The sequence below is a fragment of the Danio rerio genome, chromosome 9 (assembly GCF_049306965.1).
Source record: "Danio rerio strain Tuebingen ecotype United States chromosome 9, GRCz12tu, whole genome shotgun sequence".
NCBI classification, from domain to species: Eukaryota; Metazoa; Chordata; class Actinopteri; order Cypriniformes; family Danionidae; genus Danio; species Danio rerio.
The window spans coordinates 24,918,142-25,045,640 of NC_133184.1; the positions used below are offsets into that span (position 1 = coordinate 24,918,142).

Consider the following 127,499-nt stretch of genomic DNA (forward strand, 5'->3'; position numbering starts at 1 on the left):
CACCAAACTTCTACCTGAAGTGGTGAGTTCGAGGACAGTGTGTAATGTTTACAATTCTCAGCAAATCGAATTCATACACGCACACACACACACAACTGTAATCAAATGCACATCAGCTAACTTAAAGCCTAATATTATAAAATTCTTCTGACTCTTAAAAAAGATAAACACTTTCCACGCTGCTGAATTTGATCTTGCAGGTCAGATGTAGATTTCTCCAGCTGTCATGTGCAACTAACAGCAGTGTGTGCAGTCTTTATCCTTTAATTAATCAAAGACTGGCACCTTTCCAAAGAGCTGTGGGATCATCATTTCAGAGGTGGTGATTAATAGTGGTGTGATTTAATCTGTCTCTATTTTCATCTCTTTTACACCGCTGATAAATCCCTGAGGGCTGATATATCTCTTCTGTGACATTACTGAACTATATTTCTATGATCTTCTACCAACAAAATGTTAATGAATAATCAAGTCTGTAAACTTTCGATTTTCTCTGCATCAAAAACTACTACAGTGCCCTTCACTAGTTTTGAAACCTTGCTAATAAGTAAAATAGGCTGTGAAAAAAATTGTCTTTTATATGATATTTAATGGGTGGCACGGTGGCTCAGTGGTTAGCACTGTCGCCCTTAGCAAGAAGGTTCCTGGTTTGAGCACCGGTTGGGTCAGTTGGCGTTTCTTTGTGGAGTTTGTATGTTCTTTTCATGTTTGCGTGAGTTTTTCGGGGTGCTCTGGATATGCGGTATAGGTGTCCAAATATATGCGGAATAGGTGAATTGAATAAGCTAAATTGTCTGTAGTGTATGTGTGTGAATGAGAGTGTTTGAGTGTTTCCCTGTAATGGGTTGTGGCTAGAAGGGCATCCACTGCGTAAAACATATGCTGGATAAGTTGGTGGTTCATTCCGCTGTGGCAACCCCTGATAAATAAAGGGACCAATCCTATGGAGAATAAATGAATGACCGAATGATGTTGTATATATAACAGATTCATCATGTAAACTGCAGTGGACAGTGATGTAAACTCAGTCTTGACCCTCATGCTGTGCTGCCATAACAGATCCCAGACACCTATTATTATTTCTGTCACCGGCGTCTATGCCTGACTCCAGATTTCCTCATGCTCATTAGCATTTCATAGTCTGAGAAGATGAAAAGCCCAGAAACTGCTGTGTCTCAGACAGAAAATAAACACTGAGTGAAAACACTCATTTACATTTAGATTTTCTTTGATTAAAGAGGTGACATGTACTTTTAGACTGCCAATAGTCAGTAATAGAAAAAAAGGGGGAAAAAAATATCATCATTAAAAATGATATAGTATTAATTTCTCTCTTTTATTCTTTCTCTCCATGTGTATCCTGACTTAACATAAAAAGTGGCCTCCTCTAATATTAGCACCCTTCTTAAATATGAGAAATGAAGACTGTGAAAAAACCTTTGTTTAACCCTTTGATGTTTTGCTTATATATTAAATTAAGCATCTCTTTTCTCATTGAGAACAAATGATTGAAATATGTTTTTTTTTCCATTCATTCATTCATTCATTCATTCATTCATTCATTCATTCATTCATTCATTCATTCATTCATTCATTTATTCATTTTCATTTTGGCTTAGTTCATTGATTAATCAGGGGTTGCCACAGCTGAATGAACCTCCAACTTATCCAGCATATGTTTTACACAGCGATGACCTTCCAGCTGCAATCCATTACTAGGAAACAACTATAAACACTCATTTTCACACATACACTACAAACAATTTAGCTTACCCAGTCCACCTCTAGCGCATGTCTTTGGACTGTGGGTGAAATCGGAGCACCCGGAGGACACTCACGCGAACACGGGGAGAACATGCAAACTCCACACAGAAATGTCAACTGACCTAGTTGAGGCTCAAACCAACGACCTTCTGTGAGGCGACAGCGCTACCCACTGCGCCAACCCCAGGCGTCTTTTTATTAAATAAAATAAAAAATGTTTGCCACAATTATTAGAAGCCCTATGATTGTTTTATGAGCAATATTACATATTACCTTATTTTAGTACACCTGGGTGACTAAGAACCAGATATTTTTCAACCATGACCTCCTGTTTTACAGGGCTATAAATATGAGGCCAAACTCAGTCAGTGATTCATCACAATGGGGGTAAAAGCAAACGAACAGAGCTCTCCAGTAAAAGCTAGTAAAAGAAAGACTGCAAAGGAAAATAACAAAAACACTGAAAATGCCCATCTCTATCATCAGGACAAAACAAATAGTAATAATAAAGAAAAAACTTGCAGTCAGCTAGAATTGTAATAAACCTTAGTGACTTAGTGACTTCCCTATTAGTGAAGTGTGTTGATGGTTGTGCTCTTGCTCTCTACCATGAGAAGTGGCCATATGTGGACTTCCAATGTTCATGATGTCAACTAGAGCTGTGTTAAAAAAGTCATATATGTGAATAAATTTGTGGTTATCCCACTGTATAACACTGTTGATAACTCTGAATTGAGACATTTTACATACTGAATGAATTGAATGAATAATCTCCAAAAATGACTACATCCAAAACTACAAAAAAAATCAACAACAAAAAAAAAACTACAAAAAAACAAAAACAAAACAGCATTAAAATCACCACAAATAATTTTAATGGATTTGAAAAGGTTTTCAAAAAGCTTTCTCTCTCAAAAAGCCTACTCTCATCTAAAAACAAACTCAGGCGCCTTTAGTTCCCCTTCGGTTGGGGAACTTCAGTGCTATACAGTGGATTTGATCTTGTGAAAATCCACGTATGGGAGGATTCGGATCAGAAGCCGCTTGTCTGAAGAGTATTGAACGGGCCAATGAATGAAATAAATTGGCAGTGTAAGCTTGTGCAGGTGTGCTGCATTGCCAATTATCCCAGCATATAAGCACACCTGGAGCGAGCAAACGGCATCCTTTTCGCTTCAGATCCTTTCTGAGTGAGTCGATGAGGGTTCCTCTTGCTAATTCAGCACTTCAGAGCGAACGAGTGTCTCCCGGTCCAGAGTGGGTTTTTGCGGCGATAGATGGTCGAGCTGGGTTTCTCCCTTGCCTGCGGTTCTTTGGGTCCAGTCCTCCAGAGTGGTGCGTATTGTTGCTAAGCTTTCCTTAAAGAGCAACACAGTCGTGCAGCATGTCCTTTTCAGGATGGCGCTCCGACTGTGCGTTTCTGGATGCGGGGGTTTCCTGGCTCCGGATGATGGACACGATCACTGCATTGCATGTTTGGGGGTCCAGGATGTTAATGCGATGCTCGCGGGCGGTACATGTCGTCATTGCGATGCCATGACCGTTGCACAGGTACGATCGCGGCTAACTTTTGTAAGAGAGCGAGCCACCCCAGTTGCCTCCTGTTCTAAAAAAGCAGCGGGCGTTCAGGCAGATCTGAGGGTTCCAGTGGGAGATAATCCGCCGCCCAAGGGCTCGCGGACTTCTCGCTCCTCACAGCGCTCCATCCAAGCTTCGGGCAGTGGGAGTGATCAATCTAAACAGATGGTAGCTCTCACGCTTGCTGACACCGGAGATCAGATGTCCTCCGCGCCATCGGAGGGTGGGCTGTCACTGTCCGACGAAGATCCTGACCCGCTCACCCCCTCCGGGCAGGTGAGCGCCGTCAAATCGGATTCTGAAGCGGAAATGTTAGCCGTGCACAGTAGGCTCACGCAGTCTTGGAGTGCACCTTTCTCTGCTCGTGCTGCGTGTCCCTCCGCCCTCGACGCCCTTGACGGTGGAGCTGCCAGGGGGTATGAGGCGATCCCGACAGTGGAGCGCGCTATCGCGGTCAATCTTTGTCCGTGTGGCGCCTCTACGTGGCGGGGTTTGCCCCGCCTCCCGTCCAAAGCCTGTAGGTTGTCTGCCTCCCTCTGAGCCAGAGCTTATAAGGCCGCGGGCCAGGCTGCTTCTGCTTTGCACGCGATGGCCACCTACCAGCGCTACCAAGCGCTGGCGCTGGTCGAGCTGCACAAGGGCGGGTCTAACCCAGGCTTACTACATGAGCTGCACACCACGACCGACTATGCTCTTCGGACTACTAAGTCCGCCGCGTGTGCGCTGGGGAGGACGATGTCCACGCTTGTGGTTCAGGAACGCCACCTCTGGCTAAACCTGGCTGATATGTGCGATATTGACAAAGTTTGCTTTCTTGACTGGCCTATATCCCAGGCTGGCCTGCTCGGCGACACCGTCTGTGAATTCACCCAGGAATTCAAGGCGGTGAAAGAGCAGTCGGATGCGATGGGCAATGTCATCTATCGGCGTGGCCGCAAGCCCGCTCCGCCCGCCGAGTCATCCATCTCCGCTGCTCCTCGCCGAGGAGCGCGGCGTACACCTCGAAAGAAGGCACTCCAGCCGAGATGGAGAGTGGGTTTTACAGCCCATAATTCATCGTACCCAAAAAGAGCGGTGGGTCACGACCAATCCTAGATCTGCGTGTTTTGAACCGCTGTCTGCACAAGCTGCCGTTCAGAATGCTCACGCAGAGGCGCATTCTCCAATGCGTTCGTCCTCGGGATTGGTTTGCAGCCATAGACCAGAAGGATCTATTTCCATGTCTCCATTCTTCCACGCCACCGCCAATTTCTGCGGTTTGCGTTCGAGGGTCGAGCGTGGCAGTACAAGGTCCCCCCCTTCGGGCTCTCTCTGTCTCCCCGGGTCTTCACCAAACTCTCGGAGGGTGCCTTAGCACCCCTTCGGCTCTCGGGCATCCGCATACTCAATTATCTCGACGACTGGCTGATTTTAGCCCACTCGCGGGAGCAATTAATTATGCACAGGGACAAGGTGCTTCGGCATCTCCGCCTACTGGGGCTTTAGGTCAACCGAGAAATGATCAAACTCGCCCCGTGCAGAGGATCTCTTTTCTCGGGATGGAGCTGGACTCGATCACCATGGTAGCGCACCTCTCCGAGGAACGCGCTCGCCTGTTGCTGAACTGTCTGAGAGAGCTCGACAGCAAACTAGTGGTCCCACTGAAGTTCTTTCAGAGGCTTCTGGGGCATATGGCATCCGCAGCCGCCGTCACACCGCTCGGATTGCTCCATATGAGACGCGCATGGCATGCGGGCACACACCGGGTCTCAGTTACTGCACTGTGTCGCCGTGGCCTCAGCCCTTGGAACAACCCCTCGTTCCTACAGGCCGGTGTGCCTCTAGGACAGGCGTTCAGCCATGTTGTTGTTTCAACAGATGCTTCCAACACGGGTTGGGGGCCGTGTGTCGCGGGCATGCAGCTGCGGGCCTGTGGAAGGGTGCCCAGTTGCATTGGCATATCAATCGCCTAGAGCTGTTGGGAGTGTTCCTCGCTCTCCACCGCTTTTTACCGGTGCTGGAGCGGCATCACGTGCTGGTCAGGACGGACAGTGCGGCGGCGGCAGCCTATATCAACCGCATGGGGGTATGCGCTCTCGCCGCATGTCTCAGCTCGCCCGCCGTCTGCTCCTCTGGAGTCACCCGCGGCTGAAATCGCTGCGCGCCATTCATGTTCCAGGCACGCTCAATCGTGCAGCCGATGCGCTCTCACGACAGCAGTTACGCCCTGGAGAATGGAGACTCCACCCTGAGTCTGTTCAGCTGATATGGGCGCGATTCGGGGAGGCCCAGATCGATCTGTTTGCTTCCCCCGAGAATGCTCATTGCCAGTTGTTTTTTTCCCTGACCGAGGGCTCTCTCGGCACGGATGCACTGGCCCACAGCTGGCCTCGGGGCATGCGCAAGTATGCGTTTTCCCCAGTGAGCCTGCTCGCGCAGTTTCTGTGCAAGGTCAGGGAGGACGAGGAACAGGTTCTGCTAGTTGCGCCCCTTTGGCCCAACCGGACCTGGATATCAGAGCTCTCACTCCTCGCGACGGCCCTCCCCTGGCGGATCCCTTTGAGAGAGGACCTACTCTCTCAGGGACAGGGCACCATCTGGCACCCTCGCCCCGATCTTTGGAACCTCCACGTGTGGTCCTTAGACGCAAGAAAGACTTAGGTAACCTACCGACTGCGATGGTTAATACCATCACTCAGGCTAGAGCCCCATCCACGAGGCGGGCCTTCGTCCTGAAGTGGAGTCTGTTCACTGAATGGTGCGTCTCTCACAGAGAAGACCCCCGAAACTGCCAGATCAGTGTTTTGCTCTCTTTCCTTCAAGAGAAGTTGGACAGCAGGCTGTCGCCCTCCACTCTCAAGGTTTACGTGGCCGCCATCTCCACTTATCATAACGCGGTAGCTGGCGGCACCGTGGGAAAGCATAACCTTATCATCCGGTTCCTTATGGGTGCTAGGCGAATTAATCCATCTCGCCCCCCTCTTATGCCCTCTTGGGATCTCGCCCTCGTTCTCACGAGTTTGCGAGCAGATCCCTTTGAGCCACTCGATTCAGTATCTCTAAGATTTCTGTCCCTGAAGACAGCTCTGCTGGTCGCGTTGGAGGGTCAGGGACCTGGAGGCATTTTCGGTCAGTGACTCGTGCCTGGAATTCAGGCCGGATTACTCTCACGTCATCCTGAGACCCCGCCCGGGTTACGTGCCCAAGGTTCCTACCACCCCCTTCAGAGATCAGGTAGTGAACCTGCAAGCGTTTCCCCCGGAGGAGGCAGACCCAGCCCTTTCTTCACTTTGTCCAGTTCACGCTCTGCGCATTTATGTGGACCGTACTCAGAATTTTAGATCATCTGAGCAGTTCTTTGTCTGTTATGGCGGTCGGCAGCAGGGAAGTGCCGTATCGAAACAAAGATTATACCACTGGATTGTGGATGCCATTTCACTCGCTTATTCCAGTCGAGGTCAGCCGTGTCCCCCGGGAGTGCTTGCACACTCCACTCGGAGCGTTGCATCCTCTTGGGCGCGTGCACGCGGCGCCTCTCTAACAGACATCTGTAGGGCTGCGGGCTGGGCGACACCCAACACATTTGCAAGGTTTTACAATCTGCGAGTGGTGCCGGTTTCCTCAAGGGTATTAGGTAACCCTTTGGTGATTGAGGAAACAACTCGGTAGGGTGTTGAGACACGCTTGCTGCGCTATTTTCCCTAACACGGAGATACGTGCGCCTTTTATCTGTCAGTAAAGTTCCCCGTCAGGTGAGCCCTGCAAATTCCTCCGTGGCCCCCAGCACTGACTCAGCGAAGGAGTCACTTGCTGGCCCACTACGTTGTAGGTCTGCCCACTGGTCAGCCTGCGTTTTGGGTATAGGTGCCTGCTATGCGTGATCCCCACTAGGCGATCCAATATGCTTATTCCGCCACGGTTAAGTCCCCCCCCTGGGTGGACCCGTGTCTTCCCTCTCCGCTAACCACTTTTTGCTATGCTTACTCCCCCTTTTTAGGGCTAGTCCATATGTAAATTCTGCCATCTATCCCCCCCTTGGGTAACGGATGGCCTCCGCAGCATCTTCCCTATCGGGATTGCACGCTTCCCATTGTACTGTCGTATTTCCTAGAATTATCTAGATGCTCACGACTTCCCAAAAATATATATCTAAATCCGTAAGACTTCTGTTGAAGTAGGATAAATTAGGGCCAGGGACACGTTGGAGGACCGCGCCTCCCATGATGTGGGTGCGTCACGCTTGCTTGACTATCCCGTTATCGGGGGCGTTGGTAAGGTGCAGTCATTATGGCGTTTTCCATAGTTCTCCCATACGTGGATTTTCCCAAGATCGTTCGAGGTTACAGAAGTAACCCTTCGTTCCCCGAGGAGGGAAACGGAAGTGCTGTACTCCGTTGCAATAATGACTGTCCCTTAGCTGTTTAAAAAGTCTCTTCAGCTTAAAAGGATGGCGTTTGCTCGCTCCAGGTGTGCTTATATGCTGGGATAATTGGCAATGCAGCACACCTGCGCAAGCTTACGCTGCCAATTTATTTAATTCATTGGCCCATTCAATACTCTTCAGACAAGCGGCTTCTGATCTGAATCTTCCCATACGTGGATTTTCCCAAGACAAAATCCACTATATAGCACTTCCGTTCCCCTCCTCGGGGAACGAAGGGTTACTTCTGTAACCTCGAACGTTCTTTTTGTTGAAAATTTGAGCAAAGGATTAAAATCCTGACAAATTATTAAATAAAACCTGGAGTGGAATAAACGACTTACACCAAGCACTGGTATTTTTTATACACTATAAATAACTATTGTTATTTAAAACTATATTAACATTTTATAAACAAATTAAATTGAGATGAATGAAAATAAAGCTGAAGTTAAATGAAATATTAACATTACAATAAAAGCAAAAACTGAAATAAAGTAAGTTTAAATTGAACTATCAATATCACTTGCACTAAATTAAAGCTAAACACATGCACAAAAATTCTACAACATAATTATTAAAGTTTATAGTCATATTCAATATAGTGAATCTAATTTAAAATATGAATAAATACTTAAAATTGTATATAAATAATAATTATAATAATTATAATGATAAGTGCCATTTGTTTTCTATGCTGACTTATTATTAAGCTGTACAGTAAGCATATAGACAGTTTTCTAAATTTTTTTACATGCTTTTTTAAACTCCTCTTTTCAATTGTGTGTGTGTGTGTGTGTTTTATATATTTATATAATTGATTACATGATATGAAGTCACTAGACAATGTGAAGTCTTCCCTGACAAGCTGATCTGTTGTAAGATTAACTGTCATCCCAGATGCAATCTGTTTAATTTATTTTGCAATTCAAGCCTTGTTTTGCCTCATAAGTGCTAATGAAGGATCAGTGCTGGAGCTTTAGTGATGGATTTGTGCTGGTTGAAAGCCATTTCCTCTGTCAGGCCTCTCCTGCTACACCGGGAATGGGTTTTCACCTTCTTTAATGTGCTGCTCTTTTCTTTTTTCATTTTGTTGCCCTGAGTCTCCTTTCTCACATTCATTAAACCTTGCCTGTCCATATTCTCATACTCCTCACAGAAAACATTGTGGTCCAGTTCATCCAGACTGCCAGTCTTAACTAGTCAGTTGATGAAAGTGTAAATTTAAACACAGTCATCGTATCTTAGCTGTTACTCAGAGATGAAGCTCTACGTTATTGGAAATGCTGGAGAAATGCCTTCTGGATCTACTGTGTGGGTGGAAAGCAGACGCTCTTGGTTTGGAGAGAAAGGAGGAAGGCAGGAGAGACAAAAATGTCTGTAGTTCATCTGTGATTCACCTGAAACTGATCCTGAAGACTGTTGAATGTCATTTTTTTCATTTCAACTGTTTACAACACTTACATTTAATCTATTATTCTTGATGCTTTAAAGGGTTCAGAGATCGTCAGTGTTCATTTGTATTTGTTTTTTCTTCTTGTCATGTCTTTTATTGTTAAATTATATTAATTCTGTTAGCAATTGCAATGACTATGTAAGTTAGAGCTGCAAAAGATCACAATTTTGATTAAAAAACCATGTTTTCTTTGACAATGATTTGACTGTGTCTGGAACGCCTTTGAGAAGTCAGATCACAGTCATCATTCAGATCTGCGTTGACCTAGATAGAGCAGTTGACATGTATGCTTATGAAACAGCTTCAGCCTTTAGTTCTTGTATTGTCACATAATGTAGCTACAAAAATTTGTCATTGAATCCTTTACTTAAGAGTTTTGCTCTTAAATGCTTATTCATTCAAGTAATGAAACAAGCAAAGTCTATGTGATTAAACTGTTAAATCTTTTAGTCAAATCAGTTTTTTTATTTAAATTCATTCACTCATTTTGTTTTGGCTTATTTCCTTTATTAATCTGGGGTTGCCACAGCGGAATGAACCGCCAACTTATCCAGCATATGTTTTAAGCAGCGAATGCCCTTTTAGCCGCTACCCAACACTGAGAGCTTTATTTAAATAATTAATCAGAAAATGTATACCATAATTTGAGCTCTGAATCTTACAAGGTGTTAGCTTTTTACTTTGAGCACTTATGCCACAGAATCAAGGGAATTTTGGGTTCTCAGTTCATGACTTATTTAAACCATCTTATTTCTAAAATAATGTATATCTTAATTTTGATATAAACATGTTCGTGTTTCACAGTCTTTGAAAGCTTTTCTATGTATTTAAAGCCCGCATAAATCCATTTTTGTGACTTTTCAGGGTACCTAGTTTAGTCTAATCTAATAAAGTCTTCAATCATGCCAGGCTTTTTTCGGTTCCTTAATAAATACTAAATTGGCTACTTTTCACTCGTGCCTAAAATGAGCCGCACTTCATCTCTGTCACCTTACAGATGCACACTCGAAAGATCTATTTATATTACTGAATGTCTCCACGTTGGTATTTTCAGTGCATCATTTCTTCTGTCTGTCTCTCCTGCAGGATGACTTTCTGTTCAGCGTTTCTATCGTCAGTGGCCTCATGTGTGTCATTCTTGCTGTTGCCAAGTTCATGCTGGGAAGGATTTTGACCAGCAGAGCCCTAATCACTGACGGTATTACACAAACACACGCACTCACACACAATCACACACACACACACACACACACACACACACACACACACACACACACACACACACACACACACACACAGGTAATGAGCGCATCATATTAGGGTTTTTTCTTCCGCTCAGGTTGTTAGCTCACATCATCATGATACTATGATACTACCTGACTTTTATATAAATAGTTTATATAGTTACTGTATAGCATTTATTCATATTGTATAGATAATTAATAGGTTTTAGGGATGCACCTAAATGAAAATTCTGAGCCAAAACTGAAACCAGAAATTGTGGTTGCTGTTTCCTGAAAACCAAAAAAATGCATTGAAATAATTATAACATAATTTTGTAAGATAGTTCACTCAATAGGGGTGGCACAGTGGGACAGTGGGGAGCGCTGTCGTCTCACAGCAAGAAGGTCGCTGGTTCGAGCCCTGGCTGAGTCCGTTCTGTGTGAATTTTGCATGTTCTCCCTATGTTCGCGTAGGTTTCTTCTGGGTGCTCCAGTTTCCCCCACAGTCCAAAGCCATGCACTAGAGCTGAATTGAGTGAGCTGAATTGCTCATAGTGTGTATGTCCTGGTCCTCCAGGTTGGGGGTTGAACGTTGGGCTATTGACCCACCCAGGGCTTGACATTAACTTTTTTGATCACCAGCCACTGTGGCTAGTAGATTTCAAACATTACTAGCCACTCGCCATTTTCACTAGCCACACTTTTCTTGTTGGGAAAATATATTTTTATGCATAAATTTGACTTTGACATGCTAAAATTACTTGATTTAGATGTTGTGTTATGTCCATACGCCTTCTAATTCATTTAACTTCTTGTGTGTATTGTGTATTGGCTTGCTCAGTGTGAATGAGCAAATGGGTTGTGTCACAATGCGATCAGTTTTTATTTCACATGACTTTTCAGGGCTCAAAATTAAGGATTTACCAAATTTATCTCTGACCACACCAAATAAGTATTTCTTAGCCATACATTTTTAATGTGTCAAAACAAGGAAAATATAGTGTTTGGTGCACTTTTTAATTCAACAAAACTTTTCTTTAAAAAACATTACATTTAAAAAAAAGAATTATTGTCATAAATCTAAAATATGCACAGTAATCTGTCCTGGCTAAAAGTCCCAGATCACCAGTGAACTACACATAAACGGGGAGTAATATCCCAATCAAGAGGCTGCATTTTGGCTGCCTTGCCATGCCATCACAATAACGCTATTGCAAGCAGCAGGAAAAAGTGTACTACATAGAATTGTCCTGTTGGCACGTTATCTGAATGGACTTATCCGATGAGCATGAGGGAGACATGCTTACATAAGAATTTGGGTACATGAGTGGAATATTCAGAGAGCAGACTATTGAGCTAATTTGATCTTTGTCTGCAGTGCTTGTTCAAGCTAACTAATGGTGCTCTCTGATCCTCTTGAGCTTTTGTTGGTACAGCAGCAAGCTGTGTTGTGGCAATGCAAGCCATTGAATTGAATACGTATCGTAGTGCAGTTTAGTGCTGTCCGCATCCGGAATACTGCTGGGCAGTACGGGTGCAGCATAGCCTTTTTTAAGCCAAAAATGTTGAAAATTTAATGCATTCCTATTATCATATTATTTAGTCTTTATTACATTTTATTTAAGTTTTTTTGTCATTTTTGTATTTCTACTTTTCAGTATTTATTTCATTTTGTTAATCAATAAGCTTCTTTTCTTTTATGATATAGTTTATGCACTAGTATTTTTTATTTCATATAACTCTTTTTTTCAAGGTTTTCACCTTTAAAGGATAGGACAGTAGAGATTATTGACAGGACAGCAAAAAAAAGGGGAAGGAAAGGGCGGGAATTGAACTCGGGTCACCATAAGCACCATGTGTCATCACACTAACCACTATGCCACTGGTGCCAATATTTTTTTTTTTTTTTTTTTTAAAGTTGTTACAAACTGCATTTTCTAAACAACAAATAAATAAGTCATAAAGATACAAGTCACAGTAATACAGGTCATAGTAACATTAAAAACATTATTATATAGTGCTCAGCATACATAAGTACACCCTTCACAAATTTACTTTTAAATTCATATTTTTTTAGGAAGCTGTACAATATTATATTTGGGCATATACATTAAGTTAGTCAATACTGAAATCAGATCTGGAGCTTATCTAACAAAGTAACTTACAATAACGCTCCAAAAACTAGTACACTCAAATTTATAAGCTATAGAAAAATATTAAATACAAATTTTAAAACGTGGAAAAATATAGTGAAGCAAAAAAAAAAAAAAAGAAAGAAAAATTTTGTGTGAATTTAGTTTTTTTGCATTATTTTGCTTGAATTTAATTGTATTATCTTTCAATTTTTAAATATGCAACTGAAATATTTTAATAAATATATCTGTTTAATAAATCTGTTTGGTTTAAATGCACCAAAATACATTGTTTATATTCACTGAGAAATGGATCAGAATATTGGGGTGTACCCATATGCTGAGCACTGTATTTCCTCTTTTTCTTTTTTCTGAAGGCTTTAACTCTATGGTTGGAGGCATCATGGGCTTTTCCATCCTCATCAGTGCCGAGGTGTTCAGACATTATCCCAACGTCTGGTACCTGGACGGAACCATCGGGATCCTGATTGGACTCGTCATTCAAGCTTATGGAGTCAAGTAAGTGAATTTATTTTGACTGTCTTTAAAAATTGAGAACATACAGTTTCTATTTTCCTCAAAATGCTGTTTCATTGGATGAGTTTGTCCATATTTTAAACCCAAATTGGCCAAGTTTGATATTTTTTGTTGCTTTCACCTGCAGGCTATTGGTTGACATGATACCACGAGTAAGACAAACTCGAAACTATGAGCGCTTTGAGTAACGCTGGCTCAGAGGAAAAGAAAGGCATTGTGTGGATCCATCTTTCCCTTTTCACTCCTGCTGCTCTCTCAACACACACGATACCCAAACAAATCCAGGAATAACGTGCTGGCAGCCAAATCAGCATCATATACATCCAGACCAGCTTCTCACGTCCTCCTTCTCTCAGCACAACTCTGAAGAGAGAATGGAGGAAAAAAACAAGCAGTTCAAGAAATTGGAGTCACTGGTTGTGGAGAGTCATCCCTTTTGTTTTTATATTATGGTGGAAAATCATTCATATATACATTCTATCGCATTCTCCCACCTGTTGTCTCCCCAAATTTGATGGCAAGGTATGTTTTTGGTGCAATATTGTGTATATAACTTCACAGAAAGACCAGCAGTGTTTTAAGAGTGGAGGCAATACATATTTTGGTGAGAAAAGCACACGGAAATATCCTGGTAGGCACAATTAAAATGTAGTTTAAAAGCACAGTTTGGGGTCAGAAACAGAGTTATGAAATATTGATTGATTTTGAAAAATAACTTTAATATTAAGAGGAACTATATCTGCCACAAATGTACAATTTAAAATAACACCTTATGAGATGAGATAATAGTCAATTTGACTAACCAGCACAAACTCCCTCAAAATGAGACATTTACAGGATTTAAAGCTGATTTTATCGAACCACAAACAAACAAAATGACAGATTTTCAACAAATCTGATATTGTATTGCTACTTCTTTGTACTTTGCAATCCAATGCAAAATATGTCCATTGATATATTTTGCAGCTCTGTATTTGTCTTATTTGAAATCATCAATCCGATGGTTTCTGTGCAAAGTTTAACAAGTGGTTCCTTGCTTTGTATTGCTATTATTTTTGTTTGCCTCTTGCAGTTAAATTCATTTCTGTGTGCCAAACAAGAGTGATATTAGAGAGGCCTGAAGAGTCGTCTGAAGTAGAATTGATTGATTTGGGCTCCAGAGGACAGAGTGATTGATTGGAGTGTTGTGGTGGGTTTTTGAGGGAGGTCATCTTATTCCACAGTTAAGAGCAAAATATTGGAAAATCAAAGCACATTTTAGTTTCTGCATTTTTAACAATTCTAATGTATTATATAATGGCTTTTTGCTTGTTTTTTTCCTATAGAGACAGAAGCATGATTTATAGGTCATTTGTGACTATAAATCACGAGTGTCTAAACTCGGTCCTGGAGGGCTGGTGTCCTGCATGTTTTAGTTCCAACCCCAATTAAACATACCTGAATCAGCTAATCAAGCTATTTCAAGGCAAGTGTGTTGAAGGAAGTTGGAGCTAAACTATGCAGGACACTGGCCGTCCAGGATGGAGTTTGGACACTCCTGCAATAAATCCACACTATTGTTTAAAGGTTTGGGGTCAGACTTTTTTTCTTAAAAAAGCATTATTATGATCAAAAGTGATGCTAAAGACATGTACCATTACAAAAAAAATGTATTGCAAATAGATACTGTTCATTTAAACTTTCTGTTCAATAAATAATAATGGAAAACATTAATCCAAAAAAATCTATGGATAATTGAGCTTGAAACTTGCATATTAAAATGATTTCTGGAGAATCGTGATTCTTGAATGCATCTGAAAATTCAGCTTGCCCATCATGAGAAAATTTTCCACTATCACTTTATATATATATATATATATATTTTTTTTTTTTAATCAAATTTTTTTTTAATTGTACTGACTCCAAACTTTTGTAACATTAGTGAATTTTAAATGTATTATTTTTTTAACAACTACCAGATAAAAAATTTACAAGTTATTAATTGACATATTTTGCATAACTCACTTCCCAAGCACAGAAGTATGCGATTTAAATGTAATACTCTAAAATAATCTTTCTTACAGCGTACACTTTGCCACTGCCCACTCCAAGTACATTAATTCTTATTCCTGTTACAGATAAACAAAGTTTGATGTTTTTAAGCAAATGAGCCCTGTGGCAGATATTTTACTGGTTCATCTTTTACATAATCAATTCTCAGCATCAGCTAATTTTTTTTATAATTTGTGTTTTTTTGTCCCGTATAATTGGGGCGTAAATAAACCTGAATGTAAACAGCTCAACTGCTGATGTTTCTCACAGACAATCACGAGTCCACCAAGAGCTGCAGCACAGACTCCCAAAGCCTTTTGTCTACTGCTCAATGTGATCTCATCTGAAGAGGGAAGCAGATTACTTCATATGTACATTCTTATTATCATCATATTAATTTTGTTGGTTCTATTTATTACTGATTTTTACTTAAGTGATGCATTTGGTGTGTTTGTAAGGCCCAATTTGTAGTTTTCACTCATGTGACTGGAAGGCAAAACATTCATAAACTACAGACGTGTCAATTTTTGAAAACTTCTAGAAGAAAAACAACTAAATGTAAACAGATTGCAACTTTTGGACATATAATTCACATACAGCGCATGCTCAATATATTAATCTCCAAAAAAAAAATTGTAGTGTAATAAGACCGCAATAATCAGTTTAGATCAATTTTAATTTGATAGTCAATAGAACATAAATGCAGCAGGTGAACCCTGAATATGAACACGCTCTCTTATATCATTAAGCAAAATAATTCTTTTTTTTTATAATCCCAGCAGACACCTTAATGTCAAAACGACATCAAACTGACATTGACATAAAAAAACACATCTTAAATACTAATTAATTTGATGTCAGAACCTTGACATCCATATGACATTCATACATTGATGCACTATTGACCACCAAAATAACGAAATAACAAACAAAAATATTATAATATAAAAACTGATTTTATTTGAAAACTTCAATCACAAATTTACACTGATCTTTGTATCCCTACTATGTATCTAAACCACATTGCTGTCAAAATGTCATCAAATTGACATCAACATTGGCATCAAAAAAAAAAAAATAAATAAAAAATGTATTACTGTTAGTGTTAGAAATCAACTTGATGTCACTTAGATCAGTGGTTCTCGAAGTGGGGGTCGGGACCCCCTGAGGGGTAGTGGGACAATAAAGAGGGGTCACCTGGGGATTTCCAAAAATCTATTTATGTTTATTAAACCATAAGAATTACAATATATTATCCATAACCTACTGAAGAGAAAGAAATTATCATTTATAGTTACTATATAGTTACTACGGTAGCTTATAGTTACTAGTTCTATTGGATTGCGACTTCTCAGGTAATTACATTTTATTGGAGACACAGCAATTGCATCAGATGCAGCAGATTGATTTTATAACACCAGGTTAAACTTTCTGGCCCATTCACAGCACTAACATACATAAAAAAATCAAACAAAGAATAGACTTGGGTCTATTGGTGTGTATGCACGCCATTGCTACCAAGGTTTCTGTATTTATAACCATCTCTGAGGATATTGGGGGTCGCGAGTTTGGGAACCCCTGATTTAGATAGTCAATTGACATCATATCAATTGGCATTTTTTAAACATGTTTTTAATGTTGTTTTGACATCAGGGCATTTGCTCATTTAATTGACCTCGGGCCAAGATTAAGGGTCTTTTTTCTTCTGTGGAACGTTAAACATTTTTTAGTTGAAACCGTGGTGCTTGGTGAATCAGAAATCGCAAATTAGCAGGTACTGGCACTTTAAAAACCACAATAATAATAATAATAATAATATAAATAAAAATAATCACACAGTAGGCTACTTGGTGGCGCAGTAGGAAGTGCTGTCGCCTCACAGCATGAAAGTCACTGGTCCTAGCCTCGGCTGGGTCAGTTAGCATTTAAGTGTGGAGTTTGCATATTCTCCCCGGATTCGCGTGGGTTCCCTCCGGGTGCTCCGTTTTCCCCCACAGTCCAAAGACAAGCGCTAAAGCTGAATTGAATAAATTAAATTGTCATTAGTGAGTGTGAATGCAAGAGTGTTTCCTAGTTTTGGGTTGTGGCTGGAAGGACATCCGCTGCGTAAAACATGTGCTGGTTAAGTTGGCAATTCATTCCGCTGTGGCTACCCCTGATTAATAAAGGGACTAAGCTGAAAAGAAAGTGAATGAATGATATATTTTGTTCTTTTATTATCACTGATGTGCAACATTAGTATCTACTGTATTACAAACCTGGATCAATTTAAATAGCAGTCAATACTACAAAGCAGTGTTTTGCCTTTCAGGCTGGTGTTCTTATACATAATATGTGACGTTACACAAAATAACATCATCAATGTGCATATATATATGTCAATGGAGGTCTTGTGTTATAACTTGAATTTTTTTCTCTCCCATTCATTATTTCTTGATCCTATGTAACCGTACTGATTAGCCTGTACATGTGTATAGACTGCCCATGGTGACTGATATTTCAATGTGCCGAATTAATGCTGTATTATGTTTACAATATTTGGTATTGAGTACTAATAATATTCAGATGTCAGGTCTCTCGCGACTGCCCGGGCAGGCAGCTCGTTTGTTCTCAGTCATTCGCTTTATTCGTTGATTCTCATCAGGCATACTGTGCTAGTTTTGTAAATCTAGGCATGTGTTAGGCTGTAGTAAACCACCAGCTGACACGTAGAGCTGTAGTTGCTTGTGCGTTACTGTAATGATCATCAGGGTCACGCAGTGGGTTAAATGGGTGCGTTTGCTTGGTTTAGGTCGTGATGATTGTAAAAACCATAGATCAGTCTATATTCCAAAGACAAACTGACAGCTTGACCCTGTTTTAGTTTGTACTACTGCTGTAGTTTAGTCTTAAGCAATACTCCCCGCACAGATATAAATACTGCTGTTCGCTTTGCATGAAGAAACACCACCAAATGCTGCACAAACACACACTGACACGAGCACACACACAAGCACATACATTTATAACGTCTCTGGTACGTAGTCAAGAGGTTCTGAATGTACATTTATTTCAATAATAATAGTACTGAACTATATTTCTGTAGAACATGTGAATTATATAACTTGACCTAAAGCTTGTACAAAATAAAACCTCTCCTGAAAGCCCTTTTTGATTTGAATTGCTCATACATTCTTTGCACAACTGGGTATTACAACACATATATTTGACATTAAGTCTAGCACAATAGATGTGTTTTCAGAAATATAAATGCATGTCTGGAAGCCTATGTGAATATGATTTTATTTGATGGATGTGTAGGCCACTGTATGATGAAGGAATTCTATGCTTATAATCACACTACAGTATGTGCATATATAGTATTTTACCAGTCAAAACTGATTGAGAAATAACTGAAATGGTAATAATATTTTAGAGCCAGCACATTAGAATGTTTTCATGTGACATGAGATTTTTTAGAACATTTAAAATATTAATTATGTTACGCTCTTGACCAGATGAGTGTGCAGAGAAAGAAAATGATTAAAAACAACAATTATAAATGATTATTATTGTTGTTATTATAAATATACACCAAGGAATATTCACTGAAGTAAAAATAGTTGTAATAACCAGTCCCAGTCTTTTATACAAAAAAGCAAGAAAAAGTATTTCTCTATCCTGAACTTTTGACTAAACTAATCTCTGCTGCACTATTTTTTTAGAACCACTAGATGGTGATGTTAACAGGTAGTTAAACACATATACCATACAATATCAGAGTAATGCAAATTTGGTCACTGCTTGTAAAAAGAAGGAACGTAATCAGAAAGCTATATAACTTATTCCAAAGAATCCTCCCTTTATTTTAAAAAGTATAAAAACTCATTCTTGATGCAGATGTGATTTTGTTCTACTTAATTCTTTAATAACCTATTATTTACAAAATAATAGTAATATACATAGTACAACATATTTATAAATAATATATTTATACTATTTTTCTCCAAATATTTGAGTTGACGTAAGTGATACTGCACTCAGAAATAAAGGTACACGAGCTGTCACTGGGGTGGTACCTTTTCAAAAGGTACACATTTGTACTTCAAGGGTCCATATTGGTACCCCAAAAGTATATATTAGTACCTAGTATGTACTAATATGTACCCATGAGGTAATAATATGGATCTTTGAGGTACAAATTTATAACGAAAAGGTAACACCCCAGAGACAGCTCGTGTACCTTTATTTCTGAGAGTGTGTCTATGTTCTGACTTAAAACTACCTTTCTGTTCATTGTTTAAAAGAATGCTTTTTAAAAAAGCTTAACCTAACATAACAAAGGTTATAGCTTACTTACATTTGCATATCAATACCAAGTATCTAACTGTCCTAAATATTTATTTGAGCCCCTAACATTATTGAGTTTGTAATTAAAAGCTTGTTTGGGGCGATATGACGTGTTTTTGTTTGTTTGTTTTTTATTAACAAGAACCAACATGTACAGTTTTCCTATACAACAAAATCACTTTACACTTCTACATTTCTTAGCAAGAATGTATTAAATGAGAAAAATAAAATAAAATAAAAACAGAGCAGAGGGTACATAATTATCAAATTACATATAAATATATACATTTTTCCAATTTTAGTTATTAACAAAAGTTATTAAATGCACTTTTACTACAGGAAATGTATATATGCAAACATTTTTAAGCTAAAAATGTTAAAGGAGGAGCATATATTAACTATTTTAATTGCTTTTCTATTTTTAGACTTAGAAATCACTTTTATATACAGTTGAATCTCCTTTTCTAGCACAATGAAGAGAAGTTTGCTTTTGGCAAACTTGGATTTATGTGTGTGAAATATACATAATAATAAAATAAAGTTTTTTATTATAGATTAACCCAAAATCACATGTTTATAAGATAAGGAAAATTATTTTCAATTATTATGAGCAGTAAAAGCTTCAACATTAATCCAAACAAGCTGAGTATGTTGGCAAGACGGAAATAAATGTGAAATATTTCATTAAATCTTTTACAAAAACAACATCTAACTCAATATCAATTTGACAATTTTTGTTTTAATATTTTTGTAAGATAAACTCTATGAAGTCATTTAAATGATATTTCTTTAGCCTTATTTGTAATAAAAATATTTGAGATATTGACAGTCCAGCTGACATTATTAAAAATATTGTTCCAGTAAAAACAACAGACGGTATAGACGTATTATTATTATTTTTTTTTAGGATTAAGGGATTTGAAAAGTTCAATACGAAGATAAAAAGCGAATGTGTGCAATTCTTCACACAACCTCTAGGCGGCGGAAGATGACAAACATATTTATTTCTAGAGAAATTAACACTGGTGTTTTGGTGCCTTTTGTCGTAAATTTAATTTCCGAGTTAAATAAGGCAGATGTGTTTCCATAAACCTCGACAGCAATCAAAGTTGGTCGAGTTTTATGAAGTGTTAACATCTAGCAGTCGTGTCAATCACTTGTAAGAATTTCTCAAGTCGCTTTTATTAAAAATTCAGTGTCATTTCAGCGTTATCTAATAATCAGCACTTGTGGAAACACCATCTGCCTCTTCATCTGCCAGCACTTGGACTTCCGCTGAAACTCTCAAGTGTGAGTGAACTGAACGAACAGATTTCAGTCTGGATGCAGGCGGACAGTCAAACTCAATGGTGACAGACAAACCACAACAGGCAGACCCCGCTGGTCGGCCGGCTGGAAAAGGGTTCAGAGGGAGTCGAGCTTTCAGAAGCTGCCCGAAAGCCGGGGGGAATGGCTGGAATCTCTGGTCCAGTACTCCCCCATCAGACCCGCCTCAAGTGTAAATCCCAGAGCCGCATGTCTGAAATGACACTTACAGCTGCTCAGTGTTGTTTTTGGATTCTGTCTCTATATATGCAAAGTGGACTTTGACTCATTGAGATTCCATCACTCTCCCATGTCAAAGAGTCTTAATTTAGAAACATTGTTGCTGTTTGTAGCCAAGAACAAACACATTTTTTCATTTAAAGTTTTAAATAATTATCTTTTTTTCTTTTGAATTTTAAAAAAGTAAATTAAATTGAAATGTACCTAAAGTACTATAGTATAAATAAACACAAACACACATGCTTGTATATAGTTTACAAGGTCTCTTAGTAGGCATAGTGTGTTTTATACTGTAAAAACTGCTTATTATATATAGCCTACATGGTCCCTAAACCCAACACTCATATTCTTTGAATATCAAAAACTATGTTTTTGAATTATGTGGATATACCTTGATTGAGTACAACAGATCCTTCCCATGTCATACATGTTTTCCTTGTTAACACATAAAATGATGTTGATATGGTTTCGTGTACAGTACATGCCTCTGGCTGTAAGTAATGATGGGGTGGTACTCAATTCTCAGGCTTGGCTGGTCAGGCTGCTTCAGAAACTCGGGACTCATGTTGAAGACTCTCCTCCCTCTAATGAACCTTACAGCAGGGGTAAAGCTTTGTTCACTGAACTGAACAGCATTCCTGAGGTGATGTGAGCTTTAACCACAACACACGGTCACAACTGCACACCTGCATCTCCGTTCACTGCAGGGGGCTTCACTTTCAGACACATCTTCTGTTATTTTAACTAGTGCTGCTTATAATAATGTTAAATAGTGATATTCTGAATGAGCAAACTTTTATACTTTGATGTATGTTTTTAATTTTTGTTAAAGTTTTAACAATTTTTTTCCATGTTTCTTAAATGTAAATGCACTTTAAAATGTTTTAATTTTAATGGACTTTTTTCACTCAAAAACTTTCAACAGAAAGTTTTTCTGCAGCATAAATCCAACCTGAAAACTATCCAGCTATTCTACATCCAGCCCACTTGGTGTCAGCATAATTTTCAAGACAACTGACTAGCAACACATATTGGCAAAAAAGTTACTTTCAGTCATATGAAAGTGTTTGCATCCAAACACCACCACTATACCAACCATCACTGGGGATGAGCTATTCATGCTAAAATGTACAAATGTGATCATGCAAATTCCTATGGAGTCGCCACTGAATCAGTAAGTTACAAATTTTGTCATGTTTGTTATATGCTGTTGTGCTTTAAATCAATATTTGACAATTAAATAATATTTAATAAGTTGATATAGATATAGACAAAAGATATGTTGCAGTTCATGAAAAGCTTCTTGTGTTTTGCATGTGATTGTAATCTGATATTCAGTAAGCATTCCTGATTTAGCATATGACTGTAAACAGGGCAAGTGCTTAAGAGTCTTTGCTGCCACACGCCCTGTTGTCAAATGTTGTGTGGTTGTTTGTCAGAAGTAGGTCAAATCGTCCATCTTCCACCAAATGATGCAGTTTCCTTGATGAGAATCGGGTATCGTGGGGTTACACTCCACATTCAACACAGCACAGTATTGATTCAGAGGCTCAAGGGATCAGTGCTAATGGAAACTGCTGTTGTAATGGACAAGGTTTTACAATAAAATATGCTGGGTTGTCGTAACCCAATATTGGGTGAAATATGGACAAACTCAATGTTAGATCATTGTTTTCAATTCAATTTAAATTATGTTTTTTTTTTTTTTTAACACAATGCTTTATGTTTATCCATAACTCTCTCAAAGGCTTCTTTAGAGTGATATAGTAGTCCAGATTAATACTCAACAAAAACAAGGCTACTTTTACTCTTTTGTTTTAATACACACACCTTTGTTCTGTTTACCCTCGAAAAAACTGATTTGCAACAGAAATGATGCTTAGCTAATATATAGTATCATGTGAAAAACAGTATGCAAGCCCAGTAGTATGTCTAAAATTAAAGCATTTAGTAGGTAAAAAGTACACTGCACATCCATTGGACGCTATACTATACTATACTATAGACCATTTCAATGTGGTGATGTCACTTGCCCATGAACATTTCCTGCTTGTTGTCAAACTATTTCATAACTGTAACAAAATGCAATTCAATCATAACATAAAGTTTAAACCACTATCATAACATTATTCATCAATATCTGGACCTTTTAGGAAGCTTTGAAGCTATATGAATAAACAAATGTAAAACAGGAAATACGTTACGACCATTGTTATTGTTTACATCTCTCAAAACTGTCTATACTATACCATACTATACTATACTATACTATACTATACTATACTATACTATACTATACTATGAGGCCCTGTGAGAGGTTTATAATGTCAAAATGGTGGATGTTGTGTTTCCAGTTTTGTAGTGTACTGCTCTAATTCAATATACTATATAGAACACACTTTTCTAACAGCCATAAAGTAAATTCTAATTCTAATTTACTATCTATTTGAGGATGCAATTTTAGACACAGCTAAAGTTTTTGCAAACCTTCCAGACCTCATTTCAGTTAAAACTCTTGGGTTGTGCTTGGATGTACCGAAACACATACATTTGAAAACAAAGGCACGGCTGCCCACCATAACAGGATTGGCTCTTTTAGATCAAAAAAAGAATGCACTGGGCTATTTAAATGTTCAGTTGTACATTCTATGCTAGTGTTGCACGGACCCATGATGTTTGACAATGACAATGATGTTTTACATGGATACTGAAATACAAGTGACTAGGGTATATGCACAGCTAGTGTTTCTTACCAATAAACCTCTGGTGAACAGTTAAGCTTTAACGCTTGATAGAAGGCGTGTCTGAATTTGGGGCTGACACAATCTTCATAGCAGTGTCAGCCAATGAAATTAGTCAGAAATAGGCCACTGTCTGAGCTGGTGTATTTGCATACAGCGATCTGATTGGCTGACACTTCCATCTTCACTTGAAAAGTTGAGCAAGTCCCAACTTCTGCAGCGAGCATTGCCTCTCAAGCGGTGCCGATGGATCCGCAATGCAGTTCGGCAAAGCCTGACGTCACCCATTCAAAGTGAATGGAAAGTGTTGAAGCTTGGGCGTTACACTTATATGGTTCCTTTTACAGCATCAATTTTGTAATGTAATTAAGGGTGTCTTCACACTTGCACTATTGGTCCGCAACCGGCTTCATTTGATGTCAGAGTACTGTACATTTAGCTTGTGTGAACGGTATCTTCTGAACTCGGGTGCGCACCCACAAACTGTACCTGAGTCGGCCTGAAAGAGTCTGGGGTACTGTGAATTGCCAACTGTACAACAAACCTTTGTTTTTATTGTGTTCATTCGTGTGTGTATATCTGTGTATCACCTGCCTTGGCAACAAGCGGAACTGACCCAGTGCAAACAATGATAAGGTATGCTTGTCTCCACCAAAAACGACTTCTACAGACATCGCATGATGTTCTAAACGTTTTTAATAGTTTGTGGGAGGCGCAAGTGGCACTCTGTAATTGGCTTTGATAACAAAAGCAAAAGATTCAGTAAAAGCAGAATGACCATGATGTGTGTATGTCTCCATTTTGCTGCTTTGCTTTCGTGGCTGTAACCTAGCAACAGCTGTACACACAACAGCAGCTTGATGATGCAAGCGTACCTGGGTTCAGAAGGAAAAAAGACTTCTGTAACCACGCAAAATGCAAACGGCTGAAGTTTAAGGAAGACGCAATTAAAAAAAGTACACATATTTGCAAACCCACCTAAAGTTACAAACAATGGTGCCAATGAGAGCGATCATGTGGTGAATGTTGATCTGCTAGCCGAGATCAATCAAGTGTTTTCGGAGAGAGTGCTGAAAGACTCGGTCATACGCAGTGATACGTTGCATACGTTGCGTGTTCAGCATAAATGGCCGCTAAATGTAAAATATCTGTTGTTCATTAGCAGGAAGACGATGAAGGCTCTTGGGTTGAGCCCAATGAGCCTTACATCCAAAAATAGAGCAGTAGAGCACTAGCAATAGTTGTTCCTTTGGTGACATGGCTTTGACTCACACACTGAAAATGGCAAACTGAGGATCTGGTAATGCGCACCTGTCAATCAATATTGGTGGGCCGGGGTACAGCACTTCTACGTCAAGTTGCGGTTGGTCTCAAAACCACTCCAATTGGTCCACCGTTTTTATGTTGTTAAATTATAATAAAAAAAAGGACTGGGTGTGTTTATATCACCCCAATTAGACGGTCTATACACTACACCTACATGTCTGTTCAAACAGCTGGAAAAGTTAATTTTTCACCATAGGTGCCCTTTAACACATTTCAGTATTAGACATACATTGCTTATAACCAAAACTGTTATAATTTGTGTTTTATTTAATTTAAACGTAAATCCACTTTATTCTGTAATTATATATTTACTTCGAATAATTACTCTATACAGTCTGATTTGTATTGCGTTCTGTTCTAAATACAGGTAACAATCAGGTAGGGTTTGCTTTCAATTTTTTTCTCTCTCAACAAAACTGAATAAAATATGGTTATTAACAAATGTCATTTTAATTTGTGTTGTACTAAGTATATCGATATAAGCAACAGTTCTGTACTAGAATTTGATCGTCATCTTAGGTTGTGTATTGTGAATGCAGATATTTTCAGAAATGCACCCAGTGTAGATGAGGATGGTTTCATGTTAAAGGAAGTCTGGCTCTTCCCGATTGAGAGCTCAGGATCTGTTGCTCATGGAATGTCTGGATCTGCCAATGGAGGACAAGAGGGGGGGTAGCTGTTGCCATGACAACAGCCATAAGCTTGCCATATGGAGGGGGAGGGTGAAAACAGGCATCTAATAAATGCCAATGAGTGCTGGATGGAGACGTCTGCAACATGCTGGCAGATGGACTCAGAGTCTACCACTGGGAACACTCACATATACAAACCTGTGAAATTATTTAACTGGGAACTTCTTCTCTGCAGAAATACTGCCAATTGTCCTGCCAATAGCTTTTAAGGACTTGTCAGAAAAGATGTTAAATGAACTTAAATAAAATAATGATAGAAATAATTAATAAATAAATAAATGTTATTTGTTAATATTTTAATTATATTTTAAATATATTTTAAGAATTGTCACAAAGTATCAGAATATTTCAAAGAAAAGTACAAAAATATTAAATTGAAATCAAGATACATTAAAAAATGAATACAATTTAATAACTAAATTTATTCAATTTGCTTCAGCTGAGTCCCTTATTTATCAGAGTTGTCACAGAGGAATGAACTGCCTACTATTCCAGCATTTGTTTAAGGCAGCGGATGCTCTTCCAGCCGCAACCCAGTACTGGAAAACCCCCATACTCTAGGCATGGGCTGGCATAAGATTCTGATGGTATGATAACCTTGGATAAAATATCATGTTATTTTGATTAGTTTTACATTATTGTGATTACTGCTCTAAATTATATTCTTCTTAAATGTAAACAACTCTTTTTTTTTTTTTTTTTTTTTTTTGTCTTTGAACACAATAGATCTTATTTTGAGAAAAGTTTATAATATTTTGGAGCAGTTAACATGTCAGGGAAAATAATTCAAATGAATCTTTGACTTTTGCTGTCTTTATTAGTTTAAAAAACACAGATTTCTTTACAATTTAAAACTGCATTTTTGGATATCTTTTTGCTAGAGATACTGGTTGTCCTAAAAAACTAAACATTTAAAAAAAAAAAAGTCTTACATATACCATAGGAACGGTGTAGTAGAAAAGTTTGTCAGTTTTAAAACCTTGACTTGTCCAAATTGCGGTAAACCTTGAAAACAGTTATCGTCCCATGCCTACCATACACTCTCACATTCACACACACTCTTTACTTTACATGCCAGTTTTTTTTTTACCCAATCCCTAGTCAGGACTCGAAGCAGCAACCTTCTTGCTGTGAGGTGACTGTGCTAATCATTGAGCCACTGTGTCACCCTAAAAACTATATTTGATTTACAAATAAAATAAATAGATAAAATAAAATAAAACACATTAGGGCTATATCTAAATATGAATTTGTCTGCATAGATAACTATTTAAATTTTGTTTTAGTTTGTCCAAATTTCTCCCAAATGTGGATTGGAACAACCCAGAAATTTTTGTGTAGTACTTTTCATTTTGTAATAATGCTTATTTTGAAAATATCTCAGACATAGTTCAATATTTCCATGTTTTAGATAAACATTCCATCATGGACCCTTTTCACAAGACTGTTTTGATGCATTTTACGGTCATTGGCATCTTAAATCCTTGAAGGTTTTTAATATTTAGATTTTTTAAAAACTGTATACATATGTATTTACATATATATTATATAATCTTTGTATCAAATTACAAAAAAAAAAAAACAACAACCACTTGTGCAGGGTGTTTCTAATGCAGAGTGAATGTGCAGGACAGTAAATTCGATGTTCTGGTTACTGTTATCAGTGTCTCACAATTATATTCCCTTTTCTGATATTCTTGATAACACCATCATCAAGTTTTCTTTTATAACTTCAGCAAATAGTATTGTAAAAAATGGTTGTTTACATGACCAAGTTGACCCAACTATGTTGACTACTGCTTTTGAGAAACCTAGAAATGTAAAAAAGGTCTATTGTCACATCTGTGGAAAAGAGACACAGTAGGTGATGTTAGCATGGGTGTCATGAAGATATACAGATTACAATATAGCATTACAGACCTGAGCACATACATACACACACACACACACCTCTGGGATGTTAATGTGTGAACTTTATCACCAAGTAAATGTTTCTAAAGTGTCCTTCATGATGAGAATTTTTTTTCTTTTAAAAGTGTGAGTGAAGTAGAATTAAAAAAGAACAAAAGACAATGCGAAAAACGTGGACAAAACAGTCATACACATCTGACTAGAGCATGTTTACATAGAAAAACCAATGTATAAGCGTTGCAGTGGAGTACAAAACAAACACATTCTATGCATAGCCATTGGTTTACAAAGCATTGTTTTCAAACTAAAGTAAATGGAGGGAGGATACAGAAGAGATTTAAGTAATTAAATCTATGGCAAACATCCAAACACTCCAGTCTGACCTCAGCAGACAGAATTCCTGACACATAATAATGAAGGAACAGAGAACAGGCGTGGTGGGGCTGGATTTGTGCCTAGATTATACGCAATAGCTTCGACACACTTCTGTGAGTTACAACATGCTATTGAAATATCTGCGTCAATGGAGAAAAACCAGTTCAGTTTGAAGGATTACCTGCTCAAATATGCTCATAATTACATAAGGCCACCCAATGTGTAGAATTCTAGTTATGGTTTCTGTTCACTCATCATTGTGCAAGCTAACCAGAATATATCTGGAACTGAAAAAAACAAAGAGGTCAAAAATAGTTTATCTGTCCTGCGGGTTTTGTAAAAGAGCGTGTGTGGAGATATCAGTTAGTGTAAACCCATGTCTTTTAATCTTTACCATCTTCTTTCAAACAGTGTTGGTCTTAGCATGCCATTTTGGGTTATCAGCTTTATCAGTTATGGTTTTCTCTTTTGTACTGGGTGGAAACTGTGGGGTCCTCAAACCTTTGCTTTACAGTGGTTTGCAGTGAAGCAGGAGCTGTGGGTTGATGAGATTATAGATTATCCAGATGCAATATGATTTTGCATAAACACATCGTCTACAAATCCCTGACCTTATCTTTTATGTAAATCTGACAACATATTTCATATAGAAAGCCATACTTTCTATACTATATACTACTCATGTGCTCAATTATGCTGAGATGTATATATATAATTTTAAAATTTAACTGCTTTTATTCTAGTCTAAATAATGCAAAAAATACTTTCTCTAGAAGAAAATATATCATCAGACATACTGTGAAAATTTCCTTGCTCTGTTAAACATAGTGGAAATATTTTAAAAAGTTTTTCTTTTCAACTACATACTACTCATGTGCTCAATAATTCTGAGCTATATATATATATATATGCAAATGAATATTTTTATCAATTTATCAGTAAATATAGGTTATATATTTATTAAAATAATATTTTAGTCACTGAACATCTTTAGCAATAGAAAGGTAATACATTTAAATTCATGCAAAATATTTGAAACTAAACATCATTAGAAACAAAGTTACAAACTACAAAATTTCAACATTTTTTAAATTTTTTGTTCTCCTTGAATTTATTTATTTATTTTCAGAACATATTTCAGTTTCAAGTATTACTAAAAACAGCTGCAGATACAAGTAGAAGCACAAAGCTAGCAGAGTTTTCATTCTAGTTAAATGTATTGTGGGAGTAAAAGTGGTTTAGCGCATCAAAATGTTAAATTACTTAAAGGAAAACTTTATCAACATATCAAATACCGTAAATAAGTAGTTTTCTGTATGAAATGCGCATTAACGCAAATAGTGTCATGAAGGTAATTACAGATGTTGCTGCGATTAAAGGACTGTTTCTTAATATTATTCACAGTCAACTGGAACTAAATGTTTTTTAAACTTATATCAACGCATCAGTATTTTAATGATACCACAAACTTCATGTTGCATATATAATCTTTCTTTTATAAATGGTTACATTTACCATCATATGACTTTTCCATTAAATTATGCTGGACATATTAGTGTAAAGAAACTTTTTGCAAAAGCTTAATTTAAATTGCTAATGTTATGTTTTTAGATATCATCTCTACTTTTGTTTGCTTGCAAGAGAGTTAGTCTAAGCCTAATTTTGCAACATTTCACTATCACAAAGTAAAAAGTAGCTGTAAACTAAAGATTCTTGACAGCTAGCTGAAAGATAAGCTGTTGTCTGATTTAAAAGAGTGATTTATTTTTTCCTGAGATTATGCAGACCTGATAACAAATGTCATAAATCCACTTGTTTACTGTTTTCTGCTTTAAATGAAACACCAGGTGTATTTGCTTTTCAGGTTTATTTGTCGAATGTTAACCACACGTGTGTTCGTGAAAGTCAAGCTCTTATTATTGCTACACCCTGTTATTGAGAAACACACAGAGTGCTTGTTCAGACTGGATAATGTTTGACTCAAAGCACAAACACTGCATGAGCAGGCAAAGACATGTCTGAGTGCTCTTACAATGTCTACACTGGGCCAAGATACTCGCGCAAAAATACACACTCAATATATGCGTCTTGTTATCCTCAGAAGGCATTTTAAGGCATGTTTAGCTCCTTCTTGTTGAGAAAATATAGCCTAGTGCAAACCAAAGTAGATAAAAGCTAATTAAGCAAGCAGCCCAGAAGACAGGCAGTCAAAGCTCGTCTGGATTTACGTTCTCCAGCTGGGGACCCCTCGCGACCACCTCTGACCCTCCGGTCCCACAAAGAGCAGGGCTGAAGTCTCTCTAAGGCCGTCCACTGTGGGAATTGCTTCCTGAGAGGGAGTGGTTGAAAAAAAAGAGACAAGAACAAAGAAGTCTTTGTTGTTATTCCCCAAACCACCCATCGTTTAATCTAATGTAGCAAGATAATGTTTCTCCAGTGTCTAATGTGTTTTTTTTTTCAGGGATAATGGTGTAGATTTTAGTTTAGGATGAGTGCAGTCTGACTCTGCAGTCTTGGTTGTTATTAGGCACTCCCTGTCAATATAATGATGTTACATAACTCTTACAGTCCTGCATTGTTGAAGTCGTTGTACTGTGATATAGTTCCTTTGAGACTTCATAAAGGACATAAAGATGAGTTTGTGATCCTGTGGTCATACCTGGCACCTTCCTCATGGCCTCCACCTCCACCACCTGCCAGCTTTCATCAGGGTGAAGCTGTTCTTCAATTACTGACTAATAATGTCTCAGTCATGAATCAACCTTTGTACTAGGAGTCTCTCTCTCTCTCGCTCTCTCTCTCTCCCCTTCTACTTTTCGCTTTTGCTGTTTTTGTAGTTGTTGAAAGAAAGGCCATTCTACCTGCTTGAATGACTCAGAATCATGAATAATGTTTGCCCGTGAGGGCCAGTAAAGGTAACTTAAATTTACTTCTCAGTATAAATCCCTGATATATACAGTGGCCAAGAGAGCTCAAATGTGCTTCAAATTTGGAAAACACTTGGAAATACAAAAGCCCTAATAAACTGTGAGAACATCACCATCTTCACAACATGCAAATACAGAAACATGCTGCAAGATAACTGATCTGAAAGGGAGATCTGAGGTTGTGTTCTTTTGATGTTCGGAGACCTGTTGCACATTGATGGTTTGGGTTTGTACCCAAGTAAGATCATGTTTGAGCAAACTCTGAAAGCTCAAGAAGGCAGGTTGATTTTGATTAGGTTTTATAAGCTTGGTAACTTGCGATACATGGGTAACTTACTCTGGAGTAGGTTTTATTCTGGTTAAGTGACCTATTTCTAATTGTATCTGGATGCAGCCTTTATGATGCAAGCTGAGATTGCATCTGTCAGTGATTCAATGTCAGACACAATGCACTCAATGGAGCTATTGATGACACTCTGAGGGGTAGGATTCATCCCACTCTGAGGTGGGATGAGGTGAGCCCATTGAAAAGCATTGCATGCAGCTCAGGGCATACTCACACTGGAGACAGTTACCTTGAACCGTGCCAAAGCACGATTTTCCCCCTCTCCCCCGATTGTCTGCACTCACACTGCTTTTTTCCTTCCGAACCTGAGCAAGCTTACGTCATGGATGATTTGGCTGTTAAGTTTAACAGGAAGAGAAGCGCTCTCGTTCGGCTCAGTGGACATTCCTTTTGTTATATCGTTTTAGTCATTTTGGATGCAGTGACAAACCAACTGTGATCCTCAACTTTTGACGCTCATAAATTATCATAAAAATCATCATGCTGCACAAATTAGGAGGTTTGCTGAAGGTGCAGCTAATGTGCAGCGAGGGGTTTGCATCTTTAATAAACTACGACAGTTGACAGTTGAAAAGTAAGAATGGTTAATAAATTCATATAAAACAGTCCCTTAAAAAGTGATGTCACGTCTTCAAAATCAGGCTTTTGCACTCACACTAAAAACAAACCGTGCCAAAGCACAACCAAACCGAACTGCATTGGCACACCACTTCCAACTGGACCAGTGACAGGCCAACTGACCCGTGCCTGGGCCCGATTTAGAGCACTCACACTTATCAAACAAACTAGGAAACATGCCTGGGGATGGTTCAGAGAGCATGGGGCTCCCTTAGATTGCATCTGCACCAGGTCTGCATCCAGAACCTTCTCCATATATCTGGTGCAACAAGTCCCTTTCATGTGTTTTGCTCTAAATTAAAGTATTTTACAATCACTGTAAAAATGCTGGGTTCCACACAATTCCTGTTGTCCCAACAGAAACTGATTAAGTTAACTTAATTGTTTTTACAAATTGAAGTGGATTAAATATAAAACAATAAAGTTGCCCCGCTAAAAAACCTGAAGATTTGTGTTGATTCAGCTCATTTTAAATAAGTAGTTTGAACAAGCAGCAAAATATCATTTTTTTGAGTGTTTAAAGCATTTTTAAGCTGAAATTGTTTTTGTTGCTAATTAATTTGTTCATATTGCGTCAATTATAATGATTTATATTATAGATTCAAATACTTTACAGTTTGTCACATAATAATACTAGTTATTAATCAATAATGTCCTTAAATGTCAAAGATCATTCTCTAAACTCGCTCTAGAAATGAACCAGTGACTCATGCTATTGATTTAGCAATGCTACCAGCCTTGCACTTCTCATATTTTCCACAGAATTTGCTAAATACATTTCAGAGTCATCAAAACGTGTGGATGACTGGTCAACATTTGACTAGTGGCATTTATTAAGCCAAATGAATCACAGTCCCACACATTATTCTGTCATAGCTACTAAAGATAGCAAATTATGCCAAGCACACAAGCATGTCAAGCGAAATGAATAGAAATGAAAAGTCTTTAGAAACTTTATCTTATTGAGCCAAACCATCTCTTGCATTTTATTAAGAAGATTAAGCAGTTTGTTAATTGATTTTATAATCTTTATTTTTTTAAACAAAACTAATTTAATAATGGAAATATTTCTGTGAGGTTTGATACTTCAAACAGTGTAACCTGTTAGCCTGCCATATAATGCACTTCATAATATAATGAGTCTGTATTACTCTGAAACACAATATTTTGATGCAGAATGATTATTTTGTTTATCTTTACAGAGAAACAACTGCAGCTTGGAGTGGAAAGAACATTGGCAGACCATAACCAAAGAAAAAAAAGAAAGAGAAGGAAACCACAAGAGAGTCAATAGATCCCTGTAAAGATGTAATCTGTGCTCATATAAGCAGTATGGCATGACAGATGTTGACCACAGAAGACCTTTCCTGGAAGGGTAGTCATTCCAAGCAAGGCAGAAAACTAAGTGGACCAAAGTGTTAAATTAAAACAGAAAGATACACTGTCATATCACACTAAATGATTTAACACTCCACTATGTAAGCCCACAAAGTATGATTTTAAAGTAAAAATGAAACAAAAATGTCCAAATAAGAGTGACATTGTAACTGTGAAAAAATTTATTGATCAAGTCATGAAACCGTATGTGTTTATTTTAATCAAAAATAATTGTCTTAACACGTTTTATTAACTGAAGTCAATCAAACTGGTTTAAGTCAGTTTGATTCAACTTAAAGATGTAAAAAAACACTTATTATTTTTCCAGGATTAACATTTTGTCTAAATGTATATATTGGAACATGGACAAAGTGTTATTTATCTGTGGCTTCAGAGGAAGTCCAAAGTTTCACATTCAAGGCATTCGTGTGAATAGTTTCCCCCACTGTGATTCTCTCAGGACAGCTGGAGTGTGACCAGATGGAGCTGTTGCCATGTCAGCCTCTTGATTCCCTCTCAGTCTTGTGAAAGTGGTCTGATCATAAACAAAGCTGTATGTCATTACGAAGCCCTTCTGCCTCTCTCTCACATTTCAGTTGACGGGAATCCTGTTGGTCAGTGTGAATGAATGCCACTCATGGATTAGTCCGCTCCATGGGCCACACAAAGTGAGTTTTTAAAAAGGCTAACTTTTACTGCTGATCAATGGTTTAGGGTCAGTTACAGTAGATATTGTTATAAAAGATTTCTGTTTCAAATAACTGATTTTCTTTTGATTTTTTTTTATTCATAAAACCTTCTGAATAAATACAAATGCACAAAAAATCCATACAAAAATCAACTGTTTTCAAGACACACACGTGCCATTTTACAATGCAAAACACTTATCTTAAACTGAAGTTTTATAGGTAACAATTTTTTGAATGATTAGTTTTAATAAGTAGCAGAAGCTATTACACAAACTATGAAATGCATAAAGGTCAAGGGTAGCCATAAATACAACATTAAATTACATATTAAATTATATCACATATTAAGTTTAATTATAGGAATATTTTAACATTTAGCCAAAAATATAGATTATTAAGACTAAAGAGTTCATTAGACATAAACAAAATATATTGAATCTCATGTTAAACCACAATAGAGACATGCCAGAGCCAACTGTAAATTCCAGAATAAGTAATCCGTGGTAAGGATACTCGTAGTTGCAGTTCGTAGGTGCAGTACTGAAATATACTGTATGTGTGTGTGTGTGTGTGTGTGTGTGTGTGTGTGTGTGTGTGTGTGTATATATATATATATATATATATATATATATATATATATATATATATATATATATATATATATATATATATATATATATATATATATATATATATATATATATACTGTAAAAACAAAAAGTTAAGGTAACTCAAACCATTTGAGGAAACTGACTGCAACAAACCATTTAGGTTCAAAAACTAATCCAAATGAGTACTGTGAACTTAATCCATTTGAGCAAACAAAGCAATTTAAGCACAGTAAAATCCAATAAATGAAGAGTAAATAAAAAAAACTATATATATATATATATAAATCAATAATCAGCTGTAAATATTTGAAGCAAGAACCGGGCCAAGCAGTGGCACAGTAGGTAGTGCTGTCGCCTCACAGCAAGAAGGTCGCTGGGTCGCTGGTTCGAGCCTCGGCTCAGTTGGCGTTTCTGTGTGGAGTTTCCAGTTTCTCTCTGCATTTGCGTGGGTTTCCTTTGGGTGCTCCAGTTTCCCCCACAGTCCAAAGACATGCGGTACAGTTGAATTGGGTAGTCTAAATTGTCCTTAGTATATGAGTGAGTGTGTGAATGGGTATGTGGATGTTTCCCAGAGATGGGTTGCGGTTAGAAGGGCATCTGCTGTGTAAAAACTTGCTGGATAAGTTGGCGGTTCATTCCGCTGTAGCGACGCCGGATTAATAAAGGGACTACGCCGACAAGAAAATGAATGAATGAATGACGCAAGAACCCACTTCTTGCTTAAAGAATACTCCTAAAACTACAAACCATGACACAAAATGCAGCAATATTTGTATTTATACATTTCTGGAAGTTTTGCTACTTTAACACTTGCAGTGAGAAGGGCTGAACACAGAGCACAGAATAGCACATGACTGGAAAGACCTCTCAGGATACCAGATTAGACCAGAACAAACATTACTACTTCACATTTCAAATTACTACTTGTTTTTATTTTTATCAAATAAGTGCTGCCTTGGTGAACATAAAATACTAATTTAAACGGCATAAGTGTATATAAACATAAAACATTTCATCTTAGTTTAGTAGCAAAATGCTGAGAAGCCTGTGCAGCTTTTAAAAGTGTCAGTGCTGAATTCACACCCTCACACTCACAGTGAGAAACATTAGCACTTTTTGTAGCTGCATTGAGCTGATCGTTTATTTTTGGGTGGTGTTTTAAGGAAAGAGGTGAGAGTTATTTGAAGGATATAGACTTCACATAGACTTTGTGTTCTAGGGTTCATAGCCTGAGTGACTTTTAATAATTTATGCCATGGATGAAGAAATCCCAAATCATTTTTATTACTTACAACATCTCTTCTTTTTAAAGTAGCCAAAGGCTTTCATATCAAAGTGTCTCGTCAAGCACTCTTGTGCTGCTTTTCTTTCAATTTGCACCACACTATGGGGTCATGGATGAGTTTAGAAAAGATTGAAATAATGAGACTGATCCGATGCAGTCATTAATCATCCATTCATAAAGGAGTTTGTGGAGACATGATAACGCTTTATGGCTTCATGCCAGTCTACAATTGACTGCTATAAGAGGTTATAATTTAAAATAACTACTTAAAAATAATACCATAGGTTTTGGTATATTGTTGTTGTTTTTAAAGTCTTTACTGCTATTTTCACTAACAAGAATAATTGATCCATGCATTATGCTGTTGTTGGGGAGTTTTAAAATCATTTGCATGTTGTTCAGAAAAGGGTGGGAGGACTGTGGAATTAGTGGAAAGTGCTGGTCCCTACAACAAGCAAAGAACACAGTGCTCAGCTATTCAGCCCACGCATCGTTACTATAGTAATATAAAAGTAACACAGAGTTTGCACTTTTGCAACAGAACGAGTTATGACTATACTAATTTCCTTTTTACTCTAGTCTCCCATATTTAAAAGTTGTCTTGGAGCATTTTTAATATATGTGACCATAACATATACTGTCTTATGTTGCACAAATATAATTTTGGTAACGGCCAAAAATGCATTGAATGAGCCAAAATATATCAGAACTTAGAATTAATTAGTTATGTGCATTTCTAACTTGATTTCAACAACTTGAAATGTGATTTTCAATTTATTAAACCATCTAATTACAGATATTGAAATATCCCTGTCAAATATTGTCCTATCCTAACAAACCAAAGAAAAAAATTGAGAAGTCTTGTCTAAACGATGACTAAATGACAGCTAAATTTGGTCTATCAGTGAAAATCTAACAGATAATAGTCAAAAATAGACTATCGTCTTTAAACAGACAGGAATTAATGACTGCACATGTTAACCCTTAAAGACCTAGAGGTATTTTGTGGGCACCTAATGGGCCTATATTATTATTATTTTTTTAAAGCAGTTTTATTTTTATTTTAGCAGTCAGACTCAAGTGTCATATATTATTTTAAACAGGAGAACCTGTAGTTTCAATCTGTATCATTTAAAGGTCCAGTCTAAAACTTTATTTGGTCCAAAAACATATGAACAGACAGAAAATATTCCAGAATTTTCCAGAAACGATTTTTTAAAAAAGTGGCATTTTCTAGTTATTACAAACAAAACCTTATGAAGTTTGTTTTTCTTTCTTTAGAAATACATGCTATGATGTTTTATACTTCCAAAATAAATTTTGTCTACATCCACCATTCCCTGAGCAAGTTATAGCAATTTATTTCAATGTTATTCCAAGGCGTTTTTCAATGGGGGGGAAAAAATGCATTTATTTACTGACAATGTATTTGCCCAAAACTTCTGGGATTGAACTAAACAGAAAAAAAATGTTACAAAATAACAGAACACTGAAGCAAATTTGACTTTTTTCCAAATAATATATTTTTAGTTACCATAAACAACACCACTTATAATAAACAAACATAAAATAAGAAAATAATAAATAATGCGTCAAAGTCCAAATAAACATGGTGCAAATCCTCAGTAAATAAAATAGATATAAATATTTACTATACTATAAATAGTTACATAACTAAACTAGATTCAATATGGACCATCCTTAGGTTTTATGTGCCAGCATGGATATGGTTGTCTGCGTATATGTATATGGTTCGCGTGCAATGCTGACAAACAGCCCAACCTTTATTTGCGTCCTTTGAAAGCAACAAGAGCAGCACTTCGTCTTTGCTGTGTCACTGTTTTATCATGTTTTTGTGCTGTTGTGCATGCAAAAGTACTTAGTATGAGAATTATTTCATGCAAAACTTTTTTTTAGCGTTTTATTTAGCCGCGCGTAAATGTGCAGCCTATCTCTCATTCCGTGTTGTTCAAATAGCTGATTGTTGGTTCACAAAGCGAAACCTATGCTTATTGGTTGAGATAGAGCGAGTTTGAACCAATCTGGGCATGGAGGAGGGACAATACATCCATATATCATGTCTGGTTTGTCCGGAGAGACAAGTGACGAGCGTTCCTTTGTCAAATCAGCGTTGTCAAAATTTGATGACGTAACCACACTGATTCCGGAGCCTCTGAAAGTCCGTGAATGTGGGGGGTCCGGCCAAGATGGCGGAGAGATAGGAGGTGTTGCTGAAGTCTCGTCAGGAAAACTTGAGGTTGGAGCATAAAACAACCAGTAACGCACAAATTAATACTTATGGATAAACATATATTTAGGACTGTTATTTAAGACGTTACTTCGAGTTGAGTTTATGGGCAGAAGAAAAAACAAGCAAGCACAAGTTGCTCACGTGTCATCTAAGTCAAGGATGGATCCTGATCAAAGTGAATGTACCCTGAAGCCTGCACTTTCGGAGGATGAACAAGACTTAGCGACAGGGGAAAAGTCAACGAACGAATGGTTTAACGTTCGGCCCAAAATGAGCGATGTCCTGGCAACTCCGTTGCCCGACACCCCAATAAAACCCAGCTCAAAAAAGTCAAAACGTGAAGGCATGGATAGTGACAACACATCCGCTGCAATTTTGGCCGCCATTCAAGATCTTGCTGGTAAATATGACAAGATGTTCGAAAAGATTGCGTCAATTGACCAAACAACTGCCGTTACTGCAAAACAGATTGAAAACTTGTCCTCGACCGTGCATCAGCTTGTAGCCGAAGTGTCCACTCACAAGGAAGCCCTTCAGGTTGTGAACACGGAGATTCTCGAGCTAAAACAGGTGAACGCAACTTTAAAAGAAGAAGTGGGAGTGTGCAAACGGTACAGTTGGAGGTGGACACTGAAACTACACGGGGTACAAGAGAAACCGGGAGAGGATGTTCGTAGTGTTGTGATCAATATCCTGAGCAAGGTGGTACCTGGTATCAGTGACAGAATGGATGATGCAGTGGATATCGCCCATCGTCTCGGCCCGCAGAGAAAAGATGGTTCGTGGAGATCCATAATTATTTTGTTTGCTCTTCGACGCTTCCGAGACATTGTGTGGCAGTCAGCCAGAGGATGTACTTTTCTGCGCGATAACAAGCTGCGATTTACAGAGGCATTGTGTCCAGAAGACAGAGTGGCAAGAGAGAAACTTTGGCCCTTGATCAAGAAGGCCAGAGAAGATGGAAAGAAGGCTTCCTTTCGCGGATCTTTTGCTTTAATTGACGGGAAGAGATATGACTATGCCGATGTTAAGTAGGCAAATAACACGGGTAATTCTGCGTTTTTTCCCGCGATCAGGTCGGAGTTAAACGATATTTAGCCAGATATTTATCTGGTTCATATTTAGCCAGAGTTTGATTTTTCAAAGGATTTAATTCCTAATTTATGTTAAATGCTTGCTGTGACTGGTATGCCAAGATTAAAAAAAAAAAAAAAAACGTTAATTTACCCATATTTAAATTCTGACATTTTTCTTGGCTCTGTCTAGAATATCCTTATAAAGAGTTATATAAAGATCTTTAATTTTGTTATATTTAAAAAGATGTTTTCTTTTGTCCTAAAGAATTGTCATAGAGGTTATTTTGTTTATTCTATGACTTAGTTGGTTGTTGTTCCTCCCTTCGAGGTAAGGTTTCTACAGTTTCTTCAGTCGTTGGTTTATACATTTATTCTTTGTTTATTCGTTATGGATTTTAAATTTAATTCATTTTCTGTTATGTCTTTGAATGTTAGAGGAATGCGAGATATGGTAAAGAGGAAAGCAATTTTTTTATTTTGTAAAAGCTGCAAATCTGATTTAATATTTCTCCAAGAAACACATTCTTGTGAGTCTGATGTAAAATTCTGGAAGAATCAGTGGGGAAATTTAATTTATTCTAGCCATGGCTCCAATCACTCAGCTGGAGTTTCAATCCTTTTGCATAAATTTAAGGGGCAGATTCTTGAGACTGCAATATCTAACGAAGGTAGATGGATAATCATGGCACTAAAGCAGGATAATTCTATATTTGTTGTTTGTAATTTATATGGATATAATTCTTTTTCTGCTAACAAAACATTATTTTCTCATATTACTCAAAAAATTATTGAAATGCAAATTAAATACCCAGATTCTTTCCTAATTTTAGGCGGTGATTTTAATGAATGTTTGGATAACACATTGGACAGATTTCCTCCTAGAAGCAATGAAGCTCTTCATGTGAATTCTAATAACATCTTATCAATATGTTCATCTCTCTCTCTTACAGATCCTTGGCGCTTTTTTCACCCTGACACGCAAGACTTTACTTGGTCAAATAGTAATTTGTCTTTAAAATCTAGAATTGATTTCTTTTTATTATCTTCATCAGCCTTACAATTTGTTAAAGATGTAAATCACTCATTTGCACCCCTCACTGATCACAATCAAATAATATTGAAATTAGGTTGTTATAAGGAGAATCCAAAGTTACGTGGTTATTGGAAATTTAATAACTGTCTATTAAAAGATGAGGTTTTCAATAACAATACAAAAGAGTTAATTAAGAATATATTGTTAGATAAAATGCTAATTGGGTACAAGAATAAATGGGAATTTTTTAAGTACAGAGTCAGACAGATAGCAATAAAAAGAAGTAAAGAACTGAAAAATTTAAAAAATAAGAAAATAACAGAACAGATTAATAGAATAAATACTTTACTAACAGGTAACTTGTCTGAAAAAGAGAAAATAGAATTAAGGGAATTGCATCTACAAATTAATCAAGCTTATCTAGATATTGCGAGAGGTGCATTTGTTAGGTCCAGGGCTAAATGGCTGGAGGAGGGAGAGGCGAACTCTAGCTATTTTTTTGCATTGGAAAAAAGGAACTGTAAGAGAAATTCTTTGACTTCTCTCAATATCAATGGTGTTAAATGCACTGATCCTAAATTAATATCTAACTTTGTTACAGATTTTTACCAAAACATTTACACTTCTGCTTTTGACAAACATTGTAGTGATTATTATGTAAATAAAATTAAAACTTGCGTTCCAGTTATTGATCCTGAGTTCAAAACCTTTTGTGATTCCAATTTGACCTTGGAGGAAATTCAAGTAGCTCTTTATTCCATGAAGAAAGGCAAATCCCCGGGCAATGATGGATTAACCGTCGAGTTTTATATGCACTTTTGGGAACTAATTAAAGACCCATTGCTTTCTATGTATGATGAATGCATTGATCTAAAGGACATGACAACGTCAATGAAACAAGGTGTTATCTGCCTTATTCCCAAACCAGACAAGGACACCAATTTAATAGATAATTGGCGTCCAATCACGCTTCTCACTGTTGATTACAAAATTTTAGCCTTAATTTTTGCTAACAGATTAAAAACGAAAATTAATCAGCTGGTTGCTGAGACACAGTCTGGATTTGTAAAAGGTAGACATATCAGTAATAATATAAGACTTGCTTTGGACCTTTTGGATTATGCTGACTTCATACATTCTAAAGCTATGATTCTTTTCCTTGACTTTTATAAAGCATTTGACACACTTGAACACGGATTTCTTTTGCAGACCTTAAAGTTATTTGGTTTTGGTGACTTTTTTGTCAATGCTATTGAAATGCTTTATAGTGATATTAGTAGCTCTGTTTTAATTAGCTTCAACACCTCTAAAAGATTTTCTATTAACCGCGGTGTGAGACAGGGTTGCCCTATCTCACCCTTTTTATTTATTTTAGTAACAGAATTGCTATCGCTAAATATTATATATGAACGTAACTTAGAAGGTATATCTATTTTTGATAGAGAAATTAAAATCTCCCAGTTAGCCGATGACACTGCCTTATTTTTAAAAGATAAATGTCAGTTGTCCAAGGCTATAAGTATAATTGAAGAATTTTCATGTGCTTCTGGATTGAAATTGAATATGTCCAAATGTGAAATTATGATGATTCATGAAACTAATGATTCCTCATTAAATGGTATTTTGGTAAAAGAGACTGTAAGGTATCTGGGTATTTATTTAACAAAAAATTTAGCCACTAGACAACAGCTTAACTTTTCTGGTAGACTTAAAAAAACTCATAGCATTTTTAATCTTTGGCTACAAAGAGACCTTTCCCTTTATGGGAGGGTTCTTTTGACTAAAGCAGAAGGTTTGTCTCGTTTGGTATACCCCTCACTTTCTCTCTCTGTTAATATCCCTACTGCTAAAGAAGTTAACAAAATATTTTTAAACTTTATTTGGAAAAATAAATCCCATAAACTTAAGAAAACAGTTCTAGCAAATAGTAGAAAAGAGGGCGGACTTGAAGTGATTGACTTTGAGGACATAGTAAACACTTTTAGAATAAATTGGATTAAAAGATGCTTAAAAGACCCCAACTCTTTATGGTTTTTTATTCCAAACTCTATTTTCACAAAAATTGGAGGTCTTCCTTTTATTTTAAAATGTAATTATCTACCAAATAAATTGCCAATTGCACTGTCAAAATTTCACCAGCAGGTCCTTCTTTCCTGGAAATTGTGTTATTCCCACAATTTCTCACCACATAAATGCTTTTTATGGAACAACTCTGATATTAGAATTAGAAATAAATCTATTTTTCTATCTACATGGTTTAACCGAAATATAATTGGAATTCTCTCAATTTTTGATAAGTCCGGCAACTTTTTGTCTTATGAACAATTTATGTCTAATAATAATTTTCCATTACCTTTTAAAGAATTTAATTCTGTGCAAAAAGCAATTCCGTTAGGCCTAATTCAGCTTATAAAATCTCATTTAATGTTTAATGAAAATGTTATTAAAGAACCAGAGCTGATTTTAAATGGAATTAGTCTATTTGACAACAAATGTAATAATAAATATATTCGACAAATTTTTCAAAATAAAAAATATAATGTTCCTAAAGGCAAATTTTACTGGGCATCCTTCATTGACACAACAGACTGGAAAAAAGCCTGGCTATTACCTCATAAGTACTGCATTTCCAATAAAACAAAAGAGGTTCATTTCAAAATTCTTCATAAAATATACCCAGTAAACGGTACTTTGGCAAAGTATTTGGAGATTGACAGTTTATGCACATTTTGTAAGAGTGAAGACGAAACGCTGATTCACATATTTTTTCAATGTGAAAGTACAAAAAACTTTTGGAAAAACTTATATCTCCATATAGGTAACCACATTGCTTCTTCCAGACCCTTTCATCTTCAGGATGTCGTTTGTTATTATGGAGGTGGGGCTGATGTATCAGAGAATTACATTATTGACTTTTTTATTTTGTATGGAAAATATTTTATCCATAAACAAAAATTCTCCTGTTCGCAGCCTTCTTTTTCACATTTTTTAATAGAAATTGATGTTTTTATTAAATCTCTTAGATTAGTTAATAATAAGAAAAGTGATAGATTTTTAGTTCTTTATGATAAATATTTTGGAAACAGCACGGTTACATAAGTCCTCCTTTCCTCTTGCTGTATTTGTGTTATGTATGTTTAATTTTATTTATTTATTTATTTTTTCTCCCTTTTGTTTCTTTTTTTATTTAATTTTTAAAGTTTATATTGTTTATCCTGATCTGTTATTGTCATTGTGTTCTTTTGTGTAAATTGTTGAATTTTGTATGTTTGTTATTGAGGTCAATAAAAAAAAAAAAAAAAAAAAAAAAAAAAAAAAAAAAAAAAAAAAAAAAAAAAAGAAAGTCCGTGAATGTTATGTGATACAGCGATGGAAAGCTGAGATTCTCTTCTTTATGCCAATCTTTGAATTGTATGGATCGGATCAGCGGATCAAAAGTTATTAAACATTTAAGAGCAATACTTATTTTTAGCCGCGGGCGGCTGTCTCGGTCTTTAAGGGTTAACTCTGTCTAATCAGACTATTTGATGAGTAGTCTATTTGTTGTTAGATGTCTAGATTTTATCTGACAGCTCAAATTCAGTTTTGTTTTGACGTCTATGCTTAGATGTCTATTATAGACAAAATTGCTTGGTTGGAACAAGTGCATTTTGTCGGCGAAATGAACTCCCATTAAACTGCAGCCATCGGTAATCAATAAATTTCAGTTTGTTTGTCACCAATTTTCACATACCGTTCTATGGTATTGTTGCTTCTTTTTATCACAGCTCGATTCACTGCTATTAGGCTACATGATTGTGAGGAGGAAATTTTGTGGTCTTGAAGAGGAAGCAATTATTGAACACATTATTGGTTGTTTTAAACAATATAAAGTAGTTACATATAATATGAGAACACGTGACATTTTGTGCTAAGACCTTTTTATTCTGTTTTAAAATAAGTCACTTCACTTCAGTCCTTTAAGCCACTAGTTTCACAATAAATGTAAATGAAAATGCTGATTGGTTCTTCAGTGTTTCTAATTCACCTCTCTCTTTTGTTGTTTAAAGCTTGTTGAGCTTAACAAGGACTTGTGTTTTTCCAGGATGCTGTGGTTTTGTCTTTCTCTCATGCGTTAGTGTGACTGCTGCACCCAGAGTTGGTTTGTTTACTCAACCATGTGTAGACTCATAGAACTTTAACCTCTGACCTGTGACACTTTTCACAAAAAGCCATGGCTGAGCAAATCGTGCTGCTTGGCCTTCAACCCCCAAGTAAGTGCCACTTTTTGTGGATTTCTGACCATCCCCCTTCCCAACCCAAATCCAGACTTTATAGTTCCTGGAAGCTGAAAATTAGTACCGTGTACAATATTAGACATGCGGCTCTGAGTGGCTGCAGTGAGCTTAGGGCAAGACAACCAGGAGAGCCTGTTAATGAGAACAAGTCATGCTTTTCATTGTATTATGTTACATAACATGTTTTACTGGTCTAGTCTAGATATCATGGCATTCACATCTATACCAAAGAAGAAATACAGCATGCATGTCAAGCTGGAATCAAGCTGGAATGTAGTGAATGAAAAAGATGTGGATGTCAACTATAATTTCAATGGCGTAGCTCAGGAAAGTGTGAATAGACACTTTTTCCACATTTGGTTCTCAGCAACGGAAGTCATCATAATAGTTAGAGTAAAACTTGGAGAGCAGTGAATGGGAGAGTGCCACAAATACACTTTCTCAAGTAGCAAAAGAAAAAAAATCAATGACAGAGTTTTCACGACATTCAAATAAACCCCACAAAACAAAGAGAGATTGATAACAGCAGTCAGAAGAGAAAACTGTCAAATTTACTGTCCCTTCCATCTGCATTAGAAACACCCTTGAATACATAATATATTTCTTGTAATTTGATGAAAATGTGACAGAATGTCTGATAATATTTTTTCTTCTGGGGAAAGTCTTATTTGTGTTATTTTGGCTAGAATAAAAGCAGTTTTTAATTTTTAAAAAATGAAGGTCAAAATTATTAGCCCCTTTAAGCTATAATTTGTTTTCGATATTTTACAAAACGAACCATTGTTATGCAATAAATTGCCTAATTACACTATCTTGCCTAGTTAACCTAATTAACCTAGTTAAGCCTTTAAATGTCACTTTAAGCTGTATAGAAAAGTGTTGAAAAATGTCTAGTCAAATATTATTTACTGTCATCATGGCAAAGAAAAAATAAATTAGTTATTAGAAATTAGTTAATAAAACTATTATGATTCGAAATGTGTTGACAAAATCTTCTCTCCATTAAACAGAAATTGGTGAAAAAAATAAACAGGGGGTATATACTGTATATATATATATGCATATATATATATGTATATATATATGCATATATATATATATATATATATATATATATATATATATATATATATATATATATATATATATATATATATATATATATATACATATATATAAACATAAATGTATAACTATTTAGAATGACATTACAATACTAATGTCCATTGAAGCATATAATTTCAGCCTTATGAAAAGGGTTCATAACTTGATATGGTGCACTTTCTCATAACTCATACCATAACAGTCACATGTCTGGACTGTAGAGTAGTCTTGTTTGAACACATTCATGAGCATTTACAGTATGAAAGCATTCTGAATTCAATCTACTGTAGTCTAGTCTTTTTCTTCTACCTTCTGAAAGTGGACAAGCTTAAAACATTTAAGATTTCTTTTACTCTTGCATTTAGTTTTGTTCACAAAAGTTATCTAAATACCCGGGGCCAGTTGCATAAACATAGACACTGTCTTATGACCTTGTTTGACCAAACTAATCAAAAGGCAATAGAATTCAATTTAGGGTAAAACAGGGATTCAATTCAGGATTGGATTATTGAGTGATCAACATTTTTGTAACTCAGTTTAAAAGTCAATGCTAGTCTTAAAGAAAAATTAACTTGTGACAAACATTTTAAGACTACTCTAAGCAGTTTATGCCAGCAGTCACATGTGTAAACAGAGCTTTAATCAATTTGAGCCTCTAGTGTCTGGAGTATTCTTTGGTTGAGAGAAATTCCCCTTTTGCAGGGAAAGCCAGGTCAAGTCAGTTTCCGTTTTCAAAGGCAGTTCAATACTGAGAGACTGGTAGAAACTTGCTGTTGTCTCTGTGGCAAAGTTTCCCAATTCAATCTCCTTGTCTTTCATGAAGCACACTTTTTTCAGAGAGAATGAATGGATTAGAAACATTCTACTGTACCTGAGATTTTGATGACTTGTGACTATGTAATACATTAGCACTTGATGAACTAGCAATACAAATATACTATTTTTTTTAAAGAATTTTATAATTTTATTTTACAAGGAGGAATTAAATAATCCAAATCTTATAGTAAATGCATTTACGATCTAGCAAAATGTCTTTATTACAAATGTCATTGTTTTAAACATCTGCATCAAGTTCTATGTTTAGCATTACCACCTAGTTATTAACAACATTAATAAACATATTTTTTTCTTGAGCATCAAATCAGCATGATTTCTAAAAATAAAGTAATGAAGAGGAAACCTAAGCTCTGTTTGGGTGGGAGTGTCGGGGGAAGAAAAAGGGGAAGGATTTGAATAAAAATGAGAGTTTCCATTTGGTCACGCGCTGATTTTCACAAAGGAAAAACAAACACACACTCAGAGGAGAAAGACAGTGACTGTGTTTAATGAGGGTGGAGTGTTTAATACCGCATGTCGTAAAAGAGAAAAAAAACCCTCTGCATTTCTCGGTAACTCAGATGCACTCAGTAGGTCAGAAAGCCGTGTGTGTGTGGACAATCCTGTCAAAAAATGCGGCGAAAATTAAACACGACGGTCGGCAATAGTTTGCTTGCAGTGTTTACGTTTACACTCTGAGAGCATCATTTACAGCAGATCTTTCAGTCCATAATATTGTTGTGATATTAACGTAAACTAAGTAACTTAGAAATCATTTTGACTAAGGTCTGTCTTTAAACACTGAAAGAGTACTGCTGACGATACGAACTATAACTTTGCCATCTGAATGAACAAAGAAAGGGCACTGATTGCATACACTTACCAAATCTGTGGAGACAGGACAGTCAACACATACTGGAGCTGCCTCTTTTTTTAAAAAGGAGACGAGCAGCAAATCCAGATTTTTCCAATTTCCAGTTGCGAAAAGCTCTCGAGTAAAAAATGTTCCGTGCAAACGTATTTCTGCCGCATGTCGTGTGCACTGTGATCCACACGTGAGTCCAGTTGTGCTCTCATAGCTGGAAAATGAAAACAAAACCTTCGATGCAGCTCATTATAAAAGCAACACTGACGACCCATATCTCCAAACCATCCTTATTTTTTTCCAACTTCTTTTGGCAACATAACGTGTCGTCTCTCTGCCATCTGAACACTGTTTCAGGTGCAGTCTTCAAAGCTAGCATACATATTAAAGAAGTTGCACACATACACAATAGAGCCCGTTGATTGGTTCGAACCAAGTCTTACTCATGAATTAATGCAGCACACTCAGAGACGTCATATGGTACTCCCAGGTGCAGACGTCCAGTCTACATGCTGAAATACACGCTAACATCTCATGGCCATGACGCAGCTTCAAAAATTTGTTTCAAACCGTAAGTACGAATGTGCGCGAAATAATGCAAAAACAACAAATTTTCATTTTTTAGTGAAATATGTGTCCTAATAGTGTTTTTAGCAGTGTGGGACTCATATACAACTGTCAACAGCTCAAAAAATGTGTTTTGGTGTTTCGTGACCCTTTAAATATAATCAAGCAGAAAACTTTTCAGTTTTACATGTATTTGACTAATTTACGGGCGACGCAGTGGCGCTGTTGGTAGTGCTGTCGCCTCACAACAAGAAGGTTGCTGGGTCGCTGGTTCAAACCTCGGCTCAGTTGGCATTTCTGTGTGGAGTTTGCATGTTCTCCCTGCGTTCGCGTGGGTTTTCTCTGGGTGCTCTGGTTTCCCCCACAGTCCAAAGACATGCAGTACAGGTGAATTGGGTAGGCTAAATTGTCCGTAGTGTATGTGTGTGTGTGTGTGTGTGTGTGGATGTTTCTCAGAGATGGGTTGCGGCTGGAAGGCATCCGCTGCATAAAAACATGCTGGAAAAGTTGGCGGTTCATTCCGCTGTGGCGACCCTGGATTAATAAAGAGACTAAGCTGACAATAAAATGAATGAATGAATGACAATATTACTGTTTTATGCTATTTGTTGATCAAATAAATACTGCCCTGGTTAGCATAAGACAATAGGTAACACTTTAAAATTGTGCTACATTAGTTATTGTTGGTTAAAAAACAAACAACTAGTAATACATTCAGTATTAATTCATCTTTTGAAACTTTAGTTAATGTTATTTAGGTTAAATAACGTTAGGATTGGATTTTAATAATACATTATAAATGTTGAACTATAATTAATAGATGCTTTACAGGATTATTCATAACTAGTTAATGTTAGTAAATACATTAACATTAATGACTGGATCATTATTCTAAAATGTTAACATACGATCTTGCCAACCCCAAACAGACAGTTTACCTTGTTCTTGCTCTGTAAAAGAAATACACTATATAATCTTTCAACAAATGTTGTTAAGTAATGACACTTCATAATTATTGGACATTTCAACATTAAATTTATACAATATTGCAACATACTATGGAAGGAAGTGTAGAGTTTCTGGGGCTTTCCAATGAGTATATAAAGATTATGAATGAAAGAAAGGTGAAACACTAGACGTTCTCTTTACACAATGAAAATAAGTTTTAATGACCATATTCTTGTATAGCACTGAGAAACAGTATTTGAGAAATACAGATATTTTAGTCTCAATGTAGATCTGCAGTGCTCTGTGTTGCAGAACAGGGACACATGAGGAACAACGAGAAGAAATTCAGATACGAGTGGGGAAGGGGACAGAGAGAGAGAAAGAGAGCGAGAAGAATAGAAAGCAGGGCAAAAGAAAAGTCGCTCTATTTCCATCTGAAAGGAGTTCTCCTGCTTGGGCCACTGAGAATTGAAGACGGAAATCATTTTCACTTCAGTGGCCGTCTCACGTTCTCAAGGAAAGTGGAGGTGGCATTGAAAAGACTGTATGAAGTAAAGTTGCAGCACAAAACAAGACACCACCTCTTCGTATAAATAATAAAAAATGTGTCTCTTGCATATCTGCTGCATAAATCCACCAGTATAATGTTAATCTAATATATTATTCTAATATATATATATATATATATATATATATATATATATATATATATATATATATATATATATATATATATATATATATATATATATATTTCCCCCACAGTCCAAAGGCATGCGGTACAGGTGAATTGGGTAGGCTAAATTGTCCATAGTGTATGAGTGTGAACAAGTGAGTATGGATATTTCCCAGATATATATATATATATATATATATATATATATATATATATATATATATATATATATATATATATATATATATATATATATATATATATATATATATATATATATATGAGACGTTTTGAGGATTTACTGGCAGAAATAAGATGCTGATCATCCTTTTCTGGTTCATTTTATTGGTTTGATTTGTGCAAGAAGGCTACAACAAAGCAATGTATTTTAATGTTTACAGTATTGACGGACTGAGTTTTGATTGTAAGTGACTCACTTAAACCTAATTTTCTGCTAAATAAAAGTGGAGACATGACAAAAATAATTCATCAGTAGCATGATAAACACTATGGTAAAAGAAAATCTGATATAGCTTGAAGCCTAAATATTCCTTTAACAATTGCCAGTGATTTCAAAGGTGTTAAATGACACTTTTAGAAGTAACATATTACATTCTTAACCCTTTTGAACCTAAATAACAACAGTAAAAAAAAGCAAAAATAACCCACAAAGTACCAGAGTTACTATTTTAAGTTATTCAAGATTGCAATATTACTTTTAAAAGTAACTTTCCCTTTCCCTGTAAATAAGCATAAATCCAGTTTCCCGCAAGTTGTAGTTCAACCTCAGTAAACACAAACAATTAAACGATTGTGTAATGACCCAAAAACATTTAACAGTAGAAGAGGTGGGTGTGGGATGTGACCCAGATTTCTCCCCATATCTGTTGGGTGTAACTTTCTGTTTCACACTTATCAAACATCCATTTGTGGTTTCTGTTTCAATGCTACAAAGTCAAGGCATAAGAGAGAGAAGCCTTTCAAAAGCATTTTATGCCTCAAGCATGTAATGCTAATATTTCATATCCAGCTTTCTGAATAAAGAATAAAATCTTGTATCCTGGATCTGTTCTTAGTGGCTATTTTTCTTGAGGGTCGTGTGGTTGTTCAGCTCATGGAGTTCTGGTGGTCTGCTGTTTGTTTATGCTCAGTCTGACAGGTGCTCTTTGTCATTAGATTAAAGACCTAATTAATTTGTCTCTACATGACTGCTGGTGTAATGAGATTATAGATTGTTTTCACAGTTTGTTTCCCATAGATTAATTATGCAGATTTTTTTTTGGGGGGGGGGGGAGAATGGAGTTTTTCATGAGCCACCCTCTGATGCCTACGGTGAGCAACATGTTAATTACGTGAAAGCCCATAATAGACTATTGTAATATCATTTCATTGTATGATGCTAAATTAAACTACACTACTTTTACACGTAATAGCTGAATATTCAGCATTATTACACCAGAGTTCATCATTTCCTCAGTGTCTCAATTTTAATATGCCAATTTGGCACTTACGAAACATTTTATAATAGTATCAATGACAAAAACAGCAATTTATTGGAATATTGAGTGAATATTTTTGGCATTAAAAATTAGTAGAAAATAATATTAGAAATGTAACTATGAATGAATTCTTGTTCAATAGAATTATTCATTCATTCTTTGATTTTCTTTTTGGCTTAGTCCCTTTGTTAATCTGGGGTCGCCACAGCGGAATGAACTGCCAACTTATCCAGCATTTGTTCTACACAGTGAATGCCCTTCCATCTGCAACCCATCTCTGCCAAACATCTATACACACTAATTCACACATATAAACTACGGCCAATTTCAGCTTACCCAATTCACCTATACCAAGGTCTTTGGACTTGTGAGGGAAACCGGAGAACCCGGAGGAAACCCACACGAACACTGGGAGAACATGCAAACACCACACAGAAATGCCAACCGACCCAGCCGAGGTTTGAACCAGCAACCTTCTTGCTCTAATGTGACAGCACTTCCTACTGCGCCACCGTGTCACCATAGAATTATTATTTTCTTTAAAACAAAAATATTGAGCCCAACCATTAACTGTATCACTAGTTTTTTTGATCAGGTCAGAGTAAAGCAATCTTGTATTTTGCAAAAATATCCATAATTTTATGTTTATTATTTGTAACACTGTCAGTTGACAGCAATCAAAACAGTGATTTTTTTTCTTTAGATATTCCAATGAGCTTCTCTATCTTGTCATACTTGTAAAATCTACATACAATTTCAAGCATGCTGCTAATGGCCCATTTCCACTAAGTGGTGTGGTACGGTGCTATGCGGTTCGGTATGATTTTATGGCCATTTCAAAGGATACCAAAAAGCAAACCGAGCTGTACCACTTATTTGGGTACCCTTTGAACGGCGGAGCAAGACATGAAGCTGAACGCTATCTATACAAAGATGCATCACTAGCATGTACATGAGAGAATGAAAACAAAGAAACCATTATTTTAATAGCACAGCAGAGACATTTCATCGTAAAAATAAATACATATAATAATGAGCCTTGGTCGACCCGAGCTCAAACAAACCTTGTCATTGTCTTGATGAACAGCCACAAAGCCAGGGAGAACAAAATCTGCCATGTACTGTTGATATTTTACGAGCCTGTCTAAAAGTGCGAGTGGTTTCACTTTGTCCAGTGAGCTTGCTGCGCGTCTATATTTGAAATAACTAACTTCTTGAGCTGATGATAATAATGTGCGCAAGTGCTTCTGACATCTGATCCTTGGCCCAGAAACAGACAAACACGAGAGTGAAGCACAAAATAACAAAGGAGAAGCTGGAAAACCAAGGAGCAAAGGATTCTTTCAGCAACCTAAAGCATAAACAAACTTCTGTGTTTAACTTTCTAACGAGGGGTCATATGTGCTGGTGAGGACTAAAGATGCAGATCAGAGGTTTGCACTGACTGGGCTATATTTCTTGTTTTTGAACCCAAATAAGAGTGTATGCGGTGTGTAATTTTTTTGTAATTGTTAACATATTGGAGACTGCAAGGTTCTGTATGTATTCATATATGTTGCATTTATTTATTTATTTTATATAATTACAGACAGTACAGTAGGCTATTTCACATCTACAGATCATTAATTCATGCATTCATTTTCTTGTCGGCTTAGTCCCTTTATTAATTTGGGGTCGCCACAGCGGAATGAAATGCCAACTTATCCAGCAAGTTTTTCACGTAAGCAGCGGATACCCTTCCAGCCGCAACCCATCTCTGGGAAACATCCACACATTCACACACTACGGACAATTTAGCCTATCCAGTTCACCTGCACCGCATGTCTTTGGACTGTGGGGGAAACCGGAGTACCCGGAGGAAACCCACACGAACGCAGGGAGAACATGCAAACTCCACACAGAAACGCCAACTAAGCCGAGGATCGAACGTGCTACCCACTGCGCCACTGCGTCGTTCCCAGATCTTTGATCTACAGTTAAAATCAAATCATGCTCATAGAAAGGTTAGTAATGAACATTTTACACAAGTATTTATGTGTATAAATCATTTGTTTCACGCCCGGATTTGTAATTGTGAGGACCGGGAGAATTCCCGGTGAGCCGGTCCATTTTTTCACTGCGAGGGCCGGTGTCCCTAGCTGCTTGCACTTTCAGCAGTCATATTTTATTTATTTATTTATTTATTTGACCATAGCCTCACTCTTTTTATTCATTATTTTGCAGCAGCTTTGCTCTTTTTATTTATTTTCTCGCAGCCTCGTGAGCAAAATGCAGCCTGCAGGTTAATGATGATGTGACTATCATTCGACCCCAAACAGCGGCACCTTAGTGAATATAAAAACTCGAATAATTAATATTAAAGAATATTACACCTGCTCAATGAAAATCAGATGATTCACTACATAATTAAATCTTACATAACTTTATCTAAAAAGGGGAGAAAAGATTAAGCCGTCAATAGAAAGTCATACTGTGGTTAAGAGTCTTGCAGATAACAGTGCAATACTTATTTTTCATTCCAAACAAATCAGCATAAAAGTGCCAAGTGGTCCAATGATCAGCATGTTGCGCTACGATGCTGCCGACCCGAATTCAAACCTCATCTGAGTATTTTTTTTTCATATTTAGTTTTAAAACATATAATACTGTTTAGATTACTTATGTATGTGTACATTTTTTATTTTTCGTGTGACCACCGTTACAAAGGACTGGATATCTATAAAGAATTTTGCACGGAATTCAGAAATTGCAGAAAAGGACATTGTGATGTTTTAAAGAATAGTGTTGGAGATTTAGCTACCCTTTAATCTTCTCATATTTATGAAAAACGTTTGAAGTTACAAGGCAGCTGTTTCCTTGAAAAAGACGTGATAGTGTCATTAAAAACGGAATTGGAAATTACGTTATTTTAATATAGTCAGTTGTGAACTGAGGTGGGCCAGTCTAAGGCTTGAAACTCCAGGGCTGAAATAGAGTCCCACTCCAGCCCTGATCTGTTTCATGAGAAGTGCTTCTCATATGATATTTGAACGACCCGTACAGCTTTACTTTGACATTTCCTGGAGCGAGAATGACGTTGACTGAAACTTTCTGCCATACACCATGCCCACCAAAAGAGTACCATTGGTACCCTTTTGGCAGTGGAATTGCAAGCCTGATAAAGGGGACTTGTACGGGCCATAAGAGAATGACCTGACCCTCAAATTTAAAAAAAAAAAAAGTGCTTTGACTTTGCAATGACAAAGTTGACACTTTTTCAAACTATGCAATATAATGTTCTGCAGCTGTACTGACACTGTACTGAAATAAACCTCAAATGGATTACGATTCAGATGCAAGTTTCTTTATGCACTGAGAACGTAAACAACAAATGCCAATAATGCTTCCTGATACCTCATTTGTGGAGAAACTGAACTGGCCTGATGGACACAGTGGGGGGTTGTCTCTCTCTCTCTCTCTCTCTCTCTCTCTACTTATTTCTCCTGTAAGAGATGGTGGACACAGGCATTGATTTGCAGCCATTTACTGAAGGTTTCTTCTTTCTCTAGTGCAATTCCCTCAAGGATCCTGGAGATTTCCACCCCTGCCCCCGACACAGACATGCACCCATTATGAGTCTCTGTCCCCATCCCCCTCTCCAGGGAAATGTAAACAGCTTTCCCCTCCTCCGTACATTTCTCACATCTCACACTTTTCTTTCGTTCAGGCACCTCCAGTCTCTCACACAATTTACACATATGGGGGCCAAAGGTTTGCATGTGATTGACAGGAGAGCTACATTTGCTTCACGCAGAGCTAAGACGGGCTGCTGCCTAAGCTTTATGCATTGTAGTTGCATACTGTATTTGTGTCAAACTTCACAACAGCAAGAGCCGACAGAAGCCCAAAATGCAGTTGGGAAAACACAACATTAGCATTTTACGCACATAAGGGTATATATGTGTCAAATGTTCTTTATCTTGGTGTCACGGTGGCACAGTGGTAGCATGATTGCCTCACAGCAAGAAGGTCACTGGTTTAAGCCCCAGCTGGGTCAGTTGGTATTGTTGTGTGGACTTTGCATGTTCTCAGTGTTCGCATAGGTTTCATCTGGGTGCTCAGGTCTCCTCCACAGTATAAAGACATGCGCTATTGGTGAATTGGGTTGGCTAAATTGTCCATAGTGTATGTGTGAATGCAAAAGTATATGGGTGTTTCCCAGTGTTGGATTGTGGCTGGAAGGGCATTCACTGAGTAAAACATATGCTGGATAAGTTGGCAGTTCATTCGGCTGTGGCGACCCCTGAGTAATAAAGAGGCTAAGCCAAAAAGAAAGTGAATAAATGAATATTCTGACATTGATATTAGTTTTGTTTCAATATAATATCCAGAACAATGCATCAAGATTTTATTTACAATCCAGTCAACAGAACTGCAGTGAGAGAGTATGTGGCAATGTAGAACTATAAAAAATGCTTGGTTGCATTATTTACTTTTCCTTCTGACTCAGCAGTTGTTTATTTTTATTGTCACAGTGTCTATCTTTGTTACAGGAAGGCCCTCATAGTTTTAATCATGTGAGACCAAGTCAGAATCTGTTCAAAATAAATGTGGGCCAAAACCGTTTCTGACAAAAGGTTGTGAGAAATTTCTGGATGCATATTTGCTGACCTCAAAACTGCTGACCTGTTTTCATCTTTCTGAAGGTGTTTTTAATCCTACCTTACGTGAATGTTTACATTTAGGATTAGTTATATATCACAAGTGCTGAGTTCTATTTGAGTTACATACAACTAAGGTAATGGTGAAGACCTGTCTTTTCCTTAGACAAAGTGGAGATTGCCTTCATGATCTCATTATGGCATCATCTTCTACTGTCCATTTAGAGGTGCAAAGGGAATTGCCGTCTGTCTCCACAAAAGCCCCAAGTGAAACCTGATCTTCATCAAAGTTTCATGTATAGTGTGGCTCTTATCATCTCACCTATCAACGAGACAAATGACTCTTAACAACAACCCCACTAATTACAAAGAAACTGCCTTGACAACTGTTTTCACAAGTTGTTTCTTAATGTTTATTTAGTGTGATGCTTAGGGAAGCTTGATGAGTGAAGACTGCAATAATTGCGTTTCTAAAAGATTATTTAAAGTTATTGTTAATCTGAGAGTGTTTCGGGTAAGACCACACAATCTTACTATAATTGTGCTGCGCTTGAACAACCAGGCTTCTTAAATAAAGGTTTTTGTATAAACTGACCATCTCTTTTCTCTTGGGATGAAACCAAAGAGTTACATGGGGTATAGAAAGACACCATTGTAAGCGTGGCTAGAAACGGGTTATTCAACAGTCAACTTTATCAAATGAAATGAGAGTAATAGACTCAAAATTAACTGAAATTTATTTCCACTCATATGAAAAGTTTTGAACTCAGTGTTGAAGGTAAAGAGTTAATAAAATACCTCATTACAAACTCAAATGGAGTAAGTTCACAGTACTCGCATAGATTAGTGTTTTAACTCAAATGGTTTGAGTTGCCTTAACTTATTGGGTTTTACAGTACCCAGTTGGTTTGAGTTCTCTTCATTTATTGGGTTTTACTGTGCTCAAATTGCTTCATTTACTCAAATGGATTAAGTTCACAGTACTCATTAGGATTAGTTTTTTTAACTTAAATAGTTTGTTGCAATTGGTTTCCTAAAACGGTCTAAGTTATCTTAGCTTTTTGGGTTTTACAGTGTACACAATGTTTTTGCTGAAAAGTCTTACAAAGTCATCCACCTAAAACGTAATAAATAACAATTGCAGTTGAAATGATAGGAATTGCATACAGAACTGTGATTTTAAATTAAAAATACATTCAAGGAGTTAGATTATGAGCTATCCTTTAAATGGGAGACTTCAACCTAAAATCAAAATGTTCATATCGTTCGCTCACCCTCATATGGTTACAAACCTTTATGAGTAACATTTTTCTTTTGAACACTAAAGAAGATATTTTGAAGAGTGGTTAGGTTTCCAGTTTTCTTTAAATATCTTATTTTGCATACATCAGAATAAAAAAAGACAGGAAAAGGAAAGATTCGTTTAAGCATTGAGTAGCGAAACACCCTAGCTTCCTTTATTGAAAAGTGATTTCTGAAGGCTTTTTTTCAGTGTTTACAGAAAGCTTTGCTTCAGAATCACCTCCCATTTAAAACAGTCTGAATTAATCATTCATACTTGTGTAATGTACTATAAAAAACATGAATTCACCTCAAATACCCTTTTACCTTACCCTGATAAAGAACAGGAGAAGATGTTTGTTTTGACACACATTTTAATTGAAAAATACTTCAGGATTCATTTGACTCTGTATTACACTGACAGTCTAATATCTGGTCTACAGCGTCATACACTACTATCTTGGTAAGAAAAAAAGTGCTTAGAGATGGACCGTGTCACAGGCACGGTCCATCATTTGTGTTCTTCAGAGTTCCTGTAAATCTAGGCCTCAAACTCACTCCAGTCTTATAATTTTGTGAATTACAAGGTCCTTAAACCCCATCTGGGCTTTGCTGCTACAGTTCTCCATAATGTCCTTAGAAGAGTCAAAATAAGATATCAAGCATTCCATGAAAGGTTATGTTGTTTTTCACAGTGCTTCAGTAGAGAACTCCTTCAAACTGATGGCCAGGTTATGCAAAGTAATGGCAGCTTATTCGGGACCAGCCCTTTAATATCAAACAAATAATTTCCATATTTTGTTTTTGGTTCACCTGCGCCATCATGATCACATGCAACATAAATCCAGCTGAAGAACAAACAACCATTAAATGAATGTCAACAGTGAAATGCTGAAATGGCAAACCCAGTGACTTAAGCCATCAGCAGTGGGGGAAAAAGGCAGATTCAGGCTTGGATAGTTATCGTTTCTTCTTCTGTTTGAGGCTTTTCCGTCGTTTGACTATCATTTCATACAGTTTGTCCATTCCTTCATGTAGCCCCTCACCTATGATGGCACAGGCTGGTTGTATGTGATATGTAGTGGCAGGCGTGAGTTCCTGAAGCGCTAACTGCTTCTCTATGTCCGCAACAGACAGAGATTTTGGCAGGTCCTGTTTATTAGCAATGACTAAAAGTGGCGTTCCTTGGTTTTCAGCAAATTTGGTCACTTTGTGCAGCTCCGTCTTGGCCTCCTCCAGTCGGTCCACGTCCACAGAGTCCACCACATAAATAATGCCATCCGTGCACCTACTGTAAGATTTCCACAAGGGCCGGAGTTTCTCCTGACCACCAACATCCCAAAAATGACAGCTTATTCCCTTGGCAGTACCGTTACTCAGCTTAATTTTTTCTGTGTTGAATCCTATTGTGGGCACAGTGTTGACAAACTCGTTAAATTTCAGTCTGTAAAGGACCGTGGTTTTCCCTGCGGAGTCCAAGCCAAGCATCACTATATGGAGGGACTGAAACGCAGATATATTGGAGAAACTGTTGCCCATTTTGATGTCCTCGTTTGCAGGGGTTATACCAAAGGAGTCCCCTCAGCACCGATTAGACCAAATTCAGACTGGATGTGATGGAGCGCTCATTGCGGTGCGTTACGCGTGAGATCAGCTCGTGAACGGTAAACACTCCTCTATGCTCGGAGAGTCTCCGCAGTCACGGCTCACATCAACATTTCCACCGCAAACTGCGCTAAATTCCTCTTGACGACTCGGTGTTCAGTCTCCACTGGCTGTCGTCCTCATTAGCGATGAATGAATGTGAGCAGAAATTTACCCTGGATGTGAGCGTGTCTGCTCGCGCGGTGATGGACACAAGCGAATGTATGGTAATGAATGGAGAAGCCAGCAGTGGCCCTGCAGCAGCTGCGCTCCTCACACTGGAGAAACTCCGCCCGCATTTCATGAGAGAACTGAAAAACAAACCTCTCATATGGCAAGCTATGTATTCCTTCAAACTATCTACAAGTATGCCATACTATACTTTTAATAGAATTGTCAAATTTTTGTTGTAGTTTGGTTCTCTCTTTGGTTTAGCTGTTTGGTCTAGATATTTATTTATTTATTTATTTTTGGTTTTAGTTACCATGAAGGCAACTCAGCTCAGCCTCTCCATAGCACTATGCCAACAAACAGTAAAAAGTCATTCATGTTACTTATTGGTACAAACCAAACTAAAACTTAGATGGCTCGCCAGCTAATCTGGCTTCATGGTACAGGCCCTGGTTTGCTCATTTTAAGATCACACACAGTTTAAATTAGTTTATTAATATTATTTTTATTATAATTTTTGTTTTTAATGTTACAGCACTTTTGTGTAGCACTGAGACCATTCTAGCCTCATAGTCCACCAGTATTTATTTGTTTATATAATGTTTTTGAAATAAGTAATAGCTTATCATTGCCTTTTTATAACTAAATATTGTCATAAAAGCTTGTGCAGCACTTCATCTGTTGTAAAACTATTATGGCATAAAGCAATATTGATTTTATGTTTAAAACGTTTTTCTGTTTGGACAAGAAGAAGAAAAAAAAAATCATAAAGGCAAGTTTTCAATTTTGAGAAATTTAAACCCCCACTTTCCTTTTCCATCCCTAGCAACGAAATGCTGCTTCGTCACTGACAAACCATACCCGTTTGAATTGAATGCTAAACTGGCTTTCCACACAACCTCCTTCAGCAGTCTGCGCACAGGTTTAGTGTTCTTTAGTTTTCATAGAAGATGAGAGTTTCGTTCAAAAAACCCAGGTGCGTCAACAAAGTATCGAATTCACCTCCTATAAGGAACACGTATAGACATTTCAAGTTTTCTCTTTAAAAATAGCTAATCAGAATTGCCTTCAGACGACTAAGCTATATTTTTATTAGTATGGTGCAGTTTTTGTTTTTCAAACGAACATTGCAAATTATTAAAAATAAACAAAATAACAAACATCTCACAGCATAATAAAACCCATCTCCGAGTAACAGTGTAGCGCAATTTTTATTGTTGGGGTATAGCGCCACCTGCCGTGTAAAGGTCGTTTTTTAAACTCTCTTAAAAAGGACAAACAAACCAACAAACAAACACATCAGCTCATTAAATGTATGTCTGCAGTATCTCAAAGATTTGTTATGGGCTTGTTTATTGTATTTGTCTTCCTTGTAAATATGGAACACTAAAAGTAGCTCATGCTACTTTCAGAAGTCTAAAACCACAGTTCTCCTAAAGTTAAGAAAAGATTTTAAGTAGCTATCAGCTATTACCTCAGGTAGGCCAAATATATTAGCCAAATAAAACATTAATGCAAATAAACCCATGCCATAAACAACACAAATGCCATATGCACACCAAATATGAATTTACATTTATTTATTTATTTATTTATTCTTAATTCATTTGTTTGTTTGTTTGTTTATTCATTCATTCGTTTATTTATTTATTTATTTGTTTGTTTGTTTGTATGTTTGTTTATTTAGGTTTATTGGCTAAAGAAAATCCATCAACTGCACATTAACTGGTTGTCCAGTAGATGGTAGAGGTGAGATGGGAATATTAGTGGAGAAAATACTAAGAATTGTTATTTTGTACAAAGTTTTGTAACAATTTTGTTACAAATTACTCAAAAAGTACCATTTAAACTTGGACTGCTGTAGCCTAATTAAAATCAAATAAAATATTAATATAAAAAATAATAACTAATTGGATAGTAATAATGTTCATTCATTCATTCATTTATTCATACATTTTCTTTTCGGCTAGTCCCTTTATTAATCCGGGGTTGCCTCAGCGGAATGAACCGCCAACTTATACAGCACGTTTTTACGCAGCGGATGCCCTTCCAGCCGCAACCCATCTCTGTGAAAACATCCACACACACTCATACACTACTGACAATTTATCCTATACCTAATTCTCTTGAACCGCATGTGTTTGGACTGTGGGGGAAACCGGAGCACCTGGAGGAAACCCACACAAACAGGGAGAACGTGCCAACTCCACACAGGAACCCCAACTGACCCAGCCGAGGCTCGAACCAGCAACCTTCTAGCTGTAAGGCGACAGCACTACCTACTGCACCACTGCGTCACTCCAGTAATAACGTTATCCCGGAAATTTATGTTTATTTTCTACTAAAAATAAGTTAAAATGATCAAATCTTGATTGATTGAGTGACTGTAATAAGAAAAAAGCACAACATTGTTATTTATATGACCTCATACAGGGAACTATCCATCATTATACTGATGTTTTAGACTTGTTTTATAGCACCAAAACACTCTTCTCTTTTAGAACTAGCATGAAGAGAAATAAAAATTAATCGTACTGAGGCAGGCAATTTATCTTCATCTCAACAGAACTGAGGAAAAACTCCAGAGTTTACTGACCTGAGAAAAAACACTATTTATTTATGACATATCACAGCAAACGCAGACACGCTCAAACTCATATACTTGCTTTACTGCAAAATGCAACTGTATAAAATCTTCCCAGTAGACTGTACATCTTCATTATAGGCACACACTTATATCTTTCAGATCTTTGTCAGCCATGTTTTCCCCCAGACAGCGAGACAAGGCACTGATGAAAGCTTTATGATGTGAAGTATGCAGTCTACAGTTAGCACCGATGTAAGCACATTTTTTGTTAGACCCACACTGATGAATGTTTACACTGGTCATATTTTTTGGGGGAGAGCCTGTCAAGCAGTAAGATACATTAGGCTGGGTGATAAGAGTGGAATCCGAACATAGCAAGAGGATTTTAAAATTCTGAGCTGGCACAGCAAGAAAATAAACTCATGGCTCAAAAGTTCTTTAACGTTGTTTACCACATTAGCAATAAACAATTTGTACTCGTAAAATGTGTGTTTGGCTTGCTTTATAGAAGCTATTTGGAAATAAAATAAACCTTATTTTTAGAATATCAGATTCAGGATACTGTACAGTTTAATACAGTGTCCTGTATTAAATGTAGGCTATAGACATCAACTGTATGTTGTGTCCTTGTACAAAGCATGGGTATGCAAACTATAGGCAGAGAAACGCTTAATAGCAAAAGTACAGCTATTGGCAACATTTCAAGTCATTTTTTTTAGCATTTTAGAGCAACGGATTCCCTCTGGGGTAGATGTTTAGATGGTAGTTTAGTTTTTACATGATACTGAAATATTTAGGCCTAATGTGTTGTTTTATTTATGCATTTGATCTTTGAATGAAAGGGTCTCCAATTTTTACATTGAGTTTGCTTTAGATTTTCCTTTCTCAAAAATGAACCATTGGAACAACAAATGATGTCCAAGCGCTTTTAAATAAAGCATTACTTTATATTATTAATGCTTTATTCATCATAAAGCTTCACAAGTAATAAAATAGTGACTCTGTATAGACTTTGTCGAAATAACGTCACAATAAGACAATTTTGTGTTTAGTTTTGATTGGGTCTATTAATAAACTCTTCTTGAACTTTATATGGAAAAATTGGCCACATAAATAAAAAGGCTCATTGCAGAAGTGAGGGGGGACTTAATGCCATAGACTTTTTTTTAGCTGTTTATGCATTTAGAATAAAGTGGTTATGTTTATTAAACCCAAATTCTATATCTATTTTTCACTCCTAATTATATGCTGAATAAAATTGGTTGTTCCCCTTTATTTTAAAATGCATTTTTTTTGTATAGTAAACTTCCGGTTAAGTGAGCCAGTTTTCATCAGCAGGGGCTTCTTGCTGTGGTCTGTGTGGATCTTAATGCCCCAGTATATTGATGGGGACTCTATACTGCTCAGTGAGCACTGTCTTTTGGACGAGATGTTAAACTGAGGTCCTGACTCTCTGTGGTTGTTAAAAATCCCAGGATGTCCTTTTGAAAAACAGTAGGGGTTTAACCTCAACATCCTGGCCAAATTTGCCCACTTGCCTCTGTCCAACATGACCTCCCCATGTCACAATTGGCTTCATCACTCTTCATCTCCTCTCCACCAATCAGCTGGTGTGTGGTGTGCGGTCTGGTGCTATATAGGCTGTCGTTGCGTCATCCAGGTGGATGCTGCACACTGTTGGTGGATGAGGAGATAAAAATGTAATAATAAACATGTTCATCTCATTTTTCAGCAAAGAAACTGTATTGTTCAGCAAGGCAGATTCCGTTGGGTTGCATTAATTAGTGAAAGAAAGTGGAGAAAAGCATTGTTGCATCATAAATACTTTCTTCCTAATAAGATAAAAGAATTTCACTTTAAAATATTGCATAAAACATATATGGCTAATTCATTTGTGTGTGTGTGTGTGTGTGTGTGTGTGTGTGTGTGTGTGTGTGTGTGTGCGTGCGTGTGTGTGTGTGTGTAAATTTGTTTAAGTCTTGTTTAAGCCTAAAGAATTTCTACTTTTTTATTTTTGTTTCGAATTTTTTTTATACATAAACAAAAATACATGGCTTCAATCCCTACTTTTCTGACTGACTTACTGCTCTAATCTTTTCATATGTGCAACAACAAAAAAGTTTGTGTCAGATTTTTGGTAATATAAAGAACTGTTATCTATTGACTATTGATTAGATTTAGATTGCTTTCCTTTAGTTTATTAATTTTCCTACATTTCTATTCTATACTGTAATTTACGTACCCCATTCTACTGTTTTTTTTTCTCTCTCAGTCAAAATGCAGTTATTTTCCTCCTTTTACATTGATCTCATGATTGTGTTTGAATAGTTTCATTCATGGATAAAAATTAATAAATAAAGAAAAGATTTGTATTTTTTTGCTGTAAATGTTAGACATTTATTTTATAATTGGTTAAATGTGAATGTATTAATACAAGGCTTTTTTTGGACTGTAATTGTTTGGCTAAGTTAAGAAATAAAATGTGTTGATCTGGGCAAACGATTATTGTTATAATAATAGTTATATAATACAATGGCGGTACATATTCAACTACAAATTTATGACGATGACATTAAAAAATATCACAAAAATAAAACGAAACATATTTGCTCAAACAGCACAGCTCATATATGAATAATTTAAAAATTCTATGAACAAATACAAATCTGCTAACTTACGTTGTATGTTTGGGCTCTGTGTACGCTTTGTAAATCGACCCGCTCGTTGTCGCCTGAACTCGGGGAGCAGCAGCGCACGTCAGTTAGCACTATATGAATAAGCACGCTGCAGTTTCGACTTCCGCAGAGCTGCACGTCAAAGCTAAAACATTGGCCTGTCATAAACAAAAACTACATTTTAGTAGCGTTAACAGTATAACGTCTTAAACCAGTAAATGTAATTCGCTTATTAAGAGATACGCTGAAAAACAGAACTCAACAATAGCCGAAGGTAATGTGATGTTTCCCATCACCTTTAGTGAGTGCATCTTGTTTCTGTCAGTTGATTTTCGGTCAAACTGTACATAAGCTGATTTGAGGGAGAGTGAGTTTATATTTGGATGTTTAAATACATACAGTAGATTGCATTACAGTAATATTAACTATGAATATTTTTGTAATAATCATTGTCAGCTTTTTTACAACTTAGGTCAATACCGTGATAAATAATGTGATGAAAGCTTAATTTAGAAATAAATGTTTGTTTACCCAGCCGGCACACGACCGACCTTCAACGTTGAAATATGGTTGAAATAAGGTCAGTTGTGTTTTGAACGTTGAAATAATGTTGATAGAACGTTTAATGTTGAATGGTTGAAAAACAGCCTGCATATGACAAGGCTTCAACGTTGAAATGTGGTTGAAAATATGTCAGTTGTTGCTTTAATGTTGAAACAATGTTGAATGATAAATGGTTGAAAAAAGTTACAGAAATCCTTGTACAAATCAACGTTGACATTTTTTTATCATGATCTGTATGTTGAATTAACGTCATGGCTTCACCCAACATTCAACATGTTTGGTTACCATGGTATTGGAGGACTCCGCGCACGCGGCCACGCAGCGCTTCACTTCACTTAATTACGAACACCTGACCTGCAGTGCAGCAGAATTCCGAGGTAAGCGTGTTTTTAGATGCTTTAACGTTTTATTTACCCCCCGATTTTGTCAGTGTATCTTATACGTGACTTTTGAGGTGTAGTGTTTCGAATTTTGAAGCATTTAAAACTTTCCAGTTTGTTTTTAGTCTTGTTTGCGCTCCGGTGACGCGCAGCTAACCTCGAGGTAATGTCACATGTTTAACGTTAGTCTAAATGAGCGTTTTTATGGCAAATTCAAAGCGATAAACTCCAAACGCAGTTTAAAGTTACTGAGCAACGTTATAAAACAATATCCATTTTAAACGCTGTATTATTAGTGTTATTATTACAAAGTTAACTGCTGTCGTTTCACTGTTGTTGTTGTTTTTGCTTTTAGACATGTAACTTACTCCAGAGACGCACTAACTTGCACAGCATTGAATGGAAAAGGCTTTGTCCATGTAAGTTTACTTTACCTTTAACTATCTGTTAAATCTTCTTGGTGCTTTGGTTGGTGATATTCTCTTTCTAATCTGTTTGTTTATTGATTGTTAGGCTATGTTGTGATATTATATTGTTATATTGATATTATTATTGTGAAATCATGTTGTGATGTTATATATGTGACAGTATTGGGGAACAAATATGTATTTAGTGAGAAATTAATGCTTAAATTACACTTTGTATAGTAGCAGATAAAAGGTGTAATGGGTTTTAACTTTCTGAGTTTTCTGGAAGGTCCAGTTGAGGGCATCAAGAACACGCAGATGGCCTAAACCTGTGTCAGCCTGGACAGACTGCAGTTCTGCTACTCCACGCCAAGGCTTTTGTATGGATGTCTTGACTGCTACTGTGTTCTCTAAAGGTATTACTGGAGCAAAACAACAGCACCCGTTACAGTGAAATTTGTATTCAAAAAAAATAGTGATACATGTGTAGCAGGTCCAGTACATGTGATGTCATTGAGAAGTTGTTTTATTAAATGTCATTAAAACAAATAAATAAACATGCTATTTAAATAAATCTAAATATTAAAAACTTGAGGATTAAGATGACAAATGAAATGCATCATCTGTCTTGCGAAAAGGGTCTACTTAAGAATTCTGGTGTTTTCCAACTGAAAGGGATAGTTCACCCAAGAATGAAAATTTACTCACATTTTACTCCCCAAATGGTTTAAAACCATTATGAGTTTATTTTGTTGAACACAAAAGAGGCTATTCTGAAAAAAACTAAAAACCTGTAAACATTGACCTCCATAGTAGAAAAAAATACTATAGAAGTCAATGGTTAAATAGATTTGCAGCTTTCTTCAAAATATCTTTTGTGTTCAACGTGGTCAGTAAATGACGACAGAATACAAATTTTTAACTATCCCTTTTATTCTCTGTCCTACATGCAGACTTTTACAGAAGTGCTACTCCTTCTAGAGTTTTTCTCAACCATGTCTAAAAAGCTTTAAACAGCTTTTACAGTACATGTAATGGTTTACAACAACTTGTAATTATTAGATGTGTTGAATGTTTCATGATTCTTTACTGCAGCCTTTGTTAAAAAAAAAGAAAAAAAAAAGCAATTTTTTCGAGAATCTGAAATTTGAATTCTGGAAATGCTGGCACCGGTGGTGGCGAAGGGCTTCCTGACGACATCACACCTAATTCTTCACTTCTCTTAGTTAGGAATATTCAGATGTATGAGTCAAAATTATTGAGTGTGACAATATTATAGGACAAATTTGGATTCAATAAAAATAAATATTTGAATTTCACTTTGTATAATAGCTGATACCAACTTAGTTGTAACCTCGTATTTCATTTATTGCAGGTTTTCTGGAAGTTCCATTTGAGAGCATCAAGGACATACTGATGGCCTAAACCAGTGTCAGCCTAGACAGACAGACAGACATCTATTGCAGTTCTGCTACACAAGACCAAACTCTCTGCTTTTGTATGGATGTCTGACTAGTATGGTGTTCTCTAAAGGTGTAACTGGAGCAAAACAACAGCACCCGTTACAGTGAAATTTGTGTTCATAAAAGATAGTGATATATCAGGTATAGTAACAGGTCCAGTACATTTGTCATAAAGGTTAAATCACAGTAAGTACTGTAAAAATAACTTGTTTGCCTTTGCCACAACAGGTCATGGTGTGTGCAAACTACTCGTAGTAAACACACACGCTGATCTGATGGGGGAGAGATATACGCAAACACATTTGTATTTACTGTTTTGTTTTGCCTCACTAAAGTGTTGTTGGAGCTTGGTATGTTCACAGTTGAAATCACTGAAGTCACATGGAACGTTTTGACAATGTGTTTTGTGCCTTATCTTGACAATGACCATCTTGGGACCATTGCTGTCTGTAGAGGATGAGGAGCATTTAATCTAAAATATTTTAGTTTGTGTTCTGAAGATTAACAAGTCTCTGGGATGACACAAGTAATTAATAACAGAACCTATATGAACACTTAATGTGACATGTAATAGTGAAATAGTGGTCCTACATTCACAAATGTGAGCCATTATTATAAGACCCATGTGAACATGCAATTTTTATGATACTAATAATAATAATGGAATAACAAATTGCTTTTACTGTTGTGTTTGTGAGAGAGAATCAAACCATATATTCTACACATTTTCTTGATGATTTACTGAAATATTTGTCTACATGTTCCACTGTCACAGGTGCTCAGTTTTGCTGCAGTAATGCTAAACACAATAGATTTACTTTATACAAAAAAAATAAATAAATAAATATTTAGCATGCAGACCTGCAAAGTGAAGCAGTAATGTCAGGTTTAGATTATAGCATGAGTTTTCACTATTGTGAAAGTGAAGCCATTCATTCACAATGAATTGGAATAGCAAACCTCATTATTGATTTTGTAGGAAACTCACCTGGTGTTTGAGAAATAAATATGTATTTAACTGCTAGACTGATATAGATGTTTAAGTGTTTTACACTTGATTTTTTGTCCCCAGTGCCATCTTTTACCTCAAGTGTTTCTCTCAACCTATAAAACCTCAAACAGATGTAATGTATTTCACTTGTGATTCTTAGTTGTGAGTGATGTTTTTTATTTTATTTTTTTACTGCAGCCACTTTAAAAATGGGTATTTTGTAAACTTTGTAAACAGAATTGTATTTTGGAGACTGTGATGGTTGAAGCGTAGTTTAGTTACTTAGTTTAATTTAGTTAGTATCTGTCTTTCTGAAGACGGTAACACTTTACAATAAGGTTGTATTAGTAAGTGTTAATGTATTTACTAACATGAACAAAGAGCAATGAAGCATCTTTCATATAAAGAAAGTACAGTTCATGTCAGCTCAGTGCATTAATGTTAACAAGCATACATTTTGATTTTAATAGCATCGGGACATATTTCAATTAATTAAATGATTAATAAATGCTGTACAAGTATTTGTTCTTTGTTCATGTTAGTAAACATTAACTTTAATTCATGAAACCTAATTAAAAAGTGACTATTTAATTGTATGCCTTTTTTCTGTATTTGAGTGTACAGCATGTATAGTAACCTGCATGGTTTTAATGAACTATGTATGCTGTAAATGTTGCTGTATATTTAGAATAAATGAAATGAGGTGTGTATTAAATAAATTGATACACAGACTAAGTTGTGTATTTGTGTCGTGTATTTTTTGTTAGTAAAAATTTGTTTGCTATATTTATGGACTTTGCGTTGTATGTAATTTCTATTTAACTTACGTTGAAATGTATGACGGTGAAACAACGTCACGGTATCAACGTTGATCCAATTTGCAAAATCGAAAGGTAATTCAACCTTCATTCAACGTCTACAAAACGACCACAATTCACCCATGAAGAAGGTAAGAGTGTAACAACGTTGTGATTTCAACGGTGAATCACCGGTGGTGGTCCGACGGTGAAACAACGTCACTATATAAACGTTGATCCAATTTGCAAAATCGAAAGGTAATTCAACGTTGATCCAACCATAGACCTGACGTTGATTCAACGTTGAATCACCGTTGAAATGCCGGCTGGGTAAATAAAAACATCTATAAACTATGGATGTTGTCTTGGATATCAGAAATATAAAGTATGTGCATTATAGCTGAATTATTGATTGAATTAATGAATATTTAACAGTTGCATATGACTCATCCTCATCAAATGCAAAAATATAAAACTAATAATTACATTTTATAAGGGATTTAATACAGGATTATTTTATTTTTACTTTACTTTCCATTGCAAGTAACATTTATGCTCATTTATAAAAACATACTTTAAATTTATTTAAATACATTTGACATTTAGAGCAAAGTGAAACAGGCAGTTTAGCATACAGTGTATTTGACATCTCAAAAACAACACAGAAAAACACAAAGTATTATGTTATCATGTATTGTGTAATATTTGTAAAAGTGATCTTTGATAAATCTTATGAGAATTTGTGAGAAAAAAAATAGCGTAAAAGTGTGCCTTTACAAAATTTACAAATTCACAAGTATCAACAAGCAATTAAAAAAACGTGAACAGTTATTATAGTATTATACAAGACATTTATAAAAATTCAAGTGTTTAGTGTACAATATTAGACCAAGGCCAAAAAAACAAAACAAAGCTAATGTACAAAGTAAAAGTCCTAGGTGCATGTGGGTCTTGTAAGTCAGATGGTGGAGGAAGTCCTTATATGGCACAGTCATCCTGAGGGGAGGGGCTGAAGGCGGAGCTCCGCAGGAGATCCAGACAGTAGACAAGAATGAGGGAGCCAGTGATGTGTCTCCAGCGTTTGGTGATGGGGTTCTTCATTTTGTCCAGTCCAGTGTGAAGCTCCTGAATCACGTCCCTGTAGCTGTCCCCGATCTGTGCTGCCCATGTCACCAGGAAGTCATATGCGGGTTTCCACATGGCCTTTATGGAAATAAATAAGTTGGATTGTCACAGATAGACCTGCATACATATGACATTTAGGTGAGCGAAAATTATTTCCCAGAAAAAAACCTAGCACCTAGTCTGCATTACAGCAAATATGTGCAAATATCCTGAGCTTGTAAAACAAAGTGCAAGAGGAAGCTCATAATCTCATCAGTTGTTTGACAGAATGCTCGGGTTCCTCTTGTAAGCTGAACGCAAACACATAATCATGACCAGTGGGTTTCCAGTAGTTGCTGCTCAAAACCTCTTCTTGGAAGTTATTTATTTTCTTATATAATCTCCAATCCAAGCGTATAATATAATCTATGTTGTGTATATTTTTAAGTTTGTTTACATAGTCTGTTGTATGTCTACATTTGGTTTACTTAGTTGTTTTTACGTTATTTAGTCATGTCACAACAATTTAGGACATTGTATGAACTATGCACAGCAGTTTTCCAACCTGATCTTAAGTATTTCAGATTTTGAATGCATTTGTTGAATTCGATTAATGTGAAAATATGTTTTTAGGAAAAAAAAAAAAAAAAAAAAAAACATTATTTAGAATTTAGTCAAATGTCCATACTATTACAAACTTTGCAGATTTAATGTTAATTTCATGAGTAAGGTAATGTACGAATTCCATATTCCAAATGAATATTTCAAGACTTATAAAGATAATTGTGTTATGTAAAGTTAATTATGAAGAATTTATGAATTACGTGAAGTTTGTTCAATATATTTTTTTGTAGTTGAGTGCAGGGTTGCCAGGTCTGGATAACAAAACCTGCATAATTGTTAGTCATTAGCCCAATTGTGTTTTGGGCTGGGCGGGTTATCCCTGCGTGTAAAAATTGTATTTTGGGACTGTCCAAAACCTTTATTTCACTGACATTCCTTTGCTAAAACTGTAATTCAGGTGGGTCCCCATTTAGTTAAAAAAACATTTTGTGGTCTGTCACAGCTGAAACCCTGTGGACCAATAAAAATAAATAATAGTATGATAACCTTGGATAAAAATATCACTCTTCCATGGTGTTGTGATAACTGCTCTAAAATAAGTATTTTTAAATGTCTAGGTAAAAAAAACAACAACCATCCCCCTACAATATAATATTTTGGAACAGTAAACATGTCATGTCATAATTAAAATAAATAAATGATTTCTGCCACCTTCACTAGTTTCAAAACCACAGATTCCCTTAAAACACATGAAAAAAAAACAATAATGATAATAATTTTTATTTATATAGCACCTTTCCAGAGCCCAAGGACACTTTAAAAGGAATGCAACAAAAAGATAAACAAACATACATGAAGTCAAATGTAACAAACTGGAATTACACAAACAAGACCTAGAAGACAAATGAGCAGATTGGAGGTCGATCAGATAAAGTAGTCAGTTTGGCAGTTTAGAAGCGAAGCATTCAGAAAATAAAAGGGTCTTAAGTAAGGATTTTAATTCAGAGATATTATAAGCAGAGCGGAGTGAGCGTGGTAGAGAGTTCCAGAGTTTGGGTGCAATAACACTAAATGATCTGCCCCCCATTGAAGAGAGGCGGTACCGAGGGACAGCGAGAAGGCCAGAGTCAGCGAAACGTAATGAACGAGTTGGGGTGTAGGGGACAAGCATGTTGCAGAGATAGGAGGGAGCTAGGTTATTTAGGGATCTAAATGCAAGGAGGAGAATTTTGAATTTAATGCGATAAGCAACTGAGAGCCAATGGAGTTTGTACAAGATTGGGGTTATGTGAGCAGAACGTTTGGTATAAGTGAGTATTCTAGCTGCAGAGTTTTGAATATACTGTAATCTGGAGATGAGGCTGGCAGGCAGACCAATGAAAAGAGCATTACAGTAGTCAATGCGTGAAGAGACAAATGCATGGATGAAAGTCTCAGGATCCTTGCTACTGATGAAGGGACGCAGTTGGGAAACGCAACGTAAATGAAAGTATGCAGATTTAATAACAGATTTAATGTGAGACTGAAAAGAGGACGTGAAGTCGAAGATTACACCTAATTTTTTACAGAAGTAGATGTTTTAATTTGCGAGTCAGCAATCTCACAGGAGAAACTGGTGGAAATATTGTTGGTAAGTGCTAGGGTGCCAATAAAGATCATCTCAGTTGTTGCACATACCCAAGTAATCTTGCATATACCTAAGGAATGGTAAAACTAAAATTTAAGCGGTTTTAAATCTTTTCTATACCGTGTTAAACCTGAAACTGGCTATCGTCCCATGCCTAATCAACTTCACAGCAAAACCTTTAAAAGGAAAGTTTTAAGGAATAGAAACCCAAACTGACATTTGTCATAATTTATTTAACTTCATGTTACTCCAAATTGAAATGTCATTCCTGGATAATAAAAAGAAACATTCATTTTTTTTGCAATAAATAATTCTGCAGTAACTTTTTTTTTTGTTTTTTTACTGTAGAAATGAGTAAATGATGACAGAGTGTTTAAGTTTGGTTGAACAGTTTCCTTGAATGTTTTCTGAGTTTGTTTTACCTCACTGTCCAGCTGTCCTCTGCTGTCTCTGTGTGGAGCTTCATATGCTTCCATCTGCTGCCGGGAAACTTTAGCCAGCTTTTCTGCCAGCTCCCTCCAGCGACCTGCCACCTCCACGGCAGTGGTCAACAGCACAAAGTCCATGACCAGCCTAGCCACCAGACCCTGACAGTCCATCTTCAGAAGAGCCTAAACCACACATACAGTTTAAGATCAACAAGGTACAACACGATGTTCATAACTACAAGTATAATTAAAGATGTTAGAGTTTTTTATGATTTAGTGAGGCACCCTTGACATACATTGTATAGATATAAAAAAGATACTTGTCAAATAATTATACACTGTAAAAAAAATATGATCCACATGACATGACAACATATGTTTTTAGTTCAATGTAACTTATAAAATTAAGTTAGAACATAATTATCTTAGTTTAAGAAGTTAAGCAAGCTGTTTTAGGTTAGGTTAACGTAATATAAGTTTAATGGACTTTTCAGGTTAATTTGATTCAGCTTAAAATATTAAGGCGAGCAGGATTTTCTTTACAGTGTAGTAATGCAGGCATGTGTTTTTGGGTAAATTATGCCATTAAATGCAGTTTTATATATTATGCATATTTTCCAAGCTCTGCATTATAATTGTGTTTTCAGACATTCTCTAGCAGCATGTAAAATGTTTAATATTTGATTTAGCTTGTTTTCTGTTTAATATCAGCCATTTAGTTATCAGCTAGAATATCTAAACTATATACTATTTTATGTATGGAAAATAGTTTTTGCTCTATCAGTATTGACCAGAATTTTTGTCAGTATTTTTTTATGCTGATTAAACAGTATATATCAGACAATGAGAATAAATATCTGTTTGAATATTTGGCACAGCAAGTTCCTTTAAATAAAATATGTATCTGTTTATTTGTTACTGTTGTTTATTTCAGCCTTAATCATCTGATGCCTTGTCTTCTGCTATTTAAAAAAAGCAAACTATAAAACTAAGCACCACTACAAAAGATCTGAACCCGTCATGAGTTAAAGTCATCATGCAGGGCACTTTGATAAATTTGCCGATATGCAGGAAGCGACGTGCAATGCTCCTGTGAGCACAACATAATGAGACTGACTCCGGGCCCCTTGGACAAGGGAAATGTTAGGGAGGAATATCCGGCCTTCTGCTGGCAAATGTTCTGTCTTATTAACGTGACCTTCTTTTCTCCCTGAGACTTAGTGACATTTAAAAAAACTGAATAAGGACTTACGTTCACTGTACCTTGTGAATATATGACATTGGAAATGTCCGAAACTGTTATCTGATTTTGAAGGCATGACATTTTGCTCTTTGTTAGAGCTTTGTTGTATAACAAAGAATCTGCAGATGGCACAGTGATGCAGTTCATTTTGAATTGGTCAATATGCAGGTGTTCTTCATAGGCTTGAACATGCTGGCATGTACTAACATACATCAGCAGCAAGTGTTTAAAAGTTACACACCCTAATCTCTGATTCCAGTTCTGTGCCTTGGAATGTTTGGAATGACAGGAAGTCTGCTTTAAAGGGGGAGGAACACTATGCTGATGCCCCAGAAGACCTGCTAAAGGACTGACTCCAAACAGAGCAATAAGATAACGGCGGTCCTGCATGGCTTTCCTCTTATCAGACATGCTCTACAAACAAACAGGAAGGTATGTCTTTGACTTGTGCATTCAGTTAGTTCTTAGAAAATATCAGTACAATTTATTCTCATCTTGACATGTAAAGGCCCCTAGGAATCTATCTGCCTGTTTTTCTATCTATTATAATAATAGTGCCATATGAAATTGGTAAAATTTATTCTGCATTTTTAATTTTATAATCACATGAAGGCATAAAATATATTTTTTTATAATTTTAATTAAACAATTGCTTTTATTTTTACAAAGCAAGTGCTGCACATTGTGAGGATTTGTCATGTGTAAACCTTTGATTTAGTATGTCTACATCATATGACAATAGCTTTATCAAATTAAAGGTTGAAATGCAGGTGAAGTGACTCACTTAGTACACAAATACACTTTATTGAAAATGTACACATTATAGACATCACCTTTTTTTACTGTGAAAAACTCTATACACTAATATAACTAAAGCTTAATATATAATGTTAGGCTTTAATGTTAAGCTGTATAATATATAATGCTCCCTATACACAACCCCTTAACTTTTCTGATTTTGATTGCAATGCAAGTAATGTCAAATGAAAAGCACAATTCATTCACACCTGCATGCAGAACATGCATTTCACATTTAATTAGTCTTTTTGCAGTACTATACTCGCAGACATCCACATCACCATTTGTTTGTGTATAGAGGCAGACGTTTGTTCCCAAATTTGCCAAATTTCTTGTTATTCCAAGTAAAAGCAGTGACTGTCTGGGTGCAAGTCAAAGGAGAGGTATACTGTGTGTATCACACTGTTTACACATGACTGTGTGCATTAGTCAAGAAAAGATAAGGCCTTTCATGTGCACCTGTTTTCTGAGGTCTCACTCCTGACCCACAGTCAGAAACAGCACCCTGTCTCATCAGACGTTTCACTGTGGTATCTTTAACCATTTCGTCACCCTGGAATTATAAGGTTCTATCTGATTTATGAATGATTTTGAGATATTGAGCTTTTGCGTTTCATAACAAAAAGTATGTTTGTAACATTTGTGTTTATAAATAAAAAGTCTTAAAATTTAAACAACTTATAAAAAACATACCATAATGTAAGTTGACAATTAATAAGAATATGTCAGTTCCTCTATTTTGACAAAAATTCAGATAGAACCTTATACAGTAGTTCTAAGGTGATGATTTGTCATTGCCTCAGATATTAAAGGAGTAAAATGCAGTAAGCTCTGACTAGAAGCTAAGAAAACTTTTAAGTTTATTTTTAAAATTGTTTTTAAATTATCAGAATTTTTTAAATGACAATAATTTTAGTAAAAGTTCAAATGTTTTTTATTTTTTATTTTTTTGTTGCTTTTTTAAAAAAGGTTAAATTACAGCCACTGTTGTTGTCACAATGACTTGCATTAACACAGATCTACAAAAACAACTAAAAATGCTTTATTGTCCATGCCAGGCCAGTGGGTGGATTTGTCACTTTATAAACAAACACTTTGCATTGTGCGCTTGCGGTCCTGTAGTCTGCCATTGTTGTTTGGCATGTAAATATAACCGAATATGTACTACACAGAGAGTCGGCAATTACAGTACATAAAATCAAAAAAATTAAACCACTTCTGCTCCAAACACCTGATTTCAAAAGTTATTAGCCCTTGTTGTGGTTTTAACTGAAGATAGCGAAGTGTAATGCTCCTGAAAGTTCAACATTTTCACAATTAATTTAAAAAAAATTGTTGGGATTTCACAAAAAATTGTGAAATAGAAGCAGAAATGTGTAGGTTCTTACACAAAGCAAATGTTTCATTTTTTCAGCGCTCTGAGCCTCTTGTCTCTTTGATTTATTTGTTTTATTGTGTGAGCAGATTCTTTGTTTCTAATGACTCATTTGTTTTGGATGAGTGGACCCAATGAACTTAATTTCGGAGCAGAACAACTTTATTGCTATGCTAATGTTCTGTCAAATTGAAACAGTTTTAAAAAGGGGTTTGTTCATTTGACCTATAAAATATCTGTGTAAATAACACAGCAACATCACGATGTCATGCACATTAGAATTGTGTAGCACATGGAGACGTTTGAACTCAGTCAGGCATTGAGTTTCAATTAGCTATATATTATACACAGTTACATTTATAAACTGGTTGACACTTTCATCCAAAGCGACTTGCAAGGAATGCATGATACAAATGTTTAATCAGCTTATTTCCCCTGAGAATCTAATTGACTAGCATTGCTAGTGTCACAATCTAGCAGTTGACCTTCTATATTAGGCTATAATTTATTACACACAAAGCCTGTTGGAGCAAATAATGTTTTAACATGCTATAAAAATCCTCGTTTTTTTAAACATCTGACATTTTGATTCATGCATCAGTATCTTTCATCCTGTCTCTTTTGATTTCCTTTTACATCAGCATTTGGTTGCCTTTTTCCGTTTTTAACCCATTGTCAGAAATTACTGACCGTTTATACAGAAGCGCTCTAACAATAGACAAAGGGAAATGGGAGGATACTAAAGAATCAAAGACTGAAAGTTCAGAGGCATTCACATGTTCTTCCTCAGCAAGTTTTTCCTGACCATTAATAAAGCCAAGACTAGAGTACTTGCAAGGAAAAAGTATTACAGCTGGAACTTTAACTAATTAAAATAGAAACGGCAAAGTTCTTTAGCTGTTCAGTCATAATGCCAATATGGACGCCAACCCAAAAGACTAATTCACTACGTGTTCCCTTGGGAATTTCTAATGGCTTTGAAAAGTCGCATTTGCCAGACTGAGTGTAATTTATTTTCTAGAACAAAACAGGAAAGTCTCTTCATGTAATGTTAACCACAGACCTCATTTTATTCATAAAACATAAACCACTGTTCTAAAAACCTCTTAGAAGTCCCAGAGGGAATCCATTGCTCTGAAATACTAAATCCTGAATTTGTACTGTTGATGTGTGAGGTTTGTGTAGTTTAGGGCGTCCGTCATTTTACATGTGATGCTCCTGCATAGATGCTAACAATAGAAAAGGAAACATCTGCACAGCTAAGATTCTCCTTCGACAAGTCTTGTCTTCCGGCATTTTCACTCTTGAGTTTTATCACATTTGAGATGGTCACAGATGACCCTAATTTTAGTTCATGAAGAACATAACTCTGTGCATCTGGCATTAATTTAGTGTGCTTCACTGCAGTGATGTGATCTATCTAAACAGATTTTCTCATCTATATTATCAATTTCATTATTTTAATCTCACTACAAATATTGACGCAGAATTACTTTCAGCTCATAGCTATTTCAGCTAAGTGTCTGTACTAACAAAGCTTGTGCATGTCTCTGCATGCTTTATATGATCTGTTGCTGCATGTTGATATCAGATACTGAAGATATTCTGTCTTGTGCCTTGTACTTTGATTGCTCTCTTTTTTGTGTGTATCAAGTCACAGGGTGCTTTTGTTAAAGCTACACATAACTGAAAAAGTTGCTAAAAGTGTGGGGGAGGGGTGATGTCGTCAGGAACAGTTTGTGAGTCGGTACTTGAACTCAGGACTCCTGAAATGCAATGGCATAACTGTCCACTAGGGTATGGGCACTGATTATAGACTGTAAGACATATGGACATGGAATTCATGACGTCCCTCATAGGTTTCTGAAGAGTGCAAAGGAAGCAACAAGTAGGCGTGGCCAACCGTCAGCGCACCGACAGCGGCTGACCAAAAAGGGGCAAAGAGGCAGAGCTACAGAAGTCTGCTAGCATTTTACTTAGATGGGTTTTTCTTTGGGAGAACGCTTCATTACCTGCTTGGTTGTATACTACATCAATAAAGTGTTTAGTCTTTTAAAAAACACTGTTGTATTACATTGAACCATTAAGCATTTTTATGACGTTTTTTTACAGGAGGAAAACACTAATTACTTCCAAATACTTCAAATATAGTCTCTATTAGTAATTGCAAGGCTATTTATAAAATCCAGACATAATGACAACGTTTCAGTTGACTGTTCTATTGCCTACTACAGCTAATCAATCTGTCAGATTCTGGAGTGCTTTAAAGGTCTAAAGAAAATCATAAAAAATAGATTTTCTTCAATAAAACAAATACATTTTTAGAGATGGCATATACATATATAATTTCACCCACCTGGGAAATGGAGGCCACATGAATGGTTTGTGAGCACAATTACATGCACACAGTATGGTATATTATCTGATAATTGTAGAAAATAATTACAAAAGGCAGTTGACTGAGCAAAGCCACATTTAAAAAAAATGCAATGTATGTGCAGAGTTCAGTGGCTAATCTGCCGTAATCAGCTGAGGTGACATGACAGTGACCTCTTAATTATGCAGACTTAATATAACTTAATAAAAATGAAATGGATGAGTTCTAAAAAAATGTACCCCCCTCATAGTTGTCATGAAGGGTAAAATTAGCTATATGCACCAAAACCATCTGTTGTACCAGGCTGTAAATATGTTTTTATCAGCTGTAAAATTGGCCAATTTAGCATTGCAGTCAGTGAACATCTGGACTTCCTGAAGCCAGCCCCTAAAGGCGAGTCAATGAATTGCAGTTACAGTTACTTCTGTTTGCCGCTTGACACTGATATGTTTATGTTTATCATTGGAATGACCTGTTTCTTTTATATGTCAAAATAAGCTTTGTGTTTATCATTAAAGCAAGTATGAAATGTCACGTGCAAGCAAAACACACATAACATTTTTGAGAATGGCTTTTTTGGACTGCTGTAGCTGGCGAACGTCTTTATTTCATTTGTAACTTTTCCCTTTATATGTATAGACAGATTCAGAAGTAAATCAAAATGAATTAAAAAAGTTAAATTAAAAAGCTTAATGGTTAGACAGTCTGTGGTCCATTCAGCTGTGGCGCAAAGCAGCTACAGGGAATAAGCCGTAGGAAAGTTGGTCAGGTGAGTGGGTTAGAGAGTAAGGCTTGTGATCTAAAGGTTGCAGGTTTGAGTCTCGGGACCAGCAGGGAGTGTTGGTGCAGCAGTGAGTGTACAGCACTCTCTTCTTTCCTCATACAGCTAAGTGAGACCCTCTAAGCAAGGCATTTAATCCCCAATTTGGGAGTGTGTTCACTGCTGTTTGTGTGCACTAGGTTTGGGCCTTCATGACTTTCCTTCCTTTAAAATTATGAAGAGCTATAGTTTAGATATGCATGGTTTTTAAGTGATTGTTATTTAGATTCTTCACTATGATTGAAGTGTCTTTGTTTAGGCAATTACACACTGCACAGCACACTGATTGATGCGTAACTGAGCAGATATTAAAAAGTGTATTTGTAAAATAAGTAGCCAAAATGAAACTGGACTTTTGCAAAAATAACATCCTGCTTCAGGTTCCTGTTGACATAAAGATTTCCACTTAAGACTTTATTGACTCAGGAAGTTTTGGGACAAGTGACAACCAGACAAACCTGCATCTTAGCACATTATCCATTGATGTAATCTAGACCAAATGAAAGATAATATTAAAAAAACAAGCATGAGTAATAGTGTATTTAGAGCAGCTAAGGGTCATTGTTTGGCACCCTTAGATGCTCAAAATTCTCTGCAAACGAAGAGTTCTGATGCTTTATGAAATATTAACACAGCAAATGTTTATCAAACACTTATACTTCAAATATGCCAAGTCTCAGCCTTCTAGCCCAATAAGAAATACTGATTAATTGGAAGAAACGTCTGAGCACCACATCTCTGTGTAAGCTAAAGCCTCTAAAGTTTACTAAACCTAATAGAAGACTTTATAATGTGAGTAAAATAAATTATTAAAATAAATAAAAATCAACATGAATACAAGCATGCTTTCAGTTCTCAAGCTGCAATTTTGTATACTTCATTATTTTTTATTATTGTTGCAAGTTTTTTTTTTTTTTATGAGGACAAAGATACAATTGGAGATAGTGCTTTCTTTTATGAGTCAGTAGTGTTCAAGCAGAGAAATGGAATCATTCATTCATTTTCCTTTAGCTTAGTCCCTTATTAATCATAGTGGAATGAACCACCAACTATTCCGGCATATGTTTTACCCAGCGGATACCCTTCTAGTCGCAACCCAGTACTGGAAAGACAAACTTAATAATTAAATGTAAATTAACACTGCATAGTTTTTACTTTACAAATTAAACTATGTTAAGTTCTACATAACACCAAATGTTAAAGGTGCTGAACAGCACATTTGTCAAAGGGTGCTATCTGGATTGCTTTTGTGCTTTTCTGAGGTCAAAAGTCCTCTATGGAGGCCCTGCAATGTTTCCTTATATGTGGCTATTGGGGGTAAAAGGTTGAGAAACACGTTGTCTTCAGGAAATCCACTATATTTTATTGTTTTAAAATATTTTCTTAACTAAACTAAAAGAGATAGAACCTTTAAGAACTGTACAGGGACTTACTTAGCCTTACCCAATTTTCTGGCCTTTTCCATAATGTGGATGTTCAATGCCAAAATGGCGTATTGTGCTGCCATATCTTGTGTTGTTTGCTTAATTAGGTGGTGTTTTTAAAAAAGTATTCAATATATATTTTTGGGGGAAAATTTTGGCCTTTTAGAAATCAAACAACTTTGCGAAAAGAGCTTTGAGTAATATTTTGAAATATTTATTTTGAATTGCTCTGCTATTAAGTAGTGAAATGATAAATTATTAATTGTTATACACACGTTTGTTTAGTGTACTTAAGTGTATAAAAAAATCACCAGCAAGGTCAAGAATAGTTAGCAGTACCACTGCGCTATCTGGTGTCCTTAACACAAATACATAAAACAAAATTGATGCATAAGTTTGACACAACCTGTCTTTAAAATATTTAAATATTTATCAGCTTTATTAACTTTGAATTTTTTTATTATTCAAAGCAGGCAGGATGAATTACTAGAAACTTTCAACTCTTACCTTCATGAGCTCCTTCTGGAAAGACTTCCTCTCCTTGCCCTCAGCTGCATTGCAGTCTTCCTTAAGCTTCTCAAGAACACAAGCTACCTTTTCTGGCTCACTGTCTGGCTCTGTCCGGCAGAAATGTGTCAATGGCAGATTGACGAAGCCCAAAGCATCAGCAAATGCTCTCCAACTTGCTACATTTTCCATCAGTATCGTCCGAACCGATGCATAGATGTACGTCAGACACATGCAGGGCTTCAGGATCTGCTCTAAAAGCACTGTAGTCGTAAGATCTGACCCTTTATAATTAACAGGTTTCACTTTTCCCATGATAAGAATGTTTTTTGCATGCACCAACCCAATTCTTCCATGGTAGTATCCGATATACCATTCCTTTGTCCATAGATGTCCTTTCAGTTTGATTTTTTCCTCGCTTACAATAGTCATTACGTCACCTTTGAGATACTCTAGTAAATATAGGCTTTTGGACTGTCTTACAACTGTTTTCAGCAATTTAGCAAATTTCAAGTTTTTGACTAATCTGTCCTGAAATAGGGGATACTTTGTGGTTGCTGCAAGAGGAGAGAGGACTATTTTGTTCACTTCCTTTTTCTTTAGAAAGCGCCTTTGAACAGAACTCCTTGTGCTTGTTTTTGGTAGTGGGGTTGGGGTCTGAACGCAAAATTGGGCCAGAATACAGTCTTTATCATCCTTGACTTGTATTCGCAGTGTAAAGTCTGAAATGTCTGTAGAATCGCGGGCTGCGATCATGTAGACAAGGCGGGCCACTTTGCCAAGTTTGATTTGAAACCCCCTCACGGTTTTGGCCTGTTCATTGGCTCTTATTTCAAAATTGGACATGTTCGAATACATGCCAACCTGAAGATCTTGAGGTTTTGCCATTACAAACTGGTGCTTTCCCCAGAGCTGGAGGACGACAGGTGTAGTTGACTGTGAATGTTTTTTGACGTCACTTACAAGCAATGTCTTCGGGGCACAGTCATGACCAAAAATGGCCACCACTGTCTTGAAAGATGGGTGGATGTGTTTTGGGCCATACACCCCAAGAGTGACCTTTTTTACAACATGTTCCCAGACTGTGTTGTAAGGAGCCACTGTTTGTGCCTGGGCCACCACAGAGACATACATGCAAGGCTCTAAATTGTCCAGGGTCACTTGCACAGTGTCCCCATACATGTATGCATGTGGTATTGGGACGTACGGACCTTCTTTGCAGTCGCTTCTTATGCATACTACCTCTGCAGTTCTGCGGCTCTCGATCTTTACCACAACTGACACCTTCATCTCTAAAGTGACTGGGGTCTTGGTTTCCATGTTACTGAGTTTTATTTCTACCACTGGACTCACAGTAGTGCATCTATCATTGTTGAGCTCTAACGGTGGGTCCAGAAGGGCCTTCAGAGATATCTGTTGAGTCTCTCCTGGTGCAACATGACCCTCAGGGATATGTATGCTGATACTGGTATTTGGTAGCTGCACAGCTCCACCAGAGCTGTCCAGTTTGCAGACTATGTTGGTCTCTATTGGTTGGGTTTGCCCCCATCCTGGGTTTTGTCCAATTGAGTCCAGGTCATGGCAGGATCTCGTAAATTTACGATGATTTAGCCATGCTGTTTTGAAGTCCTCTCTACTTTGAAAATGCTCAGGTTTAGGCGACTTCATGCTGCCAAAATAACTCAAGGAACCTTGATTTCCTTCAGACAGGGACTGCAGGACTGACAGCTCTGACATGCTGTAGCAGCGCTTGTTCTTAAAAAATGGATTGTCTCGGCGAAGATTCACACCTGAGCTCAGGCTAAAACTGTTTGTGTCAAGCAGGCCATTTTCAAAGCCATTTATATTAACAGTGCTACTGGTGTTTGAGATGGGAGGTGAGAAATGATCAAAGCAAAAGGTATTTGCTGAATTTTGGTTGCTGTTTTGGTCAGTGGTGTCTTGCAGTGTGCTGTTTAGGAATGGGTTATTTGACATGCGTTTATTAACAAAAGGATTTTCATGTCTAGATTCTGTGGTTTTGGAGGACATCGTCCAGTCCCCTGAGATGTCCATTTCTTTCACTCCTTCAGAAATGTCACATATGCTGTCAATCATGCCGCTGTCACTGAACGAGGAGTCCCGATAATTGATCGGCTGGACATAAGCAGCTGGGATGTACCCCATCTCCTTGCTGTTGTGTGCATACCACCACTCTCCACCTGATGTGTCTATGACATAAAGACAGTCTCCTTTTGAGAACTTAAGTGTGGTAAAGCTGGACGGGCAGTAATCCTTAATGGCAATCACTTCCCTGGCAGCTCCAAATGAGGCAGTAGCATCCAGTCGTAAAGAACTAGGTGAAGGGACTGTTGATTGATAAATAAACAAATGAATAAAACGATTTCAAAAGTTAACCATGTTTATTGTGTAAAAATGATAAGGGAGACCTTTGACATCTGTGAGGGTGGCCTCTGAAACTCCTTCATTGAGATCGATTAGTGCGCCTTCAGATCTGCAGCGAGGGAGCACAGTGTTGTTGTTCGCTGATCTAATGCGATGAGCAGCCATGGTGTGTATTGCTACCAAACTCCTCCTTTTATCTATGTTTTACCTATGTTTTTCTTTCCATTGTTTAGCTTCTTATCGGCAGATTAGTGGCCTTAAAACAAAGCAAAAGATAATGGTATTATCAGTTAATTCTTCTGAATATTTATGTATGTATGTGTGTATGTATGTATGTGTGTGTGTGTGTATGTTGTTTGGAAAGTTACTTTTAGTATGTAAGTAAGTAATGTGCATTTATAAAGGACGAAAGGACCCTCTTCATGCCCCTACCAGTGTAAAGCGTCCACTAGGATGATGCGATGGCAGCCACAGGACAACAGCGTTAGTGCGCTTACCATACACCAACTATAGGGGGAGTAGAGAGACAAGCTGTGTCTCATTTCAGACGCACTTCAAATGTGAGTCCTTCGACTCAAAAACAGCTGCTGTTAATAAGCACTGATAAAATTTGTAATGATTTTTTTCAAAGTGATTTTAAAACTTATTTTAAGCGATCTGAAGGCAAAACACAATATACAGAAGCTGGAAATATATTTCCTTTGATCCATGCATGTACACTTAAAAATGTAAAATGTCTATAAAATCCCTCTTTAGTAAGACATGTCATACTCTTTTTGTTTTTTAACATGTTTAGATATCTAAGTAAAGTAAACTTAATTTTATAAATTTAAACCAAAGTTTTCTTTTAAAAAACGTCCGGCCATTATCAGCGCACAGTAAATCTTGGGATGTTCGAGGCCTGGAAGGATCCACCTGTAGAGTCCTTACCTGGGAAACGAAGGACACATATGGGGGCTGCATTTGAAGGAGCCTTAGAGTTTTTTTTTAAATGAGACAGCCTTCATCGCGCCACGATGATGCAGCACACTTCAAGCACCCTCTGGAGGATGCAGCCTCTGAAATGAGACACAGCTATAGTGAACCAGTTCGGTGGAGGGGAATGTTTGGGAGGCCATGATTGTGAGGACCGAGGGTTGGAATTTGGCCAGGAAACCAGATTACACCCCTGGGGCCTCATGTATCAACGCTGCGTACGCACAAAAACTTTGCGTACGCCAGATTTCACGCTCAGAATCGCTCACGTTTGGATTTACTAACAATGAACTGAACGTGGGAATGTGCGCAACTTCACGGCAGGTTTCTGGCAGGCGTACGCACATTTTTTGTGCGTGTCTGTTTTATTTCCATTGGCGACTCCTAGAGGCAGTTGTGTTAAATTCTTCTCTACAAAGTGTCTGATCCTTGCAATGGCAGCTGTATGAGACGGGTTCATATAGTAGGTATGTAAGATTTCCATACCACACAGTTGACCAGCTAAACATTAAATCAATTTGCAGCGGTCGCCTGTTTTCCCAATGTAATCTGAGCTATCTACTGCACGCACATTGCTATAAAGACACTATCTGAAGATAAATTTGCATGCGTGAATCAGAAACATTTCCATTCAATAAATGTGCAAATAAAATATGATGCACAAACTTATTAATGATTCCTACTTGTCTTTCTCGTGATAAATAGTGGGCAAAATCTGATATGTAGCGGGAAAAAAAGAAGAAAGAATTCATCAGACGCTGGATTCGAACCGAGTTTGTGCTCGAACGTGTCAGTATATGATCATATGCTTCTTATGAGGTGCGCCACTGAGACTGCTAAGGGTACTGCAACATTTTACAGATATAAACCACACTATTTCTTTTGTAAATGCACTCAGTGCGATGTTCAGACCCAACTGTGTTAACCGTATCAGCTAAACTCTCCCACTCTATTTTTTTCTTTTGTTGTTAATTCCGGAGAACAAACTTGCAAATAACACCGCTTTTCTCCGTTCTACCTCCGAAAGCAGCACCTCCAATTCACATTCTGTTCAAAGTTTCTCTTTTTGTTTGATTTTGCCGTTGCTTTTTCGTTGGGTTTTGCCATTAGCATAGTCATTAGCATATTCATACGGGGGAGGAGGCAGGGAGGGGTTTTGCGCTCGTGCATGTTGCGCTCAGTTTCACGTTCATTCGGATGTACAAAAGAATATGCGTGAGATTCGGCGTACGCAGTGTTTCATACATCTGAAATTTTTTCTGCGTACGCACATTTACAGCTTTGTGCGTACGCAATGTTTTAGTAAGATTTCCACGCAAGTCTTCGTACATGAGGCCCCTGGTCTTTACGAGAAGTGCCAAGGGACTTTTAATGACCATAGAGAATCAGAACCTGAGTTTAACATCTCATCTGAAAGACAATGCTCACTGACAGTATATCGTCCCCCTCACTATACTGGGGCATCAGGACTCATATACAAGCAAGTTGAGCACCCCCTGCTGGCCTCACTAACACCAATAGCACCCTTGTTTTACCATGTGGTCTCCTATCCAGGTACAAACCAGGTGTAGCCCTGCTTTAGTGAATAAGTGGTCTTGGACTGATAAGGCTGTGGCCATAGAAAATTTTGTAATAATTCCAAAGAATTCATCTTTTAGTGAAAGTTGCTTCAAAGATCCATTGTTTTATCTAAAGAACATTCTCCACTGTTTTACCAAATAAAGATTTATTTAGCTTAAATTTTCCAAATCATTGATCTGAGCATTCATTCAACCACAGGTGAGTGATTTAAATAATAGTCGACACTGATAGCTATACATTTTGCATTCAGTGTTAATCAGTTATTTTATGACAGTAAGATGTCATTGCAGAGCTGATAAAACTCTTTTCATATTGGTCTATATCAGACATATTAGGAACATTTAATTTTTATCTATTTTAGTTTCATAAAAATAAATGGACTCACATTTTGCCAGTACTTGTCTTGAAGTAAGGGTGATATAGGCAGAAATATTTGTTCCTGTCCAGGCATGTCTACCATATTCATGACATCCTTTTGAACACAAACAGAATAAAAGGCCCTGGTCTCAATGAAGGTTCACACAGTCAGTTGCTCACACTATGTAGCCTGACATCAAATGCACATGTCTCTCCTCTTTTTGTGTGTCAATAACTATATGTTTGTATTTATTTTATTTTTGTGAAATGACTTATGATTGCTTTAAATATTGTGCAAAGTGGTTGAATTATTCATAAATAAATAGAAGTTGTATCTCAGTGGCTTTAAGTGTGTGATATCCAAGCTTAAGGATCAAACATCACTTGCTTTTAGTAATCAGAAGTAGGATCATGTTTGAGTGGAACTCAGCATCCTCTTAAGTCTGATCATGAACTATAAAGGCTCTCCAGCAATACACATCAGTGGTTTCCATGGCTACCACCTTGGGGAAGAGAGCACATACAGACAAGTGCCTTTAGAGAAAATGCCCAGCTGTAGCTTACTAGCATGTCTTAGGCACATCAGCCTGCTACATTATCAAACTACAAACTGTAGTGCAATCCAGTAGATAACTAAGGCTGGACTTAAACCAGTATAAAACCTCACCATTTTTGAAAGAAAAGCCATTTAGGTTGCGCTACGGAGAGCAATACTGTTTCATATACACTGAATGAAGACTGTTAACACTAACATTTATTAGAGAGCAATGATTTTCCAGTGAGAACTGAGCAAAATGTTTCTGAAAATGGCAACTGTTGTTACAACCTGCTTTTTAAGAAAATAATTTAACTTTGTTCATTTGTGTATACACCTGCTCTGTGAGAAACTGTTACACCTTTTGTTTCGTAAAACAGAGGAAATGCCAGCGAAATAAGGATGTGCTGCATTTCCTAAAACTTTTATTGCAACTGTTTCAGTGAACCAGCACCAATTGGGTATGTTCATACTTGCCTGTGATGTAAAAAAAAATCACAGTGCAAGTTAAATTAATTATTACTGTCAAGCATGCACATCTATATAATCTTCTTTTAAACTTTAGTTTTCAAATGCTAAAATATGTTTATAAAATATGTTTATAAAATTCTGCTGTTTTTGTTTCTGTCACTTTTAAGCTATATTTTTTCTAAGGTCTACAGAACAAACCATTGTTATACAATAACTTGCCTAATTACCCTAACCTGCCTATAGTTAACCTGATTAACCTAGTTAAGCCTTTAAATGTCACTCTTAGCTGTTTAGAAGTGTCTCAAAAATAAATAGTGAAATATTATGTACTGTCATCATAGCAAAGGTAAAATAAATCAGTTATTAGAAATGAGTTATTAAAACTATTATGTTTAGAAATGTGTTGAAAAAATCTTTACGTTAAACAGGGATTGAGGGAAAAAATAAACAGGGGCTAAGAGACTAATTCAGGGGGGAGGGAGAATTTTCGTCAAATATGGTACCATCCGGGCAGAGCTCAAAACTGTATCTGCATGCTTAATTGTAAAGTTTTTCCTCACAATTTAAAAAAAAATGTGTCTAGATTACTTTTGAAAAATTATGATATTCAGACTGTTAAATTAAACATTCATGCTGCTCAGCTTGAATATATTATTTAATAGTAGCTTCTAAGTAGTTTGACATGAGAGGTTTCCTGAGGCTTTAAGTTCTGATATAATAGAAAATGAGCACCCCTTACAGTTAAAATAATCTAAATATAGAGCAAATTGTCTGACAATTCTTAAGTTATTGTCCGAGTTTTCACCACAAATTGCAAGGTTAAGCCTCAAGCGGTGAGATTATGTAAGATAAAAGACAGTCTCCGAAGGCTGGGTGAAACTCAAGACAAGTTGAAACTGATTGTGAAACAGAAACGCAGGAGGGCATTCGGAAATCTACACACTCTCACAAGCTTCACTTCCATGCGAGTTTTAAGTGTCAAACAGCGCGAAAAAATCAATTATATTTAATCAAAAGTCTCATCAGCTGCAGTAATGAGTGCTCAGGAGGGAAAAGTGGCTGACAATCAAACGAACGGCAGTGCAATACTAATCGATGAAAACCCCGAAACAGAAATAAAGGTCAAATACATAAGTTGACTTACTTTTTGTCAGATGCGGTCAGTGTCTGGAGAGCGGACCGTTATATGTATGGCTGCTGCAAGCGCGCGACACCCTGTAGCTACAGTACGAGAAACTGCGTGATGTCAGAAAACAGGAGGAGTCCCGAATTAAACAAGACAAACCCTTTGATAACAGCATTTCTCTGACTTAAACATTTATACACCAAATATATATATATATATATATATATATATATATATATATATATATATATATATATATATATATATATATATATATATATATATATATTTCGTGTAGTGTAAAATGTTTCTAAATGTTTATTTGCTGTTTTGTAGTTATGTTATTGACTACTCTCTTTTTAGGATGACACTTTGATATCATTGCATGAAACCAAACTTAGTAGCATAGCCTAACTTAGTAGAAAATCTGATTTTTATTTTCGGAATGCCTCATGTGCCCTATTTCTGCCATCTCACCCAATTCTGACCGCATTTTAGTGCACTGACAGCCACCGATGCGACATCTGATCATATATATCTGGCGGCACCTCGTGGCCATCTAGCAGATATCAAAGTACTCTGTGTGTGGAAACAAGTGAAAAAATGCGGTACAAGTGAAAAAATGTTTCAGCATGATAAGTAGACTTTTAATTGGCTGCTATTGCTTTAATTGCATTTAAGTGCATTTAAGTCGCTTTGGATAAAAGCGTCTGCTAAATGACTAAATGACTAAATTTAAATTTAGTGGAATTATTTGTTTTAGGGATGTAAATCATACAGTATTGCTGGCTATAGTGAAAAACACATCCAGCATTTCAACATGATAAAGTTAGTCTTTGCAAGCTTTCAAGGTTAAAATTCCTTTATTCATTCATTTATTCATTAATTTTCCTTTGGCTTAGTCCCTTTATTCATCAGGGGTCGCACAGTGGAATGAGCCGCCAACTTATCCACCATATGTTTAACACAGTGGATGCCCTTCCTTCTGCAACCAAGTACTGGGAAACATCCATACACACTCATTCACACACATACACTGCAGCCTATTCATAGTTTATTCAGTTCACCTATAGCTTGTGTCTTTGGACAGTGGGGGAAACTGGAGCATCTGAAGGAATCCCTCGTGAACATAGAGAGAACATTCAAACTCAACACAGAAATTCCAGCTAGCTTAGCTGGGACTCAAACCAGCGACCTTCTTGCTGTGAGATGACAGTGCTAACCACTCAGTCATCGTGCCACTGAGTCATCGTGCCGCTTAAAAATCCTTTATATAAATTATTTTTTAAATCATTTTTTTGCTAACTGAACTAACTTTGAACAAGTTGTGCCAACTCAAACATGGTCATATCGGGTGATCTGGATGCAGACCCTATTACTACCCCTCACAGTAATGTCACTAGCTGCATTGAATGCATTGGGTCTTACATTCCAAGTCTGAGACAGTCTCAGCTCGCAAATCCAAGTCTGAATTCAGATACTACTGGAGAATTTATCTTTCTTAAGGTTACTTGCTGGCCTTTCCCATTCTCTCAGGTATAAACACAGGGTGCATGTATACACAGCAGATGTTTTCCAAGACTTTTGAACTTACTTGCTGGTGCAAAACCAATATAATATGTGATATAAGACGGATACAATCAACTCTATTGTCTTAATGGGAGTAAATAAAACAGTTAAAAAAATTACACAGAATATAACTATACAGAAGTGTCTTGGAAAAATATCTAGTAAAATATTATTTACTGTCATCATGGCAAAGATAAAAATAAATCAGTTATTAGAAATAAGTTATTAAAACTATTGTGTTTATAAATGCGTTGAAAAAATCTCTCTGTTAGGTAGAAATTGGGGGAAAAATAAACGGGGCTAATTAATTCAGGGGGGCTAATAATTCTGACTTCAACTGTATATATACTAGTTCTGCAAATTTATATATATATATATATATATATATATATATATATATATATATATATATATATATATATATATATATATTATATATTATATATTTTTGAAGTCAGAATTATTAGCGCCCCTTTGATTATTTTTTTTTCTTTTTTAAATATTTCCCAAATGATGTTTAACAGAGCAAGGAAATTTTCACAGTATGTCTCATAATATTTTTTTCTTCTAGAGAAAGTCTTATTTGCTGTATTTCGACTAGAATAAAAGCAGTTTTTTTTTAAACACCATTTTAAAGACAAAATGAATAGCCCCTTTATTTTTTCTATAGTGTACAGAACAAATCATTGTTATACCATAACTTACCTAATTACTCTAACCTTGCTAGTTAGCCTAATTAACCTAGTTAAGCCTTTAAATGTCACTGAGCTGTATAGAAGTTTCTTATCTAGTAAAATATTATTTACTCTCATCATGGCAAAGATAAAATAAATCATTGATCAGAAATGAGTTATTAAAACTATTATGTTTATAAATGTGCTGAAAAATATGCTCTCTGTTAAACAGAAATTAGGAAAAAAATAAAACTAATAATTAACCTAATAGGACACAATAATTAAGGGGGGCTAATAATTTTGACTTCAACTGTATGTATATATACACCGACGTGCTCACTGCGACTCAAGTTTGACTCCCGGCTCAAGGTCCTTTGCCGATCCTTCCCCTTTCTCTGCTCTCAATGCTTTCCTGTCTGAAATCTCTACTGTCCTATCAAAATAAAGGTGAACAAACCCTAAAAAATTTTAAAAATAAAAAAATTAAAAAAAGAAAGAAAAGAAAAGAATTATGAAGAGTCCTTAAGTTTAAAATGTAATCTTTCTAGTGCTATTTTTCTATAGTGCAACATTTCGGGTGAAGACTTACTAACCTCCTGACTAATATTACAATATCTAACTTATGTGTGTGTGTGTGTTATATATATATATATATATATATATATATATATATATATATATATATATATATATATATATATATATATATATATATATATATATGTATATATATATATATATATGTATATATATATATATATATATATATATATATATATATATATATATATATATATATATAATGTTAATAAACTCTCAATTTTACTAAAAATCATTAACTGTTAAATGAAACAATACTGCAATGTATTTTTTGAGTAATTTCATTCCCCATGTCTGATATAAAAATGGAGAATGTGCCTCTCAGGCATATTTGAGCAGATGCTGAAAAATCAAATATACAGTATAGATTGTTAAAGCATGTTGCATCTATTACAGATTAAGTTTCTTTTGTTCCCTTCTTTGTTGCTTGTATCTTGTAATTTTAATGCAAAATAATTTTTTTTGTAGCTGCTAATGTTATTTTTTTTAATCCAGTTTATTATAAAGGATTTTCGTTTTTTTTGAGTTTATTGTTGCACATACAGAGCACAACCACAAGATGTCATCCAAAGCCAGCTGATTTTTTTTGTCTTTGCTGTTGAACCTGTTTTCTTGTTGTTTTTACAAGACTAAAATAAAAAGGCTATATAATAGTAAATAATATGTTATTGTTTTTACGAAATTAAATTTGTGGACACTGGAACGTATTGGGTTAGCATGCATTTGATATATAATATAAAAACTTGCACAATATCATTCAGATAAAGTTTGTCACTGTTCAGCTCTGTTTTCTCATAATTAATATCTTGTAAGCAAATTATTGTGGCAACTGTTAATCATCCATAGGAAACTGGAAAATAATGTATCTCTAATAAAATTTAATGGCATTATTTCATAATGTTTATATTCGTCAAAAAGGAGACATTTCATAAAAACTAAATAAAATATACATCTACATGTATATTTAGTCAATATACAGTACAGACCAAAAGTTTGGACACATCTTCTCATTCAAAGAGTTTTCTTTATTTTCATGACTATGAAAATTGTAGATTCACACTGAAGGCATCAAAACTATGAATTAACACATGTGGAATTACATGCATAACAAAAAGTGTGAAACAACTGAAAATATGTAATATTCTAGGTTCTTCAAACCTTTTGCTTTGATTACTGCTTTGCACACTCATGACAAGCTTAAAGAGGTAGTCACCGGAAAATGGTCTTCCAATAGTCTTGAATGAGTTCCCTGAAATGCTTAGCACTTGTTGGCCCTTTTGCCTTTACTCTGTGATCCAGCTCACCCCAAACAATCTTGATTGGGTTCAGGTCCGGGGATTGTGGAGGCCAGGTCCTCTGGCACAGCACCCCATCACTCTCCTTCTAGCCCTTACACAGCCTGTAGGTGTGTTTGGAGTCATTTTCCTGCTGAAAAATAAATGATGGTCCAACTAAATGCAAACCGGATGGAATAGCATGCGTCTGCAAGATGCTGTGGTAACCATGCTGGGTCAGTATGCCTTTAATTTGGAATAAATCCCCAACAGTGTCACGAGCAAAACACCCCCACACCATCACACCTCCTCCATGCTTCACGGTTGAAACCAGGCATGTAGAGGCCATTCGTTCACCTTTTCTGTGTCGCACAAGGACACGGTGGTTGGAACCAATGATCTCAAATTTGGACTTATCAGACCAAAGCACAGATTTATACTGGTCTAATGTCCATTCCTTGTGATCTTTAGCCCAAACAAGTCTCTTCAGCTTGTACTTAGCAGTGGTTTCTTAGCAGATATTCTACCATGAAGGCCTGATTCACACAGTCTCATCTTAACAGGTGTACTAGAAATGTGTCTGCTGCTAAAACTCTGTGTGGCATTGACCTGGTCTCTAACCTGGGGTCTGTTCTTTGTAGGTGGATTACTCAGTTAGCTGGATTTGGATATTTAGAATTTGACATGATCCAGGATCGTTTAGTTCTTCAAAACTCATCTAAGAGTTGTTGTCATAGCAACAGTTCTGGTAGCAGGCTCAGTCATATAAACAGGTTTCGATCGGGTCATTTCAAGCAAAGATAATACTGAAAGTATGTACCAAATGCTGATATGTAGTAAATATATTTTTAACTCTATCTATCTATCTATCTATCTATCTATCTATCTATCTATCTATCTATCTATCTATCTATCTATCTATCTATCTATCTATCTATCTATCTATCTATCTATCTATCTATCTATCTATCTATCTATCTATCTATCTATCTATCTATCTATCTATCTATCTTGTTATATATAAGTTAAAAAAATAAATATTAATAAGACATATGCAATTGTTTGCAATTTATTGATATAAACTTTTTAGTTACAAACACGTACAGGCACAATATTCAACTTTTATTTTTTAAAAAGGATAATAGTTTATGCAGTCAGGCACATGTTTTGACCGTTACTATACCAGTGATTTGATGCTTCATAAAAGTTGCAGACACCATTACCGATATAAAAATGCTTTTTTGATGCAAAATTTATTTATACAGTTATTCCTTACGCCAATTAAAAAAAACTTGAGTAGTCTTAGGCCACTATAATAAAGAAAATCTTTTCTAAATGTAGAACTAAACGCATTGACATGCATTGAAATACATGATGAATGCTCTTGACACATGTAAGTGTAAAGCCTGCAGCTTATAACAAATGTGGAAAGTAATTTGCGCATCATATTTAACAAACCGTTTTCTGCTAACTTTATGTAATTTTGCTCACATGGATAATTGAATATTCATTAGATGTCATTACGCTGCTGTGCCATCAGCCAATCGTTGCATTGCTGATCATGATTTCGGGGATCGATAGATCTGTCCTTCACAACACAAACAACAATCTCAGATCAGTTCATCCAGACATGTTAGTCTGATTCGCGAACTTGAAGAACCACATTAGCCAGAGATCAGTCATCAAGATTAAAGGGGTGGTCCAGAACTAATTTCAAGGCTTGGTTGTGTTAATAAGATGCAAAGCAATGTGTGCTCATGTTTCACTTGAAGGAAATTGTGTTATTTTTTTATAAATCTCACTTTGATTATACACAGCTACTCAGCTAACATGAAAACGACTGTCATATTTCCTAGTTCCTCTGAAAGGCCCGCCCTCAAGTTACTCTGATTGGTCATCGTCATAATGTGCTGCGATTCGCGGATCGGCTCCATGTCATGCCCTGACAAGCACGCGCATTTTCTGTAAACAGTCAGTCAGTCAACAAGTGTCTGTAACGAGTGAAAATTGTGTGTGAGCCTTGAAAGATTTAAGAGTTTGTGGGTGTTTACAGCAGTTCGACTGATAAATATGGATTTGTAGCTAAATCGTTAGCGGTGGCGAACATTATTTACCATTGTTTACATCTTTGTTACAACATACTGATAAGGCTAGACACTGGACATGTCATGATCAGTTTTAACAAATAAAAACACTTATAGGTCGTGGCTCAGAGTTCACAACGTCTCCTTGCTCCATCTTTGAGGAGATTTTAGCCGAATCCAGCACTGAACTGGAAGAGATTCTGGAAGCTGCGTTTTGTCAAATCATGCTTGCTGTGTATTTTATAGTTCTCTGGAACATAATTAATATTGAACTGTAAGCACTTCCGTGTTTGGGTCGTGTCATTTGGAAGCCCAAATACAGAAACAGAGAAGCTCTGTGGAAATAGCAGGATGGCATTTCCTCTCTCTGCTTTAACGTTACAGCGCCTCTTGCCATAGCCCTTTGCTGGGCAGTGTGGATGCACAGTAAACAAACCTTTGTGATCTCACAGGGGGCGGAAGTATTTTTTGTAGACCCCAAAATTCGTTCATTATACACTTTGCTAAGCTAACTCTGTAAAGATCAAAAGCTGCGTCCCAAATGGCACACTATACACTATGCACTCATGTACTATGTACTTATGCACTTACACACTCAACAGGATAGTATATGTATGTAGTGTCGTCCCAAATGGCACACTAATGAGTTTTTACTAAGCGGAAATTCAAACCGTTTTACTGATGACGTTTGACGCTTGCCAAATCAGTGAAATAAACGACTGAATTATCAGATAATACCTGCCGTGAGTATTGATGCATTCACCATCGGGAGGCGCTAAAATCACTCTCGTAGGAGAATTTTGCTTTCACCATCAAAAATAAATAAAGTTATTCAACATGTGCGTCTGATAGCTCCGCCCCTTCCGCTACGTAAGCAAACCTGCGGTCGTTGAGTGCGTGAAGTGTCCATCATTACACACTACATTTTCACTGAATGAGTGCATCATCCGGGTAATTAAAGTGCACTTATTATTTTTAGAGTTTTCAGTATGAACACACTACTTATTCTATTTATACTACAAAATGGCGTAGAATAGTGCATAAGTATGCGATTTGGGACGCAGCTAAAGTCTCCCTTTGCATTGAACTTTGAGCTTTTTACATTCAGAAATGTTGTTTATGTTCACACAGCTGCATTACACATCAACTAGAGTTTAAAATAAGATATTGTAGTGGACCACCCCTTTAAAACATCCAGGATCTGCCAAATCATCTTTGATCATTTAGGCAAGTTACAAAGAACAGACCCCAGAGCTGCTGTTAACCTGCGATTTTTGAGGCTGGTGACTCGGATAAACCTATCCTCCGCAGCAGAGGTGACTCTTGGTCTTCCTTTCCTGGGAGCGGTCTGCTTATGAGCCAGTTTCTTTGTAGCACTTGATGGCTTTTGTGACTGCACTTTTAAAACACTTTTAAAACTTTCCCAATTTTTCAGACTGACTGACTTCATTTCATGATGATGGCCACTCGTCTTTCTTTACTTTTTTCTTACCATGATACAAATTATAACAGTCTATTCAGTAGGCTTATCAGCTGTGTATCCACCTGACTTCTGCACAACACAACTGATGGTCCCAATCTCATTTATAAGGCAAGAAATCCCACTTATTAAACCTGACAGGGCACACCTGTGAAGTGAAAACTATTTCAGGTGACTACCTTCTGAAGCTCATCAAGAGAATGCCAGCAAATGTGGCTACTTAGAAGAACCTAATTTGACATATTTTCAGTTGTTTCACAATTTTTTGTTATGCATGTAATTCCACATGTGTTAAATCATAGTTTTGATGCCTTCAGTGTGAATCTACAATTTTTTAGTCATGAAAAAAAAGAAAACTCTTTGAATGAGAAGGTTTGTCCAAACTTTTGGTCTGTACTGTATATTTCTTTGTTTTTAGTATTATGAAGAATTTTGAATTCTTTAGAATTTTAAATGGGGTTCTCCTGCTCTTTTTATTCTTGTTTAAATCTTTACATTCCTAAGAGTTCATTCCTTGAAATAACAACAGTAAACTAGTTTAGCTAAATTAAAACTGTACATTTCAAATTCAATAAATGATCATGCAGTGTGGATTTATCACTTGTGAAACCTAAGAAGTAAGACACCTGAAGGTGTCCTGAGCACTAACATCTTTTAAAAGACACACTCTTTCTTTTCACCCTTTAAAAGATCAGTTAATGAGCTCATTTATAATTAAAACACATTGATTTTGTGCAGCTGGTCTGATCATTTGTGAAGCCTTTATTTCACATGCTTACCTTGTCAAACACTTGGTGATTCTCAGCAAGACCGACTAGAAGAAAACAGATCAATGCTCTTTGAATATAAATTATGAAATTTCAAATCATTGCTATCTTAGTGTTTCAGAAAGAGGTTTGAATTCAAAAGAAAAAAGCTTCACAGATGTGATACAGCACTGGGTCTAGTGTGATAACGACCTATATTTAATTCTCTCTTTAAAGTGGAAATATATTGATCTCAATGAGCGATCGCTAAAGCTATCAAAAGTCAAATGCAGGTTTGGTTTTTATACTTCCTGAAGTGTCTCTTTAGAAGTGCTCTGTCAGAGAAAACCTTTTGATGAACAACAGCCATTGAGTGATTATTTGGAGCTCTGTACCAACATCTTAAAAAGCATATCAATGGTGACAGAAAAAAAAAAAAAATACACACACACGTGCACACACAGTTTAGACATTCATATTAATAAATCATAACTTCAGAAAAATGTGCTCCTTTTTGATAAAATCTGTTAAAAGGAGAATTTTGTCAAAGTCATGCAACAAAGACATTAAATATGCAGTGCTGAAATGTGCTGAAATGTGTTTAATCGCATGCACTAAAACTGTGTGAAGCAGCCTTGGAAATTAATGGGGGGTCGATGAACAAATAACAGATGCAAAAAGGAGGCAAAAAACATTGCTCTACACAAATCTTCCACGACTGCAGTGACTAAAGTTAAATGTAAAAAAAAAAAGTAAAACAAGTCAATTTACAACATTATATTCAAATATGAGCTAATTTCATCAGGTTTCTTCTTCTGCATTTTTGTTTAATTATTTTTATTGCAGTGAGCTTTATAACCAAACATTTTGTTTAGTCATGAATGAGCTGATTGGTAGCCAATCAGAGGCATTTCGATTAGTCACTGGCATTCAGATTAGTTATGCTGGAGTTTTGTTGAATGCATGTTTTCTGAATTCTCTGCTCCTATATTTTCTCATCATAAACAACAAAGTGTGACAACAATGTAAATATGACAATGCTTTTCAGCTTCAGAAATTATACTGTGAGTTTTCACATTATTTGCTCTATAGTCAAATGTCAAATGACGCTTTTCTTGTGTAGCCAAATTATTACGATCTCTCCAATTACAAAAACATTTGTATGTGCATTATATTAATCAACATTCATAATCATTATTGGATGCTCCAATTAAGGTTTTTGGAGCCAATACCAAGTACTGATTTCTCGTCATGGTGATCGGCCGTTACCAATTACCGATTCTGATGCTTTGAGGGTTATATAACTTTAACATTGCATAAAGCACATTTGCACTCTAAGTACAATACTGAAATACAGCTTTCTACCCTCCTAAAAGAATAGATGAAAGATGTTGCATATGATCCCTTAAACACGCCTCTTATAACAATTTAGTGTGGACACCAGTCCTTTGAATTGCGAGGTCCCGGAACAGATCAGGGTAACGGATCTGGCATGTTACCCGAGGATGGAGAGGTGTCGCGGACGAAAGTGAAAAGGGGTGGGGCCTGGGGAGTCGCGGATAAAAAGTGAACAGCGGACAGGGGAGGAGGGCGGTTGAGGAGGGGAATCAGTAAAATGAGGTGCCGGATCAGATTTCAGAGGCGCCGCATCCTGCGTGTTCTGAAACAATTTAATCCCTGGTGGACACATCATGGTCATAAGCAGCTTTACAGAAAATATTAGATTAAACAGATAAGAAGTTTGGTAAGAAAAATGACTAACAATGCAATTGTGAAACATTGCATATGATGGAAGAATAATTCAACATGCCTCAATCAAGAAAAGTTTGGAGCACTTTTTTGATGCATAAAAAGTTAATATGCATCTTCCTCTGCTTGTAAACTTTCTCTTATGATCAATTCATGTGATCGGTCAGATAAGTGAGTACCGATTGAGTCATAAAATGTGATTATCGGCCGTCAATAATGTGATTATCTCCAGCCCATCAATCAAAGCATCCCTAATTATTACAGTACAGATTTCAGCTTTTAGTCTGCTTTATAATAAGTTTAGAATAAAATTATGTTATTTCTGCAGGAGTTCAGTAGGATGTAAAGATGATAACTCTCATGATTCCTGAAAAAAACATTTTTGTTTGTTGTGATTATGCACCCTCTAGTGGTGAAAAGTACCTACTTTGCCTTTAATAGAGAAGACATTGCTTTTTTAAGGTAAAATGAATCCCATTGGGCAAATATTGCCTCATAATGCAAAGGCTTTTGAGCTGGTATAAGTCAAATTGAAGGTTTCCATGGACCAGCCTGAACATTTATCAGCTCTAGCATAGACATTAGTGAAATTGTTAATGACAAAGTGTGGTAGATTAAATTAAGACTGTCAGTGGCTGGGTTTTTAGTAGTGCTGTATATCAGAGCATCCGATGTGTTTGTAATTGAACTAGAGCAGCGAGTGCCAGTTTGTTCTGCCCAGGGTTTAATAATCAAAGAGCTTATTAACATGATGCATTATTGTATATCAGGTGTCAGTAATAACCACAGGATTTGAATGCATGTGCTTCTACTTTGCTCTCCTATGGGCTTAGAAAGGAAGTAATTTTCTTCAGCAGCTGCTAAAAATGCATCTAATCCCACTTGCTCTCGCGTTGTTCATCTCTGGGGTTCTGTTGTCCTCAGATGTTTGCTTCAACCATAAATGGCACCATCTGATTCAGCCCTGTAGGACCAGTTAATTGGATAAATCAAGACTCTCGCTCAGCTGGAACAAATGGCTATAGAGGAACAGCTCAGTCAAGAATACATAGGGATTGGTTAATACATACTTGGCTTCCTACCTATGCTGATGAAAATATAGAGATAAGCAAAGAAAATGCTTCAAACGTGCACTTCCTTTCATATTCACTTGGTGTCAGCAGTGGTTTGGCCAGGTAACATAAATGCACAGTAAAAAGCACTACTCCATACACTGCAAATAAATCTAAATGTCTCAAGTGTAATTTGTGATAATTACTACAATTTCATTAGAATTGAAAATGTGAAAGTACAGTGTGAGCAAAGCTAAAGAAATTAAGCTGCAGTTCCAACTTTTAATTAGGATTATTAGAAAGATGAAATAAATTCATAAAGTTAGCTCATCCATAAATCATAGCATACTGTTTGTGTTTATTTGTTTTTATAAAACCCAAAATAATATTTAAGTATACCTGTACAGGAAATGTACATCCAGCCAGTTGGTATTAAGGAATAAAGCCTGTAGGAGTAATTGGATATATGTAGGATGCAGAATAAAGCCCAATAGACTTACTAGAAGCTGTTGTTTAAAATTAAAAGGCTTTATTCTGTGAAAACAACCGGCTGGATGGCTATTATCCTGCCATTTTTTTGACTGCTTGTCACAAGACATTTGACACAAAACGTTGACCTGAGCAGTAATAATTTACTAAGTAATCAAATGTTAAAAATGCAGAAGGAAAGGGCTGAATGCAGCCTACACTAACTTAATTCAGCTGCAAGGTGAATGCAGACTGACAGATATATATTGATTAACCATACATATTTATATATCTTAATTTATTAACCTTCAATATTATTCTAAGTACCCAGATGAGCCTGTGTTCTTGGTTTCTTATGAGTTACGTAAAGGATAATGTACATCCAGGCAGTTATCACAGAATAACAGCCAGACAGGTTTATCTGCAACCCAACATGAAGCAGAGGGCTGTTATATAAGACTGAAGGTCTTTATTTTATGAAAACAACTGACTGAATGTACTTTATCCAACTTATTTAAAATTAGATACAAATACAAATTGCTCTGCACCATAAATGTTTTTTATTCTTTAATTAAAGACAAAGCTGACAGAAATGAAAATGGCTGAACAGAGAATACATTAACCTGCATATTATTAGACACAAAACATGGTTCTAAACCCATGATAGTTTTTATACTATGTTATTAAAGGCAGAGTGGACAGAAACTAGAATAGCTGAGTGGAGCATATACTAACCTATACATTTGTAATGCCACCAAAGAGTCAAAAACAGTTGTGTGACAAACAAGCATATACCCAAGTTTATGAATAATTTTGGGCTTGACTGTATATGGATGTGAACATTTCACTGATGGTCAAGAGTATTCAAGATCATGAGTATGTATCTGGGAATAACATACTTTGAAATGTTGTGACTGACCGATCAGAATCTAAACATCCATACAATACTTGTGAAAAATTGACCTTATTCTTCAATGTGGAAGTGTGCTTGTTTATGCAATTTGTTTTAGAACTTACGATTCAGTTGCCTATGGGAGAAATGACTAGGAATAATAAATGTCAGAAAACGGTCAAACTACTCGCTCTACAAACAAGTGTTTGCATGACTATACAGACAAAGTATGATAATAAGAAAACATCAAGCAGCAAAATGAGCTGTTTGTAACATAAAAATTAATGGAAGTGAATGAGACTGGAAGTCTCGAGCCGAAAAGATTCAAATTGATGCGTCCACTCGTCCGCGGAGAATAAGGTTAATACAGGATGTCATAAAAGACAACTCATAATCAACTATTCCAGAGAGCCATATAATAATATGTGATAATAATTGGTAGTGTACATTACTCAACTATTTCCCACAGAAGTGAATGACTGAATGCAAGCTATTGATTTGAGGTAAAACGTTTTATGAGCTCACTAAACAATGCTTGAAAAACGTTGCTGTAGCACACTATTCCACTACATAAATAATAATGGGATCTAGAAGTAGAGGAAACTATATGAATATCGTATTTAAAATGTTCTTTTTTTTGTATGGTATAGTTTATGCTTCAGAATGTTAGTGTTGACCAATCAGAGTCAAGTGTTCAGAGAGCCAAGTAATAAGCTGTTAAATAAACAGTCTTTCTCAATAGCTTCATTGATTTGTCTTCAGCTTTAAATAACAAAACACATTAGTTGCATGTCTGTGATTAACTAAGATCTGACTCAGATACATTGACTCAGGAATTAGACTACATTGGTTGCACTTTTTGAGCCATTAAATCTCTATTGTGTTGGTTCAGGTGCAGTTCCACTCAGTATGGCATGTCTCATAAGAGCCATTCTTGCGGTAATCAGACTACATCGGGTGGTCTGTTTTTGAGTCATTGCTAGTAAGGAACCATTTCCAAAGATGCTTTTGCTTTGTTTATATTTAGTTCAGTAGTAGTGCTGCTGACTACACATGCTAACATGATGAAACTCTATTTTGGGGGATATGCATATGAGAAATACTTTGCAAGTAAGCAAGCTAAAATTTGAAGGTTACAGTTTTAATTGCACCTTTATTGAAGAATTAGTTGAAAAAATAAAAAAGATTGTTGTGATTCTGAATGAATGTAAAAACAAGCATTTAATGAACAAACCACACTGAGAATATCATTCCTTCAATCATTTTCTTTTCAGCTTAGTCCCTTTATTAATCCGGGATCACCACAGCGAAATGAACTGCCAACTTATGTGGCACGTCTTTACGCAGCGGATGCCCTTACAGCCGCAACCCATCTCTGGGAAATACACTACGGACAATTTAGCCTACCCAATTCACCTGGACTGCATGTCTTTGGACTGTGGGGGAATACGGAGCACCCGGAGGAAACCCTCGCGAATGCAGGGAGAACATGCAAACTCCACACAGAAACGCCAACTTACCCAGCCGAGGCTCGAGTCAGCGACCTTCTTGCTGTGAGGTGACAGCACTACTTCGCCGCCATTGATAACGTAATGTTTTTATTTATATGTTTGCTTTAATTATTAACTAATAATCTTCAAATACACATCATATGAACAGCTTCTATCAGTACTGATCAGTTTAGGGAAAATATACATTTTACAATCAAAGTAATGGAATATAATGTGTTATGTCATTTTTATTTATTTATTTAATTATTATTATTTTTTATCCCATCTTGGCCTTAAGCTTGTAATATATTACTTTGAAAAGTATCATTTCCCAAAACTGGTACCTACAGCGTTCAGCATCCACACAGAAACGCCAACTGACCCAGCCAAGGCTCGACCTTTTTGCTTTGAGGCGACAGCACTACCTACTGTGCCACTGCGTCGCCCTTTATTGAACAGATATATTTATTAAAATAATATTTTAGTCACCAAGCATATTTAGAAATTGAAATATGCGCCACATTTTGCACATGTTCTGTCTGACACACCAATTATAGCTATTTGAATCAAATGGCCCTATCATACACCTGGCACAATAGGGTGCAAGACGTGTTTCCCAGTTTGCCCCAAAGTGTTGCTATATTTTCTGACCAGCACAACTTTAATTTTCATGTTTTCCACCTTGTTTTTTACATAGCAAATCCATTTGTGCCACTTAGAAAAGAGGTGTGTTAAAGTACATTGTTGGCATGTTGCTATTTGAGGAACTACAATAGACTGCGCAATTGACCAGCTGAAAGCAGGTCTAAAGTCCAACACAGAGCGCGTTAGTTGTGCGCTTCGCTTACACATGGCCTAAAACATGCAGGATGTACAGCAATACGCAAATATCTTTACAAATGATAAAGAATTAAAGGAATAAAATATTACAAAAAATATTACTTTCTACATAAATATAAAAACCACTTCCTCCATGCCTTCTTCCTCTTGGGGGGCTTTTTTCAGTTTATTCACAACAACTGGCTTTAGTAAAATGTTATTATTATAAGTAAATTATTTATTATATGCATATTTGTATTTGTTTTATTAAAAACAAGCTTAGATTTTTTCACCAGTCAGGTTTTGGACCATATGGAGCACAGGACATAGGGGCATAGGGTATGTTTGGAGAACTCAGCTTTTTGACCACACTTTGTTATTATTGTTTATCTTTTAATTTGCTGGAAAATAGAACTGAGTTTAGAAATTACATTTTAAATTAAATATGAGGGCTGAGGGATGCCTTCAGTGGAGTGTGTACAACACAGTTTCCTTATCTAGGAAAGACAGAAAGAGAAAGTGAAAGTGAAGGCAGACTGGAGAAGGCTTGTTCTTTATCCTCGTGCTGCAGATGCTCTGTTAAACTGTTTTCTAGCTAGTGAAGTGTTCAGTTTTTTACTTACAAAGTCCACTATGTAAATAGCAAATGCGCAATGGCTCGAGGCAACTGGCTCTTAAAGGGAATGGCAGATGAGACTCTGATTGATTTATTCTCAAAAAACACCTATAACTCTAACCCTGTTAGACCATGTGCCGTGGCGCAGAGCATATTTTCCATCCTTAAAATAGCAAAAGGGGATTCGGACATGCCCTTAATGCTTTTGCCTCCTGCACTTTGGACTTTGACCCTAGACCATTAAAATAGAGCCTAAAAACTTGATTGGAGGCAAACCTGCATTGTTTAGCCTAAAAAGCCTAACAGCCAATGCTAACACTGCATTGGTATGCAAGAAGGAGACCAGGGGACATTATGTGATTAGCTAAGAGGCGGTTTACACAACCAAGTTAGTTTTACACTTTTTCAAGTTAAACAGTCCTTCTCATCTACCTATAGAATAATCACAGCTTAATATAACAAGCTTATAACTTAAATTGGTTGTGCTTGATGCAGACATGCAAATATGTGTGGGCTCAAGGAATGTGTTTGAGAACCACCAAGCTAAAGGATACATTTATAAAAAGCAAATGTCTTAATTCAGTGCAACATAAAAATTACAAATATAGTGAAAGGAAAAATTACTTTACAAATTGCAATGTAAACAAAAAAAAATAAAAATACAATGTACAAAATCACTCAACAATACTTCTTACTTAGTTAAGCAAATAAGACTTCATTCCATAAATGCAATTTGCTTTAAATATAATTTTTTTTCAGTTTTCAGAAGCTTGCACTGTATCAAATATACAGAAGCATACCTATCTTGCCGCTGTTTTGTTTGTTTGTTTGCTTGTATCTGTTGTTCGTCTCTTTTACATACTGATGCCTGTTGAGTGATGTTCCAGACATCAGCTGCTGCATCTATCACCTGCTTCTAATGAAACGTCCAAACCTTTAATGGCGTTCAGTACAGCGTTTATTGTTTGCCTCACAGCTGCATAAAGCTCTGTAATTTCCCCCCATATCCCAGTAATTTCGCCTCAGGTCTGAACTCAACTGTAACTCAAGCCTGGCTTATTTTTAGACGTTGACCTCCGCTGTGTGAGGAGTCTGTAGCAAACAGAATGATTCCTGTCCCTGGGGGATCTGGGTAAATGTTGCTTCCTCTGAGCTGGAGATCTCAGCTTGATATTTAGCTCAGTCTCATCTGCAGCCTTCAGTAGATGAGTAATAAAGTGCTCTGCCAGACCTGTTTTACACCATAACTCAGGTGCTGCAAGAACAAGAGGGCTGGAATTGTCATGAATTTTGCACAAGATGCTGTAAAATGGCTTTCTTTAGCACAAAAATGCACGCAGGGCGCATTAGTGAGATTTTGCGCATGTAATAAAGATATCCCTGTGGCTTCATAAATGAGTTTTATGGCTAAACAGTTGAATGTAATGCGACAGTCATGATTTCTGTTTCAGCTCGGTAATAAATCCTCCCACGTAAGCACTGCAATTCACCTCTCATATCATTTGATGAAAATTAAACTCTCTTTTTTTACACTGCATTCACAGTGTTGCTATGTTTGGACATTGAGAGTTTTTGTTGGTTGGGCTTTGAACTCCAGGAGAGTGGATGTGAAAGAAATCAATGCTGCATTAACGTTAAAGTACAGCCGATCAAATTTAAGTGCTTACTGCTATAAACTGTGAACCATGGAAGACTTGCAGTCAGAGGCTGTGTCCTCAGATGCTGTACGATTGTGTATACAGTAACACTGAGGTGAGCCAAGATCAGTGCTAAAGGTGTGAAACTCTTCTGTCAGAAAAGAACAGGCTCAGTGAGATAAGTGGTGAAATATTACTTTTTTTTATACAAGCTCAGAGGCTTAGTGATATTTATCAATTTGTTATATTCAACTCTGTCTTAGGAATTTTCAAGATATTTCGAAACTGTGAGCATAATTTCTTTAAGGTGGTCATTTTGAACATAATTGTTCACTCAACATGCAATGGAATATATGCTAGTGTTTTTTTTTTTTCTGAAAAGTGTTTTTCAGCCAATGATGAACTTCCAGTGAAAGCTTTATGTGACTATTTAAAATTTCATAAGTGTCCTTTTACCGCATGGATGTTGTAATGTAAGTCAAATATAATCAGTTAAATAGACTCAAGCACATAGACTTAAGCAATAGACTTAACATGCTTAGACTTAAGCATGTTAAAGCATAAAAAGAGACAAGATACAGTTTAAACGCAGACGCGGTCATTAGCAGCGGTCTTGTGCAGAAATTTCATTAAAAATACTGGGGTAAAATTAATTTTCATATTTTAAAGATATGGCATGGGAAAATAGAATATGATGCAGTGCTTCTGCTTGGAAGCACTGGACCCCACGTATAATAGCCAGGCAGGGCTGTTTTTAAAAAAAAAAGTTCTGATCTTAAATGCAGCGATTTTGTATTGTTTTGTATGGGACAACAATTACCCGGAAGCAAACGATCCGAGCCCGGTTATATCACAGTGTTTTATGGATGTCATATGCATACGGCTATATGAAGGGAGAATTATGAGTAGGGCGGGAGGTCATTCCACACATCCCAAGTCTCCCGGAAGTTTTGGTAGTCTCCTGCAAATGCACAGAGACTCCCGGATGCCCACAAACGAGTGATAATCTCCCGGTAATCACACGTCTCCCTCCCGGTCCTCAAATACGTCGCAAACCTTTTTTACCCCTGCCCACAGCATCCCTCCTCGCTCTTCAGATATGTTGCGCGCATCTTGTCAAACACCAGCAAACCACCACCTCCCCTGATAGCTGAGCGGGACTCTGCAAAATAAACCGTGAAACTCTGACTGTAACTGCCCATGATTTAATGTACTCGCTTTGCTTGCCCTAATTGGAGTCACCACAGGAGGGCGCTCTAGACTAATAGGATTTAAGTGAGACAAAGCAGAGTAAGAGCAATTCACGTTTGTTCACGAGCTAACAGGTACAGCTCGGAAGAATGCCTTGAGCTTTTAGTGTCCCTTCGGCAAGCAGAGCGAGGTATGTTTTGTTTGATTTATTTGGAAAATGTTAGATGTTTTGTAAATGTTTGTTGTTTATTTTTCTATGTTGTTTGTTTGTTTTCTCTAGTTTTACGGTGCTTTGGTGCTTTTGGTGCTTTGGTGCTTTTGGTGCCTTTGGTCTTTTGATGCTTCTGTGTATACAACAAAGAACTGAGACGATGATTTATGTGATGAACTTTATTGCATCCAAGTAAACCTTTTTAAATGCACCCGTCAAGCACTCTCTGCCTATTCTTTGAAAGCTGAAGGGCTGCTACAGTAAAACTCGCTGCTACACATGGCGTTTGCATCACGTTGGTGATTCATCACATGAGTGTCATGTTACAAGCCTTCATCTCGTCTGTGGCACTGCATGGCATCTACAACAGACTGAATCTACACTAGGACGGCGACTTTACACGGTTAACTGGGAAAACTCTTCATGAAAGACTGAAAGGTGACTGCAAACAAACGTTGTGGACTCAGAGGTACAAGAAAAGGAAAAATATTTATCTATTTATTACTTTTGGGATAATTGCAATTTTTAAAGAAAAAAAAGGATTTATATTTGTATGCTTTGTTGAATTTGTATGCAGTAATTGAAGTTTGAGAATGAGGAGTGACTAATGATTTAAGTGCTCATGCTTCAAGGTGTTTGTGTAATGTTGGGCTTATATTCATGATGCATGTATTAGACAAATGTTTGCAATTTTAAAGTGCTTAAAGTCTTAAGAGTTTATACTGTTGTTGCACATGTGATTTTGACTTATTACCTTTGCTATAATATTTTAGGTGTTTAAATTTGTCTGATGTAAGCAGGTTGCTGATTTAAGTTGTAGACAGACAAAATGGACGACACAGCGGAGCAAATGGCGGCACAAGCAAGTCAAAGGTCAGTTCTTGATAAAGATCTGAATAGTACAACAGAAATGCAACAGGTTAGATCAAGATCAAGCTCTCGAAAAAGAAATCCCACAGAAAAGGGTTTAGAAATGCAAAAACAAGAGACAAAAAAGCACGAGAAAGCCTTTAATAAAGCTTATACTTCCTGGAAGCAGACAGCTAAAGAAATTAGATGTAAATTAAAAGCCTTATGCACATGTGAAGAGCTTGAGCAAATTTTGAAAGACATTCAAACTAGTCAGGATGTTGTCACTCAACATTATGCCCCATTTCTGCGTAATCAAACTGCTACTCCAGAGATTGTAAGAAGAGTAGATGTTTGTTCCATATTGAGTACAGAAATTTGTGATTTGGTGAGCAAACGAATAGAAACTGTTGATGTCATTCAAAAAAGGGAAGTAGTTAAAGAGAGAGTTAGGCAGATATTGAACAAAGAGGAGTATGAGTCTATATTTGGTTGTACCAATACAGAGACCATTATCTCAGTATCGTCACAGACTGTAGAAAGTTTGTCAGCTGTCTCAGAAACTTCCTCTGAAGCTTCAAGTAAACGAGCTGATGCAGAGGCAGAACTTGCGGCTAAAGTAGAGCAGAAAAGGGCCATTCAAGAAATTTCCAATCAGCAAGCTCGACTAGTTAAACTGGAGAATGACTGGAAGCTGGAAGAAGCAAGAATGTTAGCGGATATTAAACAGAAAGAAATTGAAATTCGCTCCAAGTTAGAAGAAGAAAAAGCAAAATTGCAATTGTTACAAGCGGAAAAAGATGTCAACGTAGCTGCAGCTCGAGTGAAAGCTTATAACAATGCAGAAAGTTGTCTTGAAGAGAGCAGTTTGGAAGACGACGAGACCGGAAATGTCATTTATCCTGAACGAAGAAAAGCTTCTAACAAACCTCAACGTAATCCTGTGATAAATCCATTACCTTCACAAACATTTCAAGAAGAAAGTAAAACTAAAGAGACTGAGAATTTAGCTCAAGCATTAGTGAACTCCTTAAGTATAAGTCGTTTACCTGTTCCAGAACCAACCACTTTTAATGGTGATCCTCTGAAGTTTATTGAATGGAAAATGTCCTTCACAGCACTCATTGATTGTAAATCCATCCCAGCAAGTGAGAAAATGTTCTATTTAAAAACCTATCTTGCAGGAGAAGCTCGTAAGGCCGTAGAAGGGTTCTTTTATAAGAACTCGGATGATACATATCAGGGTGCTTGGAGAGTCTTGGAGGAGAGGTATGGAAACCCATTCATTATTCAGCGTGCTTTTCGAGAGAGACTCATGAAATGGCCCAAGGTGGGAGTAAACGATCCATTTTCCTTGAGAGAGTTCAGCGATTTCTTGCAAGGTTGTGTTGAAGCTATTCCACAAGTCAAAGGTTTGTCCATCTTGAATGATTGCGAGGAAAATTACAAGTTGCTTAAGAAGTTACCAGAATGGATTGTCCGTAAATGGAACAGAATTGTTGTTGAAGAGTTGGATATGACAGGAGACTATCCAAGTTTTAAGCAATTTGCTGAATTCTTGAAGAAGGAATCAAAGATAGCTTGCAACCCTTTCACTTCTCCACTGCTAGCCAGTTCAAAGGTTCCAGATGAAAAGTATCTGAAAAGAGCAAAAGCTTTCAATATTAAGGCTCAAGTAAAAGATTCAAGACCAGAATTCAAGGTAACATCACCATGTTCTGTGTGTAAGAGTGAAATGCATAGTATCATCAAATGTCCTATCTTTGCAGAGAAGCCCATGGATGATAAAAGATCTTTCATTCGTGAAAATCACATGTGTTTCGGATGCTTGAGAAGAGGGCATATTTTTAGGGACTGTAGGAGACGGCATATTTGTGGAACATGTGGACTGCGTCATCCAACTTGTCTGCACGAAGATAAACGCAAACATTCAGAGGTATCCCAAGCAGATATTACATCAGAAGCATATACAAGTCAAGAGGGCCAAAGGGCAATGTCTTATGCAGTAACACAACATGTCTCTGCTACTTCTAGTATTGTTCCAGTGTTTATCTCCACAGTAGAAGAGCCACAAAATGAGATCCTTACCTATGCCTTACTCGATACACAAAGTGACACAAGCTTTATTTTGAAGGATTTTATTGATGAGCTGCTAGTGAGCAGTCAAGCGGTGAAGCTGAAACTCAGTACTATGACAACTACAGACACGATTACTTCAAGTAACAAGGTTAGTGGTCTGCGAATCCGAGGACTTCAAGGTGGGAAATGTATCCAAATACCTCAAGTGTATACGTGTGATTTCATTCCTGTGGATAAAGCTCACATTCCAACGAAGAAAACTGCATTATGCTGGTCTCATCTTAAGCACATAGCCAATGAAATGCCACCACTTCAGAGTTGTGATATAGGACTATTGATTGGATATGACTGCCCTTCAGCGTTGGCTCCCCTAGAGGTCATAATCGGTAAGGAAAATGAGCCTTTTGCACAGAAAACCGCGCTGGGCTGGAGCATTATCGGTCTTTGTAATCCCCACTTAGACAGACAAGGAAGTCAAAGTTTTGTTCATCGAGTGTCTGTGAAAGAAATGAGAGTTCCAACAGCTAATGATGTCTTGAAAGTTTTGGAGTGTGACTTTAATGAGAAAAGTTATGAAGACAAATATGTGTCACAGGAAGATGTCCGCTTTATTCGTTATCTCAGTGATAACATCAAGCATAAAGAAGATGGACATTTTCAGTTACCTCTTCCTTTCAAGAGCAGTAATCCACCTTCACTCCCTAACAACAAGAGGCTGGCTTTATTACGTCTGCAGCATTTAGGTAAGAAGTTAAGGTCAAATCAACAGTACCATGAGAATTACAAGATTTTTATGGAAGAAATGCTCAACAAGGGAGATGCAGAGATTGCTCCAGTAATACCTGATAAAGAAACAGCTTGGTATATACCACATCATGGAGTTTACCACCCTCACAAGCCAGACAAGTTAAGAGTAGTATTTGATTGCTCATCAAAATTCTGTGGCATATCTCTTAACGATACTCTTCTTACTGGTCCAGATTTGATTAATTCTCTGGTGGGAGTACTTTGTAGATTCAGGAAGGAAGCCGTTGCTGTGACATGTGACATCGAAAAGATGTTTCATCAATTTCATGTCCCCCCTGAAGAGAGAGATTATTTAAGATTCCTATGGTGGAAGAATGGGGATTTGAAAGAAGAGCCCATTGAATATAGAATGACTGTGCATCTTTTTGGTGCAGCTTCATCTCCTGGGTGTGCGAACTTTGGCCTGAAGTATCTCGCAGAGAAGTACAAATCTGAGTATTCTGAAGCCTCTTCATTTGTGAATAATAACTTTTATGTGGATGATAGCTTAATTTCAGTTCCATCTATACAGGAAGCTAAAGATTTGATTGCAGAAGCTAAAACCCTGTGCAAGCTTGGAGGGTTACGTCTCCATAAGTTTAACTCAAATGAGAAAGATGTCTTGCGCTGTGTGGATTCGTCAGAGTGGGCGGTTTCTTCTAAGCCACTAAATTTGACTCCTGAATCATCTGGGTATGTTCTTGGCATACAGTGGTCTACAAAGGATGACACATTCAGTTTCAACACTCAACTTAAAGATCAGCCTGCAACACGTCGAGGTATCTTGTCAATTGTATCTTCCTTATACGATCCCATTGGATTTGTTGCTCCTTTCCTTTTGAAGGGAAAGTGCATTTTGCAGGAGCTCTGTCAGAGAAATATGGAATGGGACGATTCTCTCCCTGATGACTTAATTCCACGGTGGGAGGAGTGGAAAAATAGTCTCCAGGACTTGAAAGATTTTACTGTTCCAAGATGTTACTATCCTTCGTCCTTTAGTAAGATTGTGTTGACAGAGTTGCATCATTTTTCAGATGCAAGCAACCTTGGTTATGGTGCATGTTCCTACTTAAGAGTCAAGAGTGACAAAAATGAAGTGCATTGTTGCCTAGTAATGGCCAAGGCTCGAGTGGCACCTATAAAAATCAAGAGTATTCCAAGACTGGAATTGGCTGCTGCGGTGGTTTCTGCTAGACTGAGTGTTTTGCTAAAAGCTGAACTGCAAATGATGATCGATCAAGAGTTCTTTTGGTCTGATTCACAAGTTGTTCTTGCATATCTCAACAATGAAGCAAGAAGGTTTCACGTGTTTGTCGCTAATCGTGTTCAATTGATCAAGGAAATTACAAATACAAGCCAGTGGTATCATGTCAACACCTCTCAAAATCCTGCTGACCATGCCTCTAGAGGTTTACTCATTTCAGATTTGAGATCTACTAACTGGATGACTGGACCTACATTTTTATGGGACCAAGAAGTGTGTCCAGCTCCAAACACTTCAACTAAATTACTAGTAGGAGATCCTGAAGTCAAACTTGTACAGGTACGGCTGACTAAACGTAGTAATACTGCTAACTTCCTTGATCGATTTGGCCACTTCTCTTCCCTGAGAACTCTAATCAATGTTGTTGCTCGAATAAAAAGGCTAGCATTAAGGAAGAAATGTCTTAAGGATATTGTCACCGTTGAAGAACGCAAGTGTGCATTACAGGCTGTGATTAAGCTTATTCAAGAACGAGCCTTCTCCCAAGAAATCCAAACAATCCAAGGAGGTAAGGCTCTTCAGAAGTCCAGTTCACTTTTCCACCTGGATCCCATCTTGGAAAATGGTCTTCGTGTTGGAGGAAGGTTGAAAGGGTCATCTCTTAGCGAAGAGGTTAAACATCCATTAATTTTGCCCAAAGAGAGCCACATTACCAACCTTATTCTAAAACACTATCACAGCAAAATTTGCCATCAAGGAAGGTCCCAAACGCTTATGGAACTCAGGACACATGGATTTTGGATTATTGGTGGCAGTAAGTCGGTTGCTAAGTTAATCTACAATTGCGTTCAATGTCGGAAACTCAGGCGACCAGTGGAGGAACAACAAATGGCTTCCCCGTTCTGCTACACGGGTATGGATTGTTTTGGTCCATTTATTATAAAAAAGGGATGAAAGGAGTACAAAAGGTACGGCCTTCTTTTCACTTGCCTTTCATCACGAGCAGTCCACATTGAAATGCTTGAAGACCTATCAACAGACATGTTCATTAATGCTTTGAGATGTTTCATAAGTCTGCGAGGAGCTGTTCATCAACTTTATTGCGACTGTGGTACAAACTTTGTAGGAGCTAGAAATGAATTCAAACAGGCTCTTAAGGAATGTGATGTCAAAACACTGGAGAGATATCTTGCGGAAAATCAGTGTGAGTTTATCTTTAATGCTGCCTCAGCTAGTCACTCAGGAGGTGTCTGGGAACGCCAAATTAGGACTGTGCGTAATGTGCTGAATTCTACTCTTTCTTTGTGCCCTGGTAGACTGGATGACTCTTCTCTAAGAACATTGTTTTATGAAGCGATGGCTATTGTTAATAGTCGACCATTAACTGTGGATGGAATAAACGACCCAAAATCACTAGAACCTTTAACTCCTAATCATCTTGTTTTAATGAAATCCGAGACTGCTCTTCCTCCCCCAGGGAAGTTTCTAAAGGAAGACGTGTATGCTACAAAAGGGTGGCGCAGGGTTCAGTACTTGATTGAACAGTTTTGGAGTCGTTGGAAAAGGGAATATCTCCTGAATATATCCACAAGACAGAAGTGGCACGTACCTCGACGTAATCTTAAAGTAAATGACATTGTAATCATTAAAGATGACATGCTTCCTAGAAACAAATGGCAGTTAGGTAGGGTTGTTGAGGTTTTTCCGGGTAACGATGGCCTTGTTAGACGCGTTAAAGTTCAAACAGGAGAACAAAAACAGAAAACGGGGTTGGGGCACCATTCTTCACATTCAGTTATTGAGCGACCAATCCAAAAATTGGTTGTTATAGTTGAGAGTGATTAGTTGCAACTTTCTTGCATCAGACAAATAATGTTAATTTTGTATGTGGATTTATTTTGTGAGTTAAATTTGAAGTTAAAATCATGTATGATATTTGTTTTGTTTGTTTTGATTCATACCATGATTTGGTGGGAGTGTAACTGCCCATGATTTAATGTACTCGCTTTGCTTGCCCTAATTGGAGTCACCACAGGAGGGCGCTCTAGACTAATAGGATTTAAGTGAGACAAAGCAGAGTAAGAGCAATTCACGTTTGTTCACGAGCTAACAGGTACAGCTCGGAAGAATGCCTTGAGCTTTTAGTGTCCCTTCGGCAAGCAGAGCGAGGTATGTTTTGTTTGATTTATTTGGAAAATGTTAGATGTTTTGTAAATGTTTGTTGTTTATTTTTCTATGTTGTTTGTTTGTTTTCTCTAGTTTTACGGTGCTTTGGTGCTTTTGGTGCTTTGGTGCTTTTGGTGCCTTTGGTCTTTTGATGCTTCTGTGTATACAACAAAGAACTGAGACGATGATTTATGTGATGAACTTTATTGCATCCAAGTAAACCTTTTTAAATGCACCCGTCAAAAACTCTCTGCCTATTCTTTGAAAGCTGAAGGGCTGCTACACTGACAAATGTGAGGAGAGTTTACTCACACGTGACTTGTTTTAGCTCTTTTGGTCCGTTTAGAAACTTTACAGTGTGAAAGCGAACCACACCAAGAGCAAAGAGCAACAATGTATTAATTTTAATTTCTGTTTCTAAACAACTGAATCGATTCACAGGCGTGAAAGCACCCTAAAAGTCTTCAACATATCTAACAGAAGAGAGAAAGTCAAAGAGCTTTGGGACAAAAAAAAAAAAACTGAGTAAATTATGACATAACTTCCATTTTTGGGTGAATTATCCTTTTATTACAAATATCTAGTCAAGCCCACAATCTGCTGTAAACAGCACATTTAACAAATGTTAAGGTCACTACTTATTGCTATTAGAAGCCATCCTAACAGGAGTAAAAGTGCAGTTTTTAAAGGGCACCTATGATGAAAATCAGCTTTAAGAAGCTGTTTGGACAGAACTCTGTGTATGTAGATGTAATTTCCTGACTTTAAAATAGGACCCAAATCCCACTGATTTTGAGGCCCAACATGACTTAGGACTGTGGGTATCCCAGCTCACTGAATTGATTGACAGGCGCCATATTTCTATAATAGCATATATACACACAATCACTTTTTTTGCAAATAAACTGGGATTAAAATATTTGTTCCAACTCTCTGTAATTTTTATAAGTTTAAGCTGTCTTGAGCATGTTTGTAATAAAGAGTAAAATCACTATGTAATTCTTAACTACTATAATCACCACTGCTGCATGGTGTCAACGCGTATATACAGTTTGTGTGTACTGTAAAAGGCATTTGTGTGCGACTCGTTTCAGAAAGGCTTAAATAAACTCCACCACAAATACATGAAATAAACTTATTTGGTATTCTTGACTTGGTATTTCAGCTTTATCCGTGTCTATCTCTATCACTGACTGATGTTTATCTGATTTAATGCAGGAGAAGCAGACACATACGTGTGGGCAGGGAAAAGCAATTCATTTGGATTTAAAGCCACAGGCAACACTGTACTCAGACACCAAAATGGGCCGATGCTGGAGGCTATAGTAAATAGCTTATCTGATGGGTTTTTTGATTTGAAACTTTACAAACACATTCTGGAGACACCAATAGCTTATCTTATGTCTTTTAAAAGTAGTAAAATAGGTGGTCTTCAGTGATCAGAGTAGAATGTCCATGCTGCCTTGAACTGATAGAAAGAAGAATACACTTATAGTAATAAATTCTGGAAGGTGATAATCTTTGTAAATTCAAGTTAATGCAACAGCAAACACACATGGCCTTACGCCGCCTTTCCACTGCACACGACATTTGGGCACGACTATCGGAATACGCCCCCTTGTGGCAGTCGCACAGAATTTTCAGTTCTGATGTGTACCATGGGAGAGAAGCTGTTTCCGCAGTGTCTGAAGTAAAGGAGTACAAAAGCAAGAACCTTTATTCGCTGTCTGTTTACCATGGTTGAATGAATGAGTGAAAACTATAAACTCATAGACTGTTAACATGGGGGGGATGTGGAGACAACATAAAACATATTTTTATTGCTTACATTTATGAACAGAAATGTTTTTTGTTAATATAGACTTTTTAAAAAATAAATTTTATAGGCTTTAAAAAAAAACAAAAAAAAAAACTAGTATTTGTCATTTTTTGCACACGGACCTTCTTGTACAACACTGGAATACATCACATCTGGTCGGCCGGTCGCATTCGGTCTAGTCACCAGAGTTTAAATATTTCAATGGATCCGCAGCTCAAATCGGATCCGAATTTTCCGCATACGGAGATGATCGGAATTGCCCGCAGCTCCCGGACTACTCTCCATTGGAAATGAATGACTTCCGGCCTGTCGCTTGTCGTTTGTCGTGTGCAGTGGAAAGGAGGCCTTACTGTAAACTGTGACTACACTTGTTATAGATTTCAAAGCATGAATGAGTAAAATATTAATAGTTGTTTTAACTACACTCTCAGAAATAAAGGTAGGCGAGCTGTCACTGGGGTGGTACATTTTCTGTGACTATAGATTTCAAAGCATGAACTGTGATTAAATAAGCAAGTGCTTCTGAAAATCAGAATTATTCAAATATATTACTGGTGTTGTTGTTTGGTGCAACTGAATTTTATATGAAAATGTTTCAGGTTATCTCTTTTATCATTTGAACCAAATATGGTTTTTATATTTAAAAATAAACCCATTCACATTTTCTCCAAACCACATGCTCTGTAAGCTCTCAAGGATGCTGAAAATCTGAAAGAAAATAACAGACCTGCCAGTAGAAAACATTTTCTTACAGTCTCCAAGCATTCATCCTGTGGCCCTTTGTAGCATTCGTTCAAAGATGAAAATGGATGTTAATAAGAATGGATGTTAATGGGCCTCTGTACTGAAGGATGCCCTCTCAGTAATGCAGCCCTGATCATGATTTAGGACATATTTGCACAGCCAGATGGGAAATGTTCTATTGCAAGACAATCTGTACTGTTAAGTATTATATTGACAAAACGAAACCTATTTGTAGCGCAGGGCTTTGTTTGCTTCATGAAGGCATGTTTTATTTCTTAATGGTCTTTTCATTTCACGTGGTGGTAATTCTCTCAAATCCAGCAAGACAGCAAATTAGTAACAGGCTGAATTCTATGTACAATGCTCTCACCCCTGAGACCGTGCCATTTTCAGTCACACATTTCCTAACAATTAGTTAAAGCATTCTGACTCTCCAAGGAAGAGAGAATTCATTTAAAGCTCTGGCATGATCTCCTTGATTAATTGTTATGAGAGGCAGCAGATGCATGAAAATCCCATATTCATTCTATTGGGCAAATGGGGGTTATTTTTAGAGCAGGCAGCTGCCTGGACAAAATCAAACCCACCAAAGTGTCAGTATTCACTGACACCGAGCAACATCTCCTTCAAAACGATAGTTAACACCAAGAGCGTGACAACTGACACCATGTAGATCTGCGCTGTTCTGACAGGATCTGCTCCATCGGCTTTATGATACCAGATCCATGGCTGAGTAAGAGAAGATCCAATTGTCTTTTCTGTTTAAATCTTATGTAGGTGGATGAATAAAACAGGAAATATTTGGATGATACTTTGACACATGCTCTGTTACAGAAGCAGCAGCGATTCTCTGTTCTACCTGATGTGATGCTAATCTAAAGGATTTCTATTGTTGTAGAAGAATAATTACATTTTACAAATGTTGTTTGTCTAAATGTGCTAATTAGAGATTATTCACATGTGTTATAGCTCTGTTTAAATTAGCGAGGACAGAAATATACATTAAATGCACAACATCCAAAATATATGCTTTATTTATTTAATCATCTCTTGCTGTTTTGTAGAATTTAACATAACTTATGTAAATTTATTTCATTAACGGTGAAGCTGTGGGTAGCACAATCACCTCACAGCAAGAAGGTCACTGGTTTGAGCCTCGGCTGGGTCAGTTGTTATTTCTGTGTGGAGGTTGCATGTTCTCACTGTGTTGGCTATGGTTTCTTCCGGGTGCTCCAGTTTCCCCCACAGTCTAAAGACTTGTGGTACAGGTGAATTGGATAAGCTAAATAGTTTGTAGTGTATGCGTGTGAATGAGTGTGTATGAATGTTTCCTGATGGGTTGCTGCTAGAAGAACATCTACTGCGTAAAACAAATGCTGGATAAGTTCGCAGTTCATTCCGCTTTGGTGATCCCAGATTAATAAAGGGACTAAGCCGGAAAGAAAATGATTGAATGAATGAATGAATATTTCATTTATATAGACATTTATACACTGAAAAGAAAATAATATAGAAATATTTTTGCTCATAAATGGCTAGTAAATTTCAAAACTAGAGACAAATAAATGGCAAGCAACACATTAAATTTAAAATGAATTCTAAACTAGAAAAAAAAGCATACTTAAAATAAAAGAAACTTTCGAAGATAAATCCACAGTATTTTATTTATGTTTATTTTTATTTACTTAGAAAATATATGCTTACAATGTTTGTGTAAATTGATTTATTTTAAAAAAATACCTATCGACAAATCTCAGTTTCTCTCGATTTATTCTGAGTAAAATATTAATAGTTGTTTTATTCTACACTCTAAAGGAATGCATGCTGGTCCTGGGGTTGTACCTTTTCAAAAGGTACAAATTTGTACCTAAAAGTTTCGCATTAATACCTAAAGGAATACCTATTAGTACCTAAAAAGTACAAAAGTGTTCCTCATAATATTTGTAGGTACTAATACTTTTGAGGTACCAATATACTGTAGACCCTTTAAGTACAAATGTGTACCTTTTGAAAAGGTACCACCCCAGTGACTACTCGCGTATCTTTATTTCTGAGTGTGGAGAAAGGTCTGATAACATTCCTTTCAAAAATATTGCAATTTGAATTTTTTATTATTGTTATTGGAAAATTAGGGTTATTTCAATGTTTCCTGACTCTTCTGAAGTTATATAGAAATTATTAGAAACTAATAGAAACAATTATAATAATATTTTAAACCTGTTTTTCAGATTTAATGGAAAAAAACTTTATCATTAATAGTGTGCATAATAATAATAATAATAATAATAATAATAATAGTAATATTTTTTTCACAAACATTCATTCATTCATTTTCCTTCGGCTTAGTCCCTTTATTCATGGGGGGTGGCCACAGCGGAATAAACCACCAACTTATCCAGCATATGTTATAGACAGCAGATGCCCTTCCAGCCACAACCCAGTACTGGGAAACATTTACACACACTCATTTACTCACATACACTACAAACAATTTAGTTTATTTAATTCACCTGTAGCGCATGGTTTTGGACTGTGGAGGAAACCAGAACACCCAGAGGAAACACACACGTACACAGGGCAACATGCAAACTCCCCACAGAAATGCCAGCTGACCCAGTCAAGACTCAAACGGCTTTATGGCTTTATGTGTGATCAGTTGGTTTGTAAGTGAGAAATTGCTCACTGGAAAGGTTTTTTGCTTGCTTATGCTGTCACTTTTGTTACTGTCATATACAAAATCATATTTGGTAAATAAATGAAATATTTTTTGTCAGAAACAAAAACATTATTTAAGTTTTTTTTTTAGTTTTTTTTTTAGAAATTCTGCTTGTCTCACAGCAACAGAAAATACATGAATAAGCAGAAGGAAGATGAAATGTGTCTGCTGGATTGAAGTCAGCTAAAAATCCAGCCAGGAGGCTGTCGTTTCTGACCCGCTGTCAGATGTATGGAGTGGACCGTCCACTCGTTCAGTCTATTCCCATGAAGCCATGACAGATTCAGATAGCATTTGTAATCCATCAGTTTTATCTCCATTGTTTTGGCCCATGGGGTCAGTCTGTCTGCTTTAGTTTTACATCAGTACTACACACAGACACACACACACGCACACAAAACATCTTCACTGCATCTATTACTCAGACATTTCCCAAAAGAGGTCAAGAAGAACTGACATTATGAAAGTGTAAGATAAAACAGAGGGAATTATTCTGAACAACTCTTTTGTTTAAAAATCTTCCTTGTCTATTAAATATTTACATATGCCTAATTCTGTTTTACAAATATTTTATGTATGATTATAGTATTATTAATATAACTATTAATGTTGAGATCATAATAAATATTAGAAATAGGAATGTTTTGTATCATTAAAAAGGTTTTACTGTAAGTGTAATGAAATTGCTGTCACAATAATGCAACCTTGCTAAATAGACCTTTAAAGTAGTTTTTTTTTTTTTGCAATATTGATAACAGTGGTGCTAAATGTATTTTTTTTAGAAAGTTATAAATTAGTTGAATATTTATTAAAACAGAAATGGTTAGTAATAACACAATTGTTTTTTTTTCTTTTTGATGCTTCATTATTAAATCAAAGTCTTTTTTTTTCAATGACTGCATTTTCAGTAGATTAATTAATAAAATAGGCCTCGGAGCTAATATTGTCATCAGTAGACTCAATCCCTTTTGTTTCTTCGAAATACAGTGAATTTCATTTCAACGCATTCCCTTCTATATAATTTAGAATTGGTCAGTATTTTAGATATTCAGTCATAAATTGTGTCGTACATAGCTAACCTGTAATCTTATTCTGTCCCATATCATATTTAGATTAGTTTTATAAGATGCTGTCTTTTCATTTCTGCCTGTTGGTGGCCACACAATGACTAATGTGACGTCACTGTTAATTAGATCATTTATATGAATTACATACTGTGCATATTTGAATTTTGGTATCGAATGGGACTTCCTATAGTAGGCTTGAGTTTTTAACTTGTTTTGCTTTGCACTGTTTTCCTTCTTTCCCATTTATATTTATCCTTTATCCTATTGGGTAAATCATTGGGCAAATGTTTCTTTAGGTTATTTTTAAATTTAAAATCACTAGACATTGTTATATTTATTGTTATGCCCTCAAAAATAGCTTTTGTTATTTAATTATATTTGTTTGTGTGTGATTCTCTTTATGGTGTTGTCAGGGGTGAGCTGGCCATGTCATTAAATGTTTAAAGATTATTTAGGAAAGTAATTTCTTATTCTGTTCATTTGTTCTGTGCCAAATCTTTTTTAACTAAGATAGATGTTTAAATAATCTTGAGAAATGAAAGCAAGTGCTCTGAGAAAAGAGAGATTAAAACAAACCTCACATTTCATGCCCGGCACTTCTCATAGGAGTCTAGTCACATTTACATCTAATTATTGTCTTTGCCAGACATTATGAATTTATTTCTGCTGCATTGAAACCACATTTGAAAACCTTATCAGTGGTGAAGGGAGGTATTAACTTATAAATGTGGAATGTAAGGAAAACACATTACATCTGTTCTTCAAAAATTAAATCTATAATACATGAATAATGTGTCAGTATAACACATTACCAATGGCAGACTGGGTTTCTCAATTAAACAGAGGTGTTAACTCTCACTCTGTGAATGTGTTATGTTTAAGGTCAGTGAAATATGAATTAGCAGAAATAAAGATCTGTCGTCCAGAATATGCTGAGATGGAGATTACAGCTAATAACAGCTATGGGACAGTGAGCAGCATTCATGACCACAGCGTTTACACACACCTTATCTCCAGTGTACTCAGACTGCAGAAAATGGCTTCATAGTGGTGTTAGCGGATTAGCTGTGATATCCCAGAGCTGGGGCAGATGACCTTTTATAGATCATTCAACTGATACACACATTACTCAAATCAGTGGCGGATGAGGCTTTCAGGAATGGAAAACACAGATGTCAGTTTGCAAAATATTTTGGGCTATTTAGATCCCCCCCCTCTCTGTCTCTCTCTATGATATGGGAAGTATATGGCCAAAGCATTGCACATTACATAAGCAATGAATAAAATTGTGATTATATATAAAAAATAAAAAACAAAATAATCTTAAATTAATTTACACACACACACACACACACACACACACACACACACACACACACACACACACACGCACACACACACACACACACACACACACACACACAAATATGAAAAATTATAAATCCACTAGATGGCGCTGTGTACAGTTTTGACAATCTCAAATACTTTATAGGGCACACTCCTATTTTACGTGGTCACCATTTTTAAACACAAAAGCGAGGCTATGGCAGGAAGAAACCCGTAAGTATAGGATCATCACTGTAAACATTATAACAACTTGCTGTGGACTACAAACCTCCAGCTGTTGCCGTGATTTTAAAGTACAGATGTGATGTAAACAGCACTTTAATATCATTCAGTTAAGTTTAATTTAAACAAATCAAAGCATATTAACATCTATCTATCCATCCATCCATCCATCCATCTTAAGAATGTTTTGATGAATAGAATCTCATATATTTAATTATTGATTTTTTTTTTTTTTTGGATCATAAATAATTTACTATTATTTTGTAGGGCTTTATGGATGGACCTTTTTATTTTTCTGGATGGTAAAAATTTATTTCACAAATCAAAGCACATCAGTGTGTAGTAAACCAAACCAAACCACACTCTTCATTTAAACACAAACACTGAACATGCAGAATGTGTATAATATATGTAGAATTTATAATACATGTAATATTTATAGACACCAATGAACATGATATTTTGATTTGGCGCACAGCAACATTTTCTGTTTTTACAGGTAATCAGTTTTCTGATTCAAATCTGCATTTTCTGCATCACAAAAATCACAGGGTCCTAATTTTAATCAATTTAATCTATCTTTAATAAATAAATGTATCAATTTATTTGATAACAATGAATTAATCTCACTGTCTGACACCATCAATAGTAATGTATTTGTATGATCAACACACCTACAGATGAAGCAGATTTTTTGAGACAACCTTTTTTTTTTCACAGTACTGTGTCTAAAATAATAGAAAGACTCTTGAAAGGATTTTCAGTTCCACTTGAAGGACCATTAAAGACATTTGCGGTGGGATTTAAAATAAAGCTATTAAGACCTGGATTTGTTTAATTTAAACACAGATAATCATTGGGCCCGTTCACATGGTCCACTGAGCAAATCCAATCATCCCAACACCATTCATTTGGCCTCCTTTTGTGGTCTTTGTCCATTTTAGGATGACAGTCTGAGAGAGATGTTGAGATTAAGTGTTCTGGAAATAGTCTGTGGGGCTAAAGATATTTATGAGCCTTCACGTCAGTTCATAGAGGAACTTCTGCTACATCACACCTAAACTGGACAAGGTAGGAAAATGACATACTTCACAGCATACAGTGCTCAGCATAATGGAGTACAGACCATTTTGAAAATGAATATTTTTATACATTTCTCAGTGAATATAGGCAATGTATTTTGGTGCATTTAAACAAAACAGATTTATTAAACAGATATATTTATTAAAATAATATTTTATTCAAGTAAAATATTGCAAAAATAAATTACAATCTACAAAATTTCAAGTAAATGTTTAGATCTTTTTGCTTTTCTTGATTTTTCCTCTTTTTTTAAGTTTATATTAAATATTTAAAAATATTGTTTCTTCCTAATATTAATTTATAAAAAGAAATATATAAATTTAAAAGATGTATTTGAGAGTGGTGTGAGGTATATATGCTGAGCACTGTACCTCAGCATATATACCTCAAATCAGCAAATTCAGCTTATGTTTATCCATAAATATTCACAATAATTCATGACGTGCGTGATACACTGTAAAAAATGCAAGATTCCACACAATTCATTCATATTGTGCCAATACCAATCAAATAAGTTAACAGTTTTAACAAATTTATGTGGATTGAACATAAAAAAAATAAGTTGTCAATGAAATCTCAAGAATTATGTTGTTTCAGCTCATTTCAATTAAGTAGTTTGAACAAGTTAAAAAAATGTGTACATAGTACTGAAAAAAATGTCAATTATGGGGTTTGATTAACGTGACTGTGAACATTGTTGAAGAGTGAATCCATGCAAATGTCAGCCTACCCAAAAAATTAAGTTTTACCAAAATAGTGAAACCTTTTCTAAATTGTTTTTTTTTTTTTTTTTTTTACCATACTGTAAAAATCATTAAAATGTCTCTGTTAATATTTTTAAACATTTTTATTTGATTTACCAAAGTCACACAAGTGGCAATTTTACACTTCTCTCACCCATAATGGCAAAGCAGAAAGCTCATAAAAGCAAAAATGTTAAAATAAAATTTAATCAATGATTTTTGTTCTATTGAGCCTTATTTCTTTCTGCATTATTTTATCTTTCTTTGTTTTGTTTAATACACAGAATTTCTGCAAAGTATGTTGAATACGCATACTTTTTTTACACCCATAATGCATCATTATTTTCCTCATTTAAAATATAAATATATACATGTGTACAGATTGATATTTTTCTGATCTCATAACTCTGTAGTTAGTTGTTTTGTAAAATATAAACCAATGTTTTAGTATAATGTTGACATATACTTTCTCTGAATTTATTTTTTTATTTTTTTACTGCAATTCTCACATATTTAACACTGGAATTGCTCTGAAGCATGTCTTTTCAGTAATATGCAAGTTGGAAAAAAGTTACCGCTTTAAATTTTACGCTGAATAAAATTAACTTTACAAACAGTGTTATTCTATAACTAAACAATTCATTTGGTGTAAAAAAAACAAACAAACAAACACTATTTATTTGTATTCTTAATTAGCATTGCCTTTGTGATTTTGGTAAAACTGAACACATTTAACACCTCATTTTTGGTATTAATGATTTGAATTAGACTTTGCATGTTGTAGGTGATTTTCCCTCAGACTTTGGCCAAGATGCTGTAAATTTGCCTAATAGCGTTTAAATGGATGTGAAGTGCTTAGAAATGTAAATCATTAGATCCTTCCTGCTGTGATCTTTAGCTACTTTTTTGAGTTCCCAAGTCAAATCTTTCATCTACAAAGAGACAGACGATGTAGATGATTATTATCAACATTTCCCTCATATCTTATCATCTCCACTTTTAAAAAGCTTATCAAAGTGATGCACCCTTTCTGCCTTAACACATGTTCATGTGATGTTAGGAATAAATTATCAAGACGGTGCTATTTATTTAGCCTTTTAAAAAGATAAGTGATAACATAAAACTTGATGTAGAGAGAGAGAGAGAAATTAATAACCATAACTTTGGTTGAGGGTATCTATCACAGACTTCATAAGAATGTTATGATTTGTGTGAAAGCAACAATAACTATGTGAAGTATTGCAGTTATCACCTGATGACAATGAGAAGGCAGGTTTGTTATCCGTGTATTCTCTGTTGACTAAAAGTGAACATCAGAGGTATGAAATGCAATCAGAATGAAGTCTCCTGAAGTGTTGATATTACCCGGTGTCTTTAAGAAGGCAAACAGACTATTTGAATAAAGCAGTGGAAATGGCGTATCAGTAGTCAGGGCAGGTTCTGTCTGAACGCATCAACGTGTTCCTGCTGCTGAACGCAGTTGTCATAACGTGATGGCCTCATAATGTATTGGGCCACTTGTCTGACAACACTTCACCCAAAATAAACTAAGCCCAAGAGGCACAATCCATCTCACTGAAATGGTGCAATGAACTGTCTGTGTAATTTCACTCCAAACTAGCAGGGTATCTTCATGCTGCGATGACAGAGAGATGAAGTCATACATCATTTCCATCTGATCAGAATGTGTGTGTATGTGTGTGATGAGAGCGGCAAGAGATGTCTAGGTAAGGCATGTTGTTAAAGGAAAGGTGTGAAAGCATGCTGAAATAACTTAGTATGTGCAGAATTAAATCTTATGTAATATAATTCTGACAAACTACAGTGTATTACCACTGCACTATTGCTACATTACTACTATTCACTATTACATAAAAGAGATCATGTGATGCATGCACAAGGTAATTTTATTTATTCAAATTAATTTTAAATCTTTGTGATGCTCATGTTATTTCAACCTTTATTTGCTCCCTTTCAGCCAGATAATAAGAAAGAACCAACTTTCCTACCACAGCTATGCTACATAGATCTACATAGCCTTACTGCCTAATGACTACAGCCCCATTGACACCCTCTCTCATTGATGATTTTAACAGTTGGATGTGCCAAAACTTTCGAGAGGGGCCTGGCTGCAGACCTGGTGCAGTGCAATCTGGGCTGCATCCAATGCTTTTTAATGGGCTCACCTAACCCCACCCCTGGTCCACTGGTCATTTTGAAAATGAATATTTTTATACATTTCTCAGTGCATATAGGCAATGTATTTTGGTGCATTTAAACAAAACAGATATATTTATTAAAATAATATTTTATTCAAGCAAAATATTGCAAAAATAAATTACAATCTACAAAATTTCAAGTAAATGTTTAGATCTTTTTGCTTTTCTTGATTTTTCCTCTTTTTTAAAGTTTATATTTAATATTTAAAAATATTGTTTCTTCCTAATATGAATTTATAAAAAGAAATATATAAATTTAAAAGATGTATTTGAGAGGGGTGTGAGGTATATATGCTGAATTAAATCTTATGTAATATAATTCTGAAAAACTACAGTGTATTACCACTGCACTATTGCTACATTACTACTATACACTATTACATAAAAGAGATCATGTGATGCATGTACAAGGCAATTTTATTTATTCAAATTAATTTTAAATCTTTGTGATGCTCATGTTATTTCAACCTTTATTTGCTCCCTTTCAGCCAGATAATGAGAAAGAACCAACTTTCACAGCTATGCTACATAGATCTACATAGCCTTACTGTCTAATGACTACAGCCCCATTGACACCCTCTGTCAGTGCATTGATGATATTAACAGTTGGATGTGCCAAAACTTTTGAGAGGGGCCTGGCTGCAGACCTGGTGCAGTGCAATCTGGGCTGCATCCAATGCTTTTTAATGGGCTCACCTAACCCCACCTCTAGCCCTACCCGTCACAGTGACGTCACTAGCTCCATTTGAGTGCATTGTGTCTGACATTGCATCGCTGAGTGATGCAGTCTCAGCTTGCATCATAAAGGCTGCATCCAGATACTTTCTCCAGTTAAACAAAAAGAAAACTGAGGGAACTTTAGAACAGAGATGAAGTTCTCAAGGTGAATGCGTATCTTGGCTCTAAGGGTCAAACAAAAAAAAGAAACTTGGTGTGACTCTGTAGTCAGATTTGAGTTTCAGTAGTCATATCAAATCAGCACACTATCATCTCAAAAACAATGCAAGAATTAAATGCTTTGTTTCCAGTGAAGACTTGGAGAAACTTGTTCATGCTTTTATCAGCAGCAGGGTGGACTACTGTAATGGAATCTTCTTGGGCCTTCCCAAAAAGACAGTCAGACAGATGCAGCTCATCCAGAAAGTTGCGGCCAGGATTCTGACCGGAACCAGAAAATCAGAGCACATCACACCTGTCCTCAGGTCTTTACACTGGCTCCCAGTTACATTTAGAATAGATTTTAAAGGGCACCTACACTCAAAAAAAAAAATGTTGAATGAACATGATTTAATCGTGGCACCCTTTATGCATCTAATCCAATCAAGTAAACCTGAACTGCTTTGAACATGTTGTATGAACACAAAGCACATTTGTAGATAAAACATGGTTTCAATATGTCAGTCTAACTTCTTTGCAACTAATTGACTCAAAATGTTTGTATTGTGTTATTCTAATTAAAATTATTATAATTTACTCAATGTAACACTAAAGCTTTACCTTTAACAAAATTATGTCTTGTTAAATCAGCTAGTAAATTTCTTGTTCAATATTGTTGTTTAAATTCATTCATTCATTTTCTTGTCGGCTTAGTCCCTTTATTAA

The 127,499-nt window shown here is 36.5% G+C and overlaps 3 protein-coding genes and 5 long non-coding RNA genes across 20 annotated transcripts in view; 5 read left to right on the forward strand and 3 right to left on the reverse strand.

Moving 5' to 3' along the window:
• tmem163a (transmembrane protein 163a) overlaps positions 1-13,960 on the forward strand; it is a 58,485-nt gene extending 44,525 nt beyond the window's left edge. Inside the window, exons 5-8 of one of the 2 annotated variants that reach the window (NM_001128536.1) lie at positions 1-22; positions 10,284-10,395; positions 12,930-13,071; positions 13,217-13,489. The exon at positions 1-22 is cut by the window's left edge and continues 75 nt beyond it. In NM_001128536.1, the coding sequence (NP_001122008.1) occupies positions 1-22; positions 10,284-10,395; positions 12,930-13,071; positions 13,217-13,277 (337 nt within the window). In that variant the 3' untranslated portion in view covers positions 13,278-13,489. Of the gene's footprint in view, positions 23-10,283; positions 10,396-12,929; positions 13,072-13,216 lie in introns of both variants that reach the window. The other variant, XM_005167573.6, reaches the window with a different exon arrangement.
• Positions 13,961-21,694: 7,734 nt separating this feature from the next.
• Positions 21,695-34,065, forward strand: LOC141376119 (uncharacterized). Its single transcript, XR_012385326.1, has 3 exons — positions 21,695-21,802; positions 21,920-22,168; positions 33,133-34,065. It is a non-coding gene; the product is annotated as an uncharacterized lncRNA (long non-coding RNA).
• Positions 34,066-57,281: 23,216 nt separating this feature from the next.
• arl4cb (ADP-ribosylation factor-like 4Cb) lies at positions 57,282-58,770 on the reverse strand. The gene is given in 1 exon segment (NM_213248.1): positions 57,282-58,770. A coding segment is annotated over 1 exon segment (579 nt). The 5' UTR covers positions 58,465-58,770; the 3' UTR covers positions 57,282-57,885.
• Positions 58,771-59,265: 495 nt separating this feature from the next.
• LOC141376120 (uncharacterized) lies at positions 59,266-64,570 on the reverse strand. The gene is made up of 3 exons (XR_012385327.1): positions 64,299-64,570; positions 64,006-64,160; positions 59,266-63,001 (listed from the first exon to the last, which is right to left on the reverse strand). It is a non-coding gene; the product is annotated as an uncharacterized lncRNA (long non-coding RNA).
• Positions 64,087-68,537, forward strand: LOC137490353 (uncharacterized). Its single transcript, XR_011009771.2, has 6 exons — positions 64,087-64,276; positions 64,538-64,582; positions 64,865-64,943; positions 65,302-65,365; positions 65,643-65,769; positions 66,729-68,537. It is a non-coding gene; the product is annotated as an uncharacterized lncRNA (long non-coding RNA).
• A 398-nt stretch (positions 68,538-68,935) lies between these two features.
• On the forward strand, positions 68,936-121,141 carry LOC141376122 (uncharacterized). 2 transcript variants are annotated; one of them, XR_012385330.1, is made up of 4 exons: positions 68,936-69,867; positions 72,334-72,542; positions 73,830-74,002; positions 119,319-121,141. It is a non-coding gene; the product is annotated as an uncharacterized lncRNA (long non-coding RNA). The 2 variants fall into 2 exon arrangements; XR_012385329.1 differs by lacking the exons at positions 68,936-69,867; positions 119,319-121,141 and having other exon boundaries at positions 71,372-72,542; positions 73,830-75,219.
• sh3bp4 (SH3-domain binding protein 4) lies at positions 69,090-88,394 on the reverse strand. Of its 11 annotated transcripts, none has more exons than XM_073912182.1 (9): positions 88,320-88,394; positions 86,198-86,284; positions 84,187-84,314; positions 83,689-83,763; positions 83,465-83,512; positions 83,301-83,365; positions 80,872-83,219; positions 72,322-72,510; positions 69,090-69,807 (listed from the first exon to the last, which is right to left on the reverse strand). In XM_073912182.1, the coding sequence occupies exons 7-9, from the start codon at positions 83,035-83,037 to the stop codon at positions 69,583-69,585; spliced, it is 2,580 nt and encodes an 859-aa protein (XP_073768283.1). In that variant the 5' UTR covers positions 83,038-83,219; positions 83,301-83,365; positions 83,465-83,512; positions 83,689-83,763; positions 84,187-84,314; positions 86,198-86,284; positions 88,320-88,394; the 3' UTR covers positions 69,090-69,582. The 11 variants fall into 11 exon arrangements, with proteins under 11 accessions (XP_073768283.1, XP_073768280.1, XP_073768282.1 ...); XM_073912179.1 differs by adding an exon at positions 86,558-86,672 and having other exon boundaries at positions 83,301-83,512; XM_073912181.1 differs by lacking the exon at positions 86,198-86,284 and having other exon boundaries at positions 84,187-84,312.
• LOC141376121 (uncharacterized) lies at positions 106,747-108,685 on the forward strand. Its single transcript, XR_012385328.1, has 2 exons — positions 106,747-106,832; positions 106,923-108,685. It is a non-coding gene; the product is annotated as an uncharacterized lncRNA (long non-coding RNA).
• Positions 121,142-127,499: the final 6,358 nt, after the last annotated feature.

Coding starts and splice junctions, on each gene's coding strand:
- sh3bp4 (XM_005167582.6), bottom strand. CDS start 83,421: ATGGCTGCTCATCGCATTAGATCAGCGAACAACAACACTGTGCTCCCT. Junction 83,220..83,300: donor CACCCTCACAGATGTCAAAG/GTCTCCCTTATC, acceptor ATCAATCAACAG/TCCCTTCACCTAGTTCTTTA. Junction 69,808..72,321: donor GAGGACAGCTGGACAGTGAG/GTAAAACAAACT, acceptor ATTTCCATAAAG/GCCATGTGGAAACCCGCATA.